The 142,445-nt window shown below is 39.9% G+C and overlaps 3 protein-coding genes across 3 annotated transcripts; 2 read left to right on the top strand and 1 right to left on the bottom strand.

Annotated features, from left to right (window-relative positions):
* Positions 1-23: 23 nt before the first annotated feature.
* On the bottom strand, positions 24-13,704 carry LOC121299427 (sushi domain-containing protein 2-like). The gene is made up of 15 exons (XM_041227110.1): positions 13,218-13,704; positions 11,434-11,638; positions 10,788-10,939; positions 10,492-10,659; positions 9,981-10,155; positions 9,275-9,476; positions 9,069-9,154; positions 8,690-8,958; positions 8,326-8,469; positions 7,930-8,088; positions 7,533-7,781; positions 7,179-7,451; positions 6,660-6,836; positions 1,592-1,692; positions 24-361 (listed from the first exon to the last, which is right to left on the bottom strand). Exons 1-14 carry the CDS (start codon positions 13,294-13,296, stop codon positions 1,595-1,597), a joined length of 2,436 nt encoding a protein of 811 aa, XP_041083044.1. The 5' UTR covers positions 13,297-13,704; the 3' UTR covers positions 24-361; positions 1,592-1,594.
* Positions 13,705-13,835: 131 nt separating this feature from the next.
* Positions 13,836-17,800, top strand: LOC121300380 (retinol dehydrogenase 14-like). Its single transcript, XM_041228957.1, has 4 exons — positions 13,836-14,128; positions 15,016-15,258; positions 15,485-15,787; positions 16,043-17,800. The coding sequence occupies exons 1-4, from the start codon at positions 14,008-14,010 to the stop codon at positions 16,300-16,302; spliced, it is 927 nt and encodes a 308-aa protein (XP_041084891.1). The 5' UTR covers positions 13,836-14,007; the 3' UTR covers positions 16,303-17,800.
* Positions 17,801-57,320: 39,520 nt separating this feature from the next.
* galnt9 (polypeptide N-acetylgalactosaminyltransferase 9) lies at positions 57,321-105,574 on the top strand. The gene is made up of 11 exons (XM_041228993.1): positions 57,321-58,410; positions 64,488-64,668; positions 73,275-73,441; positions 75,526-75,700; positions 84,158-84,355; positions 88,159-88,276; positions 97,719-97,904; positions 99,271-99,408; positions 100,128-100,223; positions 103,775-103,942; positions 104,683-105,574. The coding sequence occupies exons 1-11, from the start codon at positions 58,170-58,172 to the stop codon at positions 104,827-104,829; spliced, it is 1,815 nt and encodes a 604-aa protein (XP_041084927.1). The 5' UTR covers positions 57,321-58,169; the 3' UTR covers positions 104,830-105,574.
* The last annotated feature ends 36,871 nt before the right edge of the window (positions 105,575-142,445 follow it).

Below are 142,445 nucleotides of genomic sequence, written 5' to 3'. Positions count from 1 at the left end.
CTATTTTGCTTTTAATTATTCGGTTCATTTCATATGCTGATGCATGTGCATCATGACAAGTAATACATATGTGTTGATTTATTGATTGATTAATATTGTGTCTGGTGCCTAACTCCGTCTTAAGAGAACACTTTGGCTGTAAGAGCACTTTGCTTGCTTCCCGAGGGGTGTTCTCTTAGCCGGAGACTCTGTATATCCAAAACCAGGTAATTAATTGGGTTTTCTTTGTTTTTCATCAAGTTGCACCGCAGTCTTCAGACTGAAGATTTTCAGCTGCATGGCGGAAAGGGTTTGATTTGATTCATTCAACTGACTTTGAAAGTAAGCTTCTGGGGTTTATAAACCACTCTCTCTGGGATTCCTGAAAGAAGAAAAAAAACAGAGAAATAAATACTAATTCTTCTGATCCCCTTTGCTGAAAAAACAGTATCCCTATCAATGGGAAACCGAGCCAGTCTTTCAGCCAGCAAGTTCTCTCTGTCTCCGGTGTCAGGACAGCATGTTTTTTTCTGCACATGTTAATGTAGAATCTATAGCCTCAGTGTGCAGAGCAATTTAAGCCAGGCATGAATCTGCACGCACTCTGGAAAGTCCCTTAAAACCATTATTTTACTGTGCACTTTGTAGTGTCATGAAAAAAGGTGACAGAGAGACAGATTTACTGCTCTAGAACAAAATGGCTCCCTTACCCATCAATAATATCTTTATTAGGTTTTTTATTATTTTTTTTGCTTTTGTCAACCAAGAAAAATACAATTTTATGTGTATCCCTGGGGCAAAAGGTTGATAAATATATTTCAAACGGATCTCAGGCATTCCAACAGCAATGCAGTTTTTATACAATGATGTACAGCAACCCGACACAGCGCTCACATTTCTATTTTTTATGAAGGTGAGTAATAATAGAACGACAAATAAAGCATTGCTATATTAAAAAAAATACACGTTTAATATATATGCTTGCTTTTAAACTGGAGACACACGGTGCCAATTAAAGGGAACATTTAAACCCTGTATGTAAACTATTTTCACTAAAATGAAGGTACCTAGTCTACAGAATACTGTATTTCATCTCTATTTTCAGGAGTATAATTGCAGGTCGCTTCTAGAGGCCTGTTTTACACTGCATATAAAAAGGACACACATGACTAACGATTGCATGCAGGATGAGAGTATTGGGCAGTCTGGTCTCATGGTTAGACAGCCTGCTGTTAAAATGGACCTGCAATGCATATTAATTCTAACTGGGTTATGGTGGTAGGCAGTGATGGGCACGTCACACTTAAGGGTACGTTTGTTTGTTTTTCTTTCTTCAACCAAGGATGCACCGCCAGCCAATCTGGTTTATCTGCACATACAATGCATCAGTCATTTCCCACTATGCACTCAGGCATACATGCTGGTCCTATCTAGCAGGTATGCCTGAATACATCATAATGATGTGAATCTTTCAGTAGCAGAGTATTGTGCAATTACCCATAAACCGAGTTGAACATTGTGCAGCCGCGGCTGCAGTAATGCATCCTGAAACACAGTAAGGGGACAGTAAGGTGCAATGACAAGCTGCAGTGCCATCGCTGCTCATACTCACCTCTTATTGCTGTTTTCTGCTGTGCCGGTAAATCATGAATATCATGATGATCAGTGCAAGGGCCCCGCCCACACTTCCCAACACGATCCCAAGGGTGTTATCTAGGAAATTATTGCATGAGAAAGACAAGAGTATGAGAAAGGCAAGTACATGTCTGTCTAGGTACCTGCACTTCCCTTGTCTCTCACATGATGGCAGCACTGCACTGTGCATTACCCTAGACAATAGTTTACACTCATGACAGAAACCAGGACTGGGGCACACAGTTGGAAATAACGTGGTGACAGACTCAGGACAGAGGGCAGGAGGTGCTTTGTTTTATACAGACCAGGTTGATGCTGAATTATTGCGAAGTTTTGGGATCTGTGAGCTACTAGGACCCGTACAGCTACTGACAGACCACATGGCCTCTTTTTGTTTGTAAATCCTTCTCTCAAAGTCTAGTTTTCAAATCTTTCTGGACACTGCCTGCTCAACAAGGATCTCAAAGGGTTAAACTCGATTTAAAATGATGCACTGTGGTTTGCATTCCTGTTTACACGCTCCCTGGCAACGCTCTACGGTGCAGATAGGTCATAGGTCACTTACCTAGCAATGTGTGCAATGTCAAGAGATTAGTTGACTTGGACATCAAACAGCAGACCAGATTATGAGATGATGATGATTATTATTATTATTATTATTATTATTATTATTATTATTATTATTATTATTATTATTATTATTATTTAAAAGTATAAAAGAGGTGTTTAAACCTCTGGGTGCTTTCTGATAATGTCATTAAAAAAAAAATGTCAATCAAGACTCAAGCCATGGTTTCTTCTATACAATAGGTCACCACCTCTCTTTCTTTGAGTTAATGGGAGCTACGATTCTACAAAGAGCTCTCTCTCTCCTTGTGTGCAGTCTGTCTGTGCACGTCCTCTCAGGCTGACGTTGGAGTCAGTCTGACTTCTATATATGCATATATTCATATTTGCAGTTCACGCTAAGCCTTGTAATCTGGGTCCACACTCGACAACAGGGTGTCCTGGTTTTCAGTGGCCACTGTAGATCTATAGATTACATAGATCTTTGATGACTTCTCTATAGGTCTGTGGATTATAGAGCTTTGATGACTTCGCTATATATCTATAGATTACATAGATCTTTGATGGCTGCAGTGCTGACTATCAAACCTCAGCTTGGGATGGGTCGCTCTCATCACAAAGACCTGTTTTACTCAGAATTCCCAGGATACAGGAAGTTTCACAGTCCCACAGGCCACAGGGCTTTTCTACACAAAAGCTGGACACAAAGCTCAAAAGTATCACATAACCCTTTTAAATGCCTCGAACTTTTGATGGAGTTTTTGTTGTAACCCGTCTTAACCGCAGTCAGTTTGCTGCCTGTAACCCCCCAGGACATCATGAAGGCAGCATGCTTTCATCCTCAATGAGCTCTTGTGGAACATTGACTCTTTTATTTTTAATAGATATATTGTTTTCTAGTTTTTTTGTGTAGTCTCAGTCACACTTTTATAATTTCAGTGTTTGAAATCATAGCTTAAATGATGTAATGGTCTGGGAGCATTCCTAGATGTTTTCTTGTACGGATGGAAGCTTAAATTCGCCTTGGAGGAGCAACATAATTTGCACTGCGGAAACAAACGGTGTATGAGAATAACCATTGCCAGAGCACACTGGTGTGATGTGCTGTGGCAGGCAAACCCCCATTGGGCATTGCTGCAATCACCTTCACCACTGACCGAAGCAATTAAACTGGGTGTGACTGCTGATTAATCTTGTGATGCTGTGAAACTAATACAGGTTCTGCTATATTCTCATGAATCTGAGCCAACCTCGCCTGTTCGTGATACACATGTTCCTGCCTGAAAACATTCAAACTAATTATACAGCAACAACTTGGGCATCATAAAACTGAATTAGCATTCACAGACACGCAGAACAAACACATGCCAACAATAATAAAGGGAATAGTGATTATCTATTTTCCACTGTAGTCATGAAGATGGCTAAGGGTAAATTATATATGTGTTGAAGTTTACTTTCCCCAGAATCCCTAATGTACTCCAAGTTCAGAATAGAGGACATTCACTTAAAAAAGCAAACAAACTACAAACAGGCAGCTGGAACTATACTTGGAAGTGTTTGGTGTCTAAAAACAGCCTGATGTCTTAGAAGCGAGTTGTTTACATCCACATTACAAAGACCCTTAGAAGTCATTGTTCCTACTAAAAAAACATATTTTTCAGGGTATAATGTGGAAAGATTTAACAAACCTTGCATAATGCTGTTTAAAATACACTGGATCTATTCACTGAAACACAAAATCTAATTTTCACGGAAGTCTCTAATAACCAAGGTTTTAAAAAAACACTTTGTTTCTTCTCATTAGCATAACAACTTCCTTGAAAGTCCCTTTTATTTTTTTCTGTAAATTACTATTTTCAACTCCCACCTCACTCCAGATTCATTTCCTGCGCAACAGGTATTAGAACCCCAAATGAAACTCTGTGCACATCAGGTGGTATCAGGTGGGCCTACCAAGGAATGCCAATGAGAGGCAAGAAAGAAATGTCCTTTAATGTAATCTGTGGAGGCCTGAGCCACTTTCTGCAGGACCTGGTTTGCCTTGACTGCCACCCATCCAAATACGCTTCAGGTCCAATCTTAATCTTAATAGGCTGCGTGATCTCGCAAGAGCAGGATCCAAGGTGGTATGATTGCCAGTACTTAAAGAAGAGAACGAACTCGCTATCAGTAAAGATAATAAATAAAACCAGCAACATGTCTCCAACAGAGCAAACCAATGCAATGAAGAGCAAGAAATCAGAAATCCAAAGCCTTTGTGGACCAGGAGCTTTAGACACGGGAGGCTGAAGCTGGCACAGCAGACAGGCAAGCTCTCAGGACTGCACTCATGCTCATGAAAACCACAGCAAACAGTGTGCTTGTATCCAGCTGCACTGCAGAACCCTTTACAAGAGGGTGGATGAGATCTAAATCAGACAGACCACAGCAAACAGTATGCTCAAATTCACCCAGCTACACTGCAGAACCCTTTACAAGAGGGTGGATGAGATCTAAATCAGATGAGGCCTGAAATGTAGATTGATATCAAAAGGAAGTTTCTGGCTGAAAAGTAATACAATATAATTAAAATACAAGCACTCATCTGCAGGGCAGATCAGATGGGGGAATGAGTTGCAATCTTGAGCAGTGTGGTGAGCAGCTGGTTCAAACAAGTACAGCTCTCCATTTCCACTAATTACACTGGTTAGGTTCCCTGTGAAACACCTCCATCTGCTGGCATAGGAGGCACAGCAGCTTGGCTTCAGTTACATGCCATGAGCTACACAGCTTTGAGTGGCTCCAGAAACTGCAACTTTCCATTCATAAGAAAGCAGGCAGACTGCTGGCAAGGTAGACTAAAGCTTTAGTTTTAAAAGTCTGGTAGGCAGAGAGAAGCACAGAGCCAGCTTTTGATCCAGTGCAGATTACATGTGTTCTTATATGTAAAGAATAAAAGAAGGAACAGTTAGGAGAGAATTGAACATTACTGACACTTACAGTACAGATCTGTAGTTCTGAGTTTTACCATGATTTACTGATGCTGGTTATGCTATACTTAAGGGTCTACCTAAATCTTTACCTCTTTAAGGGGCCAATGCATACTGGACAAGTACAGAGAGAAAAAAAGAAGCCTTGTTTAAATGAATTACTGCACAACGCAAGTGATGCAAACTATGCATCTTCCTTCTGTAGATAAGATTTTATTCCTTCGCCGTCCTGTGTGCATTGTACAGGCAAAAAAAATTATAAAAAAACCTCCTTACACAAATAACATTTACAAAAAAATACACCAAAGTGGCTGTTCTTGTTTATCGTTCAAATGACAGCGATGTTTTAATCAGCCTATCAGTGCATCTGTACTACAGTAGGGGGTGGGACAAAGTCAGTGCTGCATTGTTTTGATTTCGGTTGCTAAAATCTAGTTTTCAGCAGTAAAATACCAATGGAAAACAAAGCAAAACAAGCAAAGTATATCTCGGCTGAGGATTTTGTCAAGATATTTCCCAAACAATGTACATGCAGGTGGAGGTAATTGTTTTGCACATTTTGTAATTTGCCTTTGGAGAAAATATGATTGATCGCTATTTAACTTCAGAATCACACATTAAACGAAAGGCTACCACAGAGGCTGCTTAACAGAACATAAAATAAACAGCTTTCAGAAAACAAACTGGAACGTGAACGCAGACAAAAAGTATTCCTGTCGGTTGTAGCCAAGTTAAATCAGTACAGATCTTGCACAGCCACCTCGCTTCAAACAACCTGCTGCTTACTTTTTAAACGCAGTTAGAATTTTAGGCCCAAATAGGCACATTTTCTTTGTTTTGACTCGGTATATAATAAATTATTGGATGGGACAAATAACACTACAACGAACGTGGTGCTGCATATATTTCCCTTATTAAAGTATGCCAGATGCCCTTGGCTAACCAAGTTTTGGGGCTGTTTCTAATCGATTTCCATATCTGTACAACTTGGCAAAGCTTTGCTTTACACTTCCAACCAATTCAGTGGATGCAGACGTGCCGTCTCAATGTATGGACAAGTCCACACCAGACAGAGAATGTCAGCAGCAACTGCAGGGGGATGCAGCATGCTTGCCTTTAACAAATGACAGCACTGTTTTAGTAAATTACCTCTATGTTTAGGCTTTTATAGTGCTCTGAAATATTGTCTGCTTAGGTTTATTTAATGTTTAAACAAGACCGCGAAAATGTCTGCGAACTCCCAATTATATTCCACAACTTACCCGCCGAAAAAAGGTAAATTTACCGTGATTTAAGTAGACCCCTTGTTATACTACCCCACTCTGCATGGTTGGTGTAATGACATTTAAAAAAACCCTGTCTCAGTTTTTTAAAAATGTTTGCAGTAAAATAAGCAAATATGCAATTTCCTTTTAACTATGCAAGAGAGTACAACCAAATTACTCAAGCGTTGAAAAAAGGGAGAATAAGGGTGCTGGAAAAGTCCTTCGACATGCTGAACTGTACCTGAGACACAGTGGGGGGCGTCGCCCGACCACATGCCAGAGGACAGGCAGGTTCGCTCGGCAGACCCGGTGAGGACGTAGCCTTTGTTGCAGGTAAACTTCACGGTTGATCCAGCCAGGTATGTCGTGCCCTCCTTCTTCCCCTTCGTAGGAGGAGCAAGCCAGCCACAGGATAACACTAAAGAGACAGCAGCCAGTGTAAAACTACACAGCAATCTTACATGCACCTTGAAGCTATCTGAAATTCTGTAAATCAGGCATTTTGATGTACTGTCCCATGACACCTCATTTTGATGTACTGTCCCATGACACCTCATTTTGATGTACTGTCCCATGACACCTCATTTTGATGTACTGTCCCATGACACCTCATTTGAAATGATTTTGTAATTAATGCCACTTATCCAATTTTAAATGCGCTATTCATTGCCCTTTCTTATCAGAGTTGCCAAGCCTCCCACAGCACAGTGTAATCCACGCTCCTCTTTCTGAAGGGCCAGACATTCCAGCTGCTCCTCACCTGGTTTTAGATCCTTCACCAAGGACACGTGGCTCTGGAAGGAGATTTTGGTTGCGTTCCCCATGGCGAGATTCTTCGTGGTCATTGCGTCAAACTTGCAGAATGGGTCCTGACCACAGAGTTTGGACATCTCCCCATACAAGGGGTCGTCTGGGTTTTCAATTACAGAATAAACAGGAACAAAGGCAGGGTCGTGCTTTTCGGCATAGAAGTATGTATTCAGCAGGTCAGTGGTGTCGTAGGTGAAGAGGGACGTTTCATTAGAGATAGCCCCTAAACAAAAAAAGCATAATTAAAACTACTCCACAGTACAGTGAGTTATACATTGCCCCACTATTCCTTCCAGATACTTACAGTCTGCCCCAAAAACAAACAGATCCTCCGGGCTGGAATCCCCAAACAGGACACTTCCGTTTTTGAACACGAAATCATCCTGGGGATTGTTGTTCATAGAGCCGAGGAGGCCGAAGGTGTGATTCAGGAACTCCTCCGGGAGTACAACGCTCACTGTCATCAGCCCTCCCCTCCCTCGCACTTCCACCCCCGCTCCTGACGGGAACATCACTGAGACATTTCCCTGGACAGAGGAGTACAGGAACGCTCCTGCAGAACCACAATCAGGACTGAGGGGGCTGCAGTTACACAATTAGAAAATCTCTCCTCTTAAAATAAACACAGCCACAAACACGGCTGGCTGATCTCATCGAATCTTACCTGATCTTATCCTATCTCTATGGCTGAAATGACGTACCTCTCAGGTCCATCCAGCTCTGCTCAGAGAAGCTGAGAACTTGCTGGTTTCTCAACACCTCCAAATGGTCAGGGAGACTGGTCGTGCGCACCTCTATCACGTCAGAGTCGCTCTCTTGCATGGCCACTGCTGACAGCCTGGTGGCCTTGGCTAAACTCCCTGCAAGTTGAAAATATGAAAATATAAGGTAAATAACTGTGCAGTGACTTTGTTTTTTTTTGGTCTGAAATAATGTTGCTTTTTATTTTTTTGGTGACTACTGACCTGTTTGGAGTTTCTTTGATTTCAGAGTAGTACGCTGACCAACTTAGAGAACAAAGCTGAATTCAAACCAAAGACCCCAGAGAATAAAAGTGAATTAGTCTACAGTCTCTTCCCTGTGCAATAGATACTCACCATTCTCCAATGACACAGGCTCAGTCCTTACTTGAACAGTCAGGGCTTTGTAGGTTGTATTCAGGAGGTAGTACTCGCCTTTCCCATTGAAGGTATAAGTAGAGCCATCCAATGTTATGAAATGGGGGTCTCCGAATACCACGCCTGTAAATGGAAAAACACAACAGCACTGGAGATTGAGAAACAGGTTCAAACTGGAGTGTGCACTGCTGTGGATGTGCCGAGACCAGTAGGGTTTAAATACCAGCCACTCATTCTTCAACCATTCTTGCTGATCTCACACAACCCCTTACAGCGTCAGCTGACAAGCCCTTGATCCGTTATCTGTATCAAGAGATGACGCCACTCAGATCTAACAGCTCACCGACTCTGGGGGGCCTGTAGGTTCTGCAGTCGCTGGATGGCCGGTGGGTGAAGTAGTAGTGACAGTTGTCAGACCAGAGGCAGCAGTAGTAGAAGGTGATGACATCGTACAGCCAGTGGGACACCCCAGGAACTCGGGGGGGCTTTCTGTACGGAGGAGAACCCCAGTCATGTCCTCTGTCTGGAGTGCTTCCTCCAATGGAGTCTGCTGTCAATATCTGGGCCCCTGTGTGGTCATAGCAACACTGCTGCCCTGCTCCATACTTAGGACTAGAAACCAGAAAAGAAATGCAAAGATGACGTTACGTGCAGTGACACCAGCAATCAATCTGCTACAGGGGTAATGCTGCCCTCGGTCACCCTCTGTCCCTGTGCCTCACCTGGCCTGGATTGCCCTCACACAGTGCACAGCTCCAGGGTGGTAGGTACACACACTTCCCTTCTCAATATCACACCCATAGTCTGTCTGGAATGGAAAACAAGACTTGCATTAACTCTACCCAGGTACAGCAGAATTCAGAGTACAAACAAAAGCAGAACCATGTAACCCTATCGGGCTTGATGGGTGTCTCGCAGATGGCCTTACATGAAACCTGCCCGTGTCAGCTCTGGACTGGGCCAGGGTACATGGGCAGTCGGCTATCTCGGACAGAAAGTCAGGCAGCTTCTGCTCAGTTTCATGCCAGCTGATGCACTTGTCATATGCCCAGGCAGCTGAGTCTTTCCTGAACTTCTCCTCCAGGTGCCAGGCCAGCGCATGTACTCCAGTCCACAGAGCTGCAACATCCCTGGGTAAAAAAAGAAAACAGTACAGAAAGCAGGAAGAAACGTAAAACAGTATGCAAAGGAGCTAAACCACATCACATGTCACAAGAAGCACCGCGCAGCACAAAAGGCAGAGAGCACCTAGCTGTCTGTTAGTTGGTTGCTAAATAGTTAGAAGCAGAGGCTTAGTGTATCAGTTCAAAAGAAGGATAACAGTGGTCGCCCACCTACCCTGAGCATCTGCAACTGCAGCTGGGAAACCAAGGACCTCAGTGACAGGCTTCTTCAAGGAGTGTCAAACATTCAAGCACTGATCACTAAACGTGTGTCTGGAAGGATGCCAGCAATGCACAAGAATAACCGGAGCATTGCTTTCTCTTGGTTTTCAAATTACCCTGCTACTGTAGACAAACACGACAGCCCCCACTAGAAAAACAACACCGCTATTCTTGTTTTTACTTTGAAATCCTGAAAATGACAGCTCTTGAAATGATCCAGAGGCTTACAGCAGAGTGAACACTGCTTACCGGGCCCCCTCATCGTTCATACTGGGGCTGACTCTTAATGCTCCGATTTCCCAGTCCGAGAAGGGTTTCTCAGCACAGTGGGGGACAAAGGTAAAGGAGCCACTGTTGGGAACAGCTTTTCCCAGGGAGTATAAAAATCTCAGTTCTGGGTTCCAGGAGTCTGAATAGGCCTCACCTTAGGACAGAAGGAAGCACTCATGTTATTGTGGTAACATTTTACTATGCTCCTTCGACAATTCAGGAATTCAGGCATTTAGTTAAATCTCGGATAGGCTAATGCCACGCGCACTGCATTTCACTGTGTAAGAAACTCAATACTCAGTATTTCACAATTCTGTGTTAGGTATAGCAGGAGGCAATGCATTTTAAACGACATCAAAAGTCTTTTGCAATACTGCACTGTTTGAAAGACATTCTTGTAGGTTTGTTTGCTTCTCATTCTTATAGATTCTCGCTCTCATGTAAATACATGCTGCTCAGTTACAGGCAGTAGTAATCTTTTCTAATGTACCTGTTTCTCTGTAACCCCAGAGCTCAACATTGACAGTCACAGATGTCAGCAATGAGGCATCCCAGCTCATGGTCAGGGACCCTCCAGTATTGGGTGTGCCATAGTACTGCCACTTTGTTGCATTGTGAAGAGTGATTTTAAATTCCGCACTCACTTTGCTGTGATGGACTAATGAAAGAGAACATAGTTAAGAAAAACAGACATGGTTACTGAGTTTATATAACATATGTGTATATTGACGTGTGCCATTTAAATGAAACGATTCCTTCAGAAGCAATAATAAAATCAGTGAATACCTGCTAGCCATGTGCCATGCCGGTTAAATGTTGTTCCATTATCTGATGACACTACAAAGGGAATCCAGCCACTTTCATACAGTAATGGTGAAACACAATGACCTCTGTTTCCACTATCAACATATCCCTTTGTGTCGATCTCAGAATTAAACCTGACAAAGCAAGTATGTCACTGCATGTTATCGTATAGTTTCACATCTTTATCTCAGAAAAACACAGCTTTAAAATTGCAAATCTAGTTTCAAGGGGCATAGTATTATTATCGTATTGAAAAAGCTCCACCGGTCCTAGCATCTTATAGAGCAGCCAATAGTGTTTAAGTCATGTGACTTTCTAGAGTGAAGGTTTTTAACCCATTCAGTGCCTTTGTCTTCATTTCAGGACAGGCTACTCTGTAATTGTTTGGAGCATTGTTAACTGGCATCTACCTGTTATTTATTTTTTTATTTTTTTCTTGTTGTTGTGATAACTTTAATTGTGTTAAGTCTAGATGTAATGTAATATATCAAATTACATACAGCTTGTGTTGTAATTTTTTCAAAGAAAGAATTGTTTGGTACTTAATGGGTTAAGTCAGCACAATAACATTTTAACACTGTCTCCTCATATCTTGGCACTGTCAGTCTACTCTTTACTGTGCACTAACCTGCAGACAAGTTTAGAGGCAGGATCAAAAGTTGTGTTCAAGATGATAAAATCAGCTCCGCCCAGGAGAGTACCAGAGTGTGGGGAGATCTGCAGGCAGAACTGTCGATAATCTGCACAGCACTCCTTCAGAGACTCACAGGTAGGCTGGCAAGAGCAATCCCCTGAGAGCTGACCACAGTGACTTTCACAAGAGCTCTGAGCAGCTGCAAAGGGGTATCACAATATATTGAGATCTTAACAGCTCCACTTCATACAAATCTTCTCTTGGTGTCATATTTGCTGCATGTTTTTTTTTTTTAATATACAGAAAAATTTACATGCCTAGTTGTGTTTCTTTGTGTGTGTGTGTAGCAGTTGTACTTAAATAAACATTTGAGAGATACAATTAATTTTCAATATAAAGAAAATATTTACAGGCATATTTTTGCGTCTTTGTGTGCAGGGGGGGTTGCATTTAAATAAGCATGTGACAGATGTTAAGTAAGCTTACTGATATGTTAGTCTGTTTTTTTTTTTTTCTCTACAGAACAGACTTTTACAATTCAGCAAGGGCATATTTTTGTTATCTTTCGATAAGAAAAAGCAATAAATCTTCAGGGCTGAAGCACACGATCCTGTGTGTCTGGAACACACAGGCCCTCATTGTGGCTGGCAAACAAGCACCTGACCCTTAAAGCATTTGTACCCAAGATTCATCACTGCTTATCAGCAGGAGCATGGCCACCTCTTTCTTCTGGTAAAAGATTTGTTGGCTCTTTGCTTGTTTTTGCAAGATGCAGATATTTCATAGCCAACGCTACACTTAAAAGGTTAAACTCCTTTTAGCAAATACAAAAGCCTTCTGCGTTTATCATGAACTCAAATAAATCGATGCCTGCACCCACTGGGAAGTCTTGGCATGGAAAGCCTCAACTTGCAGTTAGACAGTGGTCTAGCCAGTCCCCTGACAGTTCAATGTCATTCAGAATCCATTAACACAGACACCTGGCTTTCTCTTCAGCTCAGAATGTGATGACCTCATATACATTTCAACAGTGTAAAGTCAACTTTGCCTTGTGGTGTGTTATGATCAAACTGCCCTCATAAAACACAATTGATCTGTAACGCAGATTGATCAGATTGTCATTGCAGCAGTTTCCAAGAGGAATGTATGCTGGGACAAGTGCACACACATACAGAGGGACTGCAGCATGTAGGCTAAATATTTATAAAATGTATATTACAACAACATTATAATAATGCAACCTGCAGACTCAATGTGAGGCTAGGATTATTAATATCTGAGGCTCTTATCATGTTCACAATGTGGAGTGCGACAGACAGAGCATAAGGTGGGTCCACAATGTCAATGAGTCCCACAGGAGCAATGAGTACAGGGGTGCTAGTGGCTCCCCCAGGGGAATACTCTGCTTGTTGCACAGAATGCAATTAGGAAACCTGACACCAACCATCCAACAGGACACACCCACTGCCCTCTTACTAGCTCTGTGTGTGTGTGTGTGTGTGTGTGTGTGTGTGTGTGTGTGTGTGTGTGTGTGTGTGTGAGTGAGTGAGTGAGTGAGTGAGTGTACCTCTCCTAGTTTGGTGTACTACATAACAGTTTGACACGTCAGCTTGAGCTAGCCTCGCCAAAACGGTACAGTTCTGGTTATCTATAGCATGCACAAGTTCACATACAGGGTACTGCCACTGGTTTGCAATATACCACGTGAACAATTTCTATTAAATAATCATACAGTAAAGCATAGTGGCTTCTATAAATAGACTGTATTATAAACATACCTGATAGCTGTGAAAACCATACAATCAAGACAATAGCAACCACAGGCGAGCACCCCTCCAAAACCGCCTTCCCCTTCATAGCTACAACGACAGCAGACTTTCCAAAGCTTTACAGTATAACAAAAAAATAAATAAATAAAATAAAATAAAAACCTCTAGCTTCAATTCAGGTAACTTTCGTATGTTTTATTAGTCAGGAGATTTTAAACCCATTGCTGTATGCAACTAACGCTTCCAATGTAAAGAACAGCCGATCCCTACGTCTGGCTTCACTCAGCTAGGAATGGCTAATGATGAAATATGAAGTGAGATCTGCACTGACCCTGCGAGGATGGAGTGTTGCAATGGTATCAAAGATCACACTGAGATAAACCAAACATGTCACCTTCCTTGCATTGCTTATGATTGCTAAGCTATGTGGATACAATACTTAATGGCATACACGTCATAAAATAAACACACTCTTCTAAACTTAAACTTCCTGCGTGTCTCGTACGTGCCGATGAAATAAATGCGTATTATCCTACAACGGCTGTCTCTCATTGTAATCACGTTGTTTTTCTGGTATCGCGTGCTCATCATTGTACACGCTCGGCTTTCTTTTTTGCGCTTGCGTACTAGATTGAACCGTGCACCGTACAGACTTGTTGGTACTTGTTTCAATACGTTATGCATGGCCGGTGGTGGTAGTTTCATGAAAAGTGCAAATCGTACGGCTTGCACAGTATAGCCGTAGCCCGTAATAGTCGTTTGAATTACTGTCGCCTGTGTTTAACAGCAGTATTGTGAAATGTATGTTCTGGGCATAGTGGTTGCATGCTTGATTTGTTTTCTGCTTTTGAAATGGACGAAGAGGAGACGATTCTGCCTCGATACAAAAAGACTACATGGCAAGACGGTGCTTATCACAGGTAGACAACTGCTTTTATTAAAATATGTACTTGGAAACCCGACTATTCAATTGCATGTTGGAAATAGGAGTTTAGGTACTCGGGTACAGTGCAGGAGTAGGACGTGTCACGTGACGACAGTAAATAATAGTGTGTGTGTATATATATATATATATATATATATATATAATTGTGCGATATAATATATAATATCACAAATACAAGTTATTTCACTAAAGCGGTCAAGTAGTTAACATGGATACTAAATAAGTCGCTACAACAACAAGGTTATCTCTGTAAGACCTTGACACCACCCGATCTGTAGCTAAAATATAATACGAGGGCCTGCTGCCCTCCCAAATGATTTGATTGCGTGCTATACAGTATATGTGTCCTACAGCAGCCTTATTTAAACAAGTTCATTGTATTTATCAGTCACGTGATGGAAAGCACAGATTTTAGGGTGACCGGACGTTCGGGTTTAGCCGGGACTGGCCCCGTTTGCCATCAAAGGTCCCGGTGTCCCGACATTTTGCTGAAAGTCTTTAAAAAGTCCGGGTTTTCAGCCACTTCCCGTAGCGCGACACAACGTAAACAACCGCTTTTAGTTTATGGCACCTGCAGTGAAAACAACAGTAAAAAACATGGCACTAGGGTAATCTAGAACATTATTTTTATAAAGTGATTAACACAGACGTACGTGCTTATTCTAGCCTATATTTGAATGGTTTAATTAGTCTTATCAGTTATTTATTTTGTTATATCCCGGTTTTGAGCTGTGGCAATCTGGTAACCCTACCAGATTTACATAAGTCTGTCACCCCAGTCCCTACACTGCCAGTATCCCTAAGTGCATCACACAACACTGCCGCACATTTGAATAAACTTTTTCACTTGTCTACCCCCAGGGGGACATTGTGGGATTGGGAAGGAGACTGCGATCGCTCTGGCTCAGCGAGGAGCCCGGGTGATTATTGCCTGTCGAGACTCTGGGAAAGCCGAAGAGGCAGTGAGGGAGATTAGGAGAGCGAGCTGCAGCATGAATGTGCAGCACATGAAACTGAACCTGGCGAACCTGCAGTCCATCCGAGACTTCAGTGAGGCACTGCTGAAGAGAGAGAAGCGGCTGGACGTGTTGATCAATAACGCTGGTGAGAGAATTTCACGTAGCCCATGGCTACCATCTTATAGAACGTATGGTGTAAATAAAAGAAAATACATTTAAGGCTCCGGCCATTTAAGGGTGGCATGGCTTTCTGATGACTCTGGATGACCAGGGCTAACTTGGTGTTTAATTCAAGAATGATAGAAAAACAGAGAGAGATGTATTGAAATACGCACTGTAGAGACAGACGCTTCCCCCGTCCCCTCATGCAGGAATGCCGTGTGTCCTGGACTGGACAGACGATGGCTTCAGCATGTGCTTTGGCGTCAATCACCTGGGTCACTTTCTGCTCACCAATCTCCTGCTTGGCCGCTTGAAGGAGTCGTCCCCGAGCCGTGTCATCAGCCTCACCTCCTCTATGTACAAGTACCAGAAACTGGACTTCCAGGATCTGAACTACAACATCGTGCCTTTCTTCACCTACTGCCGGAGCAAGCTGGCCAACATCTACTTCACTCAGGAACTGGCCAGGATGATGGAAGGGAAAGGAGTGACTGCATATTCTGTACACCCAGGTTTGTTTGTTTGTTAATTAAGAAGAAGTTTGTTAAAAAAGAAGACAATTTGTTGTCCATTACATGACATTGTCTGCAGTGAAATGTTTTAATAGATGGTACTTCTCAAAACAATTGCTCAGTTACAGAATTAAGATCAGGGAGAGAAACCCAAATATGCAGCCCTTAGAGTAAGACTCTTAAAGCAGTAAGACCCTGTGTACTTCATGCTTGTAGAAAACATGCTTTTAATTGCAGCTCCTTTTTGAACCGCAGGGTTTGTTCACAGTGACTGGACGTCCCACTTCTCCTCAGTGTTTCGCATGCTGCTGTGGTTTGTCATGGTCTTGGTTTCCGTGCCCTGTGAAGTTGCTGCTCAGACCGTCGTTCACTGTGCTGTAGCAGATGAAGTCCTACAGCACAACGGGAAGGTTTTTTTCGACTGCCAGCCCGCCAAACTCCACCCCTTCGCGGAGGATGAGGGGGCGGCTAAAAAGCTGTGGGAAGCAAGTGAGAGGATGGTAAACCTCATCTGACAGAACCCTGTTCTGATTTGGTGACTGCGATGATTGATTCCAGATTGGAGGTCAAACCACTGAAGTCAATGGGACGGGGTCTTAAATGAAGAATAACTAACTGCGTTTCATTTCCATCAGTGGTTTACAGTCACACGGGAAACATTTTTTGGCACAGGTTGGAATACTTCATTCTGTTAAAACTGCAGTTTAAATTTACTTGAATGTTCCTGTGCTGACGCAGATCAAAGTGCAAATGAAAGCACTGGGTTTGCGGTAGAGGAGTACAGGCTCATAGTCTGCATTTCTTATTGATTCTCAGGCTGGATGAATGAGGAGGAGTACAGGCTCGTAGTCTGCATTTCTTATTGATTCTCAGGCTGGATGAATGTAGAGGAGTACAGGCTCATAGTCTGCATTTCTTATTGATTCTCAGCCTGGATGAATGAGGAGGAGTACAGGCTCGTAGTCTGCGTTTCTTATTGATTCTCAGCCTGGATGAATGAGGAGGAGTACAGGCTCATAGTCTGCATTTCTTATTGATTCTCAACCTGGATGAATGAGGAGGAGTACAGGCTCGTAGTCTGCATTTCTTATTGATTCTCAGCCTGGATGAATGAGGAGGAGTACAGGCTCATAGTCTGCGTTTCTTATTGATTCTCAGTCTGGATGAATGAGGAGGAGTACAGGCTCATAGTCTGCGTTTCTTATTGATTCTCAGCCTGGATGAATGAGGAGGAGTACAGGCTCATAGTCTGCATTTCTTATTGATTCTCAGCCTGGATGAATGAGGAGGAGTACAGGCTCATAGTCTGCATTTCTTATTGATTCTCAGCCTGGATGAATGAGGAGGAGTACAGGCTCGTAGTCTGCATTTCTTATTGATTCTCAGCCTGGATGAATGTAGAGGAGTACAGGCTCGTAGTCTGCATTTCTTATTGATTCTCAGGCTGTAAAGTTCTTCTTCTTTACACTAAAATGCAGTGGAACTATCCCAACCTGTAGCAATACTGTGTACTGTATTTATTGACTGTCATGCTGTATAGCAGTAACAGAGTGAGTTTTTGGCGTGAGTACAGTGTGATACATTACTGTAGGAGGGGGTCCTGCACCACAATAAGACATTATAAGACTTCTTTCAGGTTATTTCCAACCCACCAGAAGGTACTGTAATTTAATCTGTATTGCAGTATGACCTCTCTGCACTTCATGATAATGTCAGTGGCTGTTCTGCTACAGTATTCCTTGCTTGAACGATTACGTTATCTTTACAGTTTTACAGTTAGTGCCGTATCTGCAATGCAAATCCAGTGTCTCAGATATAGCACCACTTTGGATTTTGTTACAGGTAAACTACCGAAAAAGACCCAAATTGCTAACTACAATTCGAATGCATGTGAAAATGTTTTAAAATGCTAGTATACGATGTCAGTTATGCATCATTGTCTTTTTATTTTTGTTATTTTATATAATTCTATGTATATGTGCACACAATATGACTTGTAAGAAATAAAAAATACATTTCTCAGGTTTAAAACTGATCCTGATCCTTATATATACAAGCAGAATGTGGGGCTTTTAACCTGGTATCAGCAGCAGTTGTTTCTCACATCTATCTGTACATACATATCCTTTACAGTAATATAGATTTATCTAATAAATTGGAAATAGAGTATCAGACTTTAAGGGGAACTATGTGTTGAGTGAGAGAGAGAGGGAGGATATTCTACTCACTCTACTGTGCTGCAGCAGCAATCATTTGTTCATAAACAGCTCTGTTAAGGCAATACGATAAGCTCTCCGTCAGTGTAAATGCTGAGTGTTTCCATGCCTAGTGCCAGCAGTGTGTGTGTGACAGATGGTGCTGAGTTGCGTATGAGTCTCCTCATTCCAGGAGGCACCTGCAGATATCGTCTTGTCTTTAACATTATCTGAATGTTTTCAGTAAACAGATCACGAGGATCACAAAGACGGACTGCATGGCCGCAGCTTGTACCTGAGCTGTAGAGAAAGTGATACCTGGGCGTGCCGACGCTGTGTTGAGAGGGGCACCGGCAGTCCTCCAGTTGTGTCTGCAATGATTACTTGGCACAGACTCAGGGTTGTGTCGTGTCATTTCACAACATGTTGTCTCCGAGTGACTTTATCAAGCTTCTCAAGGTTTAAAGTGATTGGGTTTCTTTCCCCTTGCGAAACGGCTGTCTCGTGCTGTGTGTAATTTAAAGCTGTGGTGTTGCCTTCAGCTGCTGAATTCCAGTGCTCTGCATGGAGCGCTGCTTCCACAACAGTGTTACAAAGTAGCATCCTGGGGTCTGTTTGAATGATCTGAACAGTAGTGAGGTTTAAAGCCCACTTATTAACATTACTACTATAATAAAAATAGAAGGAAACGTGGGCCTTAGAAAATCAGGATTATAAATCCGAATGAGGACTTGCCCCTGATTAGATCATCACATGAGACTCCACTGGCTTTGCACTTGCCTATATGCTTGAGTCCTGCACAGCTTCCACTGTACACACTGCTTTAATAAGCCAGCCTTCAGTTGTAATTAAAGCTTGCCTGAACTATTAAGACTGCGTAGAGGTTGAAGGTGTGCTTCGTAGCATCTAGCCTCACCTGTCATCTGTAACAGAAACACATTACTTTTGCCTGTTATTAAAAATAGTCTGTATTTGCACTTTGAGTCCACTTGGGGGCACTCTAGCACTATGTTGATGTGACTGGAGGTTTGTAGCACACCGGGCTCTATTTTTTAATGAAAGAATGTGTGTGCCCGTTGAGGAGGCAGTGATGTGCGACAGTGTAATCAGCCACTGTCTAGATCTCGGAGCAGCTGCAGTTTTACAGGTCAAGGTTACACAAATGTGCTTAAGATCCAAATAATGCACATGAAAGGTCAGATAAAAAGAAGTCATTTCAAACAGTGTGCAGACGCCCCCCCCCAGCGTCTCGGCTGAAAGGAGAGAGCGTTCGACAGGTCTAATACTGAGATGATCCCAAGGCTATTGAAAGAGATTGCAGATTCTGTTTTGCACTGCAGCTTTAGTAAAACAGTGCTGGTTCCTTCCTGGCTTGGGTTCCAAGTCAGAGGAAGATCTGAGTAAGCAGTGACTCCAGGCTCAGGCTCGTCCCAGTATTTGCTTTTCAATGAGGGTCAGCTTAAACAAGTGATTTCAGCATCCCTACATCACAATGGCCTGAGGATCCTGTTCATCTGCTCGGGACACAAGAAGCCATGACCTGCACAAAGTTTCTTAAGGACTTTATTTTTGTTTTTTGTACAACTTGAGTATTGTAAAAAAAGCTGCTGAGACAAAAAGAAGCCTTAATATATTTTGTCCACACTTGAGAAACGACTCAGTGGCTGATCTTCAAAATGAACTTCTGATTGGTCAGGTCTTCAGACAGGTAACCTCCAAAGTCCAAGATTGAGTAGATTTTTTGGGGGGTTTTTTTGTGAACAAAGCTGTAGGAAAGGGATTAACATTCTGGCTTCAGCTAGTTTGAACGGCAATGAAATTAAAGGCGTTGGTATGCGTGCAGTTCCAGTTGTGTTCTGATACAATATAACTGCTACATCTTATCTAGCTAAGCAGACTCTCTGCCTCAGCACCTCCTCTATGGGAATACAGATTAGAACCCTTTTAACCAGACTCTGCATAAACCCAGAAGCTTCCTGGAGATGGATGCAATTCACTCCAAGCAATGTGTTTGATTTTCATCAAATATTTAAGTTGCATGATGGGCTTTTCGTTCAGACACAGACCTGCCTGCCAGTTAATAGACTAACAAATTCACCCCCCTGGAAATCAATTCTATTACACATCTATGGAAGAAATCAAATTGGATTTCAGTTTATGTTTGCATACTGGGACACTGTCGCTGCAGCACAGCAGGAAATGGTTTGCAATTAAAGCAAGCTCAGTCCTTCAAACTGGCAAACCCTCTGTAGTGAGATTGCCGTGCTCTGAAATGTTATCAGGAGGGTAAAACATTCTGCACACAAACCATATATAGCATGATAGCTGTAAATGGAAAACATTATAACAGGAAACAGGTCTGGTGCATTAAACAGTAACATATCAATTACTGATAGTCCGTGGGTGTCTGGTCCCATTGCCAAGCCAATCTGCTCTTTACTCCCTGGCCAGTAGAAGTCGCTACTACAGTCAGGGAGGCAACGCAGCCCCTCAGTAATCAAAACCAATGAAATGCTCCCTTTGGAACCCCCAGCAAAAAACAACAACTCCACACAGCCAGGAGGGAACCTAATGCGCTCCCCTGAGTGTCTGACTCACCCTCTACAGCACACACACACAAAACACATTTTAGAATAACATTAAAACGATGATGGCACACTGCAGCTTTAAGCCAAAAGAAGTGGCATGCATGAAGGCCCAGTCTCAGGCCAGCTGCAAAACCTCAGATCTGGAGTGAGTGATCCTCCTCAAGGGGCTGACAACTGCTTCTCTCCCAGGATGCCATCTCAGATCTGGAGTGACTGAACCGCCTCAAGGGGCTGACAACTGCTTCTCTCCAGGATGCCATCTCAGATCTGGAGTGAGTGATCCTCCTCAAGGGGCTGACAACTGCTTCTCTCCAGGATGCCATCTCAGATCTGGAGTGAGTGATCCTCCTCAAGGGGCTGACGAGTCTCCCAGGATGCGATAGCATCTACATACAGGGGATGTGTCTAAGCAGAATTGCCTCCAGCACACAATGCCCTGCTTGCATGTAGGTATTCAGCAAGCACGGTTTCTAAAACATGACCATATGTAAAAGAGAACTGATTTGTTTATTCATTTGAATCACTTTATTTAAGAACATACTGTGATATTCCTAGCCTTTCAGAGCTGCAGAAGACATTTAAAGAACTATAAAGCTGACAGCCAGAGGTGTCATTTGTTTAACATTACTCAGTACTGATAACTTACTAAAGGAAATCCATTTATTCTTCCATTTCTCTCTAAATGTTATATTATGTTCTGTCCTTGGGAATCAGTTGGATCTAATGAAAGCAGACAGGTAGAAATGTAATTTAGTGATAAAAAAAAAAATGGTCTTGCTGCTGTCTCCAGACTCATCAGGGCCACTCATTGTTTTTATACTTCAAACTGCATTCCATGATGAGGTCATGCATTCCATGATGAGGTCATGCATTCCATACACATTGTTTTTTGTTGTTGATGCCACTCATAGTTTGATGCTGAGTTGCCTGTTTAATAAGGAAATGGGTTCGGGTTTAGCCTGCATTAGAGAAGAGAACAAAAATAGACAGAATGTATTAAAATATAAATGACTGGTAAAAGTATCAGAAATAACATTGGAAGCAAAGACTGTTGGGCCCTGTATCCTTGCAGGTGAGTGCTCTCCTGCCTACCCACTGGAAGCAGAGACTGCTGGGTCTTGTATCCTAGCAGAACAGCGTGCAGGTCAGTGCTCTCCTGGCTACCCACTGGAAGCAGAGACTGCTGGGTCTTGTATCCTAGCAGAACACCGTGCAGGTCAGTGCTCTCCTGGCTACCCACTGGAAGCAAAGACTTGGCCCCTGTATCCCAGCAGAACACCGTGCAGGTGAGTGCTCTCCTGGCTACCCACTAGAAGCAGAGACTGCTGGGTCTTGTATCCTGCAGAACAACGTGCAGGTCAGTGCTCTCCTGGCTACCCACTGGAAGCAAAGACTTGGCCCCTGTATCCCAGCAGAACACCGTGCAGGTGAGTGCTCTCCTGGCTACCCACTAGAAGCAGAGACTGCTGGGTCTTGTATCCTGCAGAACAGCGTGCAGGTCAGTGCTCTCCTGGCTACCCACTGGAAGCAGAGACTGCTGGGTCTTGTATCCTGCAGAAAAGCTTGCAGGTGAGAGCTGTCCTGGCTACTCATAGGGGTCCTGCTTCTATACATCAGCTGAAGGAAGCATGTTCAGCAATACTGCGCTTCATTTCTTTCAGACCAATGTGGTTTCTTTGATAAAAGTGCAACTCCCTCACAGCCTTGTCTGGTGACATACAGATTCGCAGTCTTGTATATGTGGTCCCATAACATTGTTCACCTGAACCCAAACATTCATCTTCCTGAGGGAATAAAAACACATTTCTTTTCACTGAGCCTGAGAGTTGAGTCATGTTGTTTCTGTATTCGGAGAAGCAGCTCAGCTCCTTGGGGGAATGCTAGCTGTGGCTGCAGAAGGATATTCTTTCATTGCAGAGTCTGTCTGCAAGGGAAAGAAATGACAGCAAGATACGGATTGAAGGGGAGGCATAAGCAGCTTTGAAAAGTCAGTAATTGCCTTGGTAATTGGTTCTTCCTGGGTGGTTTTCATTCCACACTGTGTGCATTCCTATAGCGACTGTAGCTGTGAATCTCAGATTCTGGCTTTTCTAGCAGCTTGTTTGAAATCCACGTTGTTTCAGCATCCAGCATCATTATAGAGTACTCAAGGCCCAATCTACTGCAATTCAGAACCTTGAAAAATGTCATGTTTGTGAAAAGTGTTCCTGGCCTGAAATACGATACAGTAATACCATCAAAGGAGTCGTATGATAATAATTTTCTTTAGAGACGCCTGCATTTTATATTCAGTTGATGTAACGTAGGGGTTTTGAAACACATTCAATATAGTTGCTGTTTAATACTGTTTAATGTTATTATCCAGTCCACATGTGGTTTTACAGGTTATAGTCTTTGAAAATGCATCAATGAATTAGGCATGACTGGAAACATAATATATCTACTAGGTGCGAACAAAGGAAATCCTAGAAGAACGGTGCAAATCCATTAAATCCATCGATTTTCACTGGGATTATTGGAATGAGGATGCGGCAGCCTTTGCTGTAATACAGGAGCTGGAATTAGTGTGGGATGCCACTTCTGAACACCAGAGGGAGGTGTTGCACTTGATTCAATGTCAGAGCAAGTCATTTTTTTTAGCAATGAAAATATTGTATTTAAGATAGCACAGTGATTGCCTTATGTTCACCTGTAATTCATTTCTCCCTCCAAGCACAGTAAAATAATTAAAACGTGTCACTGCTTATGCTTCTGCTCTTAGAAGTGACACTGTGTTTTTTCTTCTTCTCTAAAATACATGTTATTACCCAGCATCCCCAGCCGCTTGCCTGCATTGGATCCTGTTGTGCTCTGAATGTCACATTGTTGTGTGCGCATGTTTGCCTGCATTGGATCCTGTTGTGCTCTGAATGTCACATTGTTGTGTGTGCATGTTTGCCTGCATTGGATCCTGTTGTGCTCTGAATGTCACATTGTTGTGTGTGCATGTTTGCCTGCATTGGATCCTGTTGTGCTCTGAATGTCACATTGTTGTGTGCGCATGTTTGCCTGCATTGGATCCTGTTGTGCTCTGAATGTCACATTGTTGTGTGCGCATGTTTGCCTGCATTGGATCCTGTTGTGCTCTGAATGTCACATTGTTGTGTGTGCATGTTTGCCTGCATTGGATCCTGTTGTGCTCTGAATGTCACATTGTTGTGTGTGCATGTTTGCCTGCATTGGATCCTGTTGTGCTCTGAATGTCACATTGTTGTGTGTGCATGTTTGCCTGCATTGGATCCTGTTGTGCTCTGAATGTCACATTGTTGTGTGCGCATGTTTGCATTACAGTTCTTCTACTAATCAGGGAATAGAAAGCGGCAGGGAAATGGCATGTTAGAATGCAGCAAGCCCCAAATGTAGCAAACCAGCATGGGTACTGTATTGTGGCATGATTGTTGACCCATTAAACATATTTATTTTAAATGCAGATATAAGATTGGACTATAAGATTGGTACAGTATACAGGCCACACAACTCCCAAGGTAATAACATCACAGTAGTAGAATATAATTTCCATTTGGATTCCAGCACATTATAGATTTCATAAGAACAGGCAACTGTTGGAAAGTTTCTACAATAGTGTGGCGAGGCTCCCTCTCTGTAAAGCTAATTTCCTAGGCTTATAACCGACACTGGTTCTGAAGTGATGAGCTGTATCCAGTGCTAGCTCTCCAGGGGATAGGGTTTAGGATTAGGGCTTCTGTATCCCAACAGCAAATAAACTGGATGCAGGCTAAGCCACTATGCCTTGGTTGTTATCGTCAATGCACCTGGAATGAAGCGCGAATGGAGACACCATAGGCTAGCGTAATAGCCAACAAACAGATAAGCATAAATCGAGCCGTCAAACACATGTCTGAAAACCTGGGGCCCGTTTTGTAAAAGCCCTGCGATTGCGATGAGGTTGCGATGAGGTTGCGACGTTGCAGAGGTCTTCACTGCATGCGTTTCATATCAGTGTTCATAAGAGACTATCAATCTCAAAGCAGAAATGAGTTGAACCTGAGGGAAACGGATTGAAATCTAAATGCAAACTCCTTGCCCTTTTCAAATTGCAGTAACGTCAATGAATATGAATGAAATCATTTTGCCGTGCTGGAATGTGTTTTTTTTTTTTCTGATGGCTGTCCAAATAAAATGGGTTCATGAATGTTTGTTTATTTTAAACCAGCCTTTCAGCCTTTTTTTTAAAAAACATTAATACATTCATTTTGTTTCAAAACGCAATATACTGCGCTGGATTTCAATTTCAACAGGAGGTGTAACACACTTAGGGTCTGATGTAAGGATACTTGCAAAGGGATTTGCAGCTGCAAAACACACACATTGCTGCCAAAAAACAATGTGTAGCTGGCGTAAAGTAGGACTTTAGCGGTCACTAAAAAAAACATGAAGTACATTGTAACTATGTATAGCAGCATTGTAATTATGTGTAAGTACACATGCATTTACTAAGTAACTACTATCTAAATACACAGTCATTAGAGGCACTTAGGGGATGTTTACCCTGTAATATCTGCTGTTACACAGTGCAAGTGAAAGTTACAATCCAAGTACTCAATATGCAACGATTCAGATAAAGCTGAGACCTTGTGTTCTCTTTTGGAACTGCGTTCAGTATGACATTTAACATTCCGAATGTTCCATTCTAATGGAATGTTAAAGATACTGTATTTCATCTACCAATATTTCTTACCTGATTCTGAAGCTGAGTTTCTGAACTGAGCTGTAATTTCTGTCACTTTTAATGCAGAGCTTGTCCATTTAGGAGGCAATAGTTTCTTCTACAGCTATGCTGCTCAGTCTCCTCATTGTTCTGCTGCAAGTGCAGTCATCAGCACTACTGGTGCTCTGATCAGAATGTGGTGTTGTCAAAGCACAAGGGCAAAATCTACCCATACAATCTGTTTTTAATGGAATTCAGATTAACTACTGCTGCAATGGACATCTGAAGCAAACCTTCGTCAAAACTTCAAACGAGAAATCAATTTTAGCTGAGAAACAAAATATATTAATAAATTCAATTAAAAAAAAAAAAACAAAAAAAACTTTTGAAGCCCTTTAATGATTTTCCTCCACTAATCAATCAGGCAGGCAGGTTTTGGGTGTCAATCTGTAAAAAATGACATCCGATGCAATGAGTTTCAACAGTTTGTACAACAAAGACGCGGCTGATGAAATATACACACTGTGACAAGAAGGTAACCAACACTGTCACGAAATCTCAAGTTCGTGCTGCTAATATATACATCAGGAGCAGGAATGCTGTCTCGGCAGTTCAAAGGGAAAGTCTGTCAGGCTTTAGAAAGGCTGAAGTATGTGTGCTCTGTGCTGGATGAAGAGCACAGATCAGAGGGACAATGGCACGCTCTTCATCCTGTCAGAGCCATTCTCGTGATTAGCAGGCAAAACATTGTTCTTTTTTACTGTAGACATTTTACATTTTAACTGGGTTTTGTGTTTAGTTAATGGATCTTCAGGGACTCTCTTTTTTTGGAATCTACATGTCAGACTATTCAATGTCACATTTAATGACTGGGGTCATCCTGTAAGAGACTTCTACTGTCACATCTAGTGTCTGTTCAGGTCATCAGCATCAGCATACATTATTTTGCCATTACGAACGACCTGTAAGATGCACTAGACTTCTGCTGCATAAACCCTGAATGACAGGTACTAATTCCATTTGATCCAAGAACTTATAAAGCTCCAGCCCTTTCTCTGCAGCAAAAACATTACAAAAGCCTGTAAGTCCGTAAAACATGTGCTCCTGCTTTGTGATTTTTCAATTATTTATTTATAATAAATGCAGATATATAGAGAAACATATGTTTGAATGATGGGACAGCGGTATTATGTTCCAATAACTATTCATCCCCTTGAGATCTCATACATGCAAGACATAAGACTCGGCATTCTAATATCTGTCTGTTGGGAACTGGGTGCTGGATCAGCCTGGTCTCTCTTTCTCACTCGCGTTTGAGGACTGGTTTCAATGCAGTGTTCATTGAAGAAGCTCTCATGCCTGATTAGGTATTGTTGGAAATTCCGGTTCAGGTTTCTGTTTTGTGCACAAGTTAAATAAAAGCATAGATGGCATTTTTGAAAATATTATTTTAGAGCAAAAATTATATATTCATTTAAAAGTGTAACGAATCCCTTTTGAACAGAGCCTTGTACATTAGTCACAGCTGTAGAACAGAAAATGAGTCAGTAAACCAGTACTATTCATATTTGTATTGGGAGTTCGTTCCCGTGGAGTCTCTGTATTCATCACATAAATATTATCATTCAGTTTATCCTTTGAGCAACAGATTATTACAACTGAGTGGAACTTATTTAATTAAATGTCCCAAAGCTTTGCTTACGGCTTCTTAATTTCCATTTTTGTTCTTGTAAGTATATTAGAAAGTCGTCATGCATTGTTAGCGAATGCATTCCCCGGTCCCCGGTCCCCAGTCCCCAGTCCCCAGTCCCCCAAAAATACATGTATACTTGCACAATTACAATGTTATTATGCATAGTTACAATGTGCTTAATGTGTACATTTGTTTGCATGATATAACCCTAATCCTCACCCTTTTATTATACAATTGCGTACTTACATATATTGTGCAGAAAGATTTACACGTTAAGTACATTATTAACTATGCATAATAACATTGTAATTATGTGTAGTTACACATGCATTTGCTAAGTAGCTCCTATGTAAATACACAGTAATTACAGACACAATCAGGATTGTATTTTAGAAGCATCCTCATTCTCTAGAAACCACAACTCAGCCAGAGAGCATGAGAATTACATGAAGTGAAAAACAAATTCCATTTTGAATGATTGCTTTAAATTACTTCAAGATTAAGGTTTCAGTTTTTATGTTTCCAGACGACTGGAGCAGAATACTTGTAAACACATCCGGTTCAATGGCCTGTAAGATATGAAGTTAGCAATGGACTGATATTAAAGCAGTGATACGTTTGAACCCTTATAAAGCAAGGTGATCCTCAGACAAAAGCCAAGCATGAACCATGGAGACAACTCAAAACAATTCATTGTACAGAGATGACATTGCTATGAAGACAGGTACTTGGTGATGTTTAGACGTTAACGTTAGATATTTTTGTCCTTGTAAATGAAACACAAGACTTCATGTTCCCTCAGGCAGTGCAGAGATTAAGAGAAATAGTTGTTAACCAAACTACATTAATGAAATGATATGTACTGTAACTAAGATTACATTGATGAATGTATTATAGGGCTGTTCTTGTGCTCATGAATAATGATGTACCCTACATGGTAATTACTAAATGTTAGTGATATTTCCACACACGTGACGGAAATACATTCATCTTAATGGTAACGGAGTTTCTTCCTCGTGTCGTTCCAACATGCTGTTGATAAATACGATACTTTGCAAGCTAATTTACCTTGTTTTTAAAGAAACTAATTGCTTGCAATTGCTGTAGTTATAAACTTGTACAGAGGCAGAAATCTAGTCACTTAAACAAAGAGATGGCGTCTTGTAAATTGATACCTTTGTACATCTTGCCTTAAATATTACGCCAAACAATCAGCAGTGATGACCACAAGGCTTAAAGGGGATGTGAGCAGCTAGCGTGTGAGCTGTGTTGTAAGTTTTACAATAGAGGCATTAATAATTCTAACAATACATAAGCACGCATCTGTTAAGAAAGGTTCTAGTCTCATATGAAAATGGAATTAGAGCATAATAGCAAGCAGACTTGCAAAGCAGGAGTCACATTATTTAAAACCCACATTTTTGCTGCTGATGAGAAAGAAAATATGAACTGGAATGTAAGTACTTTTAAAATTCATGTTATGCAATTAAAGATAATCTGCAGAGTACTAAAAGCAACTGGACCACATCTGTGCGTGAAAATGAGGCAAACCGAGTTGATTCACAGTCGATTTTGAATGTAATTAATGACAGTGATAAATTAGCATGAACTGTATACAATGAGAAGTGAACTGCTTGAATACATTAACACCTGCAAAACCATACCTGCGTTCATCAGCATGCCTGAATGCAGCAGCTCATGAAGGTGATCAAACCATTTATATCATTTGCATTTATAAAGGAGGTTAACGCAGGTCAAGTTACTGCAGGCTTTCCAGATTGATGCATGCTATTATTTATCCACTAATATTTCATGTTCTGGTGTTTTACCACACGAGTCACGGTACATTCATCTGAGGAGTAAATTATACTGACGTCACTTATTATAGTGTCAGGTCTCTGTGTCCGTTTATCAGATGTGCACTGTTCAATGTGTGTAAAAATCATTAGAGATATCAAATAAACAAGAACGACTTGCAAGACAGTCTTTTAAGGGATAGCTACATTATTACCATCATGACATCAATAATCATGTGGCAAGCTTCAATAAACATGGGGGTGATCAATTGGACTTGAGGATTGGGTTTTGATGTAGCAAATATAACATTTGACGTTACAGTGCATTAACTTTAGTATATCAACAGATCAGCAATTACATGAATGGATTTGGACAGAGGAGACAGAAGATGAGACGCTATGTCATTATAGGAGTCTTTACATATGCATTCACAGAGTTTATAAACAAACTACTTTCAGCTCTCTGTTGCAGAACATTTCACTATACACAGCATAAGTCACAGCTCCATTAGAGTGGACTAGTTACAACTCCACACCCCAAGATGAATGCCTGGAAGCATTTTGCATATTAAGCCTTCTGTAGAGACAGCTTAAAATATGATAATTCACTTTATTTTTTATTCAAAATCCGAAGAGAACTAATTAGATTTTGATTACGTGGATCGAATAATGAAAACTGAACTGTTTTTATCATTTTGTCTACATAACAGAAGTCAAAAACCTTCCAAACTGGCCTCCATCTTTTTGACCTTGACTTTACTGGGCTTGATTTTGATAGCAGAGCTTTCACTTTTATAAAAGGCTGTTCTTCTTCCACTGGCTCTGTCTTGACAATAACACGTGAATGTTAGCTTTTGCTTATCTGTGTGTTATCCTTTTAACTTGCTCTTAGTGTTTAAAACAATATTTGCCATGCCGCGAAGGCAAGGTTAATGCAGTGCTGATGTTTGGTGGAGAGGGATGATTTTGCATTGCTTTTCACCTCTGAAGAGTTGCAGTGTTCGCATTGAGCTAATGATCAGCATGTTCAATCTCTAGAGGGCTGAAAGGATTTACACAACAGCCCCCATATTAATGTTCTTATATTTGCTTGTATTAATCTTTACAAAGCTGTGGCATGTGTGTCTTGCAGCGCTTTTCATTCTGATAAACAACGTGGTCCAATAGCAGCTGGCAAACACTTTGACTGGTCTGGACTTACTCTAGTCAGAGCGGGCTGTGTGTTCTGTCTGGTAATGCTGCTTTAATAAAAGCCAGTACAATATGAAGTGTACGTTTCTAAATGATGTACGGCTGTTTTTATCCTGGTTAGCATCCAAGGTAAGGTAAACCAGTGTCACTGAAGCATAATAAAATAAAATAATAAATAAATAAAAATTATTTGAATGTGTACAACATTTTTTTGCAAATATTATTAAGCTCTTGTAAATGTATAATTTACAGCCCCAGGAAATACACAGCATTAATTCAGCTGGCTTCAATTATACAGTTATCTTTGGGATTAAAATCACACATTCTAATGCCAGTGTACCTGCTTTCCTGAGCATAAATTTAGCAACGATTAATTATCCTCCAATTCTCCCAGTGGTGATATACCTGCCAGAGACCTGATAGTGTGAGTGACACTGCGTCATTTATTCTCTTGCTCCCAAGAGAAAGAGAGACATACAGAATTTATTTGGTAAAACACAGATTTAATTAGATCTTCAAATTCTTTAGCCTGCAGTTTTATAGTTACACCTCCTGGCACACATTACTACCTATTAATGCTGAAAGTAATATGCAGGACTATAAAATGTTTAGTACTCAATAGAGATGGACGGATAGTAAAACACTCTAAATGCTACCCACTGGTATCTCAATAATATCCTGAAGCAGCAGAGAGGAGCAGCAACTGGCTGTGGTTGAGACGGAAAGATTCTGCCTAGGGATCTCATGCACAATAGAAAGAAAGCAAAGCCGATGTACGGGTAAATAAGCTTGGCTGAGTTGTATGGGGGACAGAAGGGGGTGATGCTGGGATGCCAGAATTGCTGTCAAGCCCTCTTGAGGTGTCGTGGGCTAGTCGAAAAAACACAGAGGATGGAAGGTGCCCACCTGAAGACCCCAGAGATGTATCCTACTCAGCTACATCCAAACGGTTGTCATGATGATGAGCTGGGGAGACCGCAGTGTGTTTGATCCCCGGAGCCAGCATTGCAGCTGTTGTGTGTGCTGATGCGCTAGGAGGCAAAATAAGCTGATCCATGGAGCCAGCATTACACTTCAGCCATCAAGAGCAGGCAGAAGGAGATCTACATCAGATGGAAAGAAACCTAAATGGATGAAGATGCAGATGGATCACATTAGTTTACTGTAAAGCTACGTCTAGCTGGTGCTTATCTTGGCGAGAGCCGAGTTCAAACCAGCATGAAGTTTTAAAATCTACTCTCATGTAATGGAAATCTGAAATTCCTTCAATCCATGCAGCACTACCCTGAGTATGGCTTGTGCTGTTTTGCCATGACTCTGTTTTATCTACAAACTTACTGGGAAGATGCTAAGTTTAGGTAATGAAGTTGAGAGGCGAAGGCGTTCCAAATTGTGTAATTAGTTATGATCTAACCCATGTTTTATTTCAGCAGTCACGAATTCATGAGATGCACTCCACTGTGTATGAACCATGAGCCTTATCCTTGTTCCAGAGCTGATTCACTTATCATGCATTTACTGTGTTTTGTTCTCTTTGATCCATAAACAAATGCCCATGTCCTCAAATGCCTTTTCTGCATTAAACTCCTCTGTGTTTATTACCTGACCTTGACGTTGTTGAGCTGCTGCTTGGGGGAAGCTGGAAGTCTTGTCTTTGGATCATTATCCCTTTGACAGAGCGTGCCTTTCCCATTCCGAGCTACCTGCTATTGCAGTGCTGCTTGAGCCCATGTGGAGCAAACACGGGACGCCCATCTAGGGAGAGTGGAAGACCACCAGACAGCAGGCTCGCTCCGACAATGATTGCCACGAGACACATCAATCGGTCAGCTCTCTGGGAGTTTTGAAGGCTGCAGTGAAGTCTATACACTATAACGGATGGCCATCCCATTTTAGAGATCCTGAAAGTGAATGGCAATCGCTTGGTTTCAATGCTTGCTGATGGCGTAATGTTTAGGTAGGGTGTTAGAAAGGACTGATCAAGAGGTTCACAATAAAACTGTGCTGCATAAGAAACAGAGGAGCAATATCTGAAGGCGAGATTCATGTTGGGATCCCTGATCTGATTAGCCGCTGCAGGAATCAATCCAGGCTTTCACCTTCCTCCACCCCCCCAGTCCCCCCCCCCTCTGAATAATACACTGACAACACGAGCTGGGAATATGATTGTTCAGAGAGAAGAAGGATAAGGAGTAACTAACATCACTTCCCGCTTGCCTCAAAGTCTATTGGATAAATCATTTTATTATCGGCAGCAGCGATGAAATGAGACTTTGTTATTCTGTTACAATAATAATAAAAAAAAACCTTTACATGTGCTTTCTTCATGGTAAGAGTATCCTTTCGTGATTCTGGGAAATTAGGGAGCTGCTCCTTAGATTATTTTCATTGCTAGGGAGACACATTCATGGACCCATAATGCCTTTCCAGTTGTGCTCACAGTTTGGGGACAGCACAGTAAATTTCCATTTGTTTGAGACCTATGCAGGGCAGAAAAGACTGTTGGTGCTTTAGCACATATGTCAGTAACTCTGCCCTAAATGCATGATCTTCTGTTTAAAGTTAATGAATGTTGCTGATCAATGCATATGCATGGCAGCTAACACTGGAGACTGGCTTTGTGCCACAGCATCAACATTAGGTATGCTGTCTCGGTCACTGTTGTTAGGAGAAACACATTTTTGAAGGCATTAATGTTAAAGTCTTCTAGTATTAAGGATTATTGCTTTTTTGCAGTACACCTTGTCGGGTGGGATTTTGTGGTCCACTGCTCTCAGGTATAACTAGTTGAAATACATGAATTGGCGTTCCCTCTTAAATCATATGTCTCAGGTTCATTTTGGGAAGATCTTCTTTGTTCAGAGTGTTTTCTTCCTCCTGGGTGGCACACTGCTCTGGAACATGCATGCAATGTTCAGCTGCCATACCCAAAGGCATTGTAAAAAGTTGGCAGCTAAAGAAAACACAAATAGCACTCAAGTGTTATGGATTCTGTTGAAACCGAGGTCAACACTTTGTCGATATGTGTGGCTGACTGTTTATACACAAACTTTCCAAATCATTAAACCCTCAGTTTAAATGAGTTCACTTTGCACACCAAGTCGAACAGATTGATTTTTCAACCAGTAAAATCAATCTTGGCTCCTTTTCTTCATTAAGAATATTCGAGCATACAGAACTTGCTTCATATGTATATTGGCTCTCTACTTTACTAGCAATAGCCGCACAGAAAATGTGTTTCTAACTATTTCAGTTTCTCCGCCATGCACAATCAATGCTGTTTCTACATTGCCGTGTGAAATTGTCGACATAAAGTATAATCACACATTCCTAACTTAGAAAATCGATCCATGTCTCTTGTTGATTCTCAAAAATCCAGTAATTACATATTTGTTCAAAGTTTAGTCTTGCAAAAAACGTGCATCGTTAATTCAACTTTCTTTTTTCACCCTGTATTGATATGTGTTTCTTAAATAAAAGGAACTTTGTGTTCTTTATCTGACAGGCAGGCTGTCTTTCTCCGTTTATGGCTTGCCGTGGGAATTCAGATTAGAACCCTTTTATCAGATATGATAAGGACTTAGTAATGGGCTTGAGGAGGATATGAGGATAGACATTATTTATACTGCCATGTTTTCAGTCAATATTTAAGTGGATATGTCTTTAAAAATACGAATTAAAAGTCTCTTTGAGAGTTAAAGTAGTCTTTTGCAAGCATTTTGAGGAGGAATTGAATAAATTATTGCACATAGAACTATCAGAAAACTGTAAAACAGTTCTATGACTGAACACGATCTGCTGTTTTACCATTTTCTGATATTTCTGTGAACAATAATTTATTAACATTGGGGTTTAAAAAACATCTTCTTAGCTTCTTAAGTTATTTTTGCCAAAAAATGTCTATTTTTCAAATTAGTTTCACATTAGAACATAACTCAGGCGTAACTTGTTCAACAACGCATTGCGTTTCAACAGATTGTGCTGAAGCACTTCTCTCTTTTTTAATGTCTGTCGATTTGCACGCTGTGTAGTTTCTTCAGATTCCCAAGTTGTTTCTCTGGCATCCATCTGCAAACTGAAAGCAAACTCCTGGACTCCACTATTAGCATGCTAATCACTAAGTGGAAATGATTCTCTTATGCTAGGTAAAGAGAGTGTCAATGAAGATATATCCTCTCAGGTATACACAGTGCACACATGCAGGAAATTGATCCTCTCAGGTATACACAGTGCACACATGCAGGAAACGGATCCTCTCAGGTATACACAGTGCACACATGCAGGAAACGGATCCTCTCAGGAATACACAGTGCACACATGCAGGAAACGGATCCTCTCAGGTATACACAGTGCACACATGCAGGAAACGGATCCTCTCAGGAATACACAGTGCACACATGCAGGAAACGGATCCTCTCAGGAATACACAGTGCACACATGCAGGAAACGGATCCTCTCAGGAATACACAGTGCACACATGCAGGAAACGGATCCTCTCAGGTATACACAGTGCACACATGCAGGAAACGGATCCTCTCCGGTATACACAGTGCACACATGCAGGAAACGGATCCTCTCAGGAATACACAGTGCACACATGCAGGAAACGGATCCTCTCCGGTATACACAGTGCACACATGCAGGAAACGGATCCTCTCAGGTATACACAGTGCACACATGCAGGAAACGGATCCTCTCCTGACCACAGACCATCTCCATACCAGGCCAACAGCTGTGCTACTTTAGCTACACTTTAATAGCCACAAGCATCTGAAAATGTATTTGCAGACCATCAAAATTCACTCAGTGCTCCCAGTTTAACACATTTATTACAATGATACCCCACTGAGTTCTTGGGACTGTTCTGTAAGGTTTTGCTTTTAGGTTCTGAAGGATTGTCCCTTTGTGCCTTTGCTTCCATTTATATACATTACCTATACAGTGTATACAGATTACACCCCTGCAGTAAGGGTCTCTTAATTACAGTGTAATAACACAGTAATTGCACAGAGACTTGTGTACCCGAGTCCAAATGCAACTGATCACAGGGTGGAGATTTTCAGCAGTTTATGTATTTAGACATGCGACTGTGTATTTCTTTACACTGTAATTACCAAGTGACCCTGTGTAATTGCAGTGTACTGGCTGTGTGTTTAGAGACACTTGTGCTTCTGACGTTCATGATCGCAAGGTTGGTGTAGGTTTGCATAGGTCTCAATATAATATTCCTTCCACACACATTGTCTCAGGCCTCTATCTCAGGAGGGGAATAAAGAACGAGGGACAGAGCGATGATAGAAAAGAGTCCTTTCAGACAGCCCAGGATATATTATAACACAGTTTATTATCCTACACACACACACACACACACACACACACACACACACACACACACACACACACACACACACACACACACTCACAGCTCAGGTCTAGTTGGCGTGAAACCCAATTTCCCAGAATAATCCCTACAGTATATAGCATGATTTATTGTATCGAGATCACAGCAGTGCCCTGACAACCCAAGCCTTGCATTGATTTCCCTGGTGCCATGGCTCAAGAGGATCTCAGGATGCCACCAGGAGTGCTTGTAAATATGCTGCACAAGCAAGAACTTACTAAGGTATGAAGGTGCTTGGCCTGTTCTCTTAGTTGATGGGAGCCTCCCATTCATCACAGTGACAGCTGACCTTGAGGAAGGCGGCTCACAGATCATTTGGAGCCAATAACTTGATCTGGGTGCGGAGCTGAGCGGGACCAATAAGAGGTGAGAGATGCATTTAACTACTATGGAAATACATAGTGATTAGAGACTCTTCATGTAAAGTGTTACCCATCTTCTTTAATAACTGTTCAGCAGAGGGGTGTCTTTCTACTTCCCTGGAAAAAGACAACACTGTAAAGTCCAGTGCAGCATCAGATTGAGTGTCTTCCATCATCTGTGATGCGTTACCAAGAAATAGAATGCAAATTTTTCATTTTCTGTGCGTTAGGCAATTTGTTAGATCTCTTTATTTGGCCAGAGAAAAACTGATTTATTGCCGTGGTTAAAATTAAATTCATAATTTCTATTTTTTTTATGGCGGGTGTTCAATGACAGTCAGGTTTTCTACTTGGTTAAATAAAAACCGGAATGCTTTCATTTCTTGTTCTAGTGTCACAGCTGGCTGGATATCAATTAGATCCTTGCAGCGGATTTTAATTAAACCAGGAAATCAGAAACAATGTGATTCAAGATATTGAACCCCTCTGATTTATTGCAGCACAGCTGGAATACAAAGACAGGGCTCCCAGCAGTGTGAATTAATGATAGGAACAGCGGTCTCTCTTATTACTGCCATAGCACTCATGCCTCATCCAGGGTGGACCTCCTTCCACGATGTGCTTGAAAGCTGTCCTTGAAAGCTTAAAAGCAGTTCAGAACAGCTGAACTCAATCCACTAAAGAAGGCATTGCAGCTGAATGTCAGGATGTTCCAGCGACTGTGCGCTTCAATTCCCTTCCAGGACTGTAACGAACACGTCTCATTTACACAACCTGAACAGGGAGAAGAATGGTACAGAGGGGCACCATGTGCTCAAATTGCATGTGGCTACACAGGGAGTTTGCACGCATGTGTGTGTGTGTGTTTGTGTGTGTGTGCGTGTGTGTGTATGTGCATGTGTGTGCGCACACGTGTGTGTGTGTGTGAGTTCTGCATGTTGTGATTGCCTGTAAGAGGCCACCAAGCACAATAAATAAATCAAGAAGTGAGAAAGCGACCTGTCTCTTTGAAATAAAAAGAAAATATACATCCACGGCCTTAACAACAGTCTTAGCAGAGTCTCAGCTGAGTCTTAGCAGAGAGCTGGTGTAGGGTTCTTCCACCAGGCCTGGTGAAACTCAGGAATCGAGGCCTCAGGAAGGGCAGCCTGGCAGGCAAGGGGCTTGGAGCTCACATTGTGTGTGATGTCTGCTTTAAAGAAGAGGCTGTGATCTCTGTGCTCAGTTAAACAGCTCCTGATCTCTTCACCCAGCGCTGTAACAGCGGTACAGCCGGCTCAGATTTACAGCACCCAGAAAAAAAAATCTCTACAGATAAGGTTATGTGACCTTCCACAATGTTTAACTGGCCATTAAAGGTTATCCTTCAAGGGTTATTAAAAAATAATAATTGAAAGCACATGGCGATGGCTGCGGATGAGATCTATCTGTGGATACGGGATGAGGTATTTTTTATTTTTTATTTAAGAAGGAGCGTTCTAGAGATTTTCTTTTTTTTAACATAGCAAGAGTGATAAAATGTATTTTTTATGGGTTTTTTTTTGCTGCTTTTAGAAATGTGTCACTATGGTAAACTATGCAAATTTTTACAAATTAGGTGGGCATCAAATGATGGGAAATGTAGCTTGACTGCTGCCGTAGGTCATAGAGGGTCCAGAAGCTGGAATAGAGATGTAATCAACTTAATATAGGTGATCAAAGATTCCATCATCAGGAAAGTATGCTTTTCTTACAGGGTGGAGGTCTGTTTTACAGGTTCGGTAAATCCCCAGTATTTCAAGGAATTCTGCAAGAATCCCATACATTTTTTTGCAGAATCATTTTATGCTGACAGCATGGGGAAATTAATTTTATTTCACCTTTGAAACAGTTTTAAAAGAGATGAGATGAGATGAGTTTTTTTTTTCCATAACTCTATCACCTGTCAAAACAGTTCCATGTCAATTTGGGTACCCTGTCAGCTTGAAGTTCGTCAAACTTTCTGAGATTCTGGAGTCCCATCAGGTTCCTGAGTTCTTTATGTAACACACAGCACATCAACTGGAAGCTGATATGATTTCTCAAGGCTCCCTGTCGTATCATGAAATGCATGAGCACTAGGCTGCCAGGCTTACAGGACTGTTCCCTCATTTGACCTTTCACATGATGTTCTCTAAAGTACGCTCCCCTCTCTTGAGTACACAGACAGCGTTTTCACAAGGAAATAGCTCTCAGAATGTGCCAGAATGTGGGGTTTAAACCCAGACTATTTGTCTGCCTCGACATGTATGCTTTCACTTGAATTGACCTTCCTAATTGAACAAATAGACAACAGAAAGGGAAGCAGAGGAGAAAGCCGGACTTCATTTCCCTAATCACCTGCCTGGCTGAGCAATGGCTGATTTGAGATTCACTCAAGCACGTTCTTATTGTAGTTAAGCCTGAAGTCAAACAGAGGACTTTTAAAAGCTATAGGATAACCATTCCTATTAGAAATGAAGTGCAGGCAGTATGGTGACGGAAGAGCTAGAGCCCCCCCTAATATTATCATACTGCAAATGATCTGTGCAATTAGATGTGATAATATCATCATATCGTAAATGATACTGTGCAATTAGATGTGATAATATCATCATATCGTAAATGATACTGTGCAATTAGATGTGATAATATCATCATATCCTAAATGATACTGTGCAATTAGATGTGATAATATCATCATATCGTAAATGATACTGTGCAATTAGATGTGATAATATCATCATATCCTAAATGATACTGTGCAATTAGATGTGATAATATCATCATATCGTAAATGATACTGTGCAATTAGATGTGATAATATCATCATATCCTAAATGATACTGTGCAATTAGATGTGATTCATATTGTAAATGTCACTGTGTAATTAGATATGATAATATTATCATATTGTAAATGTCACTGTGTAATTAGATGTGATAATATTATCATATTGTAAATGTCACTGTGTAATTAGATGTGATAATATTATCATATTGCAAAAGATACTGTGTAATTAGATGTGATTCATATTGTAAATGTCACTGTGTAATTAGAACTGATTATATTATCATATTGTAAATGTCACTGTGTAATTAGAACTGATTATATTATCATATTGTAAATGTCACTGTGTAATTAGAACTGATTATATTATCATATTGTAAATGTCACTGTGTAATTAGATGTTAGTGCAGTGATAATATTATCATATGTTCTTGGTATTTTGAGTGTTAAACAATTAAAATAAAGTGTGGCATGACTGATTGAGGGCAAGATATGCTGTATGTTTACAGAAAATGTTCATCCACAGATGTTGGTCCCACAAACATGTTTAATTGTATATCGATGATCTGATAATATGTTATCCCAGAGTGTACATGATCTTCTCATTAATGTGACATTGTAGCAACACTTTATTGTAGCTGGCATTAATTCCATTGTGACTGCAGGTACTGGCAAAGTAATTGTACGACTGTGTGTGTAACTGAGTAACAATCCACAATATTGTAGTGCCTGACATACTGCCAGTGTTAGCTGCGCTAAAGTCGCTCCACAAAATACTAAATGCTGAGTAATGGTCCAACACTTTGTTTCCAGAATGCTGTATATTAGCACTGTGCCCTTTTAATCCCTTGAAGATCTTTCTGTCGCGCTACAGATTGTGGCATTAAGCCGTGTGTTAAGGGGGCTTGCTGGCTCCAGCCTGCTTGCTATCCAAACCCATGTCTCATCAGGAGAACACTTCTGCTTGCAGACGAGGGATCCTGTGCCACCATCTGCCTCTGCAGTCCCTCGGACCTAAAAACAAACAAACACAAAGTGTCAAAAGAAATCAGATCCAACCTGGCACGTTATTCATTTCTTAATTAAAGTGATTTCATGTCGGGAATGTTAAGACAATCAGTAGGATGCAAGGAGACAATCTGGTAAGGGCTCCATTCACGTAATCCCTTCGCTAACACAGGAATCTGTTTACCCAGTGAAGTCACGACAGCGGCACTGCAGATTAAGTAATGCTCTAGTAAATGAAAAGCCAATAGCGCTTACATGTTCTCTTCTAATACCCGAAGTCTAATTGCTTGTATAAGTGCCAGTTACCTTTAATGAATGGACTGTGTTTACAAGCATTTAATAACATGATACCGTATTTGTACCCAGTGGTTTGCCTTGGTTGCGGTGTGGGAACATGCAGTATAATCAACACGTAGATAGTCATGTCCAGTGATCATGTTGCATAAGTTCCAGGGGATTGGATTGAAAACTGCAAGGTTATCAAAAAGTGCTTTGTGTTAAATACAAATCCTGCAGGGAGGACACGAGGTGCTAGAATTCACAGAACCACATTAGGGTTCAGTTTCTCACATTTAGTTTATTTGTTACAAAAAAAAATGTTTTGTGAATAGGGTCACTAAAGGAGACTTATGTAAATCAAGTTGTGCTTTTGTTTTGTATTCTGTCAAATTACATTTTTAATGAGCAATAATCATGTTTCTGTGGGGCTGTGGGAATAACAATCCTACAGCTGTGGGTGAATTGAATCAATGGTACTTCTTACTTCTGTTGCAGTTATCCGTTTGCATATTGGTTCGAAAAGTTTCTCTGGGGAACAAGGGACAGAATAATAAATTCACAACAGTATATGCTGTGAGGAAAGAGATGGGGGGAGTTTAGATGAAGTAAAAACCTTTTTTCAGACTCGTTAGTGTTTAATACCTAATTACAAAGTCATAACAAAAGGAGGAGTCTTTTCAGTGCTTAAGTAATACCCTGATCCTCTGTCACATGTTTCAAAGCATTTCTTATTTAATTGCCTTTAGACACAATATCTATCTTATTTGCCACTGCACTTTTGCCTTGCTTTTTTTTTCTGGCACATTTCAGATGTTTTTTGTTTCACTGCAGTATCCTGCCCTGGCGTGACCTAGGTGCTTGAGTGTTAAACACTTAAAACTGGTCTCCCTTCCCTGCATCGTCCTGGTCTGGCTTGAGGTCAGTTTTACAGAAGCAGTTCTGGAGTGTTCAGCAGTGGAATGCTGGCTGTGTTCCAGAGCGGTATATTTAATGGCACAAAAAGAGTGCAGCACATTTTCCTTAGGAAAGTAACCCCTCCACTCTGGCACTTGCAGAACTTGCTAGTGTCAGTCAAGGGAACACGTCCCTTCTTGAATAGCGGTAAGAAACAGGCTCCATAATATAAATTACACTCATGTTCCTGTTAGAATCTTTGAGTTGCACTTACAGTACGCTTATAAATCCCGTATACCTGTCGCCTTTTCACAAAGACGTAAATTTCATTTGCAGCAAACTGAGTTAAAAAGGTGTTTTTTTATTGGCTTGTGAGATGTTCTTTGTTCTATTTATGAGGCCCCCCACTGCCAGACGGATTCTGTATTACTGTTGTGTATTTATACAGAGCTGCCTCTTATCAAATGAAGATGTGTCAAACCTTCCACACATAAAACACACAAGGCATACCTGACCGTCTATAAGAGGCGAGTCCTTCAGCGAGTCTAATGACACAAAAGTGAAAAGGAATAGGGTAAAGCAATGGGGCTTGGAAACAGAGCACATAATCCCAGCTAACTGAGTGCCGTAGCGTTGTGTTGCTGTCCATTGCAATGATATGTAACTCAAGCAGTGTAGTGATTGTTTATTCATACAGGACACTATACTGTACAGCTATACCCATCCCACTATAACATGCCATTATCGGATCGTTTGTTTGGAAATTGAAAAAATAAGCATTTATCTATGTCAGTAATTTCATTTAGAAAAGCAAAGTGCACTGGGCCGAAGTAGCTTTAATACGAGTGTATACAATGAGTGTTATTGTTAATGCTGCAGCAGAGAGGCAGCTCCAATCTCTCAGCCAGCCTGCAACAGCCACTGGTGACAGAGGTGTACAAAGAATTCAATGGGGTTAATTTCTTAAAGAATGAAGGTGAAGGGAGGAAATGCATCCAGAAATGTAATAATAGAAAAATAAGGCTTTGAATCAAAATTTACAGTCAATCCAAGTTGATCTAAACACGGTCAAATCGAAATAGAGCCCCTGTTTAGGTCATTTCAATTGTGCACCATGAGACCAGCCTGTCTCCCAGCGCACTTTGGTGCTCTGGTTTATTGTAAGTGTGCTAAGCGATAGGAATGGCCTTTATTATTACAACAGTGGAGTTATTGAGACCTGCCACGTCGTTAAATTCACTGAGCAGCAGAGCCCTCAGTATTTTTCTTCCTCGAATTTATCAACAGCTTTATAAAACTGCTGTGTTAGATTGTTACAAAGATTTCAATCTGTGTAAAAATATTGGTTCCCCCTTTTTCTCAGAAACAGTAAAGGCTTTATGGTAAGTTATTTAACTTTAAATGATTTTGGTGACAATTGTGCAGTGCAAGAAAATCTTTCTTTGTTGATTGGAGGGTACTAGAGGAACTGCATGTAAGATGTAATCCAGCAGAGGAGCCTCTCTGTTTGAAGAATTCTTCATGGTAAAAATGGAAATGTGACTCTTTATAAAGCATGCAGCAGTACAGGCTCAGATAAACACAATATACTCCAGGGGACTCAAACCCAAAACAGAAAGCAGGCCCAGCTTGTTTGTTAGATTCTTGTTTTTATTACAGCTGTGTTTTTATTCTGAATGTGTGGATAAAGTACCGTGGCCTAAACAACCAACTTCCAAGAGTTCTGGTTGTCCTGAAGTCAAACTGTTTCAACAGTATGTGTTTTCAAAGAGCTTTATCATCTTGGCAACAACCAAAAGGAAACTCTGTGTAGTTCCTTGTCCTGTATTTCTTTGTGCAGGAGAGTTATACAGATACAACTCATAAGCAGTCCATGTCTATGGTCTCCAGACAGCCCTTGCACAGCGTGATACTGGTGATGTTATTAAATCATTTCACAGTAAATTACTCAATGATACCTCCATCTCACACTGTCACACAGTTCTGAAAGCTTCTGACCTCTTTGTACTAAATAAATAACTCCTCGTATTCTACTTCGAGTATTTTACGGAAAAGCAATGCCCTGCAGAGATTTTGGAAGTTCAAAGCATCAGAGAACAAACATATTTCAAATTTGTGTGTGTGTGTGTGTGTGTGTGTCTATATATATATATATATATATATATATATATATATATATATATATATATATATATATATATATATATATATATATATATATATTCATCCTATATGGTAGCCTGTAGTGATCTGCATTGAAAACATTATTAAAAAAATATGTTTTTATTTTCACCAGCAGGTGGAGACCTCAACCCTTTGTAGTTAAAAAAAATAAAAACATGGAAAAAATAAAACCCAATTCTATACTTTAACGGGAATCCTAACCCTAACCCTCACTCTAAAACTAACCCTAACCCTTACCCTAACCCAAACCCTAACTCTAAAACTAACCCTAACCCTAACCCTAACCCTAACTCTAAAACTAACCCTAACCCTAACCCTAACCCTAACCCTAACCCTAACCCTAACCCTAACCCTAACCCTAACCCTAACTCTAACTCTAAAACTAACCCTAACCCTAACCCTAACCCAAACCCTAACTCTAACTCTAAAACTAACCCTAACAACCCTAACCCTAACTCTAAAACTAACCCTAACTCTATTCTGAGACAATTGTGTACTTGCATAAATCGTGCAAATATTTACATGTCAAGTACATTGCACCTGTGCATGATGACATTGTAATGATGTGTAAGTGCACCTCTAATACCTCCAGGATCATCATGGACCATCGGTGTATCAGTCTGAAGGCTCTCTCCAGGGGTTCAGATAATCTGATCAATTGCTTGTCCCTGTTAATACCAGTGGCACATATTGTATCTAGACAATAACGTTCAATGTAGAATGTAATATGGGTATTTGGGACTAATTAATGGTTAAAATGTGAAACATGATCTGCTCTCATCCTTATATCATAAGAGAATAGTTAATTCTCTTTACCTCAATCCATAAACCTGACAATGTAAATACATCCCTTTGTGAATCATTGCAGACTCATTGCAGCTCATCAATCACATCCAGGCAGGATCCGAATACAGTAATTGAAAGACATTCAGCATTTCCAGATGAGCATTGATCTCCTTGAATACTCATTTCCACAGACCACAGAATTATATTTCCATCAAACCCAACACTGAGAGTCTGAGGCTTGTTGTAAAGTGGCATTAAGTAAACAGGATTGTGTTTCACACTCTGAATCAGATTCGTGAAACATTCCAATTGAGCAAAAGCACATACCGTTCACTGTCATGGTAACGTTCCCAGGATGGAAAGACATGAGCCATAGCAATAGCTGAAGTGTTAATTTCAATGTGGCTTTCACTAGTGTTGGCCACTGTAGTGTGGATTCAAATTGACCCCTTTGGAGTTCTGAGAACAGCTGCTTTCGATTTCTAATATATTATTTTGGCTGGAGTGCAGGATTGCTTTAAATACCACACACACAAAAAAATGTGTTTATTCTTGTCATGTTTCAACCAGTAGTGCATTGGAAATACTGTTACACAATATCCCTTGATGGTTACCAATGGAAACTCATTTTCCAAGCCCATATATACAGTGCACACAGATTTCATTTTTCCAGTCTAATCAAAGGGTTGTTTATGAAATACAAACAGGAAGCTGGGATTGTGCCACAGAACGGCTTGCGGTAAATCAATACAGAACCACGGAGCTTCATTAAATGCACACAGGGAATGATACTTAACAAGTCACAAAGAAAAGAATCAATCAGTAAGCAGCTGTCATCTCTGACCCAGCTTCCAAATAGATGCAATCATTTTCAGTGCCCACTGCTTTGTGTTATGTGACAACACCTTCCACAGAAAGGTTGTTTTTCATGTGTAGTTTCTGGGCTCTCTGTCAGCACTCACAGGCAGAGATGCCTCCGGCTGCTTCTTCTGCTTTCTTTTTTGTTTTTCAGATGCAAAAATATACAGTGTGCTGTAAATTCTTGCTATTCTAAGAGCTGGAACTGTTCACAATATTGAATTGTTCAGAGTGCTGATCATAATCTCTACCCTACTGGAAAAAAAAACACACACACAGTCTAGACTATGTTTTATCTTTCTGACTCAATTAATATACAAAGAGAAGAAGAAGTGATACATTTTATTAATAATAGGTATCACCTGTCCTTCTCTTTGTCTATCATCTCTGGACTAATATGGCTACCATTTAATCTGTCTATGACCCAATTAACAAATAGTTCATTAAAAAAATCAATCATAAAACTGTGAGAGAAAAATACAGAAACAAATCTAGGGTTTGTAAGGTTAGATTGTTTTAGGCTTTAATAATCTTTTAAATATTCTTTTCAATAGTATTTTTAATATTATTTTAATAGGTTTTGGCTGCAGGGGCACCTAAAGTAGTATCTCTCCTCTTGTGCTTTCTCTTGATTGGTACTGAATAAATCCACATGACTCTCACGCAACTAATATAGAGCTAATGGATCACATCATGTAACCACATTCGCTTTCTTTGAACACTAGGGGATTTTCACATTAATTAGAATTAGATTCTCCAGTTGTTTATGCAGAGGTCAGGGTAATACAATTGCGTGGTTAATCTGATCCAGTTTAATACGCAGAGGTCAGGGTAACACAACTGCATGGTTAATCTGGAATCTTAAAAGTAGAGGCAATGCTTGTTTATCATTCTTGGAATGGCCCATGTCAAACTGAGCAGCACTGTTTGTTTAGTTAAAGTAAAAAAAAACCTTAATCTGATTAATCTTTTATAGACATAATAAAAGCTACTGTGCTAGTGCTATGTTCAAGTGATACTCTCCCTTCTCTAGTCAGTCCCAGGAGCTAAAACATGCATCTGCAGGGTCTCAAGAGGAGCATCCTCAGCTAGCTGAAGCAAGGGTTGGCGTGCTCACAGCTAGTGTACTAATTACCAGACTTGCTGTGAAAAAAATCAATTGTGTGAGCTGGGAAACAGAAGCCAACAGGGAGTGTAGCTCTCAGAGTCTCTTCTCGTGCAAAAGGGAGTTTGCTTTGACTTGCTATCTTTCGGTAAATGCTGCATCAGTCATCCAAACTCCTATCTCCCTTTTCAGACTTACAGCATTTAGCCTGGCAAAAACAAAGCTGACAGCCCTTTATTCTGAGGATCAGTTTATAAACCATCTACTGTGTGTATATATACGCATTATAAAATATCATGATGATTATTATTAGCAAGAAATAGAAGTTTATTACAATTATATTTAAATGTAAAGATTTGTCATGGTATATATCATGTATAAGATTTCTTGTAAGTTATTATTAGTAACAGCTGACTAAAATTGTTCATAACATCCTTTATAATACTTTTATAACACAGATGCATCTTTAAGTGTTACTTGGTTTTTGGAGACTAGACCTACACTTAACATTGGCCCTAGAGGAGTTAATGTAGAGATTGGGATGCAAGCTGCTGTAAACTATGGCTATAGATGGAGACAAGAACCACACCTGGAAAAGTACTGCGGTATCAGTCAAGAATAAATATTTGATGGTTTGTCTTTAAATATTAAAATATTGATTCCAGAATCTGCTGGAAAAGGTTCTATAGTCAGATAGCTTAGTTCAAGAAGTTAGGCTGTCAAATTGCTTAGCTGGGTTATTTATAACAGCACTGAAAATTAAATAATGAAAGGATTTTAAAGGATTGTGATATAATGTCAAATGTTCAGGGACTGGCAATTGTATGATGTGGTCTAAAAAAATTAAAATAATTTACAATAAATAAAGTGAACATAACAGCTATTATGAAACCAGTGAACTCATGACAAATAGCCATTCCTCTTAATAAAAGACCAGTTTGCACGAGATTAATGCACAGAACAATTTCAAATGTTAAAGGTGACCCTAATAATTAACCCTGCGGTGGCATTTGTTATTCAGCATTTAAGGAATCTGGTGCTGTTGTTCATTATTCATCCCTTACTGTTCCTTTCTCTCTGCTTTATTTGGTTGGATATAAGGCTATTTAAATACAATTAAAGTCCAATTCTGTAAGCATGTTGTTAAAAAAAAAAAAAACAGATGTCTGTACAATTTAACCAAATGACATTCTCCATTGGTCTCTGCAGCCCTTGCATTGCCTCTAAGGAAGCCGGTCTTTACTGTACCATATCCTGAGGAAACAGCACCTCTCAGACAGCACACTGAACAGCCTAATTATAATTCCTACATACAACTTCAACACAGATCAATAGCAATCTGCTTTTAGAATCACATAGATAAAAAGGCCCTTTTCTGTTAAAAAAGAGGTTCAGAGATTCACAATTGACTGAAAACTGAAAAACAAATCCATAAATGTGTTATACAACGTACTGGAAAGAAAACTCCAGACAAGACTATGAAAGCTACACACACTCCCCATTAGTGGGATACATGCAGTATCCAGTTAGAGAGAATGGATCGTTCCTAATCAGAAATATCTGGGAAGCGGAGGCAGTAAATAAAAGGATCATGTTTTTCTTTTCTTTTAAAGCAATCATGGTTTATGCACCGCATTGCCATAGTGGAGAGTGTTTGCTCTGTGCTCTCTTGGTCGTGTTCAGTATAACGCAGTGTATTCTATAATCAGTTTACCGATGTTAGAGCAGGAATTGGAAAATGACAGCTTTCATGAAATTGTTAAGTTAATCTGCCTAAGAGAATGTCTGACTTCAAAGCTGACAGTGATAAATAGCCAGATAAATTGAAGTGGATGGAATGAGTTGAGACAGTTAAGATGGAAAGCGGGCGAGCAGATTAAGTTTATGTCTCGTGATGGGTTAAGATAACAAGTATTCTTCAATCTGCTATTTTAAAAAATGAATTGAGTTCAAGGTCCTTACAGGGAAATAAAATAAAATAAAAAATAAAAAAAACACATATAGATGCCCCTTTGTTGAAGCAGACACTAATTTGAAAATGCAGCCATTATGAAAGATAATCATCTATTCTGTTTCTGAGACTCACTCACTAGAGCACTACAGACGACTTTTGGACAGTCTGGGACTCCAATTACAATAATTATTGGGTAACACTTTACACTGTGTCTCTATTTACTATGTATTTGCATAGTAGTTACTTAGTAAATACCTGTGTACTTGTAATTGCAATGTTATTATGCACAGTTACAATGTACTTAATGTGTGAATCTTTTTGCATGATCTAACCCTATTCCTTTTCTGATACAATTGTGTACTTGCATACTGTATATCGTGCAAAAAGATTGACACATTAAGAGCCAACATTGTAATTGTGTGTAAGTACACATGTATTTACTAAGTAACTCCTATGTAAACACACAGTAATTAGAGACACTTAATGTTAAATGTTACCAGTTATTGCGTGATTTGTCATGCATGTAAACACATTTCAGAATTCATATTCTGTTCCCAACATTCTAATTCCATTTTAGAATTCCCCTGCCAAACAAATCCAATCTATCTTTCAGGACTGGGTGGAGGGGACGGGACTTCCATAGCTCTTCAAACTGTCCAGAAGAACCCCCAAAGAATTGCTTTAGATTCATTGTCTTGTTGAGTGCTTCCCAATTGATCCCAGTGCCCCTGAACATGTGCTCGCACATTTCACAAGATGGCTTTAGACTAAATGAACACTATCTGCAATGATCTATGAAGACATGAGCTTGTTTTAAATGCCATCCTAGTCTAGAAGGGAAAAGGCAAATACACAAACTAAAGGTCATTACACCTTCTGCACCTCCTTCTCGAAGCAAATTCATTTTATTGACTGGCTAAAGTCCTTTGTTGATTTTCATGTCGCTTCAGTACATAGTTGAGAGAATTAATGAAAGGTTGATACAATGTAGTATTTTTAATAGTTTATTTCATTTTAGAAATTGTATTTTTTTTATCAATTCTGACTGCCTGCTATCTCTGTCATTCTACACAGTGTTATGTTGTAATGTTGTTGCAGTGTGGTTCAGTCAATAATATCTTTTTCTTTCCCCTTCTTGTGCTTCACGCTTTGTTGATTGGCACTGGGATTGCTTTTCTAGCACATTACATACAGTGCAGCCTTGGTTTGAAAAAAAAAAAAACCCTTGTGGAAACCATGTTGATATGTCAATTACGTTTTTAAAAGCGAATACGTGTAATTGCAATACTGTGGTATGGCACTTAGTTTTAATATTATAAATCAAGATTTGATTCACTACATGTAAACGCAGCCTGAAGAGCGTGATTGAATGCTGGCCGGTGGAATCTAATTTAGAAAATCAAGCAAGCAAAAACACACTGCATTTCTGATGGAAAGATGAAAAACAGAGATTTGCCAAGTGTATGCAAATTACTTTCCTAAATCTTTTCCAATTAAAATTCACAAGCAAACTTTTCAGGGCTGAATTTATTTAGGCAACAAAATCGACGCTAATTCTGAAAAAGGGAGTAATTTAACAAAGGGTTTCTTTCTCTGGTTTCCTCAGTGATATCTTCTCAGCACACTGGATGACAGCATTGTATCTAATTTCTGTTTAGAACTGTGCCCATGCCGTGACGTTATCAGAAACTAACAAGTGAAGTTTATATTGAAAATGCAATAACTTATTATGCTGTTGAACTGAAAAATCAACAGCAATGTGCAGCTTAAATCTCTTTGAGTGCAATTGCAATAAACCCCTTACAACTGGCACTGCCTGAGACTGAAATGAAGGTTGCAAATTATACTGAGTGTGTATTCTCTATTGCTCAGAAGTACGGCTAGTTCGATCATGCAGACCTCTAATGGGAAAAAATAAAAGAGAACCTGCTGCTGGTCTATAGTATATTCAACCTTGCACAAAACCTTACTTCCCAAGGTGAAACAGTCACTTAACATTAGGCAGGAAATGCAGCTGCAGTATGTAATGAATCTGACTGCTCCCCTAAGGAATCTAGTTGTTTGGAGTAATGGGCTACTTTTGAGTCACCTGTTAATTGTCTAGTAAACAATTCTTCATGTAAAATATGGGCAGTCTGTGCTACAAGTGAAGTAGAAACCACAATATTATTAATTTCCTATCAATGCTGAATGATTGATAAGGACATCAGTCCTCGATTTTACTCCTCTTTCCACACTGGTGACTGCCAGGACTGGTGCAAAATTCATTAAGAAATGATTAATGAACTTGATTCTGATTGCATTTCACTGCAGTGTGCATCACTACCATTACTCACTGTTTGTAAGTTGAGAAGTTTGCATGTATAATTTGGCTATCTAATGCAAGTTGTACTGTGCTACAAGGAATTGAAATGAAGTGTATTTGCATATTAGAGTGTCAATGTAATTGCAATTCTGAAGAGCGCTGATCATAGTTAACTGACATGCTTACTGGAAAAGGGCATGCTTAGTTCTTTTAGCCCCTGTTAGTCTCTTTGAAGTCTTTACTGCCTGATGAAGCAGCCTGGAAGTGCTCTGAATAATGTACCTGAGACGGCTCTCCATCGCTTCTGCTAAGCGACAGACGGTTATTTCACTGGGGTTAACTGTGTTGCTTGTTGGATGTGCATGTTAATGTCAAGGTCCTATATTGTAATCATCTCAAGGATTTCGGTTCACACAGCACAAGCCACCTGGACCTAAATCATTTAGAGAGAGCTGCAAAAGATAATCGAGATGTGCTGTTTGGCTGACAGAAGACTAAGGGTGAGTTTCAATTGATTAAAATAAGGTACAGTTCTATTCAACGAAACTTCAAGAGACTGGGAGGCAACTGGAAAAAATGTGTGTGTGTGTGTGTATATATATATATATATATATATATATATATATATATATATATATATATATATATATATATATATATATATATATATATATTTTGATATCTCTATACTAAAATCTTACTGACTTTCCTCAAATGATACAGCTCTATAGACTATTCAGACTTGGAGACATATTTGTTGACAAATTCCTTGAAGAAATAAAAGGTTTTAATCATTTAGGAATGGAATCATGTATAATGCATGTGAGTGGGTGGAATGGTCACAACTGAGAGCCATCCCTCATTCTGCATTTAGAATATCTTGAAAGCCAAGTCGATTCCCTGGTGTGAAAGACATATTTTCATTTGTGAGAGACCAGGGAGAGATTTCCAATTTCTGCGAAGGCAATACAAATTCCTTTTCCTAATCTATTGTCAATCTTGATAAAGGTATTATCTTCACTTTGTCTTTAAAGGCAAACCGCTTTACAAAATCTTATTTTAGATTTATTTTGGAATTAAGTGCACACACACATTGAGACACAGAGGTGTAGAATGACAAAGATGCACAAACCTATTTTTCTTGGAAACAAACCTAGAATAATTAGCTGTTGTTAGTTTTAAATGAGACAATTGAAACTGTCCAGATTTAAGAAATCCATTCCCTAGCAGTCATTAATCAGAGAGGAATTCACTTCAAACGACTTTTCCAACCCTGTGTAAAACTGGTGCCATTCTGAGAAATGGAGGCGCTCTGCAAACTGACATTCAAATGTGTTCCTCTAGAAACAGATAGAGGGAATTATGGGATGTTTGGTCCCTGAACTGCAGGTGGATCGTCAAGAAGCACCTGGGAAAGAGAGATGCATATGGATCACAGAGAGCGAGGCTTGGATTTGTTTTTCATAGTTTAGTCTTCAGAAAGGAGCTTCGTCAGTTTAAAGCTTAAGAGACTAACTGTGCCCTGCCCTCAAATCCAAGTGCATAACGCAGGGAGACACGATGCAGAGCACGTCCTTTAATGTTCTACAAGTGCATTGCATGCATCTGTAATGCACTCTTTGATGCGTTGCTCTGGAAGACCTTTTACGCTATTTTGTCTTTTTCTTTTTCTGGTGGTCTTCATTGCAGACTCATATAATGTTGCGTGTTGCCAGTTTTGCAAGTAAAGAGATGTGCAGCAGATCTCTCCCAGGCCCAAGACGGTCATCATATAAATAGAAGCAATGCAGAACAGAACAGTGCCACCTCACTTCTCCTCACCTCTCCTCTCCTCACTTCACCTCACCTCTCCTCGCCTCACTTCTCCTCACCTCTCCTCGCCTCACTGCTCCTCACCTCTCCTCACCTCACTTTACCTCGCCTCACCTCTCCTCACCTCTCCTAGCCTCACTGCTCCTCACCTCTCCTCTCCTCACCTATCCTCTCCTCTCCTCATCTCTCCTCTCCTCACTTCACCTCACCTCTCCTCGCCTCACTTTACCTCACCTCACCTCTCCTCACCTCTCCTCTCCTCACTTCTCCTCACCTCTCCTCTCCTCACTTCACCTCACCTCTCCTCTCCTCACCTCTCCTCACCTCTCCTCGCCTCACTGCTCCTCACCTCTCCTCTCCTCACCTCACCTCTCCTCACTTCTCCTCACCTCTGCTCTCCTCACCTCTCCTCGCCTCACTTCTCCTCACCTCTTCTCACCTCACCAACCGTCAAGACCCATAATGTTGAGGAATTCATTTTATTTTATTTCAACAAAATGTAATCTTTGCAAAACAATATTCAAATGAAATAACCTCTGACTTCAAATACATTGTACAACTCCTTACTCTTTGAATAAAGACAACAGAATATAAATGTATATTAATATCAACTATAAGACTTTTTTTTTCTTCCTTTGGTACAGTATTGTTAGGTACCCTGAAATGGCTTGAACAGGTAGTGACTTTAATGTGGCCTCAGGATTGCTGGCTCACTTGTACACAAACCTGGTTAGTTTCATTCCCCGTCACTGTTACAAAACAAAATCAAAAACCTTACAAAGGTCTCAAATGTGCAGCTTGCAAAGAAACCCACAACCAAACTGCATATCAGGTTTCAGAAATGAAAATACATGTGCAATAGAAACAGTGCTTTCTTTCCAAGACTGCCCATTTGAGTTCAAGTTCAGCTGAAGCGCACAACAGGCAAGGTGTACTGTATGAACTTATTTCTGCACAGCCACTTTTACAGGGAAGACAAGTGCTTTAATGGGATAGGCTGCATCTGAAGGGAATCTGTTTAGGGTTTCATCAAAGACAGCTGGAAACAGAAATGTGACAAACTACTTGCAATAAAGCAGTTCATATTGCATTGAGAGAAAACTGGTCATAACAACAAGCATGGAGGAATGAGGGGACAGCATGGCAGCCACTGCTGTATGCTGCTTTGATAATGATGATATTTAGAGTTGTTTAAAATATAGGGGGTGTGTCCTGCGAATAGCTTTAAAAGACAATGGCATGTACATAATACATCAGGCTGATCTTTTAACTGATACAAAAAACACTTGAAAAATGATTCTAATAAGCTTAGGGTTCTGTCTTCTAATTAGCCATTGTTGGGTAATATGCCAGTTTTATTTGCCTGATGTATTTATTATAATATACTGAATGAATCACCCACTCAATAATGGTGCTATATGTAATCATATGAAAACGTATAATGAGAAGCATTCTCTCAATGTCTTTGATTGTGAAAGAAAGTTTTACAGTAATGCATAGTCCACAGTTTGTCATTTCATCCACCACTGAAGACATTGGGAAAGTAGAAATGGTTGGTTATTTTCACTATATGGCATCAGTGTGTAATGCATTTCATATTTTCAGTACATTGAAAGGGAAGAACACAATGAGCTTGCCCATAAAGCTTCCCTCCTGTGTTCCCAGTATCACTGTGATCATTGAACCAGTGTGGTAAAAAGCACCACTGCGATATCTGGGAACTTTCATCTCCTACAGCATTTATTAAACTGCCTCTAGTTTGCTGCAAGATCAGTTGGGATGCCTATAGGTGTTTATTACCATTAATCATTAACCATAATTAATGACAATTAATAATGACGGTCCATTGTCCTCTTTGTCTTTTATTAGTTGCTCTGATGTGATGATTTATTCCTATAGTTAGCATTTTCATTATTTTTCCTAATTACCTGCACCACTTCTCCCATCAAAGTGAATACCGTCCACTTGTAACACATAATTGCTTCTGCCATAAATCTGGTTTTGTCAGTAATGCTCATGCACTCTCAATAGTTTCACTCCATCAGTATAAACACCTTGTAATGCAGGGTGCTGTGTTGCTGTTGATGCATGTCCTCATTAATTCTGATTTCATAGCTGGCTTGTTCTTGTGATGTCTGTGTCCCAAGTTATTACTCGCAGCTTTTCGCAGTTAAACTGCTACGGTTAGCGTTCTTTCTGTTTTTGTAGTCTTCTGTTAACAGATATCCCGTTGCTCTTGGTTTCCAGAGCCCACGGCTCAGTGTTTTAAAATGCAAGCTCTGATTTATGGCGGCAGCATGCAGGGAAATCAAACATTGCATTCTGAAGCCCTGCAGAGCGGAACTCACAAAAGCTACAATTCAACAAGCGCAGACCAAGCAAAACACCAGTTTCAAAGGCAGAAAACTTCTTGTATGTGAGTTGCAGTGTGCAGTGTTCCACTAATAGGTGCAGCAGATCCATTACACATCGGTTCAGCTCTGGAGCACAATATCAAGGGATACACGTTCTAGTGGTACATATTACATACAATATGACCCCCAAACCATTTTTATGCATTTATTTTTTTCACAGAAAAATTATGTTCTAGTTATATGCTTCGTAAGGCACAGTAAGGTGAAAGCAGGATTCTTCTGCCACTTAACTTCTTTTTCTATTTAAATGTTTTTTGGGATTTTAAATTGAAAAATCCCAAGCCTAAGTGGTCTCTGCAAATGGGGAGCAAAAACAAAGTCAGACAAATGTTGCTTCCATTAAAAGCCGATGTATACTTTTGGATTTAAAATGGAAACTCCTTGGTTTATGCTCAAAGTGATCACTCCTAATGGGGTGCAAAATATAACTCGACACAATACTTTGGGGGAGGAAGGGTCTTCACAATGCTTCCTCAGAAGACATTGGCAGCCAAATTCCTGCATCAGTATTACTCTGTACTGATGCATTACAGAGACATGAGCCGGGTAATTATACCCCTACCAGCTAAATAATGTTGCTGCTTCACGTCAGGTCCAAGAGCAACGAAAGAGCATGAGAAGTGATGGCAGAGTTCAGTCTATAACAGCCATTTCATGAAGCCTTCATTGTCTTATCTCTGGTGCCTTTCCATTTCAATATATTGAGCTGCACTCTTTCCTACAACAGACAATTCCCATTGTGTGACTCTTGGTAACCTTTTGTCAAACTCAAAGACACCCAATTCGTCAAGGGAGTGTGTTATTTGCACATTACCAGCCTAATAACCCAAGCATAATTGGATGTCACAGGTGCTGCCGACTGGAGGTCATTTTATGTGTTAACAAGATCCTTTAACAAGGCCTTCAGGAAAAATCCATGCTGGGAAACAAACAAACAAGTGGGTGAAGCTTCAGTATAACATTGAGAGCTCCAGTATAATCCTCTGGGCATGCCATCAACTGACTGACAATGGCAATTAGAAATGTTCATCATAAGCTGAAAAAGATACCTTTCAAAATAAAGTGTATTTTTTATAATCAACAAGAAAGCTATGACAATGAGTTATTGCTGATGGAAATTGATGGATAATTGGATACATATGGCACTCGGTTGAGAACACACAAATCATCTTGCAACTGTATCACTGTCTCAACTCATACTCACCCTGAGAAAGAGGGTTTTCCTTCTCTGCAATAATTTATAACAAAATGCATGTACAGTAAAACTCTCTCCAGGACAGGCAATGACGGACTCACAGTAAAACTAAATATGACGTTAGCTATGGATGTTGAAATGTGCATTTGGTCATGGAAGTTTTACAACAACCACCATGATATTATTTTACAACAACAACTTGTCTTTTATTATTTGTAATCGTCCATAACAGTAAACACACACTCATGACATATTCAGAAGCTTTAGAAATACAGTTCCGGTGTCTTTTTAATACATCTGCTTTGTTTTTGTTACTTTTGTATTGTGTTCTATTCTGCCTCCTGTGGTGTTATGAGCCTCTTGCCAGGTCGTCATTGTAAATGAGAATTTGTTCTCAATTGACGAGTCTGGTTTTAATTGACCTTTCTTATCAGCTCAACCTTAAAATATGAATTTACATTTGACATTTTAAGTGAGTGGGCAAACCAACTCAAATTGATTTTATTGATCGCGCTGTCCTTGGACCTAGCGTTATTTTTCTTCTTTTTTTTGTGTACAAGGTTAAGTTAATAGCTTGTGGGTGTGGAAACACATTGGGAAGTCTTCAGGCTAGAAGAAGGTGTAATAATCTAAAAAAATAAGATCAGGTTTCAGAGAACGTTGTTTAATGAAGAGGTAAACTCAAATACCCAACTGGGAAGAGGGCAGGCTCAGCCACTGGATAGCTAAGATTACAGGGGAGAGGGCAGTCCTTGCTCAGCCACTGGATAGCTAAGATTACAGGGGAGAGGGCAGTCCTTGCTCAGCCACTGGATAGCTAAGATTACAGGGGAGAGGGCAGTCCTTGCTCAGCCACTGGATAGCTAAGATTACAGGGGAGAGGGCAGTCCTTGCTCAGCCACTGGATAGCTAAGATTACAGGGGAGAGGGCAGTCCTTGCTCAGCCACTGGATAGCTAAGATTACAGGGGAGAGGGCAGTCCTTGCTCAGCCACTGGATAGCTAAGATTACAGGGGAGAGGGCAGTCCTTGCTCAGCCACTGGATAGTTAAGATTACAGGGGAGAGGGCAAACCTTAATCATCTGTCTCCTGATGTCAGATCTGTGCCCCAGTGGCATGGAAGTGGAGGCCCAGAGGCAGCCAATGTAAAAACAAAAAAAATGAATATCTTTCTGGAGGGATTCCATATTAATCGCAGGCAGGTGGAAACACTTTTATGATGGTCACTTGTGGGTAATTGAGGTTTTCTTCCATTTCAAGCCATTGTCAATTCTCTGTGACTCATCACCATTGATATACATCAGAAAGTAACAATCGCTCAAATACTATAGCAATGGTGCCCTCTGTACCAAGTGGAGCAATTAGTAACTGTGGACTGCAAAGAAAAAAACAGTCAAGAGTGACTGGGTGGAAATATGAAAGAAACAACACATAACTGGATGTGCATGCTGGATTTGAACATGTGTGCTACTGATTATTGTTATTATTATTATATGCATGTAAGCATTTCTTATCAATCTTTATTATAGCTTACATGTTATTTGTACTATAATGAATGTATGATAAATGTATAGAAGGGCTGCGAGAAAATGTCCATCAGTCTACAAATCAAACTATATCTCACAGGGCAACCTTAAGCAGAAGTAACTAGACGCAGCTGGGCTGTGCGTGTTACCCTGTGCTTAATGAGCATGCGCGCCTGCTGCATTGTGTGGATTGGGTCAACCTACTATACCAAAAAGGGTCCTTTATTATTATTATTATTATTATTATTAATTATTTATTAATGTGCTTAGTGAGAGGGCATTTAGCAGTCGTTGTACAGTATCTAGTTGTATATCACTGTTAGGATGTTTTCCTATTTAGAATCCCTACGAGCACGGTAAATGGACTCAGAAAAAAGGGTCCTTGAATATTTATGAATGTGCTTCTGCAACGTCACCACGCAGCAATGCTTAGATGCTAGTGACTGGAAGAGGCGGAGAGAGAGAGAGAGAGAGAGAGAGAGAGAGCTCGGGTTGAAGAATCATGCAGTCGGCAGGCAGCAGCAGCACCAACACATCACAGCATCCGAGCACAGACCTGCTTCAACTTTCTGCAGCCAGAAATGAACAAAACAAGTGTCTCTGTTGACGTCCAGTTGCACACTCTGTGTGCTAGGAGTTAGAGGCAAAAAAAAAAAAAAAAAAAATACAAAGCAAAATAAAATAAAATAAAATAAAAGGATCCTGTAATCGTAAGCAGTTTGCAAAGGATCGTGTGATTAAAACGAATCTCTGAGCTATAGAACTGACAGGGTTTGATTGTAATGCAACTGATCTTTTATTTTTTATTTTGTTAAAGCTGGATCGAAAAACAATCGTCCGATATTTAAACCTCCGTCGGTCCGACTGTTCTCTATGATTTGTACGGCTGTCGAAATACAGAGAGCGGCACCCTTTGTCACAGTGCAAACAAACATACTGAGTGCAGGCGATGGTGTGTTGACTATACGGAATTTGAATTTGAAGTGTTTCAAAAGGCAAACTCATTCATCTTGAAGTTGCGTTTTAATTAGACAACACGCTGTTTTGCTGCAGACGGAGAAATGCGATATTTTGACGACGCAGTTTTCCCAACCTTTAGCCTTTAAGCGTGCGGCGCTGAAGCTCTCTGGACGGCGTGGTGCTGAAAGGATAGCGCACGCTGTATGTAGACAACCGGACGGACTGCTGCTGCTTTCACTTCAAACCTTACCTGGCATAGCAGCTACACATTATTCATCTGAACTGATCGGATTCTTCTTTGTTAGTTTGTTTATATGTTTGTTTTCTTCCTGCAGCTTCTTAGGCTGAGTACGCCCTTTGGTTGAATGTTTGCCGGGTTTAATGGCTGTGGCACGGAAGATCAAAACTTTGCTGACTGTTAACATTTTGGTTTTTGTGGGGATTATATTGTTTTCGGTGTACTGCAGGATCCAGGACCGCTCAGAGGAGCTCGTTCAGGTCGGAAGGAGCTCCGATCAAAGGATCCGAAGCCGGAACGCCAAGGTCGGCAACTTTGTGGACAAACAGTCCATCCTTGAAAGACTGGAGCACCTGGAGGACGTGGTCTACAACCAACTAAATGGTACGGGATTAAAGACTATTATAATGAAATAGTATCATTTAAATATCGAGGTTAGTTATTAGCGGTAATTATAACAAGCTACTGCACTGTACCAGGCAGGCTTGTACACCTTTTTTTTCTCCAGTTTGAGAAGACTGTTGTATAAAAATTGTAATAAATGAATAAATATATAAAGAAATCCAAATAATTTCAAGAAATTAAAACATCTGTAGGCTGACACACGTGTCCTGTCAGTGGTGTTAGTATGCTCATACCAAATCCATGCTTTTGTGATTTTTGCAAGTGTAGTTTAACACACAAATACATTAAATAACTATTATACTAGTGTGTCTTTGCTATTGGAGTTTGGTGTTAGACCTTTGGTAGATTCAGGCTGAAGAACATGTTGTCTAGTGTATAGTGCCACACTGTTTAATAAGTATGTTTATCTAACTGCAGTTACAGTCAAATATTAAGTATAACATATATAAAAGGAAATATGATTAAGTGACATAGAATCATTAATGTCTGCAGAATAGAGAGGACCTTGGTTTAACATTCCTACTTAAAATTCCCCTTCTGTACCACTATACCACCAAACCCCACTCACCGGGTACAAGTTTGGTTCAGCTAACATTGAAGTTTCATCATTAGAGCATGACATTGTGATCAGCCTTGTGTTGGGATGCAGCCATCATAATGCTTTGCCATTCCATAAAATACATTTACTGGAAAGCTATAAAAGTGCTCAAGCTCTAGTGATTGAATGCATGTGAACATTACAGCTACACTAGGGGAACGATGTGATGAAGTGTGCATCCAATCAAATGAGCCTGCGGCTTAAAATTCCTGCTCCCATTAAACTGACCCTGTGCTTAATGTAAAACCTTGCTCTCTCTCTCTCTCTCTCTCTCTCTCTCTCTCTCTCTCTCTCTCTCTCTCTCTCTCTCTCTCTCTCTTTCTCTCTTTCTCTCTCTCTCTCTTGCTCCTTCTTTTTCAAGTGTTGTCCATTATTTATATCTTTTTAAAGGGGACTCCTGTTTATGTCATGCCATTTCCAGCACTTCTATGCTGTTAAAATATTATTTTTCACCTCTGTAAAAGAGGGTCCGGTATGCAGTTATGAGAGTGCACAGCGCATTGGGGAAGGCAGGTTCAAGTTCACAGCAATGCACTTTGTTGTTATTTCCTTTCTGCACAGTGATTGACATCAGTGTCTGAAGGACGTCGCTCAGATTATCTCTGCATTTAGAACGATCTCAATTTAACAAAACAAAACCAAGCAAATTGAAAAACACATGCCATACATCAAAGAGCAGAAAATTGTAAAACAAACAAACAACAAATGCAATATCCCATTTGTTATTTCCCCTTTTTCTGGGAGATCTGGCAAATGCTGCACATTCCCTTAACAACGCTCTATTCGTTTTGTTTCTTTTGGAGTCTGTGTGGACTGAGAGCTGTTTGCTGTAGCTGCCCTGCTTTCCCTTGTCTCCGCCCTGCAATTCCTAGCAGCCAATGCAAGGTATAATTAGATTGCGCTCAATTGCAGCAGGTTTGAGAACAGAAAGTTCTACTGAGTTGCCTGTTGAATAGTGTTCTACATATACTATATTCCACCCCTTAGTAACATTTGCTTCCCATTTTGACTGGGATTGGTGCTTTTATTTGTTGTGGCATTGACTTCGCAAAGCTCTGCTAGCTGCTAGTGCCAGACAAGCTTCTTTGTGGTGTTGATGATCAGTCTATGACATACTTGACATTCGGTATGTTCTTAATGGAATTAGATTCTTCAGATAATTTGGAAATTCTAGAACTAACATTCGTGTTCATCAAAGCCTCTGGTTGTTTGTATTTCATCTCCGAAGAGCCCACCCCCACTACCCCTGTATATAGAAATAGTGCATTTATGAGTCTAGCCAGTAACTCTTATCACATGATCATCTGGTATGGTTAACCAATTACCTAATTCAAGATCTCCTTCCTGAAAGGTGAAAGCTTCATTCATCTGACTGCATTGTATTTGCACAGTGTTGAAGAACCCTTTGCGAATGCTCAGAGCTCCGGAGAAGATGTTTTCACTGCTGGATGATTTTTCAAAGCTGATCTGGCAGGGAACCCTCTTCCATGTGTGCAATAGAGAATCAGAGTATATGTATATCAGGCTGTGCCTGGAACGCTCTGTCTTGTAACTTCATTGTATTATTGTGTAATTGATTGACTCATAATACTGATGCAGGTTAAAGAAGATGCTTTATGTTCAGTCCATGACATCCAATGCTTGGCTGGTCCATTCATTTCCTATCTTTGTCTTCCATATAAATTCACTTAACTGTTTTCTCTGTCAAAGCAGATGGATTCATTTTATCTCTCCTCATAAATTCTCCACTGTATAGTGCTAGCAAGATAGCCATTGTTACAGCAGAGTAAATCAAAATTTATGACATTACAAGTAATGAAACTAACCACTTATAATAAAAGCTTAGTCAAAGTGTGTGTCAGCTCATATATATTACCCAGTGCCAGTCACCATGTGTGTCGGCTCACATTTGGATTCCAGATTATGCTATCCTGCCATAACAGGACACAATGCAGTTTGATAAGCACATGTCACACAAGCTCCCGTTGATTCATAGCACAGCCTGCTGTTGAACAGCTGATTCAGTTGAAGACACATAAAGGCTGTAACCAGTGCACTTGGTGACCACCCTTATATTCTTCTTGACAAGGGAAGCGTTCAGGGTCTGGGTGGGTGAGACTGGAGAAAGCTGTCATAAACAATCCGCACTACAGGTTTCAAGAGGGAGGTATGCCTGGATCTCCGCTTTCTAAATCAGGACTGCAGACAAAGAAACGCTAGAGACGGTCATTATTAACAGGTGGCTATTAACACGAATTGAACTACAGGTGGGGAATCGTTAGCCTGGTGACCTGTTCTCATTAGTTATTGCTCTGCTGAGCAATAAACCAATTCTTAATTAAGCCATTTTACTGCCATGAATGCTTTATGGATTTGTTACATTTCAGCCACTAAAGAATTCTTAAGAGAGTCATAATTTACGCTCTTAAACAACAAGATCGCCCTGAGCACATTTGTTTCATAAATATTTATCATCTCAGAGCATCAGGTTTGCATGCACAGATTTATTTTAGCATTGAATCATTCACAGAGAGGTGTATTCTACAGGCCTCATTTAGAGTACAGCGTGTCCTACAAACAACAAATGCATCCCTCACTGTGCCCCCTCGGGGGAAGCTAGTCTTTTTTAATATTGCCAACACCTTTGATAGTTGGATTCTGTACAGAATATGAGTACACAAGCCTTGCTGTTAATAATACAATGCTGTCACAATCCCAACTTCACAGAGCTCCCTGCATGCAGGAGGATGTGCTCCTTATCTAATGGTAACACTTGTAAGTAAATAGCAATTCAAATATCATTGCATATGCACGACTTTGTCTTTGCCGAGCAAGTTTGCAATACAGAGTAGTACAGGATGGGAGCAAAGCATTCTAACTTTCTGGATCATATTTCAAAGCAAAGCAGAGCAAAAGCAAAATCACATTGAGTTCAGGTGTGTCCCGTTGTTTCTGTACTTTTACACTGTAAAATTAAGTTGTAGTTCAATTTGCCATTGACGGTGCACATGCTTCAAGAATATGTCTATGATTATTAAACCTGCTTAGGAATTCTAATTGTTATTGGGTTAAGGGCAGGTGGAAGAACTACGACCCAGAGCTCTGAACTCAGATCTTAGCTCTGACCAATAAAACTCTGATTAACTGGTTCAATCAGAGTCAGGCTGCGGGTGCATTGAAAGCAGCAATAAATTCTGTTATCTAATTTGAAGCACCACATCATCTAGTAGTACTGTTTTGGCATCACAGAAGGAGCGGGCATGATCACACCCTGTGCCTCATCTTACGTATGATTCAATTCAATTGTGCTAACCTGAAACACCACACTAGAGAGCATGCAACACCAATGCATTTGAAATAATGACTCGCATGTTTCACATAAATAAGCACTTACTGTAAAGTGGCAGCCGTCTTTCAAATCCCAAGCTGTGTCTTTGTTTCCCCCCTTGATTGTGACTGCGTGTGTTAAACACCTTAAAGAACAGAAGAATGGTCTCTGTCGCTCAGTTTATTGAGGCTTCAGGTAGTTTTACTGTGCATGTTTTAATATCTTCCCCAAATCAATCGTAGTTTACAATGTATAATCCTGAGCAGAAGCTCTGCAGAGCAGTGAGCTGGGCTAGCATGACCTTCAGCCTGTGCAAAGCCTGCTTGTCTGCATAGGCTGATACAGAGCCACCTACTGAAGCAGAAACTTTGCAGAACTCAATCATGTACAGTGAGAGGGTCACTCTTCATGATGCAAGCAGTGGCGTTTACCTTCCAGGATCTGGGAACAATATATTTGGTATCTATTTTTCACTGTCAGCTGTATGGCTAAGGTCTTACTGCTGACTAAGAAATTACCCCCAAGGGGAGAGATATAAATGACCTTTTCATAGCTCCGATAGCCCTTCGAGCAGCTACGCCTTGATTGTGATCTGGAGATTTACCAAAGCTTGGACTGGGGAAGGATTGTACATTATGGGCAATTGTCAGTCAGTGATTGCCATACGTCATTTCCCATAAAACAAAAACAGGACTAAAAGGAATATCAACATGATGGTGAACAATGTGTGTTCTTGTGTTCCTTATTGTAAACCTAGTTAACTGACTGGCTTGCCATTAACACCAGTTATTTCCCCTCTAATTAGTTCAGAGCTGTGTTAAAACTAAGTGAACCTCCTGAGGGTTAATGCAATCATAGGCAGTATATTGCAAATAACTCAATTGTCTTTAACCATGCCAAAAAGACCAAAGATTGATATTGACAGACTGAAGACTAAAGCTCAGTTTTGTATCTATTTGATGTATAAAAAAAGCAGTATACCTGTATATACATGTTTTTTTTCTGCCTGCCACCTGATTAACAATCAACTGGAGAGTTTGGAAACGGCCTTCATATCCAAGAGTTGTTACGGTTATTGTCTTCTATTGTCTTTTATTAACATCATTTATGAAACTAAATATTTGGAACCCGACACTAAATCTAGTTAATGTGACCCCCAAAAAATAAAATCAAAATAAATAAATGATGACAAAGTCCGTTGGGTCATTTCTAAAGACATGCTGTTGATACAGTTTACAGCTCACTCTGCCTTATTAATTAATATATTGAGATCTGAATGAAATCAAAGTTTCTGGGGATGGCATAGATTTATCTGCCACAGTAACTGATTTAGTATCAGATCATGAAGCTCTTTTAAGAGTTTATTCTTATTTTTTCAAAGCTTTAAAACAGTCCTTTGTGTGTTGTTTATGTGGCCTGTTATTTCACTGTATTCATTCTCCTAAAGGTACTTATTTCATAAGAGTGTTTGATGAGTGAGACTAAAGTAACAGCTCATAATGCATAAAGTAACACATCTGTCCTTCTCTAACAATCTTAGAACAGTTCGTAATGTCATTCATGCTTTTAAATATATTTTATATCATTGCAATTAGAAAAACAAAGATGAGGAAGCTACTTTGATAAATACCTAATGGAAGATATAAACACACTGATGTCAGTAAGTTACTTATTGTGATTGATTAGTTAAAGTAAAATTCAGTTCATGCATTATACATTCGTATATTACTCATCCCATGTGATTTGTAAAGCATTGTATGTCTTATTGTGGGTTTTGATGGTAATTGTATTCAGGTTGTGTTCAGCTATTGCCAAGAATAATAATTGCCACAGACTTCTGCCATGTTGGCAGGATTCATCTCAAAGACCCAGTGTGGGAGTCTCAATCTGCTAAATCAAGCTCAAATTAGAACACAACCTTAAAACATCATCCATAGTGTGGCAGTCGCCTTCAAAATGCATTTTCATTATCAGACCATGGAGTTTCAGAACATGGTCGGACAGTACAGTACAGAAGATCACAACCAACAATTGCCCACAATGGTGCCATGGTTAACGTTGGGTAACGTAAGGCAGAGAATACATTCTGGCTTCAGGTAGATTTCACCATGCATCTTTTTTCTACTAAAGGTCTTGCCAAACCAATGGGATTAGTGGAAGGACCTGGTGGTTTGGGGCAAGGAGGAGTCGCTGCCACCCTGAGGGATGACAGCCATGAATCAGAGAGCAAGTATGAAGAATACGGCTACAACGCCCAACTGAGCGACAGGATATCGCTGGACAGATCCATTCCGGACTACAGACCAAAGAAGTAAGTCAGTCATTCAGTCATAAGCACGGTATTGTTTATTCAAATACTAATAGACTTTTAGACCTTTTTAGGAATTTGTCTAACTTAAGTTGGTTAATGGCAGATGACTTCACCAATGCTATGAATATTGTGCTCCGCTCACAATCAGATTGTGTTGTCAAATACTGCCCAGAGGAGAAGGGGTATTTAACAACTGGAGACTGCCAATATGCAAAGTAACCTATTCTTAGTCATGGGCATTTTTTAACTGTGTTTTAGGGCCTGTTTAGTTACTATTTCATTATTGTTATACTGTATTGATGTAGGCAGCACTGACCAGAACACATTTAAGCTCATTTTTGTTCACTTCAATTCATGAAACAAAGCTAGCACATTAAAGACCTTGCGCTCCAGTGCTTGGTTAGAAGTTAATTGCACAGGAGCTATTGAGCAGTGCTCTTCGATGACTAGGGTGTTTAATAGATGCTCTCCACATGTTGCCCATCAGATATGATATTGATTTCTCTTTTGTACAGATGCTAGGGGCCTTTCCTAACTAGCTATTCATTTCAATTAAAGTCTCTATCATCTGATGAGCAGAGACGACCAGAACCATTTATCATGTCATTACCAAAAGCCATCCAGCGTGGATACATGCTGTATCTAAGAAGACTGCATAACATAATAACAACAACAATAATTACATAACAATACACTTTGCATCCCTTTTTATAGATGTTATTCAAGGAATAAATTGTATTATCCAATCTATAACAATCTAATATCCAGCTTGGGGTCCAAGCTTGGCTTTGTGTGTAGAATGTGATTTACAGTCTGAAGCACAGAATCACCACAGGATTTTTATATTGTTTTCAAAATGGATGGCACTCAACACTTTGATTATGTTATTTTTTTTTATAATACACAACAGCAACTTGGAAAAATAGTGATCAGGCTACTTTTCTCATCTTCTGAGAGTTAGTTGAGACAGAGAGCAGCCTAATCTAGGCTTTCTCAAACTGAAATTGTATATATATATATATATATATATATATATATATATATATATATATATATATATATATATATATATATATATATATATGAATCAGTGTTTGGAAGTCCTGGCCTGTGATTGGTTAAAACCTCATCATAGGAGGAAGAATAGATTGAACTGTTTTGGAACTTGCAGATTGGATTATAGACTGCAGATGGAACCGGCTGCAACCTCAGGTTGATCAATCGTACCACATACAGAAGTAAATTTATACCATTTATACTCCATTTTCCAGACATCATACAAAACCCTACAATAGGAGTTCCATTCCAAATATTCAGCTAATGTTACGTCGATGGTGTTGACTGGACCAGATGAAAAAGAGTCTTTAAACACAGGTTTCTCATGCAATTCAGCTGAATTCCATTTCAGTTTGCGTCAGTCTCCGTGACATCAAGTAACAGTAGGTTGTTTTTCTTTGTTTGTAAGCAGTATATTTTAAGATTCATTTTTCTTACATCTTTACATATATATACAGTACAGTAAGCCGTTCTCTAGTTCTCCTTTCATTCTGTAAATGCAGAAGCCCTAAAACCCCCTCCAGGACTGGTATGGTTTGTTTTTTAAAGTTTTCACATGAGCTGGTCAATGTTGTTAACCGTGTTTATTTGCAAGTTAAAGGGATATGTGCTCTCTAGTTAACGTCATGCAGGTTTTGCTTCTGCAATGTGACTCACCAAGCTTTTGAATATCGTTTGCTGGATTCAGCACCCACATGTGCCTGAGGGCAGTTTCATATTGTAATGCATGCTGCATACTGTAGCTGCAAATACAATGTGATGCACCCAGGGGGTACATTTTAATGATCTTATTATTTACATGTCTCTGTATTTGTATTGTATAATGTTAAATAGTGGGTCAATAGATGACCTTATAGGAAATCCTCAGCTGTATTGAGAACCACCACTGCATATATATTAAAATAGACCTCCTTATGTAACAAAATAAAACAAAAAACAAAAAAACATTCCAGTTCTGATGGCAAGGTGAGGAGTAACACACAGAAACTGCAGAGGAGTGAGTGAATGTAACTTTATATGACAGTGGACAATATTCATAGGGACTATGAGAATACAGTATTACAATGGCGACAGTGGTGTAATCCTAAAATATTGATTTTATCAAACAATGATTATTTTACAAATTCCCATTTTATTAGTACACTGAAACACATATAATAGGTAATGTATTGATCTAATTTCTACAGTATTTCCACTCGCATGAAGTTGTTCCAGCTCACCTACATCACCTCTGCCTATAGAATATATAGTACCAGAACAACGTTCCAGCTCACCTACATCACCTCTGCCTATAGAATATATAGTACCAGAACGATGTTCCAGCTCACCTACGTCACCTCTGCCTATAGAATATATAGTACCAGAACGATGTTCCAGCTCACCTACATCACCTCTGCCTATAGAATATATAGTACCAGAACGATGTTCCAGCTCACCTACATCACCTCTGCCTATAGAATATATAGTACCAGAACAATGTTCCAGCTCACCTACATCACCTCTGCCTATAGAATATATAGTACCAGAACAATGTTCCAGCTCACCTACATCACCTCTGCCTATAGAATATATAGTACCAGAACGATGTTCCAGCTCACCTACATCACCTCTGCCTATAGAATATATAGTACCAGAACGATGTTCCAGCTCACCTACCTCACTTCTGCCTATAGAATATATAGTACCAGAACAATGTTCCAGCTCACCTACATCACCTCTGCCTATAGAATATATAGTACCAGAACAATGTTCCAGCTCACCTACATCACCTCTGCCTATAGAATATATAGTACCAGAACGATGTTCCAGCTCACCTACATCACCTCTGCCTATAGAATATATAGTACCAGAACGATGTTCCAGCTCACCTACATCACCTCTGCCTATAGAATATATAGTACCAGAACGATGTTCCAGCTCACCTACATCACCTCTGCCTATAGAATATATAGTACCAGAACGATGTTCCAGCTCACCTACATCACCTCTGCCTATAGAATATATAGTACCAGAACGATGTTCCAGCTCACCTACATCACCTCTGCCTATAGAATATATAGTACCAGAACGCTGTTCCAGCTCACCTACCTCACTTCTGCCTATAGAATATATAGTACCAGAACGATGTTCCAGCTCACCTACATCACCTCTGCCTATAGAATATATAGTACCAGAACGATGTTCCAGCTCACCTACATCACCTCTGCCTATAGAATATATAGTACCAGAACGATGTTCCAGCTCACCTACATCACCTCTGCCTATAGAATATATAGTACCAGAACAATGTTCCAGCTCACCTACATCACCTCTGCCTATAGAATATATAGTACCAGAACGATGTTCCAGCTCACCTACATCACCTCTGCCTATAGAATATTACCAGCTCGACTGAAATATCCATGCGGGATGCTACAGGCCACATATCATTTTTGAATGCTCAGTGCTGTAAATCAATTTGTTCATTGGATTTTTAATAAGACCCTGAGATTATTTCAGAAATGTACAAAAAACAGGAAACACTTGTTAAAGAATCACTCTTTGAAAAGAAGAGAATTAAAAATAATTGTATTTTCAAGCACTCAGCTGGCAGGCACCTTTCAAGAGTATATGAAACGCAATGATTACAAAAAACTATATGTGAAAGAGAAGGTGAATTGCCGCTTATTTACTCTCTGTTCACCATCGGTTTAACAAAACAAGCTGCATCTGAATTGCCCAGCTCCGAATGTTCCATAATTATATATATTTATTTATAGCCCCTCAGATCCACCCCCACCTGCTTTTATCTGAAAAGCAGGGGTATTCACAAGACATCCACTGTAAAGCTCAATGCATGTGCTGGCTAAACTGCTACTGTATTGGGTAAACCTTAACCCTAACCCTAATGCAGCAGAACTGTAAAACTCTAAAGCCTAACTCCAACCCCCCAAATATTCAGGGCACTTTGTAGGCCAGTACCCCAACAAGCACCCAGGCAACATGCTTCCATTCGTCATTCAAGGTGAAATAACCTGCATTGGCCATGTGATCATTCAAAATACAACTTCATAACATACAGAATCTGCAGACAAATACATGCACAGCACTGTAAGGCATTGGTTGGGTGGTATACAAATTTTTTAAGAATAATTCCTGGATTCCCACAGACATAGGTTTGTTTGCTTCGGTAATTTACTACATTTTTTCCCAGCATCACACACAGTCATCAATATTTTGCTTGTGTAGGCACACTCAAGCTCCAACATGGTGAACACCCAATTTTTTGGGGGTTGTATGCATGCAATTATTTGAAATCCAAGCCATTATTCTACAATTTGAGAAACTCTTCAAGCACTGAAACGTGACGATCCCGCCCGGGTCCCGTGTGGTTCTGGCTCATATTGTGACAGGCTGCGTCACAGAATATCGTGACAGATCCGTGTTATTGTCATGAACTGTGTGTATGTTAAAGATGAGCACCCTTGACACATGACAGGCGTCTATTGCAGTGCAATCCTCACACAGCAAAAACAGAGAGATAACCACGGCTCAAGGACATGGACTCAGACTCTAACTCCAAGCATCAAACTCCACTGCGTTTGGTTGATCTTTTTTTTTCATACTGATTAGTATATCCCTAATGAAGGCACTTCTGATTATAATTACAATACAATCACAACACTGTATTGTTAACACCAGAAATAGAAAGAACACAGAGAAGAAATGCACACAGGCAGGCCACCAGGGGCTGATAAAACAACAGCAGTGTTCGTCACATGGAAGCTTGAACCACTGAGGTTTTACTGGACTATGGATTTTTAGCAGCCATGTCAACGTGCATTGTGTAACCCAGTCTAGTCAGCCACACAAATGTTTTATTTTGTTCAAATCATGTCCAATTTGTCGAGTGCATAACATGCTACCCAGTTTAAATGCAGCCATCATAGTAGGCTGCTGCAAGGTCAAATCCTAACAGGCTGTTTTGCTTGCTGTAAATTACTTCTAAAAGCAATTACTTAGACTAGCAACAAAGCCACCCTACAGTGTGAAATATGAATAGACCTGACATATATCAACACTGCAGCATTAATATGCCTTATCACTTAAGCACCAGCGGAGTCATGCACTGGCTCAGGAAGGACTAGTGGAGTTTTCCCGTCCTGTAAACAAGCTGTTGATAAATGATTAGTTAGGTGGCATTTCAATGTGGATTACGGGACATTAAGCCCACTGAAAAGTAAGGAGCTGTTGGCAGTAGAAAAACATAAAAAAAAAAAAACCTTAAGTCTTATTTCAATATCATGGATATTCGGTTGACAGCAACTGGAATGAACGAGTGCCGCTTGTTTCATGTTATGTCGCTCATAAAGCAAGAATTTCAGAAGCAAACAATAAATGTGAGGGAGCAATTTGCTTTCTTCAGTGCTTAGCAGCATCAGCATCATCTAACATGCAGTGGAAGAGGACCTTGGAGAGGATGATTTACTTTCTCCAAAGCTTTTAGAGAAGGAATGCAGCTATTTCTCATAATGCCTTTAAACAATGGCTGAGGCAATTGGACCCCTGTGCAGTCGTTAATGGGAACAATTTGAGACAGAGTATAAATGGCAGTGGAGGGGGCGGTAGTCACAACTGAGTCTAATTGGTTCACACCACTAAGCTGAGGGCTACAGTAATGCTTTCCTTATTGGCACACAGTAAAGTATTGTATAGACGGCTTGACTATTGTATTATTTGCTTTTGTATTGCATTGTAGATGTGTTGTTCACATCTATTTCACTGTTAAGATGGAACATGTTTCTTTTTCTGGGAGCTGAGCTGGGCAACAATGAAAGAAAAGAACACAGTCATGTGACACAGATATACTCAGCTGGGCTGAAACACACTGCCCAAATGTTCAAATGTGGTCAAAGTAACTTGCAGCCGTGTGTTTTGTTTGTAACTGAGTGTTTCTGTTCACATAATCCAAAGAGGTGTGCAGTTATACTGAGCTGTGCAAAGAACATGTGTTTGCAATTCCCCTTTCAATATTACCGACTGTTTCTTTATTCGTTTTTTTTCCCCCGTCTAATTTTTTTTAGGGAAACATGTTTCCATTCCACATACTGCAGCACACACACCCTGTTCTTTTCAAGCCATTCAAATTGATTGAGCTAACGACACAAAAATGCAATTCACACTGCAATGCAGCCCAACAACAGCAACCATTTTTATTGGGATAGTCAGCATTAACACCAGTAAGGGTGCTACCAATCTTAAAGGAAGCACACCCTACTTTTTCATTCATACCCCCAACTCTCTCCTCTCCACATACAGTTTATTTAAAATCTCTTGTTAGTTAGTTAGTTAGCCCTTTCCAACCCTTGTCCGATTTTTTAGATACAAAGATACAATGTCAAATATACATAGCTGAAACAACTGTGTTTTAAAATAAGTAGGCTTCCATTTAGATGTACTGTAGTTGATTTTCTTGGTACAGTATTATATTTTCAACAGAAGAAGTATTTTAATTCAGAATAATATGATTCTGAAAATATCACTTGCCAAAAGAGGCAACTCCGGACAGGTGTAATACAGTGCATACTTTTAAATCTGGTACGTATTGTAGCAATATGTCAAATTCCCTGTTATGACCCAACAGCAAAATGAAATAAAAATGTTACCCATGTGCAGAACTGCGTGAAATCTAAAAGGCAATGCAATTTAGCAAAAGATTTAGCAAAAAAACAACAAGACCAGTTTCCAAAATTAAAACAGTATCCAAAGTCAGTATTCAAAATTGCAGAATATAGAGCTGGATAAGGCCCTAATGTCACAGTTCACCTGCAAATTAAAATGCACAAAAGCAACTAAAGATCACAGATTAAAAAAACAAAAATGCATCACAGCATCTAAAACTGTTTAATGATTAACTGTTACATTACAGTAGCTTGTCTCGTTCGCATTGTTTTTGCTGCATTTTCGTCATGTGAAAGTGGAGGAAGCAATGTATAACTGCACAATAAAGATCTGGCATGTGAGATTAAATAAATAAATAAATACATACATACATACAACTGCGTTGTAACGCTGAAGAAAACTGGTGACAGAGCTGGAAATGACGTGTGATGGGTAAGTGCATTCATTCGTACATATATAGATGTATATATATATATATATATATATATATATATATATAATGAGGATTGATTTTATTCTTAATACAAGGGTGGCAAGTGCGACTGACGTGTATCTGGGTAACGGATATCTGAGTGCTGACCTTAGTTCTTTAGTTGGTTAATTAGTTAGTTAGTTAGTTAGTTAGTTAGCTAGTTAGCTAGTTAGTTAGTTAGTTACAGTCTTTATCGGTTATTGCAGATCATATAGTAACAATTTTACTAAAAATCTAAAAATGTGAAATGTGTTTTCTTGTTGGTAGAACACACACACACACACACACACACACACACACACACACACACACACACACACACACACACACACACACACACACACACACACACACACACACACACACACACACACACACACAAACACACACACACACACAAACACACACACACACACACACACACACACACACACACACACACACACACACACACACACACACACACACACACACACACACACACACACACACACACACACACACACACACACACACACACACACACACTGTATTGAAAACCATTCTGAATCAATACAGGGTAAATGATGCTTGTAGGTAAAGTGTTTTTCAATAACTGAATGATGTAACCTCATTACCAGGTTCAGTAGAAAGCTGAAAAAAAATCTCTAGGTGGCCTTGTTTTTGTGTGTTACTCCAAAAACAACATAATTACCAAATAAAATAAATTGCCTATGTAGCCTATAAAAATGAGCGCACTTTGATTTGTAAAGGACTGACCCCGTGCCTTGTGTTTTTACATGGATCAGAAACAACAATCGAGCAGGATTGATTTCTCTGCAAGACTCTTTACTTGCAAGTTTCCATCTGTGACCTCATTAGCGGTATATTTTCTTATTACAGGTAATCAGACAAACAAAAGCCCACAAAGCTTTCAACCACTACAGTATATGGATCATGAATACAACCTATGCCTTTTAATAGTCAGCAGCATATTTAATAAGCACAGTGACTGAAGCTGGAGCTGCTTATATAACACAACAGCAGGTCAGGGTTGCTATTTCAGTGGAACAACATGGAAGCAGTCCCAGCCAGTAAGCCCACTATACAGTGTGATCTTTCCTTGCATGATGTGTGCACCTGGACCTGACCAATTAGCAAGTGTGGGTTTTGCTCCCATTTTACCCTTGACCCAGTGGAGGGACTCAGAGTTTGCTTTGTGTTTCTTTCACAGCAGTGCGGCACACCCACGCATCTACTGCAAGCAAAGCTTACATTATTCCATTTAAAAGCGATTGAGGTTCTTGGAGTCCACTGTGTATTCTTCAAATGGAATTTATTCACTTAGTCATCTGTTTATTTGTTTATTGGTTTGTTTATCGATTTATTGATGTATTTATTTCATTGGTGATTTATGTGTTTTCTGCTGTCCTCACAGGTGCAAACAGATGACCTACCCAAGTGCCCTTCCTCAGATGGCCGTGGTCTTCATCTTTGTGAACGAGGCTCTGTCAGTGATCCTGCGGTCTGTGCACAGCGTTGTCAACCACACTCCACCACAGCTCCTCAAGGAGATCATTCTGGTGGATGACAACAGTGACAGCGGTAAGACCAGTTCACCATTGGGTCAAACCCCAATTCATCCCCAGCTCCTCAATCAGACCTGGCATTAGTATTGGTCAATCCTAGGGTCCTTATTGATATCTGTTAGGGTTGAAATTGGCTGTGAATCATTCCTCAGGTTCATCAAGGTCTTTCCTCCAAAGTGCAGTACACATTTCTGAAAGCAGACCTAAGCAGCTTTGATAGAGGGGGGTCGTTCAGATGGCTTGCTGTTAATGTGATCACTTTAATCAAACTGGCAACAGGATCTGAACATAACTTAGCCCACGAGGACTACACTTAGACATGCTTTAGGGCTTATAAAAAAATGATAGCTGAAGTGAGCCGATGAAGCTCTGCTGAGTCAAAGAGTTAGAAACTGTATTTTTTCCTTCAGTCTCAGGCAGAACCCAAAGGAGCTGGCACAGTAATTGTAGTCCCTAACTCCCTGAGACTGCTCTGATTTTATAACTGGGAAGTGATTTGGGGATGCTTGGCAATCAATTAGTTAGAATGTACTATTTGTGGTAAGCCAGGCTTGCTGGAAGGCATTATTATAAATAATGTGTTTAAAGAGGGAATAAGCTGAGTCTATGTTGGTTCATTAAAGTGTTCCCAATACAGGAGCTGTTGTAAATGAGTTGCCTTTCATCGTATTAAATATTGATTAAATACAGAAGTACTAGTGGCCAACTTTTATTTTAAACTCATTTTTATTTATTTTTTGGTAAGATTTAAATTGGTCTCTAACTACATTGCAATTCCAGTATGAATTGCACATCGGTTATATAATAATTGCATTGTAATAAACAAAAGACATTTGCCAACGTTTGTCATTTAGTTGTCCCATAATTACACAATTACAACAATTAAAGACGCTTAATTTAAAATAGAATGTGTCTTTTTTTTTTTTTTTTAAACAAACCAGGGGAAATCTTGCTGTATTCAAGTCATTGCATGTATTTAATTAAACTGTGGTAATTAAAGTCGGGATTTTTGGCAGACAGCCAAGATAAATTAATATTGTACTCCTGAATTAGTATTATTGTTATATTTCCCTTACTTTGCTATGCATTTTCTGTGTTCTATTGCTCCAGTATTTATTATTAGAGTTATTGTACTATATATTTTTCCTCAATTTGTCTTTTCCTGAATGTAAACCTGGGCACTGATCAAACATGCCATTGAAATAATGAACTCATTTAACCTTTGACACTGCTGCCCTCTGACCTCCCCTACACATATTCATAGAGAGAGAAGCACCCTTTGTGATAACAAGCATGTGACTGTCTGGGAGTGTCTTTGGGTTATTTAGAGTTTCTTAAATAAACTCTTGTGTGCCATTAGTAAACTGCCTGGGTTGTTCATATTTTCATTGAACAGCCATTTCACTCGCATTTCAACTGAATTTCCCCCCCATCTTTAAACATTAATAAATTTGAAACTGGCAGCTACACAGCTATATGGCAGGGAAGCAAAGTGACAGAAACTCACTTCCCTACCTTGAATTATATTACTGAGCTGAACAGAGACGATTTCAGGGACCTGCTGAGAATATTTCTGGCATTGATCAGTGTTTTGCATCCACAGAGTTTGTTCCAAGCAGGTAACAGCTGTAAAGGGAATTATCCATCTACTTAGAGACTACCTTTACAAATCAGAAAGATAGACCATGTATAGGACCAGCTAGGGTTATTATGATGCAGTGCAGACGTATTGGTTTGCCAGCGATACAGTTTGTTGGAAACTGCTCATCCAATTGTGATCATACAGGAGTGTCATTTTGTATGTGATTATAGTGACAAAAAATGTAAAGTGAATGAAATAATCCATGGCTTATTAAAGCACAGTGAAAAATGCAGTATGGAGCTTAAGAGTAGAGAGTTGTAGCATTGAATAACCTTGCTTAACTGATATAAGGTAGCAAACTGGTCCCACAAGGGTTGTCTGATAATATTGGAATAATCTGTCATTTTAAGCTTTTAATCATCCTGACAGGCTTAAGTCACAAACAGTTGGCCACATGATTGATCGCCAGGTTGATTCGTTTTACGTCTGCAGCTTCTTTGTCACTGTCTCTGCTGCAGTGGAGCTGAAATTCAACCTGGACCAGTATGTGAACAAGAGGTACCCGGGGCTCGTGAAAATCGTGCGCAACAGCAAGAGGGAAGGGCTGATCCGAGCCAGGATTCACGGGTGGAAGGCGGCCACGGCTCCTGTCGTGGGCTTCTTTGATGCCCACGTGGAGTTCAACATCGGCTGGTAAGTCAAGTTTTCTTAATGTGGTGCAAATATACTCTGGGTCTATGATAGGGGGGCAGTGTATACATGGTGACCCACATTGGGGTTTTACAGTTAAGAGTAAAGGTCTGTTTGACAGTAAGAAAGAGAAAGAAAATAAGGTTATGATGGAGTTATAACAGGTAGTGTTATGGGATGCACAAGAAAGAAAGAAAGAAAGAAAGAAAGAAAGAAAGAAAGAAAGAAAGAAATAATGAAAGAGCTCAGCTGTCAAGGGCACTGCTTGGTTTTGTGTACCTCTGGGGCCCAGCTTAAGGAGCTTAATGAAATAACTTCAGAGGGTCTCAACCCAATTTCCAGTTGACATCCACGCTTATCACAAAACAAGCAACACAACCAGCCTTAATTGGCACCTAGTTTGAGACTGTCAGCTCAGAGAGCCCTGAAGACAGTGTGTGGTTGAGGCTGGACAATGAAGAAATCCAGTATCCCTACACGAGATGCTATGCCTGACCTTGGGGGAAGATTATTTTCAGGTTGCCAGTACTGATACATTTAAAAAGCCCTCAAATGCTTTTCTATACGAACAATGCAGGAAAAAACAAAGGCACTTATTGTTTTTCATTTATATTTACTAACATGTGTGATGCAGGCAGAGAGCAAACCAAAGAAGTCAGCAGCAGTAATAAATAGCTCATATCCTAACAGATGTATTAGAACATAAGAAGAAGAACATAAAAAAGGTTTCTAACGATAGGAGGTCATTCGGCCCATCTTTTGGTTGTTAGTAGCTTATTGATCCCAGAATCTCATCAAGTAGCTTCTTGAAGGATCCAAGGGTGTCAGCTTCAACAACATTACTGGAGAGTTGGTTCCGGTCTCCCACAATTCTCTGTGTAAAAAAGTGCCTCCTATTTTCTGTTCTGAATGACCTTTTATCTAATCTCCATTTGTGACCTCTGGCCTTGTTTCTTTTTTCAGGTTGAAAACGTCCCCTGGGTCGACATTGTCAATACCTTGTAGAATTTTTAATAAGTGAATTAGATCGCCGCATGGTCTTCTTTGTTCAAGACTGAATAGATTCAATTATTTTAGCCTGTCTGCATATGATGTGCCTTTTAAACCAGGAATAATTCTGGTTGCTCTTCTTGACACTCTTTCTTCTTTGCATTAATTTCATCTTGAATTAAAACAAAGTGTCTTGCATGACTCAGGAATCAGTCGCACTCAGGTAGACAAATAGAAGATTGCCTCATTAGGCTGGTGTTTAAATAAGTGATGTCTTGGGGTTGATCAGCACTTTCATTTCCCAAGCTCTTTATTGCCGTGGCTTCTTCTTGAACGCTTTGTCTTTCATATGTGCTGTTGCCCCTGCCGCCTTCTTTTAAAGCCACCCCTGGTTCATATATTGTGTGGTTTTGTGTCAGTGTGTGTGTCTGTCTGTTAGATCCAGACTGTTTTTGCAATATATCAATATAGATGTGCAATGATCAGCTTCTCCATCTTGATCAGAACTGCACAAGGTCCCTCTCTGCACTGAGGTGAATACGGCTGCCTTCAGGGGAAGCTCATGGCTGGCTGCTGATAACAACAGGGACTTGGCAGGCATTGGCAGTAAAAGTGCCTCTGGATACTTTAACCCTCTCTGCATTTGATGTGCTCGGCTGGAGCAGGACTTGGGTTGCTTTGAAGGGACGAGACATTTCAGGCATCAACGCGTCTCCTTGCGTGATTCCCTCAGCAAAACGTGATGATATGGCAATGCTCTGCATGAAAGCCCAAGCCTTATCACTCATGCTTCAAAAGATTTCATTTGAATATATCAGGAGCTGTCAGATAGGGAACTCTGTGTGTGTGTGTGTGTGTGTGTGTGTGTGTGTGTGTGTGTGTGTGTGTGTGTGTGTGTTTGTGTGTGACTGCATTTAATGCATTTTAAAGTCCCCACTGGGGAAGCTGTGTGCGTTTCTGCATTACACAGTTCAGTGGTTTTGATTAGAAGGTTTTAACTCTTGCAAATATGTGTTATCTTTTGTGTCTCAGTTTATTCTGGACCCTGAAATGCTTTTTAAGGTTATTTTTTGCTGGGATTGTTGGTTACTAAGCAAAGGGCAAGTTGATCTACAGGTAAACAGAAACAACAATAGGGAATCCTCATACAGAGCAGGTTATTAAACAGGAGATTAAAATAAATATGGATCTGGAGATGATACAATGTACCAGTGTAGGGTTAGTTTCTATTATATTACTAAATACTGGACTGCAATCATAGAGTGCTCTTGAAAATCTCTCATCTAAATAGACTGTATATCAGTATGCATTCATCCTCAAGATAGTGAAAGCATTTTGCAGAATTCTCTGTCTTTTCTTTTCTGATTTTTTTTAATGTAGCCAATTGAAATTACAGAGCGTTAATGGTAGTTGCGGAGGGTCAGTAGAGGCAGTTTATAAAGCACTCTAATGAAATTCAAGCTCCACAAACTGCAGATGACCTGCAAAAATCCTTCTTATAATTATTAATTATTCCTTTGTGGTGTCGCATGCACATTTCCCTAGCAGTGTTATAAAAAAAAGCCTTTACCTTTCAAACCCTTCTAAACTATAACCCCGTAGGACTCCTCCAGTGTGCATGGTCAAAACACACGCTTTTGGACTGTGCTCAGGTTATTTACATTCAATAATATGCGTTACACAATGTTCACTTTCCAAAGAGCAGATTACTCTTCTTGCAGATGCTGTAAAGTGTACTGGTGAACTCGCATCACGTTGACAGGGCTTTCCTTTGTGAGTAATTCTGTGCTGTAATTGGATAGATGTGACTCGTTAAGGTGCCACTCGTATTTCTTGTTTAATAAAAGGTGGTGCTGGCTTTCTCATATTCTTTAATTTCCCGAATGCATTGTGCTAAGCTCCATTGGCAGGTGTGTCTGTTTCTTTCCTAGGCTCTGGCAATCTGTTGAGAGACCTACAGAACTGCATCAGTTCTCTGGATAAACTGAGCTTCCGCTGCACGTCAGGTGCAGTCGAGCAGCACAATCAAATAAAACCCCTCCTGATGTCCTGCTGTCCTTGCTGGGAGTGAGCGTTTTATATTGCGACATGTGTCAGGCTAATGGGAGCAAATTATGCTTTAAAGCGTGAGAGAGGCAAGCAGAAATACACTCCCAGCTGGATTACAGCTGGCAGGATGTCTCGGGGGTTTGCTGTTGTAGAAGGTGGGTTTAGTCAGCACAATTGCTACAAAAGGTTCTTCGTGATATAACCCTAAACCTAACCCTAACTCTTTTCTGATACAATTGTGTACTTACATATATCGTTCAAAAAGACGTACACACACAAACTACATTGTAACTATGCATATTAAAATGGTAAGTATGTGCAAGCACACATGTATTTACTAAGTAACTTCTATGTAAGTACTCAGTAATTAGAGACACAATGTAAAGTGTTACCAAGTTTGAATTCACGGGCCACCCAACCATCTTTGATACCGTAGGATTTTCTTCATTTTCCGTACATTTTTACTTGCGTCTTACTTATAAAGCCCTTCATGAATCTGGGCCTTTGTATCTGCAGGATGTGATTGCATCTCATACTCCCAGTCGCACTCTATGCTCAGCAGGTGCTGATCTTTGGTCATCCCTCGCAATCACTTAAAATCAGGAGGAGGAAGAGCTTTTAGTTGCGCGCCTCGTCTCTGGAACTCTATTCCAAGTGATATCAGAGGTGCAGCTACAATGTAATCTTTTAAGTCGGGTTTAAAGACATGTCTGTTTTCACATGCTTACGGTTAAGCTGGGTTGTTAGCCAGTTGTTTCTGGGTCTTTGCTGTAAAGCACCCAGGGATGCTTCGCATGAGGAACGCGATATAAGAGCAAATTGTATTGTATTGTATTCTGCCTATCATGCAAGCCATGTTCCTCAAATAAAGAGTTGTAAAACCTTCTGCTTTAATGTCTGTGAAAGTAGTTTATTATCTACAACATTTATTTTTAGCTGAAGGCTGTATTTGTGATTTTACGTGTACTGTATCGATTCAGGATTCGGTTCAGTGAGCTAGATTCTCAAAGCTTGTTACCAAACCGTGTTTGAATTTTAAAATAGGACTTTTCACAAAGACCCCTTTGTATTTAGATACCTGAATGTTAGTTGAATAAACGCAATTATGGGATGCATTCTCAACGCTCTTTACTCCAAATCGTCAGGAGCAATTTTCAGAAAGGATACATGCAACCCCCCAAAAATTACCAAACCAGAAAAAAACAAAAACAAAAAACAGAGACATTTGATTTAGGGGAGCAATGCAAATAGTGCTGAGCAATGTGCTCTTCGATTTAGAATTGGAATTGGTGTTTGGAGACCCTACACTGCACGTTGACCTACTGAACAATGACTAGCATTCAGTACAGTAAGTCATGTACACAAGCTCCCAAGGACAGTGTAGGAGAGACAGAGGATTACATTAAACAAGCCTATTTGAAGGAGACTGCAATCCAGTGTCCGATCCCAGCCTGGGCACTGCTCATGATAGATCTGTATCCTTCCCCATAGGGTAGTTCTGCTGAGCAATTTGTTCTGTGCATACTGATTCATCCTTTCAGCTGCACTCACAGATGTGTATTGAATGTGTTGTATAGGTTATTGCTTTCACTGGGACTGGCATTGTGAGTTCACCTGTCTGCTTCCTTAAGAGTGATGTCACTGAAATCACCTCCTGAAATCATGAGAAGTGTTGCAGCAGCTAGCAGCAGAATGACATTGGCAGCGATTAATAGGACATGAACACAGTGTATTATTATTATTATTATTATTATTATTACAAATTATTGAATTGAGAACACAGTCTTTATAGTTTGTTTTGGTCAATAAATAAAATGTCAACATGATTCATTGTACCACTCGTTAGGTCTGTAAACCCAAGATAAAAAGAAAATCCTCACCCTTCGTGTCGAGGGCACTTGACTGCTCTGGATCTTCGGCGTGTGTGATCCAGAGGTTCTGGAGTGTTCACACATCCTCACTGCCTAAAACCGATTTTCAGACTCTTGGCTTTCACTGAAACAGCATCTCTGTTACTTTACTGAAACCAGCAGTATACAGTAAGAATTAATGCATGATGAATCTCCCAATGGCAAAAATGGTTTCCGCTGTGAAGTAAACTGCTCTGACTCCTGTGTGATTTTTCTTATTTCTTTCAACCACTACAGCTGTGCACCTTGTTTCCATAGAAACTAGCTGACAGAGAAGATAACGGTGCATCCGAAATGTAAATATAATATTTGTAGTATTCCCTCCATGTAACTGTCTCTGGATAGGCTTTTAATATGACTTTGAGGGCCTGAGTGAGATCCCCAAAATGCTAAGGAGCTTAATAAGGAGCTTAATGAATTGCTTGTTGTTAGTAAAGCTCTGATACAGTCGTAGTAGGGACTGAAGTGAGAAGCCTGTACAGTGCAGCACAGCTGGGTGAGTGATACACAGAAAACAACAAGAAAGTGTCAAACACGTGCAGCTGTCTTTTATATGAATGCCATCGTATTCAGCATCAGCTCAACATGCCTGTGCTGCATGGCTAATGCAGTGAGGTATTTCAAAGGTGGCAGTGCCACTGATGAGGCATGGTAATAATGAGGTGAAAACGAGACATGCGTTTAGCCTACCTGGCAATCAGCAACAGTGTTGTGTGAGAGCAGAGCCTGCAAACCCCTGAGAAATCTCCCTGCCAACTTTAATACTGGATTCAGGAAAATAATCTTTCAAAGCCTTCACTTAAAGGCCAGTTGGTACATTTCTTCAATCTCAAACTGTAAAAAAAAAAAAAAAAATATATATATATATATATATATATATATATATATATATATATATATATATATATATATATATATATATATATACTTTAACCACTGCGCTGTCGTGTTTCATTATTTTAAGAGCCCTCTCAAGCCTCCATTGTTAAAACAATAATGTTCTCTTTGGTTATTTGCTTCATTTTGAAGGAAATTGAAATGTAAGCTGTTCCTAACCTCCGTGTTTAGTTTTTAGTTAGCTAAGGAACATGCATGGATAAAGCATGGATCTACAATGTCTGTGTTTGAAGGAGAGCAACATGGTACAATGGGGTTATATCTGTTTATATCTGCACTGAAATTGTTTCTTACTGCATTTGAATTACGCCAGAACATAAAACACATGTGAGACATCTTTAAAGAGCCCAGATGATGTTTTTAACAGCATCAAGAAATGACACTAGCAGTTGGCTAAGGTTCCTAACAGAGGTCTTCTTTATTGTTGTTTTAGACTTGTAGGTATTCTGCTGGACCCGCATTTAAAGCTGTGATAGGTGTTGGTGTTATTTTCCCTTGCAGGCTGTTGCACAGTGCAGTGCAGTCTATCTAGAGAAAGGTGGTGTCTGTTCATGAATGACTTTGTTCACATACTGCTATGTTTACACTGCAGGGGTTTTGTTAATAAAGTCCATGTTGCACCCCACATGTAGGGTGTTGAGAATGCAGAACCAGTGCTGCAGATCATTATTGATCCATCGCCTGTGGTTTTTTGACCAGCCTTTTTGGATTTTTTATTATTTTCATCCCCATCAATATCGTCACTGCCTTGAGGCACAGCATTGACCTTTACAGTCATTACAGACAGTCCTGTGGATCATTCCAGCAACCGCTAAACTTTTTAGTGCAGACAGTTTCTTTAAGGTTAAGTTGATTGTAATTGTGTGTAAGTACACATGTATTCACTCGATAACTGCTATGTAAATACACAGTAATTAGAGACACTTAATGTAAAGAAACGATTGCAGTTACATACTTGCAATAACAGCCAGTGCAAGCCTGGCTGACAATAAGCTACACTGTGCAGAGCTTCCTAAAGAACTCCATATGGACACTTCTGTCAGCAGTTTCCCTCCCCTCCCCTCCTCCTCCGTCCCGCACAGATCTGTAACTCTATGGTCAACGGCAGCAGTTTTTAAGATCCGAGACCATTGGGCCCAAAAGTAAATAAAACCTTGAGAGCGCGCCAAGGCAGTTATTCTTCATGTTTCCAGCCAAATGTCTCAGGAGCTGCCTTTGCTGAGGTCGTAAATTTAATTTGTATACATCCAGATCCTCTCGGGCCACATTTGTAATGGCCTGGTGACTTGTGGATAATCCATTTTCCTGCAGATTACTAGGATGCTTTATAGAGGGATGCTCTGGTGATGATGGGTGATGTCACATCTGAGAGGTTTACTTTGTGTGCGACCTTCCTGTTCATACTTTAGAGCAGAGCTCTCCAGCCTTTGTGGCTAAACGAACCTTACAGATGACCGGGAAGTTCTTTAAGAGACTTGCATCTACAGAAAAAAACAACTGATCATCCAGCCTTCACCTTAAAATAACCCATTTAAAAGCTTATTATTTTAATATAATATAGCTGCAATTGTTTTTCTTCAAAACTCAACGTGTGTGCAGTAAAATACATGCTATATATGGTCGTCTAATTATTTATTTGCTTGTTGCCTTTAACCTTTACAAAGACACTCCAAGCCAGTCTTTGTTTTTAATCAAAAGCACACATTGTGCATTGACTTGTGAAATTGTAGCACATCCAGTAGGATATACCTGAACGGCACATTCCCTTAATGCAGCTGGGAATCTCCAGCATGACTGCACTGTAACAGCTTGATATTAATGCAAATCCGCTCTGGTTTCTCTGTCTCACGGTCTCGTTTACACAGCATTATCTAGCTTGATCAAAGTTAGATGTGACAGTAGGGATGTGCACGTTTCCGGTTCTGAAATCAGGGCAACAGCGTCAGTAATTACATCAGCAACTGGCTTGGGTATCTGTAGGACTCATGAGGCATCCTCATTAATCGTAAAAACCATACATGGGTTTTGAATGTTAATTCAGAGGGTAACTGCACAGTTCTCTTAATTACAGTGACACAACTGGTAAACCATTGTCTAGAGCTCTTTCTCCTATGTGTTTGCATTAGTAGCCCTGTTGTTTATTCTGAAATCGATATACTGTGCCCTAACTTAGCGAGGGAGCAGCAAACATATATATAGCATTACAAAAAGCAGCATTGTCCTCTATCACCACAGCAATGTGTCCTCTATCTCCACAGCAATGTGTCCTCTATCACCACAGCAATGTGTCCTCTATCTCCACAGCAATGTGTCCTCTATCTCCACAGCAATGTGTCCTCTGTCACCACCTCAATGTGTCCTCTATCTCCACAGCAATGTGTCCTCTATCTCCACAGCAATGTGTCCTCTATCACTACAGCAATGTGTCCTCTATCTCCACAGAAATGTGTCCTCTATCTCCACAGCAATGTGTCCTCTATCACCACAGCAATGTGTCCTCTATCACCACAGCAATTTGTCCTCTATCACCACCTGTCCTTGGTGAAGCACGGATTGCAAGGAGTGTTGCCTCCCCTCTTGACAAGCTTCAATGTTCTCTGTCCTTTCTTTCCAGGGCTGAACCGATTCTGAGCAGAGTTAGGGAGGACCGCACCCGCATCCTGCTCCCGGCCATTGACAACATCAAGTACAACACGTTCGAGGTGCAGCAGTACGCCAATGCAGCCCACGGCTATAACTGGGGGCTGTGGTGCATGTACATCATCCCGCCCCAGGACTGGCTGGACAAGGGAGACGAGACAGCTCCCATTAGGTAGGGAGAATGAGGCCCTTTACAAAAACAATGAGCTTGCTAAAGCTTTACAAGCCAAGGCTATTTAAAAACCCATTACATTATAGCATGTGATTATTTATTATTATTATTATTATTATTATTATTATTATTATTATTATTATTATTATTATTAAGGGTGTGACCTGGAAGTTCAGCATAATGGATGTTTTATGGTGGCCCCTTCCACATCCAGGTGTTGTGCCTCTTGAGACTCTCATCAGTAGAACGTGCAGATTCGTGTCGATATTCCCAGTGTGCCGACGGAGGTCCTTCGGAGTTCAAATACACCTTGGAACTGAACGACCAAACTGACAGTTCAACCTTTCGGACGTCTCCTAGAGAATGGCACGGTGTAGGCGGCTTGCAAGGGCACGGTGCTCTTACAGTCTGAGAATCCTTCATACTGGTCACGGCTGCAATGCAGGAAGCCATCAACTTTATGTTTAAATTGGATTGGCTGAGATTTAGTGATCTGCAAGTTAATAAATGATATGACATCTCAGGGGTCTACCTTAGTGCAACACGCCAGAGAAAGCAGAGGGTTAAAGCTGAGTGGACCATGGATTTGCTTCACCTCCTGTTCCTGTAACCCTTTGTTGATCTGCCAGTGATATGCCAGCACTAGGTCATGTGCATTTCTGATTGAACTGGTTAATCACAAAACACGTGCACCGTGTTCAAATTCACAGGGGTTTGGAGCCTCCCCCCAAAAAACTATAAACAAATTCCACAGTGCAGTATAGGACTGACGCATAATCAAAATTGTGTACATATATATATATATATATATATATATATATATATATATATATATATATATATATATATATATATATATATATATAGTGCAAGAAGATTTGCACAGTAGGCACATTGTAACTATACATAATAACATTGTAATTGTGTGTAAGTACACATGTATTTACTAGGTAACTTCTATGTATAATCATAGCAACTAGAAATACAATGTAAAGTGTTAAAACAACATGAATTGACATTCTACTGTTCCCTTGTTACAGTATTTTAATGACTTTTTTACACAAAATATTTATGGTGATGCATTATTGAGTGGTCCTTACACAGTAAAAGTGTACTAATTACTGCCATCTACTGCACATGTGTAAATGATTGAATCATAATAGGGGAGTGTAGAATAATAGATCCATTAATAAATAATAGCAAACTGCAATACCAGTAAAGTGGACACAGAGTACCTACAGTACTAAGCTGTGTGGCTGAATTGTTCTGCATTAAGCAATGAGAAGCATTCTTTCAGAAACAAGCATCTCAGACCTGGTATTTAGGTTTCTACAAGCTGCTTAAAAACATTTTTTTTTTTAAATTGCTGTTCACGTAAATTTGAAATGTCCTCGAAATAGCTTCATCTGCAGCTTGTTCATGCTTTTCCCGAATTCGAATGATCAACCGTTTGCACAAACAAGAATCATGGCAATTCACAGTGACACCCAGAATGCACCACACTCAATCTCCATAATGGGGTTTGTATAGATTTTTCTTTTTCCATTCATCTAGCGGTACAGATCCTGCGCGTTGTAATTTCGGTGGATGTATTGGCTAGGGGTCCCAGTCTAGTGCCAGTAAGATCTGGTTTTGAAATGTATTATTTTATTTAATGGGGTTGTTATGGCAATGGTGCATTTCAGCAGCGCATGTGTTTTGTTGATTGCCTAATCCAGCTGTGATTGCAACTAGAAGAACGCTGTCAGTGTAAATAAATGAGATACATGCAATTAGTATGCTGTCAACGTGCAGTCCTTTCAAGCGCAGAGTACTTTGTTGTCCAAGGTTGGGTTCAACAAGCGCCATGGAATCAATTTATAATTCCCTTCATGTTTTCTTTAAATGGCATCTTTCACAATGCAGCTGATATTTTCAAGTTCCGGTTGAGCAGTCGCATTAATATGGATTTTTAATTAAATCAATGTTTTCCACAACTGCGGCTTGTCTCCCATCAGAAGCCATTAAACAATAACAGTTGCTTCCGTGCTATTGAGCAAGAATTGTACGTTGTTTTGAGCTTCAGTGACTGTGAAGAGTTATTGACTTCACAGTGGAAAGAAGAGAACTGCTTTCAGGGTGCATGTGGGCTCTAGGGGTTTGTCTAGAAAATGAAAACCGTAACAGCAGGAAAATATGGCAGTCAGATTTTACAAATACTTTTTTTTTCCACCCTCGGCTCAGTTAAAGTTATTTGTCAGCCTGTCAAATAAAAGGCCTAGCTGTTATAAACAGCACTTTAGATCACAAATGGAGACTTGAGAATTCAGCGTTCCAATTTCTTACTGTCTTGTGCTCCGTGTAGCTGAGAGTAACTGTCCCAAAAGTATTATGAATTCACAAAGGAAAGTCAATGGTGTAAGCGATTTCTTTAAAGAGTAATTCGATTGAAATAGAGTCTTCAAAGCAAGATCCTCTACTCTTCATGCATGGCATACATTTGAATTGTCTGTTCGTCAGCTACAGTACTTGTTCATTTTCTTTTGCAGTTTGTTATTCTAGTGGCAGTGAATGATTTATGATGGGGGCTGGCCCTGTATATTGACTAAAAAGTTAAAAACCCTTATTGGACAACATTTAATTGTAATACGGCACTGAGCATTGATGTAACACACTCGACTCCAGAGATTCCTAGAATAGGATTTATCATTCAAAGTGAGTTATCTGCTGTATGTATCTTTTTTGCTATTTTGTTGATGCAGCATTAATATACTGTAAGAACCTTGACAGGAAGCTGTTATAAAAATGAATAGGCTTCAACCATTCCACATTCTATTAATAATAATAATATTTTTATATAGCGCCTTTCATAGCGGTAGGATGTGAACTGTGCTTTATATGCAGAGTCACTTACAGTAGGACATTGATTTAACATCTCATCCGCAGGATGGAGCACAAGGAGGTGAAGTGACTTGCACAGGGTCACACAGTGAGTCAGTTAGTGGCAGAGGTGTGATTTGAAGTGGTGACCTGCTGGTTACGAGCCCTGAACTTCAACCACTGGACCACACTGCCTCCATAGGCCAATGGGTTTCCCTTATTCTGAAGATACAGTGGCCTCCTTTGAATTGAACCTGCTCAGATATTATACTCATTACACAGCCCAGAACCCCAGAGGAATATTTGCACTTACATGTCATAACAATGTTATTGTGCTTAGTTACACTGTACAAATTAATTAACAGTGTGCTTACTACATATAAACCAGATCCACCATTTGCGCTGAAGCCTATCCCTAAAACATACCGAATTTGGGTATATTCAGCTGTTCTTTTATGACACATATAGCACATAATAAACCTACAGTCACAAGCTTTTACTAGGGGCCTCCTACTAGAATGAATACAGTACAACATTCTAGAATTTGCAAAGTGGCTGTCTGATTGGAATGTAACAAAGAAGGGAGAACAGAATTAGAATTACTGGGATGGAACCAGGGACAGCCTTGTACTCTTTAAGCTGCTGCTGCTCGTGTCCCATGAGGGAGAGCAAGGCAATAGAGCATGTGATGCGGCACTGCAGGTCAGGGCTGCCAACACAAGCACTGTGCAGAGCTGGGCTGGAGCACATTGGACAATGCTTAACCTCACATCTGAACACCAAATACAAATACTTTGAATATAACAAGAAATAAAGGAATACATGATATGTTCTGTTCCACTACTTCTTCTTCTTCTTCTTCTTTAAGAGCATGTCTGTCAGCCTACAGAGAAAGTGCGTATTTGGCATTATAAAATCATTAAATGTCAGCCTTTTTTTTCTAGGACACCGGCAATGATTGGCTGTTCGTTTGTGGTGGACCGCAGCTACTTTGGAGAAATTGGTCTCCTGGATCCAGGAATGGAGGTTTACGGAGGGGAAAACATAGAACTAGGCATGAGGGTAGGTGACAGGAAGAAAATCAATTTCCATATAACACAAAACACCTGCCCTAACGGTGGGATCCATCCCTGATATGTTTAGCAAAGAGTTAACTTCGTAAAAAGTAAATGCATCCATACATAGGAATCAAAGTGTCTATAACAGTATACTGGCACAATACGTAACATGGCTTGTCAGTGTATTCAGGGTAGAATAAAGCATAGCTACACCACTTCATCCAATGCAGTTAATCCAATCCGTTTGTCTTTTTTTAATAGATGGAAAGCATTTAAGCAGTTTGAAAGAATGCATTTTTCTCACTTGTGTTTATGAGAAGACCTGGGTTCCCTTGAACTTGTGAATGGAAATGAATGAACTCTTGGGTTCACTTTAGCGCTCACAGGTTGGGTTAATTTCAGAAGCTCAGCTCAGAATGGCTGGGCTTGATTTAAGCACCCTCAAGAAGTGAACTTGCTTCATCAACGGCTTTTAGATCTGGCAAGACTGAAAGTCTTTTTTTTTTTGTACAATCTCATTTGCCTGTAGCAACTGATGTCTGTCATCAAGGTTTGCAACAGGCATACGTCATAAATGTTTTCTCACATTAGACCAGAAGTCATTCTGCTGAGGCGTGGCAATTCAGTTTGTAAATGTGATAAACCCCCTGGGTTCTAAAGGATTCAAGTCTGCAGGATAGTTTAGATGAGTTACGCATTGGGGGGGTTCATCCAGCATCGGCATTATTGGATATGCTATTAAATACACTGTAATTAAAGTGCTACGCAAATATTAGAAATACAACGCTACAAAGATGAGCTATACCTTTGCTGTAGGTAGAGTATCATGGGGTGATTGCAGTGAGATCATCAGACAGGGATTAATACTGCTAACACTGATAGAAGACAGTTGTATTGCATCACATCACACGCTATCGTCCTTGCAGTTGTATTGCATCACATCACACACTATCGTCCTTGCAGTTGTATTGCATCACATCACACGCTATCGTCCTTGCAGTTGTATTGCATCACATCACACGCTATCGTCCTTGCAGTTGTATTGCATCACATCACACACTATCGTCCTTGCAGTTGTATTGCATCACATCACACACTATCGTCCTTGCAGTTGTATTGCATCACATCACACACTATCGTCCTTGCAGTTGTATTGCATCACATCACACACTATCGTCCTTGCAGTTGTATTGCATCACATCACACACTATCGTCCTTGCAGTTGTATTGCATCACATCACACACTATCGTCCTTGCAGTTGTATTGCATCACATCACACACTATCGTCCTTGCAGTTGTATTGCATCACATCACACACTATCGTCCTTGCAGTTGTATTGCATCACATCACACGCTATCGTCCTTGCAGTTCTATTGCATCACATCACACACTATCGTCCTTGCGGTTGTATTGCATCACATCACACACTATCGTCCTTGCAGTTGTATTGCATCACATCACACACTATCGTCCTTGCAGTTGTACTGCTTCTACACAACACACACAGTGCAGCACTTAGCAGGTCGCTGTCTATTATATCCTGCTGCTTTCTTGCAGTGTTTCAAACACAGCACTCAAAAACAAGTTGTGCTCCCCATACTCCTCACTTGATACGTAACCTTGACTCTCTAGGAGAGGGCAGTTTTAAGGGTGGTGCTTTATTAAAATGGCGACTCCAAAAAAAACAAACAAAAACATGCACGCTAAGGCTGTTGTTTTATTTGCTGTAAAAATAACATTTTTTAGGAATTTTGAACAGAATTATTGACGCGGCATTGAACTACTTAACTGACCCCATTTTGGAACATCAGAGCGACATGGCATTTAGTTGATTGCTTTTTCCCAGAACCAGCATTTTTTTTAGGACGGAATGTGTTTTTATCAGTTAATGGGACTAAGAACATATTTTCTAAATTCTGTGACCTTTTTCATTTAAGTAAAGACAGTTTGCATCATCCTTAACAGAAACATTGTAATTATATATGCAATAAAGAATGATATGAATGGATTGACATGAACAAATATATAGAAATGCTGCTACAATTCCTCGCTGAATTGTAAAGTTGTGCAATGTATACCTGACAAGAACAAATGGCTTTGTCAGTGCAATACAGAAACCTCCAGTCCTGGGATGTGAATGGATTACAGTATTCATAAAAGACCATCTGGTATTGAGCCACCATTTCTCTTTCTCAATTCATAAATTACTTGGAAAGCAGGAATCGATTCCTTCACTTGATTATTTACTTCTTGGTTTATTAAGGTATTAAAGTCAATGCCACCTCTAATAGTGTGCATAGCTGGGATAGTACATGTTGTATTTACACATGCTGTGTTGTGCGATATAATGACACATGCAGTTACCATGTAATTACAATCAAGTTTATTAAGTTTGTATTTGAATTGAAAGAAAGTGCTGCATAGTCTGTTTAAATCTTTGCCTTACAGCATGTGTTAAACACCCGATTTATCTCTTGTGGTTTTACAAACTAGTTTCATTGTCAAAAGACCCTGTTCACTTGGTCGGTCTATTTATAACTGTAAAAACCTTCATGAGACACACCAAACATTGTCTAAAATAACAGCATTGAATGAATGGCTAATGGCACTGGGCTAATATGGGCACAGCCCATACATCACTGTGCTGTAAAGCCTTTTCTAAAAAATATATTACCTTTCATTTAACATTAACATTGGGAAATGTCAAATGACTAATTGCTTCCGTTTCAAGCTTATTGTAAAATGAAATTGACAAGTCTTCAAGAAAAATCTATGGGAAGAAACAGGTCATGTTAAAGCCCTTGTGCTCTCTTCAAGGGATGCAGCCCTTCATTTCTCTCACCTTGTAACTTTTTATAATTAGGTTTTACACTTGGATTGTGGTGGAACCTATTACTTTTATTTTAAATATGAAATCTTAATTTAAATAAATATTAATTTCCTAAAGCGCCTCCTGCTCTAAATGGAAAGCTATGTGTCAGTTAAATGTGTTGCTTAAAAATGAACATTAAAAACACTGAATTAATTCATAAGAATTGAATGAACTTCAAAAAGGCTGTCATATAAACTGTCTGTCACTTTTAGAGATCCACTGATAATTCACTGTACTCTGCAGTCCAATGGAATACATTTCCAATGGAATTCACATTTTGATGACTTTTTTTTTTTAAAAGCTGTTGGCAAAAAAAAAAGCTTGTCGTAGTGAAAAACAAGAACATACAGTCCTGGTGTACATATTACCTGTATAAAAATATCTTTCTAACCCACACCGTGCCCCCGGGAGACTGGGAACAGCTTTTTATTCTCACTCATTCAAATTCAGTTAGGCGCAGACCTCAAGAGCCACACACGCAATGTCAAATAAATACAATAGTATGCAGGACAGAGGAAAAAGCACACAGTACTACAAAGTACAGTCCAAAGCAAATAATACATAACTTCATTCTTCTTGGTAACGAGTTTCCTCGTTGACAGATAAAGATCGGGTTCAGCCCTCAGTGCTGATTGTGAAACAAGGCCAGCAGCTTGCTTTATTGGAAATGTGTTGATAATTTATTTCAATCCTGTCCCAGCCTAAGGTAACTGATGGTGTGCAGTGACCAGTCCCAGTTGTTGGAGGTCAGAGAGTCAGAAAAAAAAGTACAAGAAATGCTGACATTTTTGAAAAGGGCTCCCAAGTCACTGGTTAGCACTTTGTTGATAGCTATGCTTTTTGTATATATATTTTTAAAAATGTCTGGTGTCACTGACAGGTCAACACACTGTTAGTTTTATGTGGAACTGACTTCTCTGTCCCGACTCATTACATTATGTGTTGAGCAAGGGAGAGGGGAATGTGACTTGAGTGCTGACACTCACTCAGCCAGGGAAAGGGCATGGGAATTGAGTGCTGACACTCCACTGAAACTGGCTGCGAGTGAAGGTCATGTAACACTTGTCAGGAGCTTCAGTGGAGAGACCATTGCTTTCTTCTGATAGACAGATGAAACCCCGTCTCCATCAGTGAGCTAGAGGCCCTACACTGACAGTAACCCAGAACAGCAGCTCGAATCATTGTGCTCCTATTGAACAGGACAGAGACCCACACCACAGGGGGAAGAACAGTACAGAGCAGTCTTTCTAGTGCCCCTGTCCACAGCTCATCTGGAACCACAGTGAAACCTCATGCTTTCTCTCTTACAGTATCAAACTTCACTGTGTCACACCGTGGGAGTCCTGAGGAAAATTAGCAGTGATCCAATTCTATTAAATGACATGAAAAGCTTGATCTAAAGATTGCTGTGAAATTCAGCTGCGTGTGGGAGTGTGGAGCAGGCAGTTGGACTGAGGAAACTAAACATACTGCTTCCACTAAGGTTTCAAGAGGTAGTCAGTACTGGTAATCTACTCTAGCTTGAATTAACAGACTCAATATTTGCGAGCTGTGCTGGAAGCTCACTATATTGTTTAATACACGGCATTGCTTAGATGTTACAGAAGATGTTACCTCAGCTCTTAATTGAGCAGCCAGTGTTTATAAGGATCCCTGTCACATATACACATATCTCTGAAAAAGGCAACAGTTAGAGTAGGTGAGGTTACAGAATGGGAGACAGGAGACAAGGCACATTGAAAGTCTTTGTCCGTGCACTGCATGATGATAGCATTTTAAAGAAGAAGTGGAAAAAAAAAATGAAAGCACATGATTTCCATTGGTTTAGATCAAGGTAAGTAAATGTCTCACTCTACCTGATGGAACTGGGCAGAGGCTGGGTGTGAACCAGCCACCCCACGCACCACAAGCGGGCGTCTAAACCAATCAGACTCGTCTGCATCCATGGTTTTAGAGATTTTAACCTCACCTCATCTCACCTTACTGACAGGGAACTGGACAGAATCTGTAACAGCAGTGAATCTCACAACACTGTCTGTTACACTGACTAGCTGAAGAAAGGCCACTAATGTAATCAGAGTGTTGCTCACGTTACAGTTTGCTGTGTGTCTTTCGCTGCCCCTGGGGTTTTGCTTCTATTTATTCATACGCTCAGTGTCATTCCGAGTTTGCAAAGTAAATCCACAAGGGAACTGAGACGCTGGATTCAAACAAAGAGACAAATTATCCTCAGCATGGTACATTTATCAGAGAATAACCATGAAGGATGCATTTTGTTAAGAAACAGCGCTGTGGTTGTTTTTGGTTGCTAGATTGCTTGTTTTTAGATTATGAATAATCCTTCACCCCCCCCCCCCCTTTAATTAAAGTACACGGATGGAGGGGTGATTTTAACATTTTGTTTCTTCCCAAAAAAAATTGTACTTAGAATTAAAGATTGAACCCTTCCACCCTGCTCATAGAAAGTCTAAACAGACAAGCCTGTGTTTTCACCTGGCTGCACAGGGGTGTTAATCTCACCCAATCCCTTTAATGCCTCATTATTCTTAAGAAGCTTATAATGCTTTGGAACTTAATCCTTTGGCGACTGTTTTTTTTTTTTTTTTAAACACATTCGTTTATTGTTCCTAGTTTACAGCCAGCCTCACTGTAGCCCTAAAGCTGCTGGTTTGAATTGCTTTGGAGCATTCTTTGTGCTTTTGGTTTTCGTGGCATGCAGCATCCTGTAGGATTGAATTGCTGTTAGGGGATCTGTCTGCTGCAGTGACTACAAACAATATAAATTGAGGGTGTATCTGCTGTCTTTATCGGCTCTGTGTTATTTATCATTTTCACATTGTTGCTTGACTTCAAACACCTTTTGTTCTTAAACTTAATTTTCAATTTAAAAGCTATTAACAGCAGCTCTTGGAACGACTCTTGACAGATGGGCCAGTGTGAGCAAGGTATATAACCATTATTTCTGATCGACCAGTACGTTATTTAAATGCACTGTAAACTTAATTTAAAAGATGTAACAAGTTCAAACTAATTATTGGAGATGCTGTAAAAGGGTTGTTTTATTTTCTTTCCACACAGGAATTTCAAGTGCCCGCAGATCAGCACCAGTTGTGCCTCGTTTAACTCTTTGTTATCAATACCACCTTGCTAATGGCAAACAGAAACAGTTGACTGGTTATTGACATTGAAGTCATTGGCGCTGCTAAGCTGCTATTGCATCATGAATGTACTGAGAACCCGATCACACTAAATGAGATAGGAGTCCAACCCATCCACACCGGAGCTACTTGAAACGCTGGTTTTCTTATTAAAAAAAATAAAACAAATGGCAGATTTAACGTTCCCTTTCCATCAATAACAGATGTGACTGTGCTGAGATGTGTGCATTGATAGGTTTGCTAAGCTGGCAAAGCTATCAGTGCAATTCAGATACAGCCGCACTAATCACAGTAGACTTCAATACTGTAAGGAATGCTGTTTATAAAGCCCACAGAGCAGAGACTTTGTATACTTTGATTCGTTTATCAGATTCTAAGATTCTAATTCTAATACGCTTGTGTGTTGTCCCTCCCCATTAGATCACAGGTGCTCTGCCATTCAGTGGGAACTTCTTTCCAATATACAGTGGCATGCTAATTTCCTTTTAAAATCTCCTGCCCCGAAACCATGCTTGTACCCTTTTGCTCTTGCTGTAATTTGATTTGACCTTGTTTCTTTTATTACGTGCCAGCGACCTTTCCCTGATGAGAAACTGCAATTCCCTACCAAGAATGGAATCCTTGACCCTAGAGGTCTGGCAGCACAGTACATCTTTGGCTTGAACATGCATGTTAGCGCTATACACTGCCTGACAAATAAAGAGAAGCCTGTACCTTACAGTGTTGCTTATTGTTTTGCCAATGCGCTGTTCAAGCACTCCAGTGAACTGAATGTGAGTCTATGTTACCACTGCATAGTTGTGTTTCAAGTCATTCCCATACAAGTAAGCTCCGATATGCACACAAAACCCTTTCAGTCAGGACAATCTTGCATTAATGAATCATCTTAATTAGAATGCAAATCTCATAGGTAACCAAAAACACTGGCCCAACAATAGCTGAAGAGTAATAAGTAGAATAAAAATAGTTGCAGCACAGCCTCATCCTTCTGAGAATCCCAGTTCCGCCTTCTTAAAAAAACAAACAATAAAATAAGATACATATAAAATACTGTGGTGCAGCACAGTGCCTCTCGGTAATCACTCCCATAGTGATTCAGGGATATATATAGAGCTCTTGACTGATACGGGATGTTTTCCATAGTATTGCCAGCCATCACATGCAAGTGCATAGCTGATGTTTGTTTTTTCTATGTCTTTTGTTTTCCATGCATCGTGGTCCATTCTAAACAGCAACACAATCCCATTGCAAGCAGACAGTGCTGGGGCTTGGCCCAGTGTCAGGACCATTGTAGTGCAGTGAAGCAGCATTGTAAACCACGCTGTTGCTATATCTTTATATAAATATCTTTATATAATCTAATACAGTATATAGGTAGCAACCAGTTCTCTGCTTTCAGGGTTTATGATATATGCCCCACACACACATATGCTCGCACGCACACTCACGCAAACACACACACACACAAAGCATGTTTAATATACATATTACATCAAGCTGGGTTGCAGTAATATTTGTGTGGCTTTAAAACTGTAAACAGACTTACAATGGAAGCTGTTATTATTATTATTATTATTATTATTATTATTATTATTATTATTATTATTATTATTATTATTATTTTAAATGCGTCAGCAGCATTGACTTCTTTATAGAGTTAGCTCAAGTAAGAACCTGCTGCTACCACTGGAATTATAGCGAGCTGTCTGTCTGTATGATTCATATGGTATGGACAGCAGTGAAGGTATTTCTGACAACAGTACAAACACAAAATAATGCTCCTGCATATTCTCTATTACTATATAAATGCAACTCATTGTATATGTCCTTGAAAAAGCATGGCAGTGATTTCTTCTCTCTATAGCACACAAATGCAGGTATGAATTCTCCTGAAAGCAATGCCTGAGTGCTTTGGATACAACACCTGAGGATCTGGTGCCCTTGTTCAGAGCCCTGCGTGAGGGCTTGCTGTTAATCATCCTCGCAGAGTCATGACATCCATCACATATGGATGACAACAAGAGTCAGAATATGTGCAGAATAGCTTGAATGCACACAGATGGGCTCCTCACATTACTGTGTCAAAGTACACTGTGGACATCAAAGCATCCTTTGGCATTGTTAACAGAGCTGAAAACCTTGCAGCATAATGAATGGACTTGGACGGGTTTTTTGTATTTTGCAATTTCAATGTGACAGCTGGAACACTCATATTCTGTCAATTTGTGAATTTCTGAACTTCAGCAATAAAAACTGCAAACTAATTGCTGCAACAGCAGTTTCTTTGTGACAGCTCTGCAAGTAATACTCTGTCAAAAAAAAAACAAGAAGGTGTTTAACAGAGCAGCATACACCACAACAATCAAGGTATGCGAACATGTGCGCCATCCAGTCCATATACTGTGTTATATTACATAATCTGGACCAAAGATTAGCAGCTGTGCACAAAAGCTCCATTTCTGTTTTTTTTTTTGTTTTTTTTCTGGAATAACAGCAGTTATTGAATCTGTACATGTATGTCACACAGGAAACAACTATGTTTCAATAATAACATATCACTGAAAGTCTAGAAGAAAACTGTTCATTGGATTCCTGCCTTTTAGACTAAGTCAGGGGTTTTGAATCCCTGCTGGAAAGATAACAGTATTTGTTTTCCACTGAAGCACAGCTCTGTTAAATCTTTGCTCCATTGATTTCCTTTGTTGGGCTGATTCTACAGAACTCGGACCAGGGATCTAATCTGGTCGTCAATTTCTCATATAACTGATCTCACATACCCTGATTAACACAGATCATGGACTGGAGGTTGAACATTAAAGCATTCAAAACTTTTACCAACTTTTAAGTGTTCTGCAGCTCCTTGAAATGTTAAAAAAAAAAAAAAAGGTTTGTGTTAGGACTGCTAAAAGCACTTTGTGGTGTAACATCTCTGAGATTGCTGCATCAAGCAATTTAGCTGAAAAACTTTCATAAAACGCGCTTCTTATTTTATAACAACGCACGGAGACACTCGCATACAATCTATTACCATGTGTCCTTATAGTAAAACAAAACCACATGGAGACCCTTGTATACAGTCTATTACTGTCCCACCTGTTGCCTATACGCTCCTGATCCGAAGCTGTGTGCTCAGATATTGGCATTCCAAAAACAGAGCCCAGTTTCCTTGACATGCAGCAATGCTAGAAGTGGGCACTCATCTCTCTTTGGATCACACAGTGTCACTTCACACACTAGACAAACACAGCCAGCTCTTCAAGTTGCACATGATGCCCCTGGACCTCAAGCCATCTGCTGCTCTTTGTCTCTTCTGTGTTTGATATAATTGGCCTCTTTTAACTCTATGAATTTGATAGCAATCTGTGTGTGAAACTTGTCGTTGCACCCAGTTGACAGTGTTGTGTTTGTGTGTAGGTGTGGCAGTGTGGAGGCAGTATGGAGGTCCTGCCTTGCTCCAGGGTGGCTCACATCGAACGCACTAAGAAGCCGTACAATAACGACATTGATTACTATGCAAAGCGCAACGCTCTCAGAGCTGCCGAGGTGTGGATGGACGAGTTCAAGTCACATGTTTACATGGCATGGAACATACCAATGAACGTGAGTATGGGGGGGGTCCCAGTCTTTTTGTACAGTCAAAACAAGTATGTATAATTCAGCAACGCAGTGTGGATTACAGAACGGTCTGTGTGCAAATCTATATTTATCTCTTGATGCAATTCTCTCTTCTTCTTCTTCTGCTTCATGTTATTGTCACAATTTCTGTTTTGGTTCTTGTTTGTTTCGTAATTCTGGTTCGCCCCCCCCCCCCCCCCCTGTTTTTCTGTTTTCCCTTTCCCACATCACTGGACCCATCACACATCACTGCTAAGCAGTGACATCTGAATATGACACTAAAGCAGCAGCCAGCTCTCATGCAGGGGCTGTGTGTCAGGTCCTGATTCTGGCTGACTGACTTTCACAGGCTTAATCAGGTCAGGATATCTCAAATCCCCAGCGGGCGAAGGAGCTCTGCAGTGAAATGGTGTGTGTCTTTAAACCTCATCCATATGACATTAGGATGCTGTCTGTATAAAAAAAGGTCAGAGAGAAATTTAAAATGTTTTTAAACAGACACGTACTGTACCTGCAAGGAATATCTAATATTCAGGTAAACAATATATCTTTCATATGGTATATTTGATATCTTGTTCGGAAGTGGCAGGTGGAAATGGTGCTAACATATTATAAAAGCATTGGTTAAAGATGAGAAAATGGCATACCTTTACTAATTTGTTTACAAGTCAATAAGTTTCCACACTAACTAAAAGGTCAGATCATTATATCATTGGAGGGACAATACAAATCCATTACAGCCATTAAAATCCACAACTCTTCATGAATCCACTGATCTTCTCAGGGCTAATCCAGTTTCAGTTACCAGGTATAAATCTCGATACAGCCCTATATCCTTATAATTAAGCGCTTTATTCAAATTTGCAAACACAGCATTGGAACTGATAGTGGAGCAATACAATTACCACATTGAACCTGATTTTTAATAAATAATGAACAATCTGAAATCTCTGTATCAGTCACTGTTAAACTGAGGGAACACACAGCCACTTTTCAGGACAGCAGCTTGAAACCTCCTCCCAAGAGACTGGGAGACCTAGTTTGAGGCAAAACATGTTTGCATGATATAACCCTAACCCCAACCCCAACCCTAACCCTAACCCTAACCCTAACCCTAACCCTAGCTCTAACCCTAACCCTAACCCTGAACCTAATTCTAAACCTAACCCCTCTCACCCTAACCCTTTTCTGATACAATTGTGATTTACACACAAACTACATTGTTACTGTGAATAATACCATTGTAATGATGTGTAAGTACGTATGTAGTTTCTAAGTAACTACTCTGTAAATACACATTCACTAGAGATACTTCATGCAAAGTGGTGCCTTGATTTCTTTCCTGCAACAGAACCCTGGGGTGGATTTTGGGGATGTGTCCGAACGGATCTCGCTACGGAAAAGGCTACAGTGCCATGGTTTCCGATGGTACCTGGAGAACGTCTACTCCGAGATGCGGATTTATAACAACACCATCACCTATGGGGAGGTAAGGGTTAAAACAAAAGGGTAGACCCTCTTATAGTATCATTAGTACCTTTATTGTCCTGACTTAAAATCCTGCCCGGAAAATATTCTGCATCTTCACTGTATCTACCATTGGGAACAAGCCAACTTGTAACTAACAACCAATGCTTAGCGAAGGAGCGCTTTGCTTAATAAGGATTTTAACTTCATTACAGATAGTTTTTCTATGTAATTGTTTTTATTCTTGAAGTTGTGTTTTACTGTTATGTGAGATGTGAAGAGAACATGCTTTGCTTCTTTTTGAATTTCTTACACAGGTCAGAGAGCGAGAGAGTGATTGTCAATTCAATTTCACAGTTCAGCTGCGGCTCAATCCATATTCTGGAGAAATTAACATGGCAGGCGTTGTAGTCTGTCCTACACACCTCAATTTAAATGAAATCAAAATTGATAAATAAGATGAAAAGAAAAGAAGGACTGGGTTAGAATAAAATAAACAGGGAAAATAAAATAAATCAATCAATAATTAAAGCTCTTTAGATGGACAACAATTTGTTATTTTTGTTATTGATTTAATAAAACTACATGGGACACCATTATTGTCTTCAAATGTCACTGATGAATCACATAACAGACCTTATGTTAAGCAGCTAAAAGTTTGTTTGTTTTTTCATGTCAGAAAAAGTGGAAAGAATTTTACAAAACAACTTCCTCATGTCAGTATTGTGTGCTGGTTGCTAGGTGAGGAACAGCAAGGCCAGTGGATACTGCCTAGACCAAGGAGCGGAAGATGATGATAAAGCCATTCTCTACCCGTGTCATGGGATGTCTTCTCAGGTAGGTGCCCTTGTTACGATCACTCAGCTGTGACTGGCTGAGGCAGGTGCCTATGAGCCACCAGTGTATAAATCCAATTCAATTGCAGTCTTCTGTGGCTCATTTTCTTAGTAACGCATTCAAAAGTGGTTTAATTAGAAAAGCCATAGCTTGATGACCCTACCCAGGATGCTCTGATGGTTCCTGGGTGGTAGGCTGTAATCCCCGGCATTGCGGCATGCTTCCTAATCATAGTATAGGTGGGCCTCTGAAAGGCTGAAAGCCGGGGATGAAACCTCACAGGTTCTGCCTGTTCCTGCAGAATTACTGACGAATCCACAGACAGGAATCTTAACCTCTGCAGTAGGAGCAACACAGTCAGAAGCTGGAGGGGAGCACAGGGAAGATCAAACAAGTACATTGAAACTTTTCAATTAGCTTTCTTTGTAGCAAATTGTTTTAAATTGCGTTTAAGGGAATAGTATTCTTTTTTTTTTTTTTTTTTTTTTTTGCAGTAAGCTGTTGCTACAATAGGACACTAATTGCGTTATTCTTTTGAAGAGAAACCTGAACATGCCGTGCTGCTTTAATCAATGAGTTTATGATTGAAATGCAATTGTAAGGCACTCGTGCAAAGGGTGGATGACTCATACAGATTAAACATACAGATTCACCCACGTGACATGCACTGTGTTAGACTTCTAAACAAAACAATCATAACGTTTTATAAAGATTTCAATGTTCCCTTTCATATGGAAGCAATTACTGTAGCTTGTAATTTTGTTGCTGTGTGGGTAATTCAATAGATTTGTTTCACATCTCACTTACATTTCTATGCTGTTTCAACCAGTGGTTCTTACTGGAATTACTGGGATTTTTTAGTTCTAGTTGCCTGCCATAAACACACGGGCTCAATCAGCCAAACTTTCTAGTGCTTAGCAGTGTATTGGCGCCCAGCCAATGTGAACTTGAAAAGATCACTATAATGGGCTGGCTCTTATTTCTGTGTGTATCTGCTAGGCATCTAGAAGAGAAAAGCAGCTCCTGAATTCAGATGGACCTGAACACAGAACCACTCAGATCGATTGTCAGCGTCATACAGGGGGCAGTCATTGTGAAAAATACAAAGACATAGAAAACAATCAAACCAATTGGAAGACTCTTTAAGCCTGTTAATGTTAAAGGGAATGTGACCTAGAGGCAGGGGAGACAGATCCTTCTGCTAGAACAGAATCTGATGGATTGTCAAGGTGCATCAGCGTTTCCATTTCATCAGCTTCGACAATCAGAGGTGCTCCAAGCAGCAGCAGGGGGATTGTTAATATTATTGACTGCTGTAAGGCTTTAGAAAAAAAAAAAAAAAAAAAAAAAAAAAACGACAGAGATTTGGGAATTTGGGGTTTGAATAAGTAAATAAATAAATAAACTCATTGTGGATGTCTCTCTCTCTCTCTCTCTCTCTCTCTCTCTCTCTCTCTCTATATATATATATATATATATATATATATATATACACACACATATACATATATATATATACATATATACAGTGTGTATATATATATATATATATATATATATATAGTGCATGGAAATTGGTAGGCTTTTACTAAACATATATTATATCGACCTGAAATTAAGATAAATTCATTAAAAGTGTACGAACCTGAAAGAGCAATCCAGCATTAGTGCAGCACTAAGAAAATCAAGCTGCCTTTCCTGCATTTCAATGCTTGTGCTGGTACGGCTTCAGCTGCTTTGGAATGTACACGGCGTGCAGGAAAAGCAGTGACCATGCGTGTGGAGTACAAGGCCACTGCACTGCCAAATCAATGCTTGCCTGTTTACTGCCAAATAAGCCTAGCCCCCTTCCAGGGCTGGAGAAGGACTTGTGCTGCACTGCATTGTGTACTCTTGATGTTAAAACACAAAACCCAGCCCTGCTTTATAAAACCCAGCCCACATCACTCTGACCTTCTTTCTAACGTACATACTTTTATTTTTTTGGTGTGATAACTTATCCTGAAGTCGAGGTAAACCTTAATGAAGCTTGGGGCCAGAGTCATGCAGCACCCATTGCCTGCCAGTGCCCAGTTAGTGCACAGACCAGATATGTATTTAACAGAGAGCAGGCATGATCTTGAGCTTGAGGGGGTTTTAGCCCCAAGAATCAATCAGGTCTAGCCCTGCTTAGATAATCTCAGAAGGCATTGAAGCCACAGACTTTCAAGAGGGCACCACAGCATTATGAATAATGAGATGTTTTATACTATTCAATTTACATACTATAACTACAGTGCTTATTATGTACTAATGTAATTAGCAGATTTCCAAAGAAAATAAATCATCCTCTAAGCAATAACATTCTACAGTGTAATTATTGTTGTGGGAGCTGCAAACAGTGCGAAAGAAATGTTTTTAATAAATAAAATAAAAACATTAGCGAAACAAAATGAGCAGCACTGCACAGTGCATCTCTCCATCGGAAACACCCCCTGATAAATGCATGGCCCCTTGTTTCTTGGAGTCTTGTGCTTTTGAATAATGAAATCCTTACTCCCCCTATCATATCTCTTTTGAATAATGAAATCCTTACTCCCCCTATCATATCTCTTTTGATGAGTGCTGGGATATGGATACACACACCCTATTATTATTAAAAATGAAATTCTGAAATGAGAAAAAAGAATACTATGGAGTTAATCAGCCACATGTTTCATTAGTGGATTGTTACTCTACCACCCTGACATGGAGACGTGTGAGTGAGTGAAAGGGTCTTAAACTGTTGATTTAAATGTTATGCAGAACAGAACTAATTAACATCAAATAATAAAAAAGACAAACAAATATGGCAGTTATCTATAACCTAGTTATGGGAGCCTTGTCTTTTCTTCTTCTTCTTCTTCTTCTTCTTCTTAATTTGTTACAAACAGAAATGAACCCCAATGAGACTAACTTGCACTTTTGGGTGTCTGACTTGAATCTTGGACCCTTTATTTAATTGTTTAAAATGGTGTCGATCGATTGAATATACCGCCATGCATAACTTTAGTCTGCTTTATACAAAATATGAACAAACAATTATTCATTTACAAATACATTCTCTGCATTAAACTTTACTGCCTTGGAATAAACCTGTAAGTTATGCCTGTCCTTGTTGATTCACACAGAGAGAAGCAGACTTGTAATCCAGCATTGCTGGATAGTGCTTGAATCACATTTGATCTATTGGACATGTATCAAGCCATAGACTTACAATCTGTGTACAAACTGCAGCCTTGAGGAGATCCTGGGTATTCACTTTGAATCAAGCAAAACCAGGCTTGAAATCAGCACGGTTCTGCCTGTTAGCAGTAATGTTTCCGAGTGGTTGCAATGAGACATGTCTTTACTCTCACACACAGCTGAAGGATTCAGAGCGGTTACAGCTGACATCACTTTTCAATTGATGTGCCAAGCGACAGCTCAACTGTTCTAGCTGTAGGAGGACGTTACAAAGTACCTCCTTTTTTAATAAAATTGTGCATTGTTGGCATGTGTCCGCTGAAGCTTCTAAGTTGTGTGTTTTTCAGCTTGCCCGCTACACCACAGAGGGGCTTCTACAGCTGGGGCCCTTGGGCTCCACTACGTTCCTGCCTGACACCAAATGCCTGGTAGATGATGGGAGGGGACGAACTCCAAGCCTACAGAAATGTAAAGACGTCTCGAGATTGTCTCAGAGACTCTGGGATTTTACACAGGTATGTGCTGGGAATGATCAGACTGTGTGCAAGCCTGATGGGCACGGTGCTAGAGAAAATCAAACTGGGTTAAGGTAAGGAGTGGTTTATAAAAATGAATAGATTCATACATGGCTTTCCACACAGTTAACAGTGGATGATTACAGAGTACAATCTGTCAGTGCACTTTGGTTCACTGTTGCACTGTAGAGACTTTAATCAGTGGACATAAATCTGCCAGTAATTATGGGACCCGTATGAAATTTATTGTGCTGTTCTCTTGTCACTTCTTTGCAATGGAAGGCCTATACAGCGTTAGAGGCCATCGTTTGGAAAGTGATCAGTAATCAGAGTATTATGGCCTGGCATAACCCTTCGAAATCTCATGAAATAAATTACCAAATTCACCAGTTTGCTGATTTATTGAGAACATAACAAGTCTGAACCCTTTCCTGATATTTGTTTTGCAAGGCAGCCACTGCCACGGTATAAAAGCCTTGTATCTCAGGATCCATGGAGATAGTGACTTCATATCTATATATATATATATATATATATATATATATATATATATATATATATATATATATATATATATATATATATATATATATATATACTGTATATTTGGCAAGTATATGTGCAATGCCTGACTCATGCAGGTGACTCTGTTAGCCCCCAGCTTCATGCGGAGTCACTTCAAACAAGGACATACAAAACTGGCACTTTATAAACTTTTTTATTTATTGTTTTTCCCTCAGAATGGTCCCATCATCAGCAGGGATACTGGCCGGTGTTTGGAAGTTGAAATGTCCAAAGATGCCAACTTTGGGTTGCGTTTAGTAGTCCAGAGATGCTCCGGACAGAAGTGGATGATCAGAAACTGGATAAAGCATCCCAAACACTAACATTCACCTGAGGATCCTCCAGGTGTGCTCCTTGTATTCAGGGAAACATGGAACCCAAACAGGAGGCATGACTGGGAAAACCAAAGGATAACATGGGTGTGTTCATCCCAATTTCGAGGCCATATTTAGCTCCCTGTAGAAAGGTGCTGGAATTCCAACGAGATCCCGTTATTAAAATGCCAAGATAAAAGCAGACAATTCTTCCAATGCAGTCACAACAGAGGGCTGAACGCGTCAATATCTCAAGTGTTGAATGGTTTCTTTAAAGACCACACAAAAATTACTCATCTAGAGGCTAAGACTGAAGGCAAAACTTGATGCAACATGGATTTTTTTTGTTTTTTTGCCAATACTTCAATAAAGTACTTTTGCATTGGGAACGGGGACAGCATAGGATATCGATTCCATGTTAATGTCTATTGCAATCACTATGGCTGTAAACCAAGGCAGTCATGGGCTACTAGCCACCCTGAATAATGATTGTGGGCTTACTCAGATGGGGTGGAGCCTTCCTGTAAAGAGAAGCTGAAAAGAGAAGATGCCAAGCTTTTCTTAGTTTTAACTTATTGACTGACACACACATTTTATTAAGATTTATTATGTGCCTTTTTCATTAATATATGCTATGTCTAAACAGGGAACATCAATCCCAAAAGCATGTCTGATTACATTTATTGAAGAAAAATATGTAAATGTTACACATAATAGTAATATATTGTACAACTGAACCAGGCAGCTGCCTTAAAATAAATACGTTTTTATGATCTGCTGTGAAACGATATTTTTAAGAGATCAGGTGCTGCAAATTCTATTGCAGATTTTGCTGATGGGTTCAGTGTAAAGATGAATTTGAATGTATCATTTCTTTATAATCTTTGGAAGAAAGGAGGTAGTTGAGGATTTCCAGAGAAGCCAAACTAATAAACGTGAAGCCCTCTTCATACAGCATTGGAATGCTGGCTGGACACATCATTGACATGGCGTTGAATAGAAGTTATATGAGAGGATTTCAGTTTGTACAGTTGTAATGGATCTCTTCCTAGCAGCTGGTGAGTTAATAATACTGGCATCAGCGTTAGACACGCTCCTACCTCTGGACTGCAGACCTTGCTCTTTAGTTGTATGATAAGATGTTCCTCTTTGAACTGCGAGGTTACCAGTTCATGTCCAGCCATTGTGTCTCTGTTTAATTCAATTAGATGCCAAGTCATTACACAGTAAAGCCTTACTTTAGGGGTTCTCTATAAATTGTGAATACAGAGGAACATCATTAATGACATCAAACTCAAGAAAACATACAGCGCTGAATTACCTGTGAAAGGTAAGAAACTTTAAAGACATACTACACAAAGGTAACTAATTAAGAAGTTCCAGTGTCTTAAAATTAAAAACCAAAAATCTAACAGTGAGTACTTTGCAATAAAGGAGGGTGGGGTATTTCACTAATGATACAGAACACTGCATGACAGTGCAGTTCGCAACAGCTTTTTAGACACTTTACTGATATTCAGTCACAGTCACTTAAAAGAGTCCCATAGTAAAAGCATAGTAGAGTGCAATATAGAATAGTGAAGGTATGGTAAAACACAAGCATGCATGGTAAAGCCTAGAAAGGAATGGTACAGCATACATGGTAAACTATGGTAAATGCATACTATAACCATGGGAAAGCACGAGGGGAAAACTGCAAAATTACTGTGCAAATTTACCAGGGTATGCTTTTATAAGAGGCTGTGCAAGTGGAGGTACTGTTCCTTCCTCAGGAAAAATCAATAAAGATCCCGTTGCTATCCTTCCAATATCATGGTAAGCTTTTAAGATATTGCAGACTTGTATAATGATGTAGTACAGTCAATACCTTTCTTAATGATAAACATACTTTTATTGTTGCAATTTTCATTTAAAGCAAACCTAGTCATCATCCATATACGCCAGGCTAAGAAAAATGGATTTTGAAAGTGTATACATTTTTATTGACTTAGAAGAAAATCCATACTCATACCCTTTACACAAAATGTTCATTATTCAAGAGAATCCAATATATATATATATATATATATATATATATATATATATATATATATATATATATATGTATCTTGAGGTCTGTGCTCTGCATTGCTGCAGTGACCTTTATGAAACTCGTTTATTAGTATTTCTAGTGTGCTTTGTGGCAGGATAAAGGTGCTTCATAAAGAAAAGTAAAAAGAAAAAGAAAACAATGAGAGACTTTGGGCAAGGTACAAAAAGTTGTTTATTCCAAAGGAGTCGTCAGCACTTCAGCCTATTCAGCACTTCAGTCTGCTTACAAGCCCTTCCATTAAATGTCTGGATTGTTTCTAGTTCAGTAACTTTGTTTGGTGTGCTTTTCCTTGTGCAAATGTGCAAATGAGGAGTATACATCTGAAACCGTCTTGCCCTTTGCGAGAAGGTTGTTACACCCATGAGATGAAATGCCCTTAGCAGACTCTAGGTACTCACCCACGTGTGTTTTGGTTAACTAGAAAAGAAGAATGCAGATAGAAACCTGACTTGATATATCAATACAAAGGCGTGAAGGGTTTGATCGTCTGATCGTCTCTCTTTGTGAAGCTCCTGACAGTAAGGTCTCCTGCCAGCAGACCTTCTTTTTCTGAAACTGTACAAGTCCATCACTAGATAACTGCTCTGCCGCAGAGAGAAAGAGATCTGATTCATAAAGCTCAGCAGCAGCCCACGTTTGCCACTATTTTCAGTGGCTTGGCAGAGATCTGCTGCTGGTCATGCAGCTCTAACAGCCCCATGCTGTAAGTGTCAGTAACTTTACTTCACAACAACACCCCAAACTCTATTCTATTTAATCACATGCAGTGGGGAGGTGTTATTATGATGTGGGTCTCAAACAGAAAAAGCTATTAGCTTTATCGTAAGATCGACTTCCCAGCTCCATTTCATTTCATTGATGATGATAATAATAATAATAATAGTAATAATAATAAAAATAATAATTAGTTATTTTCGTATCTTCTACTCACTGTGCTACTCTTAAAGTGCAGAGAAACACACCCAACAAGTCTACCAGTGGGACCAAGGAACAAGTGTTGCTTTCTGATAGATTACCTTTATATCCAAGGCCAAGAATTACGTTTCTTGCAAGGTGTTTCATTTTTTGTTTGCTAGCAATGGTGAACTGTGGGGTGGTTTACCTATTGCATTTTCCCAGTCATGTTTTTTGGGCCCTATTCTTATGTGTACAGTAATTAATGTGATATATCATTTCATACATATTCTTAGCCTTTACATCTCTGGCTGGTTTGAGGCACAAAGGGAAACAGAGGAGGGTTTGCAGGGAGAATGGCTGCTGTAATAAACGTGGTCACTGTGCAATCCTGAAGGCAGTCTCTCATTTGTTTCCAGCTGGTTTAGCGGAAGATGTAAAAGGCATCTCTATCAAGGCACAGCTGTTCGTCTCTAATCATTTCATAAGAGTGACGATGCATTTCTGTCTGCTCGTCTCGAAATGCATTGGTGTGTATGCTGTAATATCTTATTTAAGACAAGAAGGGTATTTCAAAAATACTGGAACAGAGTTTTCATAAATCCTTAGTAATACAGTATATAAAGTAAACTGGTTATAGGGGTAAATAGAAATGCCATATTAGAGCATGATACAGTCATTTCATTTTAAGGGATATGAAAATATCTTAAACATTATGAAATATTACAAATAAGATCTCCTTTATCTCCAACAAGTTTTCATGAAAAAAATGTTTTCATTTTTATGCGGCAACGCAATTTCCCAACAAGGGGCGCACAGGTTATCACAGCCTCAATGGTAGTGTTGTATCACTTGAGCATTACGTTGGGGTTTATGTTAGCATACCCAGATTTATAGCAGAGAGTTTCTGTTTGTAATGATCTTAACAGTGGCAGATCTTAATATCACCACTGCTCCACCCATCAATTCAACTGGGGTGATTTACTGACCCACTTATTACCATTACTATATTAATATGGTTTTGGGAACCTTCTTTCACTGTTTAGATCGTTAAAATAGGAGCTGTCAGACTTTTTCATGCAAGTTAGCAAGATGGTGCGCCGCTCTTTTACACACACACTCTCTCCACAGCAGTGTGGAACGCAGTGGCAGGATTGACTTTGTGTTTACTGTGCGAGTTCATCAGCTGTCAGGGACAGACAAGCCTGGATACAAAGCAGGGTCAGAAATGTGGTGGAAAGTGCGTCGACTGCTCTCTCTTATCACAGGGTTGTATTCAGTCAATCTATTCAGGAACATGTAATTAGCACTGGGTCAGCGAGGTAGCGTTCATTCATACACACCGGGACATTGTGACGAAGACAAAAGAATGCCACTGGCTGCAATCTTTCAGAAATCTGTATGAAAAGAACAGTGACCTTGCTGCTTGAAGAACATGCTGTGTCTGGAAAACCAGGCTGCACTTAGCTTCAGGACTGAGAAGATACTCAAGACACTAAAATCTCTTTAAATGCATTTAATGGTTTCATCAATTCTGGGCTTTGTCATTTTAAATTTTTTTTTTTTTGTACAGTGAGAAACAACTAAATAACCAGAGAGTTCTATTCTCGAGTGGTATTTGTGAAGGAAAACGTTTCACGAGCAAATTATTAAGACATCTTGTTATGGTGTCAGAAAAAAAAAATACAAAAATCAGATAGAAAAATTCTTAGTTCAGCTAATGTTGAAACTGTAATCCAGTTCCCATTGTTTTTGTCTGGAAATATCTGTACTGCTTAATAAGCTCTCTGCCACAGTCATCGATCAAAGTCAGTTGTCTGCATTTCACAATGTTCCTTTGTTCCCTTTCCTCTATTAATATGCAAGGATAAATGCCTCAATCATACCTAGTGCCAATTTCTGTCATTTTTATCCTGCTCAGTTTAATGAACAATAAAGGGATATGAAGAAAATCATGGCGGAGAGCCATGGCACCATGCTGCCTGTCTTCATTGGTGAGAAGCATTGGCACTGGCATGAAGCAAAACACCACGAGCTGCCATTAACTCACAGAGAATGTTCCCCAAAAATGTGTGCATATTTACCAACGGCCTTCTAGTGCAATGAATGATGAACATGTATTGTAAGGGCTAGTGGAAGAGATATTTCAGACACACATGTAGCAAATTCTTGCAAAACTGGACTGCTAACTTCAGTCTAACTATGTGATTACATGAATTATAGTGTAATAACTTTAAATGGTTTATATTTCCACGGTTTGAACCAGAATGCTCGGCACTTGAAAAAGCAAGGTCTTTGGATGGTTGTCATTTGTCATGAGCAAAAGTTCAAAACACATATACTATATTCCAAATGCTAAAGGCAGGGTTCATTTAAGCAGAAATTATCTTGCAGATAAGTGGAGAGGCTGACTGGAGGGAAGCCAGGGGTAGGGGGGCAGGGCAGCGGCGCTCCCCATTAAACAAAGCCGAAAAGCAGGTGGAGGCTGGGTAGGAGGAGTGCTCTGATACACAGCCAGTACGTAATGGATTAAGATATAAATCCCTTCCTTGACGATCATTGGAGGTGTTGTTTACAGAAAGTCAAATAAAATACGAGCTATTCGTCTGAATGATTTGTTCTGGTATTGGAAGCAGCTCAAATATCTTTGATGTTTACGTGATTTGATGTAAGGTTAAAAGTGAGTTCCCTGCCTGAACCGTCTCTCTGCTTAATTGATTACAGATCAATCAGTTAAGCAATGGGCTGCCTGTTTGCACAATACGTTGTGGCTACATATTGTGGGAGTTTCTACTGTTATTTGTTCTTGTCAAACTCCTATAAGGTACACATTTTGCATACATAAACAATGCTGTAAGGAACAACTGCAATAAATAATGTGCAATAAGAGTCACAGGAACATTTGGAAGAAAGCACAGTGCCCCTGGGAAGTGTATATATTCTGCCTGTCTGTGTAAGATGGATAATGGAATCTCAGATTCCATGATTTGTTCTCTATTGCAAAAGCAATTCTTTCCTTTTTGATTGTATCTCTCAGGATATTAAAGCATTCCTCTGCACAAGGCGTAGATATATTAATCCTATCTTTTCTGTTGTATTGATTTTAACATTACGGATGGCATTAAATGTCCAAATAATCGGAGTGAATGAAATGAATCTCAATGTAAAGCTGCCTATACTGTGTAAAATTGCACTCTGCTCTTAGAATCATCCTTCATTACGGAAGGATTTTTTGCAGGGCATACAGTGCCTCCTTGTGTCTTAATGATGTAACTGCGACAATATCGTTGTTTAAGGAACGCTTTTAATAACTAAGAACACATTTCCAACCTGTGTTATAATATTTGTTTTTCACAGCAGTACAATGTAAAAGTACAGTTTGATATCTCCACTACTCTTTAAAGTCCAACAAAGAGGCTCTTGCTGAAAAATGTGAAAGTGAATTAGATAGAACAAGCTTTTGTAAGATAAATGGTGGGCTGATCCTCAGTTGAAGTGCTCAGAGAGAAAGTGCTTGCCGTTGTTGTCAGGCAGCTTTGTTTACTGATAAACACATTTCTCAGAATGACAGCTTGCACCTCCGTCTGCTTTCTGTAAAGTTTACTTAGAGAAATGTGTCAAGGCTGGTCCTCCGAGGCAGGTTCAGTGAATGTGTGCGACCCAACTGGGTATTAGATTTGAAATGGCTTTGAAGGACATTCGCTGTTATTTTTTCTAATCATGATCTGTTATACAGCACAATACAAATGTACTATACAACACTCACAAGCCAAGGCTTCCCAGAACACCTCACAATTACAAGCACACTCAAACAGATAGGTCTTCAATCTAGACTGGAAAGACTGAAACACGGGAAGCAGAGAGTACTGGTAAGAGAGGGCACCTCTAACTGAGATAGTGTACTCAGTGAGGTGCTGCAGGGCTCTGTCCTGGACCACTGGGGTTTCTTATCCACACTACCAACTTAGATTGGGGATAATAAGCAACTTTTCAAATTTTCAATTGACAAAAAGCTTGGGGGAGTGGCCGACACACCTACAGCCACCCAGAAAATCCAGAAAGATTAATTGCATTTTACATGCAGTGCCTCTAATCACTGTGTGTGTACATAGCAGTTACTCAGTAAACATGTGTGTACTTACACAGAATTACAGTGTTAGTGTGCAGAGCTACAATGTACTTCATGTGTAAATCTGTTTGCACATTAATGTTTGCGGGGTTATGATTAGGGTGTGGGTTATATTATGCAAAAAAAAAAACAGTATAAGTCAAACATGAATAGCTTCCCAAATACCAAGATATGCATAAATAAATTCAATATATTATACTCAGTAATAAGATAGTGTACTATTGAATGTTCCAAATGGTATCACTTTTTAATTTAAAAAATAATAATAATAAAAAATCTGCATTCAGCATGAGAAGCTACGTCACATTAGGCTTTTGTTTTTTTTATTTTGTTCAGAGACTTGTCTTGGAACTCCGCTATATATTAATGAAGCCCTGATGTGAAGAGATATTGTGAAGAGCGAGTCCAGCAGAACAGCTTGTGGAAGCCATAATGAGATCCCGAGGGACAGGCAGCAGCTCCAAGACACAATTAGGCCCCGTATATGAGCATCTCAGATAGGCAAGGCTGCGGAGGCACTTGGGAAAAGAGCCTTTCAACTTCATTAAAAGCTACTGGGAGTGTGTTGTCTTAATATACAAGTCATTACATGTTCTTAATAAAATTTTGATCAGGTCTAATTTGGCAATACTGAATTCTTGGATAGCAGCTTTACAGAAAGAGGCCCTTAATAAAGTGAAGTTGCATGCTCTGTGTCTTTGGTGATGGTGGGCTCCTGCAGAAATAGTACTGAGAACTCTGTGCATTTGTTTATGTACAACCATTACTAGATTAATGCCAGTGTAAGTGTTGATTAATTATAGTCTTGAGTGTTTTTGTTTTCAGATGGTGGTTGGCATTACTAGTGCCATTGTGAAGGCTCCTCATTAGGTCTATTGTCATTCTGGTAACACTTTACATGAAGTGCTTCTTAATTACAATGTTATAATACTGCAATTACACTTGTGTTTGTGTAATTAGAGTGGAGGTACACTGTTATTAGATACAGTTAATGTATTACCATCGTGTTTTTAAATAATTTATTAGGATAGCCTTGTTTGGTGGACAAGCACAAGCTAATGAGGTAACTACCATGGCAACAGTCGCACATGACCTGTAATTACGAATGCCTACATCACAAAGGTGTGGGTGACATACAGGCATCACTGATGACTACACAATCAGATTCATAGATGCCTGTAAGTATGTTTCTTTAACAAATTATATTTAACATTGATAGTACTGATTTCTAAAATATGTTTTTACCCATTCAGACATTTATTCAAATTATTCTTCAAACTCGCCTGTGGGAAACTGGACATCCCTGACATCATTCTAGCCATCACAGTGAGCATTAGATTGGGAAAATTGATTCATACAATTACTCAGGTGTACTGTTCTTATTAAAAAAAAAAGAAGGTAATGAAGCTTTTTTGAAGCTAATTAAACTAACTTTAATTTCTTGTGGGATAATTCTAAATGAAAAGCAGTTATTTTGGATATTAAATACATTCCCTTTTAGTTTGTACTGATTTGAAAAAATGTTTTAGAAAGTACCGCTGTTCCAAACATATTAATTGGAACAATTTGAAAAGGAATCCCTCTTTTACTTATCAGATGCATGCTGTTGGTTTGGCTTGTGGCTAATGACGTTTCTGGTTTAATTACTGCTAAGTGCTATCAGAACAATATTACACAGGTACATAGATGGTGTGAGAATAGCATAGTGTTTCCTATAGGGGCTGTCCAGCTCCTACTGTTAGTAAAGTATTCCTCTTCAGCTGACAGTCAAGACATCCTATAAACAAGACCATGTCATCCTAGGCAGGCTGTTCCCTTATGTTCTGCATTCAGGGTCCTCAATCAACATTGAGGGTCGGGGTAGCAGTATCTGTTTCTTGATTGCGTCCATGTTCCAACTAAGATGCATATTCGCTCATTTTTATTAAAATGAACAAAAGCAACTGGGGACAGTTTTAATATTTAATAGCCATATAAGCTAACATATCATATAAGACCATAAAAACACAAAGCTAAATTCAGACTCTATTTATATGCAAAGGTGTATGCTGGTGCATAACAATTTGTTATCTGCAAGGCTTCAAGCTATTTCTATGGCAGTAGAAATGACTAAGTAGAAATATGGATTTCCCTGGAAAATAATTGGATAGAATGTTAAAGGTTCAAGCTACTCGATTCCTAGTTGGGCACTTACATAACCACAGCTTCTATAAATATTGTCTAATATACATATATATATATATATATATATATATATATATATATATATATATATATATATATATATATATATATATATAGATAGATAGATAGATAGATAGATAGATAGATAGATAGATAGATAGATAGCTAGATACAGAGATAGATAGATAGATAGATAGATAGATAGATAGATAGATAGATAGATAGATAGATAGATAGATAGATAGATATGAGACCTGGTGTGGTGAAGGGACAATAAAGGTTACTATCTTTCTCATATGAAAGAATATTTCACTTTTTGCAGTATCACATGTAGTTACATTTTACAACAGGTTAAGGGATATAAAGTACATCAGCAAAACCATTTCCTTTGGCATTGATTAGAGATGCCACAAGCATCTATAAACCTTGCCACATGTTTACTCATAGCAGAGAAAGTTAATTTGCCAGTCACCATTCAGGAAGTTAAATTGCCACATTGGCTCATCGATATGAGAGAAAGTCAAGCTGACAATGATTGTCTATGGACCTGCCTTACTGTTTAATTGCAATGGATGAGAGCAGTTCATTAAAAGAATACTGCTGGAAAGATCAGGATCTCATCTGGAGGAACTGCAGCAGATCTGCTTGGATTTATTTAGTAATGGACTTCATTCTGTGGGTATGGAAAGTGTGCTTGCAGGTCACATGAAAATGGTGGATTACAGTGTAGAAGAAACTCAAAATATCTGTTGTTACAGTATTAAAATAGAATTCTGAATCTTGATACCAAATATGGTACCATTTTACAGTATGTGTCTCCAATGAGTGTGTATTTACATAATAGTTGCATGGTAAATACATGTGTACTTACACATCATTACAATGGTATTATGCATAGTTACAATGTACTTAATGTTTGCATTTTTATGCATGATATAACCCTAACCTTGTAACTATGCTTTGTTATTAACCAGCAAATTGATCTACCTTCATTTGACACATGTGATAATTAAACAGTATGTAAGAGGCTAGAAAGTTGTGTTTCTGCTGTAAAAAGTCTTTTTTGTCAGCAGACTATATTTCAATGTTGAGTCTTGTTTGTATTCCTATTTTTCTAGTCAGTCGGCACTATAATGTTTTCGAGTTATATATATTGTTTCAAGTAGAAGATTGCAATTTAAACGCTCCTGCCCATTCCACCCATCAATAGGAAGACGGAACATATCAATTTGTATTCAAAGGTGAAGTCAAACGGTGCCCTATTGGGCCATGAAATAATTTAATTTGAGAACTTGTTCATTCTTGTTCACATGATTAATAGATCTGGCCGAAGCTTAAATGGAAGTGCACTTTGCAATCAAGAAGTAAATGATGCCATCAGTTCCGTTGAAGTTTAGTGATGCATTCTCAGAGCAGCTGGCTGTGAAACATTTTAATTCAATGGTCGCTGATGGACCACAGTGTATTTGTTGGCTGTCCTTTTCTGTTGCTACTGCTTCACGCCTGCAAATATGTGCAGCTATTGCATAGCATTTGGTTTATGCAAACATTAGATTTTGTATATTAGACCAATTAATCTTGCAAGCGGTGAACATGAGTATCTGTTGTCCTATGTTGCGTGTGTGACCTTTATTTGAAACAGTGTTCATTAATAAACCAGTGGACTGCTGCAATGGCCGACTCTGTTTATCCAGAGTTTATCATTTTTTATTTATTTTTTTTAGTCTTGGCCAATTTTTTACCCTAGTTTTCCCGACTTGGGAAACGCGTCCTCCGAAACGTGATCCTTCCAGTCCGTCATTTTTTCGCACTGCGGTTCCACGGGAGGCCACCAGCCCTATAGTGCCGGAGGACATCACAGATCTGGCGGCTCCACTGCAGAACCACAGGCACCCTATCGGCCAGAGGGGTCGCAGATGTGCGGTGAACTGTGGATTCCCCTGCCAATCTAAGCCCTCCCTACCCAGGCAGAACTCAGCCAATTGTACGCCACCCCCTAGGAACCCACGGTCACGATCGGCTGTGACAAAGCCTGGATTCGAACCTGCAATCTCCTGGCTATAGGGTGCATCTTGCACTCCACATAGAGCGGCAGTTTATCCTGTTTAAGCTAATTCACTATTTACAGGGTGTCAACATCTTTGCGTGTTATTGGTAATTCTGGGTCATTTCTTATTGGTATTTCTCCACATGCATTTTCCCCATTTCACACCCTCTTGTCTGTGCTATTGAAGTGACAATGTCTTCTTATTGTATCTGGTACTGTTCCTGCTATGCTGTTTAAACACTGTAATGTTAGCTAACATGTTAGCTGAAGCACAATGACAGGAAACATTGAACCTTGAAGGATTTCACTTGAAGTTTGCATGGAAACAGCAACATGCAATTATTTTTTCACATTGATTAATATCCTTCCCTTTTCTTTGCCCTTGCTTTAATTATTTGCTTACTGAAAGATCAGGGAGCTGTCAGTATTGCTCTAGGGGGTGCTTTAGGGGGTGATCAGCAACAGTTAATCTCACATAGCAAACATAGAGACCTTCAAGGAATACTGCTGGCTGTCTTCCTCTCTCGGGTTCCAGTTGCTCTTAATGCCTCGTCACCTTGCTACGAGAGACTGCTGTGCAGACTGCAACGCTGCTGAAGAAACACTGTGACTCGTCACCTTGCTACGAGAGACTGCTGTGCAGACTGCAACGCTGCTGAAGGAACACTGTGACTCGTCACCTTGCTACGAGAGACTGCTGTGCAGACTGCAACGCTGCTGAAGAAACACTGTGACTCGTCACCTTGCTACGAGAGACTGCTGTGCAGACTGCAACGCTGCTGAAGGAACACTGTGACTCGTCACCTTGCTACGAGAGACTGCTGTGCAGACTGCAACGCTGCTGAAGGAACACTGTGACTCGTCACCTTGCTACGAGAGACTGCTGTGCAGACTGCAACGCTGCTGAAGGAACACTGTGACTCGTCACCTTGCTATGAGAGACTGCTGTGCAGACTGCAGCGCTGCTGAAGGAACACTGTGACTTGTCACCTTGCTACGAGAGACTGCTGTGCAGACTGCAACGCTGCTGAAGAAACACTGTGACTCGTCACCTTGCTACGAGAGACTGCTGTGCAGACTGCAACGCTGCTGAAGGAACACTGTGACTCATCACCTTGCTATGAGAGACTGCTGTGCAGACTGCAACGCTGCTGAAGGAACACTGTGACTCGTCACCTTGCTACGAGAGACTGCTGTGGAGACTGCAACGCTGCTGAAGAAACACTGTGACTCGTCACCTTGCTACGAGAGACTGCTGTGCAGACTGCAACGCTGCTGAAGGAACACTGTGACTCGTCACCTTGCTATGAGAGACTGCTGTGCAGACTGCAATGCTGCTGAAGGAACACTGTGACTCGTCACCTTGCTACGAGAGACTGCTGTGCAGACTGCAACGCTGCTGAAGGAACACTGTGACTCGTCACCTTGCTACGAGAGACTGCTGTGCAGACTGCAACGCTGCTGAAGGAACACTGTGACTCGTCACCTTGCTATGAGAGACTGCTGTGCAGACTGCAACGCTGCTGAAGGAACACTGTGACTCGTCACCTTGCTATGAGAGACTGCTGTGCAGACTGCAGCGCTGCTGAAGGAACACTGTGACTCGTCACCTTGCTATGAGAGACTGCTGTGCAGACTGCAACGCTGCTGAAGGAACACTGTGACTCGTCACCTTGCTACGAGAGACTGCTGTGCAGACTGCAGCGCTGCTGAGTTCCATTTCAGATAAGTTACATAGGCACGATGATTTTCCCATAAAGTATACATAGGCTTTATTTTCACATTGAAAGTAAAACGAATACCCAAACAACAATCTGTGTTCATTATATACTGTATCCCACTGTTTCCTCTCTTCGGTTACTTATTGATTTTCCTGAGGTGGACCAGTAGCTGCAATGCTGAGGTTATCAATGCATTTAAAGGGTTCAGTTCATTACATTGTCACACATCACTTCTCCCAGCTGTGTAAAAGGTTAACAAAGTCCTGGCTGCTATACAGAGTGGTAACTGTGCTTTATAACAGGAAACTGGTGGATTACAGCAATGCACTCTGAATATATATATATATATATATTATATTATATATATATATATAATATATAATCGCAAAATCGGTTTATCCACATTTTCCCAGTGACTGTTGCCTGAGATAACTCTATGCATTTTAACAATACAACACAATGCATTTTATTCAGTTTCGTCCTGAACACACTGATGAAAGCACTAGCTGAACCGTTTGTCTACTTGACCTAGTTTCTCATACAGTAAGTTTCCTCCAATATAGTGTTTATTCAAAACAATTGATGAAGCATCGATTCAGTGTATGAGAAAAATAAGTGAAAGTCCACCAGCTTTATGTTTCACTGGTTTGTGCAAAACCTTCGTTTCTCTGTCAAAGCATAATTGATCATTAGAATATGCCAGCTGAGCCGAGTTATTTTCTATTAAATGAGTAATTAAAGCTTGTATAATACATGTGTTTGCTGTTCGGTGGGAGCCGTATTGCTTCCTAACTTGATTTACAATGAAAATGCACTTACTGTTTAATTAATATTAATATATATATATATATATATATATATTATATATATTGATATATAATATATATATATATATATATATATATATAACACATGTGTATATACCATTTTTTTAATTTTATATATAAATTACAAATGAGTAAACAGCCTGGAAAACAGAATGCTTGCTTCATGCGTCAATGTGTTGATCAAGAGAGTCTAAATGAAGTGAACTGTGCATTTTAAGTGTGTAAATGAATGCTGAAGAGTCATTGTAACTTGTTGTTTTTAAAGAAGGAATGCTAATTCCTGTATTTGCACCTTTCTACATATTGGAGGTTACAGTTTAGTATGGTATGCTGGCAGAGTTATAATTTCTCTCTCTCTTTATCTTGATTTATGAATAATATTAAAAGATAAACTATGTGGCATGCTTGGATGGGTGACCAGGGTGCTTGATAGTGTAGCAATGGTTGATAATGATAATTGCCACAGGAGTGGCCCGACACTTCTCCACTTGATCGTTGGAATAATGAGATTTGACAGGCTGTGTATTATAATAAAGCTTGAAACATATTGGACGGAGAAAATATACTGTTATCGATTAGCATATTAATTCACATGAATATTTTAGCTTACTGGCTAACATGTTAAGACAGCTCGTGTTTTACCTTTAGAGTAGTAAGGCTGAAAGATGTTATTCTTTGTTATGCTGGAAGTGCAGTTATATAAAAAGAAAACCAGTTAGAGCTTGCTTTAGTTAGCTGTCGTTTTCTTCCCTTTCCAGTATAGTCCTTCTACTTACATCTTTACCTAATTCTGTATTGAATCTGCATCCAAACTTCAATCACTTATTCATTCTGTAACCTTTACACTGAGTCTCTCTAACTACACTGCATGTGTGCTCACATTGTAGTTACATAGTAATACACAACCACTTGTGAAAAGACTGTGTAGTTACAAAAAGACGTTACAAACCGACAACAAGCTTCGGGTGGCAGAGTAACTATCATGTGCACAAGTACTGTGTTATTAATCAATAAGGGACCCTTAATAAAGGGTTACTGGTTTACAGTCCATTGTGTGTCAATTGAGTGATCTTCTGTCTCCCAGCTGAACATAGATGGATTCCCAAATATTTAGAAGCCTTCTTGCTTTTCATGGGTTCTGTTATACTGACAGTATGCATTGTTTTTGCAGAAAGGGTTCCAGAGTAACCTCATGCATCTGTCTTCTAAATGCACAGCTACTATATTTCCTGTGCTGTACTGTAAAAAAGGATGCTTATTTAAGACATTTTTTAGGCTAACCGCTCAGCAGTGTGGAGACTGCGAGCTGGAAAATGAATGTCTGATAGATGGACACACTTCAGAAACTTAATTTTAGGGCTGACAGCTTTAAAACGGTTTGCTGCATTTCTGCATTTTTTAAATTGCTTTTAAAGTATAAGACTAATGAACCACACAGTGCAGCCTTAAGTGTTAATCTATGATATTTTATATTCATAAAAATCACTTTTTATATTTGCATATATGAATGATGAAATATCATAATATTATCTTCTCAGACACTGGTAATGCCTCTGAGATGCACAGAAAACAATCTGGATCTGAGCGATACTCTGAATACCTTGAAAGCAGATTACTGTGATCATGAAGCCCCTTTAATTTAAAGATAATCAAGCAGTTACAAAGTTTAACAAAGTTTGTTGATGGAATTTACATTTCAAATGAAATATTATTAAGATAATTACATCTGAACATGAAAAGAAGGATGGTGTGGCACAGGGTGACTTGATTCCATGCCCATGTGCCTTCAGTGTGAAGCTTTCATTTTATTCAGGCCTGAAGCTATGCAAGCTGGGTGGGTTAATATACCTGGGCTGAACCAGACTGCGCTGAGCTCACAAGATCAAATTAAACCTAAAACCACACAGGGAGAAGAACTGAACACTTTAATATCTAAAGAGCTGTAGATATTAAACAATTGAGCAGCATCTGCTGTTACTCTTGAAAAGATTACAAAGAGACACTCTTTTTCGGTTTGTGCTTCTGATGAGAATACAACGAAGCTGGAAAGATTACAAACAGCCACTCTCCTTCGGTTTGTGCTTCCGAGGAGAATGCATGCATTTACTCTTGGAAAGATTACAAACAGCCACTCTCCTTCGGTTTGTGCTTCCGAGGAGAATGCATGCATTTACTCTTGGAAAGATTACAAACAGCCACTCTCCTTCGGTTTGTGCTTCCGAGGAGAATGCATGCATTTACTCTTGGAAAGATTACAAACAGCCACTCTCCTTCTGTTTGTGCTTCTAATGAATTGCCTCCTTCTTGATGTTCGACCCTAAGACTAATCTGAATGGTTGGAATCGTTGAACACTTTTAGTGCTTTAAGGTTCTGTGTCATGAAAGTATTAGAGACGGTTCATAGTCCATCAAGCCTGAACCGAGTTCCACTGATTTAACTTTACTTTCAGTCTGACTCTGAGCACTGGACCCAGCACTGATGCTCTGTGGATGTCCTGTGTACACATTCCTCTCCTCTGTAATCAGGCACAGCCACTTGATGTAATTACTTTTTCAAACCATGATCCGTTCCATATGCCCTTTCACCCTGTGGGGTTCTGTTCCCAATAAAATGCACCTGCGCTAGTTTGCCGACTTGTCATATCCGCTTGAAGGAGTTATTAATTTTAATGAATCGCTTGCCAAAACTTAAGCAGGGAAATATCCAACACATTCTCTTTGAGAAAAGAACAATCTGATGACTGATTCATATGTATTTTTTTTTTATAATTACAGAAGATGGAAAAATGTCATGCAGGACAAAAAAAACCCACAGGGTTCAATTCTCAAAAGAGAAGAATTACAGTCTCAGAATAGATGCTCTGTAATCTGTTTGGTGTAAAATGGCTCACGGAAATAATCTTTGTGACAAAGACAAATCCTGTCTGAGTAAACCCATGTGTACTTATACATATTTACAGTGCTGTCATGCATAGTTACAATCTTCTTAATGTGTAAAGTGTTACCACCCCCTGGATGCACTTGAGCCTATCTGCTAATTTTAGGGAGGTTTGTCTCACTGGATGCAGACTGATGGAAGCTCCCTACTGTGAGAAAGGCGGTTGTAGTTACCTTATCCTCACTATAGTATTCCTCCAGCCATTATTACTCCGACTGGAAAATCCTTCTTTTTTAGAGTAAGAAGGAAAATGATTCTCCAATGGTCTCCATGTAGCCAACAGCATGTGTTTGTTTGTTGGTGTTAAAGGCAGGGAGAGCCTCTCAATGTAAGTGATTGCATTTCACCTGACAGCACATTTGGCTCTTAGGGTTAACGTAGCTTTGAATGTATTTGTGATCCATTTTCAACACAGGCAGGGCTTACATCATCAGGGTTCATCACTGCACTGTTTGAATGTGTTCATTGGTGGTGAAGGTATTGTATCATTGCCAGACAGCCCAAGCTTTTGCATGGCACGACATTTTAGTAAACCAGGCCCATCGCGCCTGATACATGAATGCATGCATTATTTGTAATATGTAAGGAGGTGGTGATAGATGTTCTAATTAATATTTGTTATTGTAATGTGGATTTCTTTTTGTAGCATTTCTTGTAATCTACTGTACATTTCCAAAGCACTGAACAGCGTATCTGTGTTTCCTCTTTATGACATGCTGACATCCTCAAGGAATCTCAATTCAAAGAAGCCATGTCTGGCGTCATTCAGATAAGGCATCCGATGAGAATTCCTATCGCTGGGACCACATGCATCATAAGATACAGCCTAAAAGCATGTCCACCCAGGCTGCTTCTAAGGAAATGTTCATGTAATTGAATGGCAGTGTTCTCAAGCAAGCACTAAACCAGTGAGAATCCAAACAGATATGAAGGTGGATATACGGTGAAGGGAGGGTGGAATTCATCTCCATACAGTCCAGTGCACATGCACAAAGAGGGCATGACACTGCAATATTGCCCCACAATAAATATGAATTAATTTCTGCTCTTTACTGCAACATTGCTATAAAGACAAGATCAATAAGGTTTTCATTGACTAGTTAGAAAAGGATTGTTCTTGGGGTTACAAGTAGGATCACCATTCAATTCTCATCTCCTGCAATGGTATTCCAGATTATCCTGTAATGTAGGAGTTGGGTAACAAACAGAAGGGATTGGAAGCACCGAACCCCATAAATAAACCTGACAACACGGAGCGAATTGCTTTCATTACCGATGACATGTGCTTGTTGTGCTGTTTTTCAGCCAGGATAATCGACTGCAGATTCATCAAGCAAAGTACAGCAAGCATTATGCATTCAGCAGTAATAAAGCTGTGAAGAGGTGTGCTTCGTTCAGTTCTGTCCTATCTATTTAGCTAGGTATTTACCTATGAATAAATAATAATTTTTATATAGCGCCTTTCATAGTGGCCCACCATCACAAAGCACTTTACAAGATACAAGACTAGGGTGTGTGAAGTTGCAGAGTCACTTACAACAAAGTCTCACCTGAAAGATGGAGCACAAAGAGGTTAAGTGACTTGCTCAGGGTCACACAATGAGTCAGTCACTGAGCTGGGATTTGAACCAGGGACCTGCTTGTTACAAGAACGTTTCTTTTTTCCTCTTTTTTCCTTTGATTGTTACAAAATGAGGCTTTGATTTACACAAAGTGAAGATTCCCCACAGAGAACTCCCACCAGCTGCACTCTTTTCTGAAATCATTAGCGTGTCTCTGAAGATAACCTGGGATTGGCAGGTAGAAAGGGCTCTGGTTAATCTAACCTGACAGTGGCATTTTCTCCTAGTATAAACTGTCTGACTGTTGCCTTTCAAAACTCTTGCTGTCAGACCCCTGAGACCAATCTAACAAAGAAACGGTCTTCTGAACAGCAACACATGTTACTGGTGTGAGCCTGTGGTGCAGAGTACACAGCGAGAAGCTGTTCTAGCTGTGTAAAAGAAAAGAGGCCAGCTGAATCATCTCAGGAGCTCTGCTGCCCTGCTTCATAAATGCATTGATACAGAAATAAATAATTTAGCTCTTATACGGATGTAGGGTTTTAAAGACACCGCCACACTCAGATCTATAAAACGTATTTTAAATAAGTCATAAGAGTTTCCTTCACAGAATCATGCTATTGGAAAAAATGAAAACCTGCATATAATGAAAGTCTTAATGAGAACTGGCTGTGTTCCTGCTCTTGCAATAAGTGGCATACAGAACCTGTGCTTGAAACCTTCATGTTACTGACATTATGCTTCAACGGTACACGTGATAATAGCTACACGTTTGCTTTGAAAGGCAATCATTAGTAGTAAAAGTAACAGTGAATTGCTGTGATTTCGCTATTAGCGATCTTTGGATGCTCCGTTCCTGTATTGATCTTACCTCGCTATGTCCGATTTTTTTTGTTCTTTTGATTCGTTTTATTACTGCAGGATTCATATTATTCATGACGGGGCTACAATGCCTTTGCTGGCCTGGTAATGTTTTTTGAATACAGACGGGAGTGAAGCAGTTTTTATGATGCTGTGATCTCACAGGAATGTTGTAAGCTCAGTGTTTTCCAGATGGAAGTAATTGGTTCTTTTGCAGCTCTTATGACTTATTGGACACTGTTGTAAATGTTAACCTTTCGGACTCTTGTTGGTAACGGACCATAAAATATCATATTAGATTTATCATCTAAAAATATTTTGTAGCTAAATATTATTGAATTTGAATGTGGCGGAAAAAACAATCAAAATATGCTGTGTACTATTACTGTGTAAAGAGTGAGAGCTGCCTCAATAAGAGAGAGTAGAATCCATTGAGAAAGAGCTTCCATCAGTAACAGATGATAATGTTTACGCTGTAGGGGATACAATGCGATGACCTTCAGATATGGAATGGAAGAAAGGTATGGGTAAAGTGCAGGCTGCTTCGAGATTGCACTGACCTTTTCAAACACAAAGCTGCACTCCCCTGCTTCGGGTTTGGCAGTAGGGGCGGCATTAATGGGAATTCTGTAATCTAAAAATATAACCACATTTTCTCTTTTGTAGCCTTCATTCCCAGAAAAAAAAGCAACTGCAACTTTGTGAAAATATATGGGGCTCTGTTACAAGAACTTTCTGGACTGTTTTAAGCATGTTCATTTTATAAACAGTGTTTATAAACTTTCTCTTAGTCTAAACAGCTCTCTGGAAGATGAGGACAAACTAACAAACCCTCGATGAAGCAGTAGCATGGACTGTATGGACTGTCTTAATAAACAGACCTTAACAACACATTCCTTCAAACAGTCCTAAAGGGATGAATTACTCGCAGTAGGATGGGTTCTCCGCTATTGCTAACTATCTATAGTAAATCAAATAGTTGTACAGTGAATGTGAAAGTTATAGAAACAGTACATGTCTGCAAAGTCTTGCCAGTTAAAGAGATGTTTGCTCACTGTGCAATAGCCTTGAGCCTGGTGATGTACTCTAAAAAGGAGATACTGTGTATAGACAGCTTTCCTTCTGAAGCCAACAAACCCATAACGTCTGTGAAAAGCTTTGGCTCAACCTAAATGTTTGTCTTCATTTATTGATCATAGATAGCAATCTGTGTTTAGCTAAGGTCAAATGATATTCATAAACCCTTCACAAACAATGCCTCTCCAGCAGAGCCTCCCTTGGCTGTGTCACTTCATTCTGATTACGCAGACGGTGTCTGCTTTAACTGCTCACAATCCCAAGAGAGACGGAACAAGGATTGACAAATGCAATATCCAATGCCAACAGACAGTATTTTACGCTGCACAATGCTGGTGTTCTATATTGGGTGACACTTTACACTAAGTGTCTCTAATTACTGTGAATTTACACAATATGATCTTTTTGCATGCTATAACTCTAACCCTCTTCTGATAAAATGATATGCTTACATTTATCATACAATAAGATTGAAACATTAACTACATTGTTACTATGCATAATAACATTGTAATGATGTGTAAGCACGCGTGTGTTTATTAAGTAACTAACATGTAAATACACACTAATTAGAGACATGGTATGTAAAGTGTTACCCTATATTCATAAACTGCAAGCTTCCATGTATTTAATTTCATTTCAATTATATTAATCTGCCAACAACCTGAACAAGCTTTATACAAACAGAAACATAATGCTCACTTTGAATAGAACAATGGAGTTATTGCTTGACAGCTTATCATAGCGACAAGGTCATCTTCCTTCTGATCAAAGTTGCATTGCGAGTGGGAATCTGTAAACAGGGCCATTATGGCTATTTTAAAGTCATCTTGTATGACAATTTTATTGTTCTCAATTGCTAACACTACAGACTGGAACTCAGTTTGAGTTTTTCCTGCATGTATAGCTGACACCCTGGGATCCTTCAAGAAGCTGCTTGATGAGATTCTGGGATCAATAAGCTACTAACAAACAAACAAGCAAGATGAGGCCTCCTCTCGTTTGTAAACTTTCTTATGTTCTTATGTTCTTATGTATTCAAACACTGTGTTCTTCTATGGTGTGCCAATCCATAGGTAGACTCAATCGAAATGATGATTCTAGATCAAAAGAGATTTGATAATTAGTGTGAATTTAGCATTGGTGTTCTCAAAGCGGCTTTGCTTTGTGTTTTTTTTTACAAATAATAATAAAAGTACTCATTCCCTTCCAGTGATGCAGGAGCTGTCTGTTTAGCACCATGAATGTTTCAGCCATGATTAATGAAAAAATACAACAAAACTTTTTATTTCCCACAATGTTCCAGCAAGCACCCAGATCTGATTACAGCCATCTATCTACATGATGTACCCCCTGCTATAAGTTTCTGCTCTGCCATAACAGGACAATATAATATAATAACACAGATAATATATTTCTGTGGGGCTACACACAAGAAATGTCTGCAAGGGCTTTGCAAGCTTAACGATTTTAAAAGGGCAGGAAGCTTGTAAAATGAAACTGTACTATAAAACTGTAATAACTGTAACTGTCAAGGATATATTGTGGTTGCATTTGCCACACTGGAAAAGTAAAGCGTATTTGTCCAGTTTGGACCCGATATAAAAAAAATTGAATGTTGGTCTGTCATTACAGCTCCGCGGTTCCATTTGAACTTCCTCCTCCCTCACTTGTGTGTTATTTCCAGTTGATTAGCTCTCCTCGTGTGCAGAATACAGAGGATTCACTCTGCAAGTTCTGTATGTATTGTGCAGGAGGCATTGGCCTTCATTCATTAGTTTGTTTGGGTGATATGTTCTAGCAGGCATTTTCCTGTAGCTCTTGATTCCCAGCTAATACCGATCAGGTACATTTTTTGCTTCAGAGCACCATTAAATGAACTTTCTGACTCTGGGTAACCCTGCTGTCCTGATGTGTTCACGGCAGTGCCAGTAATGTTGACAGCTCCAGGAGTATCCAAACCACCATCACAGTACTTCGATGGCTAATACATTCAAGCTTTGGCTGCAGTTTCATTGTCACTGTAAGCCTGCAGGCTCCTGCACTTTCATTGTGTAGAATGAGGTTCAAGTCTGGCTTGGAAATATGCTATTATTATTATTTTTGAAAGCAGTAAGACATGCTTTGCAGTGGATGAATCGATAAACTGTGCCATGCTTGCTAATTGAAAAGGAGGGAGACAAGAACCCAATATGAGCGACTGTGTCCTTTTCTTGCATTTCCACCTATTCTCAGAAGATGCAGGTCACAAAGCAGGTCACCTCTCTTCCTATTTGCATAGACCTAGATGTCGTTGGTACTGTAGATAAACTTCTAAGCCACTGTTTGGAAGAAAGCCAGCTTCTGCAGTGCAAAGAAGGAACCGTCATTCCCTTGGGTTTGCACAACAGTATCAAGTGGGACTCATTGCAGTCTCTATCACTAAGAGACTCCATTTCTCAAAACAGCATCCTTTTTAATGCTTAGGGCAGGGGAAGAAAATTGGAATTGCATTTGCTTGCAGTGATTAATGTTAGCTTTGGGGGTAGAGTTTTATAATGTGGACAGAGGCAATTGTTTTCTTTAAAATTAACACTGTTATGAATTCAGGGAGTGTTTCAGCGGCACGCACGTTAGTTATACATATTAAAAAGGGTATAACTCTGTCTCAGTTGCTGTAATAAAAAGATTGAGAACATTTATCCACTGAAGGTCTTTAAGTATTTCTAGCTAAATGATGAATGTTTTTTTTTTTTTTTTTGCTTCTGTTTTGTTTTAACCAATGCTGTGATATTATTAAACAGCCACTTTTAACACATGATTCAAACATTATATAAGCGTTTACGATTTGTACCGCATCTGCCCTCTGAACACTAAATAAAAACCAAGTTCCTGATTCACTGTTTCAACATGTTGAAGAGTTGAAGAGTGTGGGTGTCACTGAAGAGGTGTGTCGATGTGGTGCATATCATCAGAACCTTGCAGAGCACAGCATTCTAACACTGCTTTATACATTGCAACACGAGGTAAACTACTTCATAGAAATAGCAAGTAGATAGGGGCTTGTGGGCACTGCACTATAGTGTCAATGTCAGCGAGGGTGTGTGCGTTAGAAGAGTAAATTGATAATTCAGTTCACAAAACATATTTTACCAAAAGACAAGATTAATAAATATAAAACTCTTCAAAATGTCGACATATATTTGAAAGTCATATTTGCCAGCAAGTGCTGTGACACTGTCTGCAAGCCCATCCTATTAATTATAGGTCAACAATCTTTGGAATTGCAGGTACAATATTGAGGCCCCCCGGTGAAGATGAGGTTATTCAAATGCAAAGTAGAAATGGCTGCATGTATGACTTATTGTTTCTAAGCTGTGAGCTAATAAACACGGTGCTTATTTATTGTAACAGTTAAACACATTGCATCTTTATTGTAACAGTTAAGAAGAACAAGGAATCAGAGGAAATACAATCATTTTGAACCCTTATCAATCTCACAAGGACGTGGGTCGCAGGCAGGATCAGTTGAATTGCTGTGTTCTAGTTAGTTTTAGTCTATAAGAAAATAAAATTGTAAAACCAAAGAAATCCCTGATGGCAACACATGTTTTAAATGTGTATTTGTTGAGGTGCTGCATTTCCATTGCATGCTGCTGTAGTCACAGCACAGCACAACATTGCAATGGCTTTAGCATATCCAGAGTGAAATATACCAGCAATGTAAAATATAGCACCTACTGCTATGTTAATGATTTTCTTTTCCATACAATCTCTCCTTATGGGAAAGATAATTATCATGAGAGGAAAGTAGGCTGTTATTTCTGGTGCTTTTGCATGCATCATCACACATGCGAAGGAAGTGGAAAAAAACATGCTCTAAAAATAAATAGTGATACATTGGGGTCATATAATGGATTAGAAATGAATAAAAAAGAAATAGAAAACTTCATCTGGCAGAATATGTCTAGAAGTAACCTTATTAATGAGATACAGAACACAAGTTGGGTAACAAATCATCTGTTCTAGAATCTGAGAGAATGAGTTACAGTGCAACTCGTTCCATTTACTTTAACTATATCCGCACTCATATTTTCTCATCTAAAACCAATTAAAGCCAGTGGACAGAAAACAATGACTCTGAATGTTTTTATTTTAAATTTTCCAATGTATTTTACGATACTCAGCCCATTGCAAATGGCTTGTAAAGTGTGCTACGCTGCGGTAAACGCATCATCAAGCCTAGCAGAAGCATGGTTAAATATAAAACTACACAATAACAATAAACCATGACCCATTACAGCAGTCTGTCTAAAAACAGCAGAAAGAAGCTGCTACAGTGTCCCACAATCATGTTCAGTTTCTTACTAAAATCCTAAATACATCTGTAGTTACACATAATTACAATGTTATTATTCATAGTTACAATGCACTTAATGTATGTTCTTAATTGTAACTATGCATAATAATATTGTAATAATATGTAAATACACATGTATTTACAAGGTAACTACTATGTAAATGCACAATAATCAGAGACACAATGTAAAGTGTTTGCCAGTATTCTAACAAGATGCATTTTCCCAGGGAGCAGATTCTGCTATTGAAGACTGGGCCCACGACTCTTATATTGAAATAAAGCTGTCTTAACCCCGCCGATTGGGGAATGGTTTCAGAACCCTTGGACTTCCTTACCCAGGATGAATGTTCCAGTTCCACTTTGGAATGTATCCCTTCAGTTCTGCTTACAACATTAGTAGCTAATAAATGGTTGTAGGTAATGATTTAGCCACTTGGCAAATAAGAAAAGGTGCTGAAATAAGAACTGTTAGGTGCTGAAAAATAATAAGCATCTCGCTGGATTATTATTGTGTTTGTTTCTTTCTTTCCAGTGTTATACAATTAGGAATACAACTATATGGAGCACATTGACACAAAACCTGTGCCATCAAAGGGGGCTTACACACAAAGACTGCCCTGTATGCAAAGAAATGAGTGAGCACAAATACAGTATTAAGTAAAAAGATGAATATTATGAAAGTACTGTGTAACGTTCAGCATTTTCCTTTGAGTGGCTGGAGTATAGTGCCATGTCCTGTACTTTATAATTAGACACAGAATGGGATCATGTAACAAGTAATCAATTTGAAAATCCAGTTCATTTTCATTGAAGTGGTCTTTAATTGTATTTGATTGTGCTCTTGCTAATTCAGAACAGAGAAGCACTAGTTCAAATAACATAAAATGCAATTGCTAGTCACAATGGTATTACAATGGAACATTACACTTGCTCCAAACAGACATGGTACCTAACGGCATGTGACTATACATCATTCAATTGTATACTAGCATCTACGCATATAAAGGATGCAACTACAATATGTATATCTGTGGCTGGATATTAAAACACCCACAGCCTATACAGTATGCTTCAGGACTCACTTTGTCCAGCTTCTTGATAATGGGAGCAACCACACTGCATGAGTACCGACAGCCTGGAGCCCAAACAGAGAACAAAATGATAACACTTATGCCATTCAAACAATGGGATACAAAACAAAAGCACAGTGCTGAAGGTACAGCACTAGCAGCAAGGAGCACAAGCACCTGCCAAGGACACAGAGAGAGATTTTCTGCTCTGGGCATGAGAGAAGATCACTGTTTGCAGAGCTAGAAGAGCACAAACAAGCACACAAGAGAGGTGAGAGCCAGCTGAACCGAATCCAAATGAAGTGGTCCTGAAAAGTACAGAATATATACAACACATAAACAACCCTCAAGGTACTAACAAAGTAGCCAGGCTCCAGCCTGGACCAATTTTAAACATCTGCTTGATCTACCAGTAAGTGCAGCGTGCCGGTACTGAGGAACAGAGCACATGGTAGAGAGCCCCGCTGAATAACATCAGGAGCCCACAAGGGGGGACAGATATGTGAATCGAATACATTGCGAGGCACAGCACGCTATGCTTCATGAACGTTTGGGGTCAAGCAACAACGGCTCCAGTTTTGGCAGGACAGTTTTGATTTGCATTTAGCTGCAGCAAGCTGTGACACATGTGGATTATGAATGTCATCCATGCAGTTCGTGAAATCAGCTGTTTTTAGATTAAGAAACAGTGATTCCAAGGATACAGGTGTCACCTCATACAGTAACGTGACTTTGTTGTAATACTAAACCATTGAAGGGCCAATATCAGTTCCTAAATCCTCCTCCGGGGTATGAGGTATGTGTTGTTTCCAAACAATATGATACAGTAAAAGGTTAATTGTTGTGTTAATGGCCAGCAAACCAAATCCACACTGACCAAACCCACTTGAGCAAGATCATTTTAAGCCATTCAGTACAAAAAAAATGATGTGGTTGTAATTAATTATTCAATGATTTCAAATCACGTAATTTCTGTAATAGGTTTATTTCTTACCTTGTGCTTTGGCAGCGCAGCCAGCTCTAGCATCTAACCCCCACACTAACCCAATTTATAGCAAGCATACCATGCTAATTAATTCCCTGACAGTGTAAGGGTGCTCAGATGTCCTCCTCAGCTGGTATTCCTGGTTATCTTCAACATAACTTGACAGTGCTGCTCACTTACTGTTCTGTGTTTAATTCCATTGCAAGCCTCTGTATCTCTGGTGCCAAGTGGCTTCTTGCGAGCTTTTCTGACTTGTGAGGCCAATGATATACAAACAGCTCAAATGTCAAATGCAATATCCATTTTTGATTAGATAAGGGAGATGGTGGGTTTAGCTTCAAATCGTCAATTGAGGTAATAATCCTTGAAAGGTTTACTTCAATTTGATTTTCGCATTACACGTAGCTATTAAAACCTAACACAGATTTATGGGTAAAACTTTAGACTTTAGACTTTAAACTTTTTGAATCGTGTAATAATGTATATTATAAAATTCTTATAACACGTAGCAAAGAAATATATGAGCACAACCTGTCCAAACACATGCCGTACGTTTGGATCCTGGACCTTACTGGACCATATTAGATCATTCTGGAGTTTCTAAAGCTTAGTATTTGTAGATCCAGCAAGGAAACATCTAGTATCCAAGGTGGCACCTCAGGAAGGCTGTGTCTTGTTGCCCTTGAAAAATGTAGAGTACAAAAAAAAAAAAAAGCAGTCCAGGGAAATAGCTGAAGAATCAGACCGATACAATTAAATAGCAAGTGGCGGGGTTCCGCTAGATAGCGTTGCACGTTCCCACGTGTTGCTACAACTGTTCAAACAATACGCATGTCACTCTTCTTTTCATTGTTAACATCTTGATGACTTTTTACACTTGTAACTCCAAAGCTCTTTTAAAAATGTCCACTCTAGTGCACTGAGGTTTGAGATCTGTCCTCTTAATCACTGCGGAAAGCTCTAGCTTTTCTTTGCCATACCACATCCTGGATCGTTATTGCTGTTACCTGCTTGACAGCGTGGGCAATAATCCTGACACTATCAGTGCACTAGAGCAGACATTTTGTAAAGAGCTTTGAAACAGAGTTTAAAGGTCTAAGTGTAAAAAGTTGTCAGGATGTTAACAATGAAAAGAATAATAGAGGTGCATTGTTGAAACAGCTGTAGCAGCACATGGGGACATGGAAAGCTCTATTTTTCTCTTACTTACTCTTTAAATAATACAAGTAGCTTTTATACTAATGGAGGCTTTGATTGTCTTTGATTGCAATGGGAATGCTTCCAATTTTAACAAATCCCCGCTGTGAAACCCAATCCTCACCCAAACACACACACACCCCCATCCAGAGGGAGCACAATCAAAGGGTGGATAGCAGCTCTGATGCAGGAAGAGGAGGGAGGGTGAGGAAGGAAGGGATGGATTTTTTAATCTATTCTTTATTCTGGATTTCAAATTGCAAATCAGTTATCAGCCATGTGATTAAACGGTGTTTTCTGGGAATCATTGTATTCTCCTTAGAAGCTTATGTTTTTTTAATTAAGGCTTGTATTGCATTGGTCTCATGCTCCAACAAATATTGAAGACATAAAATAAATGCAATGTAAAAATTGCTTCTTAGGCTTTGAAATAATACTGACATATTTCAATATGGTTACTCAATCTATTGGCTATGTTTTAGCATGTGACTGAACTTCAACCACACCTCCCCCCTATCAGTCAATGATCTCCCGACACTAAACATGCGACCCGACCACCCCTTAAACGTGTAATTGAATATGAATTATACACTTATTGATGCCCTACAAAATGTATTATCATGTTTTGAAATTCCATTTTCTAAATAGTATCTGCCCATGTGCTTTATCATATCTATAGGTCTAAATGTAATTTCACAGCATTAGCTGAAGCATTCATCTACTTCAGCATTTGGACATTACTGGTATCTAATAAATAAATACATAAATAAATAATCAAACATATTCTTTTTTTATTAGAAAACTGGAGAAGATGGAAGTGCATCGATTCATTCTTGACAATGAGAAATGGACTCCCTCTCTTTTCCTGTGTCCAGTGAAGTATATTAATGACCAGTGCTATCAGCACTTCGTCCAAATAAAGCAGAAGTCTTAAATAAAGAGGGCAGTGTGAGGGAGACCGCAATGCTTCTGAACACGGTTTAACCTCAGGCAAGGAGACACTGTTTCTGCACTGCAGCACACTCTCATTATAAGGTGACATTTGATAAAAGCCTGGTGAGAGACACTTACAGCACCCTATGCTCCAGCCTCTCAGCCCTGAGAATGACTTGCAAGTTTAATCAATATGATCAAGAGGGACAACAGTGCAATAGCGATGGAAAATCTAAATGGAAAATTGAGTTCCAGTGGTCTTATGCAACAGGATTTCTGCAAAGCAATGCTTCAAAATAAAATGCATAATATGAATTAAACATTGATTTATGATGGGTACTCTTACAGGAGACCAGTTCAATATAAGTCACATCGATATAAGTTGGAAAGGTGGGTCATTAATGGATATTTACTTAATGGGATGTAGATTATAATTTCCAAGTAGCCTCATGTTTAATTGCATTGCTATTAATTAAACACAATACTGCTCCAATAAACTGGAAAATACACTGGAAAATGGTGCTGCGTTGAATAGTCCTCTTGTGCTTCATGCATGCAGCATTGCAGTCTGGTTTGCACAGCGGACTGTGCTTTGAAAGCTGTGTGCATCAAAACAGATCATCCAATCTGGTTGGTATGTTTGCTGCCGCATTGAAGTGATTGAAGATCTGTTACGCAACTGAATGGAGCACTGAGGTGCTCAGCTCAACACGGCATTGGATTGCCCCCTTTCCCATCAGACACAATTGTTTCTTAAAAGTGGTTATTAAAGTGAGGCAGAAAACTGGCATCTCAAACTGGGCTTGTGGAAGGGTCACATTTACCAGGGCTGGAACAGCAGAGGGAATGAGTTACCACCTGCAACCAGCAGGGGGCGCACTTTCTCTAAATCTTTTGGATTTCAGTGGTCATAGTCTGTCCTTGATTTATTGCTGCTGTTTGGATCAAGCATAAAATACCACGAACTGCATTTAATTGAATGTTTGCTCAGCGAGAGATTTGTTTTCTATCAGCAGATTTTAAAAACGGTAAGGTGTTTGAGGTACTGTCAGGAATAATTCAGGACTTTTGATCCCAAATCTTTGCAGCACGTTTGCGCCAGTGTGCTTGTAATACCCTGAATGTTTGATTCTGTCGGTGGATTTGCAAACGTTTTGCTCGCGTGTAATGATTGTCTGCAGCTTTAACCTTGCGTGTCCTGCGACTGAGATGCATTTCTAAAGAAAACAACTGTGATGACCCTCGTTAACAAAGGTAGCGCTGCAGTCAGGGAAACACTGCTTTGCGCTCTAATTGCACAGTGGCTCTGAGGAATGAGCGTTCCTGGTGGGAACAAGCACACCGGGTTCACTAGAGCTGCGATCTTTCATACTTCAAATACTGACTCAATCGCTCTTAATTGGCTTAATAAACACGAGACTGGTATGCTCTGTTTTTTGTAGGTTACGCACACTGCACACTGCCGTTCATTCAGTTAACTTGCTCTATGATATAGCGCTCGGTAATGACAGCGATGCAGTTGAGATGTTGTTGGATTATTTTTTTTTTATCCAGTCCATTTGATATATTGAAAACAATTATAATGTTGACTTGAAGGATGTGCTTATACTGGTTTACAGAACAAAACATTTTAATGGACAGAAAACTCCTGGGTCCCGAAGCGACTGCAGGAAATAGAGCCATCTGTTATATAAATTCATGGATTTCACTGTGTCCCCTGGCACTCGCATGACAACTTAAAGCACATCACACAGCGAACTCAGAAATCCCCTGCCACACAGCCCAGTAATATTGTGATATACTCAACATGCAGGCTTGAATGCCCGAATAGCATTACATGAGACTGAGAGACATTATAAGCAACTGTCACTTAAATGTGTCCTTTAACATTTAAAATGATATCTAATAGGCATTCTTTCCAGGAAGACGACAGTTCTGTGTGTTAAAACACTTTTAAAAACAGATTTCTGTTTGCAGAATCTTGTGATGTTTTATTTTCTAAAGTAGCCTGCACCTTTTTGTCAAAGATTATTAACTATTTTAGTCAGTTGCTTTCTGTTTACACACACTGTTTTTGTCTCTTTCTCTTGTTCTCTCCCTGCACTTGGATCTGTTTGCAAGTGCAGGAGGGACATTTCTTTGTTCTCTGTGTTTTTATTCCTTTTATTTTGGTTTTAGAAAGCGAATTAGTTGAAGCCCCCATTTCTGCCATGTCCAGAGCGGGAGGAGGGGGCAGGCATTTAAAGCAGGATGTGTGATCAGGCTGATGAGTGAGCACATGGTTTCTCGTTTGTATATATATATATATATATATATATATATATATATATATATATATATATATATATATATATATATATATATATATATATATATATATGTGTGTGTGTATGTACTCTCGGCACAAAGCCCATAACCGTCATTTATTTCAATACATGTATCTATTAATACTGGAGTGGCTGGGGCTTGCACTCTTAACAGTGTATCATTAAGGATGATATCCTAACTGAAGAGATGGCTATTCTTGCAAATCTCTAAAAACAGGCTGTTTTGCCAGGATATCAGGGCTGTTATCACTGTCACTGGAGGGATGGGGGTGTAATGAATTCAGGATATCAGGGCTGCTATCACTGTCACTGGAGGGATGGAGGATGTAATGAATTCAGGATATCAGGGCTGCTATCACTGTCACTGGAGGGATGGAGGATGTAATGAATTCAGGATATCAGGGCTGCTATCACTGTCACTGGAGGGATGGAGGATGTAATGAATTCAGGATATCAGGGCTGCTATCGCTGTCACTGGAGGGACGGAGGATGTAATGAATTCAGGATATCAGGGCTGCTATCGCTGTCACTGGAGGGACGGAGGATGTAATGAATTCAGGATATCAGGGCTGCTATCACTGTCACTGGAGGGACGGAGGATGTAATGAATTCAGGATATCAGGGCTGCTATCACTGTCACTGGAGGGACGGAGGATGTAATGAATTCAGGATATCAGGGCTGCTATCGCTGTCACTGGAGGGACGGAGGATGTAATGAATTCAGGATATCAGGGCTGCTATCGCTGTCACTGGAGGGACGGAGGATGTAATGAATTCAGGATATCAGGGCTGCTATCACTGTCACTGGAGGGACGGAGGATGTAATGAATTCAGGATATCAGGGCTGCTATCGCTGTCACTGGAGGGATGGAGGATGTAATGAATTCAGGATATCAGGGCTGCTATCACTGTCACTGGAGGGATGGAGGATGTAATGAATTCAGGATATCAGGGCTGCTATCACTGTCACTGGAGGGACGGAGGATGTAATGAATTCAGGATATCAGGGCTGCTATCGCTGTCACTGGAGGGATGGAGGATGTAATGAATTCAGGATATCAGGGCTGCTATCGCTGTCACTGGAGGGATGGAGGATGTAATGAATTCAGGATATCAGGGCTGCTATCACTGTCACTGGAGGGACGGAGGATGTAATGAATTCAGGATATCAGGGCTGCTATCGCTGTCACTGGAGGGATGGAGGATGTAATGAATTCAGGATATCAGGGCTGCTATCGCTGTCACTGGAGGGATGGAGGATGTAATGAATTCAGGATATCAGGGCTGCTATCGCTGTCACTGGAGGGATGGAGGATGTAATGAATTCAGGATATCAGGGCTGCTATCACTGTCACTGGAGGGATGGAGGATGTAATGAATTCAGGATATCAGGGCTGCTATCACTGTCACTGGAGGGACGGAGGATGTAATGAATTCAGGATATCAGGGCTGCTATCACTGTCACTGGAGGGATGGAGGATGTAATGAATTCAGGATATCAGGGCTGCTATCACTGTCACTGGAGGGACGGAGGATGTAATGAATTCAGGATATCAGGGCTGCTATCACTGTCACTGGAGGGATGGAGGATGTAATGAATTCAGGATATCAGGGCTGCTATCGCTGTCACTGGAGGGATGGAGGATGTAATGAATTCAGGATATCAGGGCTGCTATCACTGTCACTGGAGGGACGGAGGATGTAATGAATTCAGGATATCAGGGCTGCTATCACTGTCACTGGAGGGATGGAGGATGTAATGAATTCAGGATATCAGGGCTGCTATCGCTGTCACTGGAGGGACGGAGGATGTAATGAATTCAGGATATCAGGGCTGCTATCACTGTCACTGGAGGGATGGAGGATGTAATGAATTCAGGATATCAGGGCTGCTATCACTGTCACTGGAGGGATGGAGGATGTAATGAATTCAGGATATCAGGGCTGCTATCACTGTCACTGGAGGGATGGAGGATGTAATGAATTCAGGATATCAGGGCCGCTATCACTGTCACTGGAGGGATGGAGGATGTAATGAATTCAGGATATCAGGGCTGCTATCACTGTCACTGGAGGGATGGAGGATGTAATGAATTCAGGATATCAGGGCTGCTATCGCTGTCACTGGAGGGACGGAGGATGTAATGAATTCAGGATATCAGGGCTGCTATCGCTGTCACTGGAGGGACGGAGGATGTAATGAATTCAGGATATCAGGGCTGCTATCGCTGTCACTGGAGGGATGGAGGATGTAATGAATTCAGGATATCAGGGCTGCTATCGCTGTCACTGGAGGGACGGAGGATGTAATGAATTCAGGATATCAGGGCTGCTATCACTGTCACTGGAGGGACGGAGGATGTAATGAATTCAGGATATCAGGGCTGCTATCACTGTCACTGGAGGGACGGAGGATGTAATGAATTCAGGATATCAGGGCTGCTATCGCTGTCACTGGAGGGACGGAGGATGTAATGAATTCAGGATATCAGGGCTGCTATCGCTGTCACTGGAGGGACGGAGGATGTAATGAATTCAGGATATCAGGGCTGCTATCACTGTCACTGGAGGGATGGAGGATGTAATGAATTCAGGATATCAGGGCTGCTATCGCTGTCACTGGAGGGACGGAGGATGTAATGAATTCAGGATATCAGGGCTGCTATCACTGTCACTGGAGGGATGGAGGATGTAATGAATTCAGGATATCAGGGCTGCTATCACTGTCACTGGAGGGATGGAGGATGTAATGAATTCAGGATATCAGGGCTGCTATCACTGTCACTGGAGGGACGGAGGATGTAATGAATTCAGGATATCAGGGCTGCTATCGCTGTCACTGGAGGGACGGAGGATGTAATGAATTCAGGATATCAGGGCTGCTATCACTGTCACTGGAGGGATGGAGGATGTAATGAATTCAGGATATCAGGGCTGCTATCACTGTCACTGGAGGGATGGAGGATGTAATGAATTACCCTTCAGTGAGCACTTATCGGAGCATGAAAACAATCGGTGGCCCTGATAACTAACCCCCTGTCCGGAGGCAGCCGTGCCGGATTAGTTTGTGTCACTAAATGAAATTCCCCATTTTACCTGTCAGCCTTCATTAGGGCTTTTTAAATCTTAATGCCAGGCTTCTTCCTCACCACAGCCAGGAATGGCTTTTATTCTGAGACACCCCGCAGGAAAACTGTAAAGGAGTAAAAGAAAACTGCTTTGGAGCCCTGCTGTTTGCGATAATGCTGTTGCTTCTCAGGATACAAAAACAATACTATTTTTCACCTAGTTAGAAAAAAAAAAATCAATCCTGATTGAAAAGCCCCATGCTGAGTTACTAGTCCACTCTCCAGCTTTATAAAAGTTGAACTTTGCTGTTTTCCCCCACGCTTTTCCCATAATTAGAGCATGCATTTACCCCAGTTTGCCACGTTTTTTTTTTAATATGCTTTACCATACCTCTCTGGACTTTACAATGCTTACCTACTGTATGCTTTACCATGCTTTCACTGTGCTTTATTGCTCTGCTTTTAGTATGGTAAACATTAATCAGGGCACCTCTGATATGCAATCCATGTTAAAGTGTTCAATATACGGACACTGAGAGGACATGCTGACAAAGACTACAGTGCAGGGCAGCTCAGGAGTTTGCATCCTAACTGCTGTCTCAGTGTAAAACTGAACCACTCTGCTGCAGGGCTTATAAACAGGAACAGTGCACGTTCCCAACTTACATTGCAGAGCTTGACTTTCAATGATAAGGAAATAACACAAGGTGACTAACATGAGTGTACTTTATATCTGGATTATCAGAATACATTTCTCCAGCTGTATCTGAAATCTATTGAAATGCATTAGCAGTGGACCACGGTCAGTGTGGGGAGCTGTAATTGTTCCAGGTCAGTGAGGAGCAAGGTGAAAAGGGAAGGTGGCTCTTATTAAGAAGCTTCCTGCAGCGCCCCTGTCTGTTTCCTCGCTAGCATGTGTTCTGAGGCTCCTCACAATAAATCCTGCAGATGCACTTTTGTATTGGCAGTGTGCAAATTGTTTTCTATACTTGATTGATGACAAGACGAAAGCCAATCAGCCACACAATGTGGGGAAGAAGGCGTCTTTACTGTACAGAAAGAGCATCAGGAACACAAAGCCTCCGTTTAGAAACACCATGAGTTATTGTAGGCCTGTTCATCTTTGTTTCCCTTAGTTTTTGTTTTGATTTTCACATATAAGTACGTCTTTGGTATTGCTTGAGGGCCGCACTCCATTAGGGAGAGTTTTTAGATAAGGTTTCTACAACCTACTTGTATAGAAAGTAAACACAAACTTGTTCCACATTGACAGAATTACCTGCAGAAATAAGAAAGTAAGAAAGTAAGAAATAACTACATAATCCAAGACACATCACTCGTGCCTGCTGGAAATACATTGGAAAACAGCTCCGAATCAATCACCACGCTGCGGACATGAACAATGCAGAGCTATTAGTCTTTTTAATGAAATGTATCACTCTGGAAAAGCAATGCACATACATCTTATTGAACATGATTAATGGTAAGAGTCAAAGGAAAATGGTCAGACAATAACTTTATATACACAAGCAAAGAACGAGGTAAGTGAAAGGGAACAGACCCAAGGCCAAAAGGTGCTTCACGCGCCCAACTGCACAAATACACTGTGTGACAATTTCAGTCTCTTCAGAGCAGGTAGTACTTCATTCTACAATACAATACAATAGAGATTCATGTTTATATAACGCCCTTCACACCATTGGATCTCAGAGTGATGTACCAGCAAAAGAGCTCATATGTACAGTACACTCCTGCTACAAGTAAGTATATAAAAGCACATTACAAAAAAGAATGCTTTCAATTTAGACTCAAAAGAATCCAATGTTTCAACCTGCCTAATGTCAACTAGAATAGAGTTCCACAATCCAGGAGCCTGCCTAATGTCAGTCGGAATAGAATTCCACAATCCAGGAGAGCAACAGCAAAAAGAACTGGCTCCAGCTGATTTAAGAACATTTACAAAAAAAAAACTTTGAGATAGGATGGCTCTAATCCATGAAGGATCTTATCAATTATTACAGCAACTGTAAAATACACAGTTCGAAGAAGTTACAACATGTTAACTAACATTAACAAACAGAGCAATTGGGCTTGAGCATCCTGGTTAAAATGTTCAAATTCAATGTCTCTCCCCTGCAGTGCCACAGTATCACAGCTAATGTTTCAGATTTGTCTTAAAACTTACATATTAATTATGTAAACGTGTATCAAAACACGGCAAAGCATTTTGTCACTATGGGACCAAAACAGCAAATAGACACCCTGCTATGATATTGAATATGCATTACTTCCCTCTAGAGTACTACATTGCAGAAGTGTACTACAGTTAGATGTATTTACTATACAAGTGACAAGAGAATTAGGAATTTATGGATTTTTTTTCCCTCCAAATGCATTTGGTGTACTAGTAAAAGATAAGCACTGACATGTCCAATATACGCATTCCAGGTAACGACCCTCATGAATATGTGTGCTTTGACCAATTCCCTCCTGCTGATTTAATAAAAGAATAAGCAGCCTCAGAGGAGGAAGCTTTCATATGCTGCAGCCTGCAGGTTTGCACCCTGCTCATACCATGCAATACCACTCACTGCTTTAATATGCTGCAGCCTGCAGGTTTGCACCCTGCTCATACCATGCAATACCACTCACTGCTTTAATATGCTGCAGCCTGCAGGTTTGCACCCTGCTCATACCATGCAATACCACTCACTGCTTTAATATGCTGCAGCCTGCAGGTTTGCACCCTGCTCATACCATGCAATACCACTCACTGCTTTAATATGCTGCAGCCTGCAGGTTTGCACCCTGCTCATACCATGCAATACCACTCACTGCTTTAATATGCTGCAGCCTGCAGGTTTGCACCCTGCTCATACCATGCAATACCACTCACTGCTTTAATATGCTGCAGCCTGCAGGTTTCCACCCTGCTCATACCATGCAATACCACTCACTGCTTTAATATGCTGCAGCCTGCAGGTTTGCACCCTGCTCATACCATGCAATACCACTCACTGCTTTAATATGCTGCAGCCTGCAGGTTTGCACCCTGCTCATACCATGCAATACCACTCACTGCTTTAATATGCTGCAGCCTGCAGGTTTGTACCCTGCTCATACCATGCAATACCACTCACTGCTTTAATATGCTGCAGCCTGCAGGTTTGTACCCTGCTCATACCATGCAATACCACTCGCTGCTTTAATATGCTGCAGCCTGCAGGTTTGTACCCTGCTCATACCATGCAATACCACTCACTGCTTTAATATGCTGCAGCCTGCAGGTTTGCACCCTGCTCATACCATGCAATACCACTCACTGCTTTAATATGCTGCAGCCTGCAGGTTTGCACCCTGCTCATACCATGCAA

This window comes from Polyodon spathula, chromosome 25 (genome assembly GCF_017654505.1).
Source record: "Polyodon spathula isolate WHYD16114869_AA chromosome 25, ASM1765450v1, whole genome shotgun sequence".
NCBI classification, from domain to species: Eukaryota; Metazoa; Chordata; class Actinopteri; order Acipenseriformes; family Polyodontidae; genus Polyodon; species Polyodon spathula.
Note: the sequence above shows the minus strand (reverse complement) of the source record. Positions and strands in the feature narration are given on the sequence as shown.

Coding starts and splice junctions, on each gene's coding strand:
- LOC121300380 (XM_041228957.1), top strand. CDS start 14,008: ATGTATGTTCTGGGCATAGTGGTTGCATGCTTGATTTGTTTTCTGCTT. Junction 15,259..15,484: donor CGTGTTGATCAATAACGCTG/GTGAGAGAATTT, acceptor CCCCTCATGCAG/GAATGCCGTGTGTCCTGGAC. Junction 15,788..16,042: donor TGCATATTCTGTACACCCAG/GTTTGTTTGTTT, acceptor TTTGAACCGCAG/GGTTTGTTCACAGTGACTGG.
- galnt9 (XM_041228993.1), top strand. CDS start 58,170: ATGGCTGTGGCACGGAAGATCAAAACTTTGCTGACTGTTAACATTTTG. Junction 64,669..73,274: donor CCGGACTACAGACCAAAGAA/GTAAGTCAGTCA, acceptor CTGTCCTCACAG/GTGCAAACAGATGACCTACC. Junction 99,409..100,127: donor ACACCATCACCTATGGGGAG/GTAAGGGTTAAA, acceptor GCTGGTTGCTAG/GTGAGGAACAGCAAGGCCAG.
- LOC121299427 (XM_041227110.1), bottom strand. CDS start 13,296: ATGAAGGGGAAGGCGGTTTTGGAGGGGTGCTCGCCTGTGGTTGCTATT. Junction 9,155..9,274: donor CTGACACGGGCAGGTTTCAT/GTAAGGCCATCT, acceptor TTTCCATTCCAG/ACAGACTATGGGTGTGATAT. Junction 7,452..7,532: donor GTTTGTTTTTGGGGCAGACT/GTAAGTATCTGG, acceptor TTTTTTGTTTAG/GGGCTATCTCTAATGAAACG.